Genomic DNA, 127797 nt, shown 5'->3' with positions numbered 1-127797 from the left:
GATCCCATCACCTCTAAGCTATACATCACTCGACATGCTCAATTTGATGAGACTTATTTCTCATCCTTAGCTTATTCCCAAGCTCAACCACTATCCTCTCTCCAATTATCAAATTTCTTGGAACCCAATTCCTCTCTTACTATCATGTCCCTATGGCTTCCAACGCCCCATTCCTTGCACATTACTCCATTCGGCTCCAGTCCATGTGCTATTTGTACTGATCCCGTGAATGAGTATTTGCAGACCACTAAGTCTCTTACAGGACCGCCTCTGCCACCCTTAGATCCTACTCTCCTTGGTTCCACTGCCGCTTCCTATATCTCCAGTTGTTGCTATTCCAATGGGATCTCATCCTATGGTCACACGAGCCAAGGCTGGTATTTGCAAACCTTGTCAGTCGACCGATATTGCTTTCTCTAGATCTCCTGGTATTCTATCTGCTCTTCTGACATCCACTGAGCCTAAAATGTTCAAATTTGCTACCAAGAATCCTGCCTGGCTTGTTACTATGGATGAAGAAGTTCAGGCTCTGTAGAATAATCGTGCTTGGATTTTGGTCCCTCGACCTGCTCACACCAATATTGTAAGTTCTAAATGGGTATTTTGGACCAAATATTTGCCTGATGGGTCTATTGAACGTCTCAAAGCCCGTCTCGTGGCCAAGGGATTTACACAAGTCCCAGGTCTTGACTACACCAACACCTTTATCCTTGTCATCAAAGTTACCACTGTTTGTGTTGTTCTATCACTTGCAGTTACCCACCGATGGCCTCTCTGTCTGTAGGATGTCAAGAATGTCTTCTTCAATGGTCATCTTATTGAACAAGTATATATGGAACAACCTCCGGGGTATATCGATCCTCACTTCCTTGATCATGTTTCCAAGCTTCAGAAAGCTCTCTATGGCCTCAAGCAAGCACCCCGTGCCTGGTTTTAGCAGTTCAGCTCCTTCCTCACTCAGCTTGGTTTCTACTGCAGTCGTGCGGACACTTCACTCTTTGTCTTCCACAGGCACTCTGACATCATTTATTTGCTTCTCTATGTTGACGATATAATTGTTACGGGCAACAACTCATCTCTTCTTGATAGCTTTACTTGCAAGCTTCATTCTAAGTTCGCTACTAAGGATTTGGGGTCCCTGAGTTACTTCCTTGGTCTTGAAGCTACACCCACCACTGATGGTCTATTTCTCAGCCAACTGAAATATGTGTGCGACATTCTTGATTGGGCTCAATTACTTAACAACAAGCCTGTTCACACTCCTATGGTTGTTTCTCAGCATCTATCATCTGATGGTTAGTTATTTTCGGATCCTACACTTTATCGATCTCTTGTTGGTGCTCTTCAGTATCTGACCATCACGCGTCCCGATATTGTTCATGTTGTCAACTCAGTCAGTCAATTTCTCCACTCACCCATTGATGACCACCTTCTTGCTGGCAAACACATTCTTCGCTATGTCAAAGGTACTCTCCATTTTGGCCTCTCCTTTCGTCCATCTGCTGCTCCTGGAGCTTTAATTGGTTATTCTGATGCTGATTGGGCCGGATGTCCTGACACTCGTTGCTCTACTTTTGGTTACTATATTCAGCTTGGCGACAACTTAATTTCCTGGAGTGCCAAAAAGCAACCTACTGTTTCTCGTTCCAGCTGTGAATCTGAATATCATGTTGTTGCTCTCACTGCCGCTGAACTTATTTGGCTCACACATCTTCTTCGTGATTTCAAAGTTTCTCTTCTTCAACGACCTCTTCTATTATGCGACAATAAAAGTGCCATTTTTTTAGCTCCAATCCGGTTGTTCACAAGCGGGCCAAACGCGTTGAGTTAGACATCCATTTTCTTCGTGAACTTGTGGTTGCTGGAAAACTTCGCACTCAGTATGTGCCCTCTCACTTACAAGTTGCAGATATCTTCACAAAAAGTGTGTCTCAGCCTCTCTTTCAATTTTTTCGATTCAAGTTACATGTTTGTCCTAATCCAACGTTTAGCTTGCGGGGGGCTGTTGAAGATCTTGTGTCTTAATCACAACATTGAAGATCTTGTGCCTTAATCTCAACTGATTGAGATTACCTACCCTGTTTACGGGCTTCCTTACAAAGATCCTTGACCATCAATTACAGGAGCTAATCAAGCTCAATTCTTCCATTTATTTTAAAATCAAATCAATGTAAAATCCCTCTAATTAGGCTGTATCAATTATAAATATGAATGAAACATACTCACCCTATCAGTGTGGTGAAAGTTTATTGAAAATTCTCACATAGTATGCTTATCAGTCTGTTAGTTATTTTTTAGGAAACTCCTCTGGTTGTCTTTTTGCTGGTTTTGATGTCTATTGATTGTTATTGTCGATTGATTTTCGGAAATTTTATCTTGCTTTGTTCGGAAAGATCTCCAATTGTTGCTGATCTTTGACATCTTGGTTTGATCTTCTAGCGAGAATACATTTTATCTTGCTATCTTCAGAAATATCGCGACTCAGTGCTAGTAATCTTTGCTTTGTTAGTTGTTGATTATACAAGTTGTTGTTATCTTTGTCATTTTATCTTTTGTTGTTGACTAATCTTGAGTTCACTGCTGCTAGCTTGGGAGAATAAGCATTGCTGTGAATAATTGTCGAGTTGTTATTCTTCTATCCGAGTTACTACTGGTTCTGTTGTCCCAAGCAATGGCGCCTTAGACCAGCTCGAACCAGCGACCCTGGGCACCCGAGTCAGTCTTCTTCTTCTTAACTAGCTTGAGTTACTAAGTCAACTCGGACTCAAGTTAGCCTGACTTGGTCCACTTGTTCTCTCTACTTTTGTTTGTTAAAATTTAGGATTCCATGATATATAATCAAAGTAGAAGGGGATTAAGGGGTGGGAAAAATAAGAAGAGTTGTGAAGAGAAAATTTAGGAGGAGAAGAAAGAGCATGGGGAATTAGGGTTGGGGAATATTTTCTAACTCTCCCCCTTAAGTTTTATTTATAGATGCTAAAAGTACCAATATTACAAGTATACCCTTCACCCTAGTGAGAGTGAAAAAGAAACAAAAACCATAAATTAATTACATCAATGACACTCCAACTTATTCATATCTTCTAGCACAAAAATAGTGATAATAATTAGTAAAGTGAATAATGTCTATCATTCACAAGACGATTATAAAAAGCCCAAAGGCACCAATAAAAAATTTCAATAGACTTAAAAACTCCCACATATATAAAAAGGACCAACCATAACAACGCACAAAAAAAGGGTTGGCCAAAAGGGGTAAACGAGAGTCAAACAAAGGATGGTAGAAGAAAAGAGTGATAAAACATAAGTCAAAACCAATTTCAAAATATTTTAAACAAAATAGTGATAATAATTACTAAAGTGGGTAATACTTGTCATTCACAAGACGACTATAAAAAATCCAAAGGCACCAATAAAAAATTTCAATGGACTTCAAAACTCCCATATATATAAAATGGACCAACCATAACAACGCACAAAAAATGTTCGGCCAAAAGGGGTAAACGAGAGTCAAACAAAGGATGGTAGGAGAAAGGTTGCCAAATAATAAAAGGATAATGGGGAATCAATAGGAATATAAGATGAAGAAGTCGGGGTCATCATGTGCTTTATTTTCCAAAGTAATTCAAATTCTTCATCTTATGAACCAATGCCAACAATAGTCTGTAAATAATGAACCTAAGGCAAGCAACTGAGGAATTATTCTTCAATAATAATGTCTCAATGAAAGAGATACAATAGTAGTTGCGGTAATGAGCCAATGCCCAAATAACACATACCAAATATTATTTTATATAGCAATGAATAACCAGTAAATAGTAAAAATCCTTAATAGTAATATGGACACTTGATATAATCTACAGAAAGTCCATCCTTTCAGAATCAATTTCATTATGTAATTACATCTCTAAGCGTGGACTATATTCAGAAACATGATACTTATGTCATTGAACTAAAGGCAAAGCTTGAGGCTAGACCAATTATAGTTTGAAAATATTTCACTGAGTGATAGGGTGAGCAAGGTTGCTCACTTCATAATGGGATAAGTACACCGATTGCTGCTCCATCATGTTGTTAATATGCTGCAAAGATTTCTTATAAGCAGAGAAGAAATACATATTTTGAATCTGATCCAAGATCAAAATCTCCTTACATATATACTTCTGTAATTTGAAGCATTAAATCAAGTAACTACTTTTTTCGAAAGTTGCCATAATTCATAATAGGAACACTTATTCTCTTTGATAAATAAATCAATGAAAGTTTCTAAAAATAAGATGGTCTTTTAAAGATTCTTTCTAAGGGTAGATCATGAGATACTTTCTTGATATTGTTGATCAATAATAGCAATTCAAAAAGTGAAGCAAAAAATTTGGATCCTAGTATGCAGTAGGATACATGACCTTTGATTCTTCCAATGCAAATATCTCTTTAAATATAAATCAAATTGACATAAAATTTTCTCCTTTTGAAACTAGAATTAAATACCTTTCATCAAGTACATTTGATCTTCATAAAATATACTTCTTTTGAGATAAATAATGTGATAGATTTGGAACTCTGTAATATGGTCAAACTAAGTACACTTTTTTCTTTGGCCAACATGATCATTGGCCCTTCCGAGATCGATACCTTCATATGAAAAACTCAGATTGAGAATTGGTTGAATAGGTAAGAAAATAGACTTAAACATATTTATTTTTTATGTATAATTATCCATATAAAGTTTCATTCTTGATGGCATAAAATGGCTCGAAAGTTGAAGTTTTCCGTTGAGACACGAAATTTTTTTGTTGCTTGACCTTTGCTATTTCAGATATCATTTTCTCTTTCTAGAAAAATCTGATTTCAAAGATTCTTTTCGACTTGTAAACTAGACTCAAATATCTTTACAATGGTATATAATTTTATATATGAAATTGTTGAATTTATGAAAAAGAAAAATACTTCATTGACTTATTATAATTAGAGTGCATGAGCCTCTATTTATAATAGAGGAAAGTAGTAGAGTCCAATAACAATAAAATTACCTTTGTCACAATTACACCCAAACTCTAACACTTAAAGATAAGTCCTAGCATAATTAAAATATTCTATATAAATAGAAGACAACATAACTCTAACTAGAATTCTTCTATAAAGACGTGACCATAAGATAAAGATGCCAGCTCGTGGCTATCTTTGTTTGTCCCTTTTGATCTTCTAACCATCTCGTGGTTATCTTTGTGAGTCCTTCTTGATCTTCCTACCAGCTTGTGGTTATCTTTGTGAGTCCTTCTTGATCTTCCAACTAATGTGATAAGGATGCTAGCTCGTGGTAATCATGGTAGGTCATACTTCTTATGTGCTTGGGCCCATCTTACAATACTCTTAGATATGTAGGTCTTCCTTAGTCGTGTGACCTATCTTAAAATACTCTTAGAAATGTGGGCCTTCCTTGGTGGTGTGGACCATCTTACAATACTCTTAGATATGTGGGTCTTCCTTGGTCGTGTGACCCATTTTACAATACTCTTAGAAATATGGGTTTTCCCACGTCGTGTGGCCCATCTTACAATGCTCTTGGATATGTGGGTCTTCCTTGGTTGTGTGATCCATCTTACAATACTCTTAGAAATGTGGCATTCCTTGGTCGTGTGACCCATCTTACAATACTCTTAGATATGTGGGTCATCCTTGGTCGTGTGGCCCATCTTACTATACTCTTAGATATGTGGACTCTTCCAATAGAAATATATGGTAAGAAAGTTAAAATTCTAATGAAAAACATGAATTGAAAAAGAAGACTAAAGAAAAAACGAGAAACTCCTTTTTTTCTTTTTTCTTCTTCCCTTTGTTCTCCATATTCTTCTCCTTTTCCATCTCAGATCATTGCCAAGATTTCATGATGTATAATCAAAGTAGAAGAGGATTAAGGGTGAGAAGAAGAAGAAGAATTGTGGAGAAAAGGTTTAGGAGGACAAAAAGAGTGACGAATTTGGAGAAGGAGAAAGAGGCTGGAGAATTAGGGTTGTGGAAGATTTTATAACCCTCCCCCTTAAACTTTATTTGTAGATGTAAAAATTACCAATATTATAAGTATACTCTTCACCCTGGTAAGAGTGAAGAACTGTATTGGTTTGATACCTGACTCAACTCGACTCGGTCGCTTGCCTCAGTGAGTCAGTCCCTTGTTACGATATGTTAAAATGTATATTCAATGTAATTTATATTCATAATTGTTGTATAATTTGGGATATGTATATAGGGTTATTTGATTAGGCTTAATGGGATGAGGGGGTATTATCTTGGGCCCATGGGCCATTTTGTAACAGGAAAACCTAAAGGATATATATTTAATGAAAGGGGAAAAATCTCCAACGGACAGAATTCTGGATTTCGTCGTGTGTTTCGTTTCGCTGTGAAACCAGAGAGCTACGCTCTCTCTTGTGGATGTTTGGACTGTTCCGTCAGTCCCTTGATCTTGTTTTGTCATGGTATCAGAGCTCTGAAGAATAACCCCGACGTATTTCTCGTCCGACGACCTGTGTTGTCCGACCAATTTTTTTTCTCTTCACTTCGGCATTGATTTCGTGCGCTGTTAGAAATACTTGTGGGGTGGTTTCGTTGCCGGACAAGTTACGGGGGTTCCGTTACCGGAAAGGGGCTTCTCGCCGGAAGGGGAAACGACCCGTAGAGGCTCTCGCCGGAAGCGGAAACAAAAGGGGTTGTCGGCAAGTATTTTCCGAGCTCGGAAACGTTGTGGTTCCGTCGTCGGAACAGCTCCATCGGTGGTTTCGTTGCCGGAGAAGCTACAGCGCGACGGAGGTTCTCGGTAGAAACTCGCCGGAAGGGGGAACGAAGGTAAATTTTTTTTTCTCCCGCGCGTTCGGGTGATTATTTGGCATATGGTCATTTTGAAATTTTAAAATCTTTGGGGGCCGCTTTGCAATTTTTGAACGATTGGGGGCCGCTTTGAAATCTCTGAAAGATCTAGGGCCGCTATGAAATATATGCACGTTTGGGGGCCGCTTTGAAATTTATGAAAGTTTGGGGGCCGCTTTGCAATTTCTGGAAGCTTGGGGGGCCATTCTGGCATTTCTGAAAGTACGAGGGTGCTTTTCGAATTTCTGAAAGTTTGGGTGCCTAATTCGAATTTCTGTTAACCTGGGGGCAACTCTTGGATTTCTGTAAGTATAGGGGTCTATTTGCAATTTCTGAAAAGTGAGGGTTTACTTGGAATTTCTTATCTTGCGGGGGTGCATCAGGAATTTTGCTAGATTCAATTTTATCATGTCAGCAGATAAGTCCGATTTCGTTCCTATTCGGTTCACGGGCAAGAACTACGGTACTTGGGAATTTCAGTTCCGGTTATTTGTTCAGGGAAGAGGTTTATGGGGTCATATTGATGGGAGTGATCCGGCCCCTGGCGATGCTGACGCATTGTCAAAATGGATCATCATGGATGCTAGAGTCATGACTTGGATACTTGGATTTCTTGAGCCTCACCTAGTCCCAAATCTGAGGCCCTACAAAACTGCCGCAGATATGTGGAATTACCTCCACAAAGTTTATCGTCAAACCAGCACAGCCCGTCGATTTCAAGTTGAATATGAACTTGCAAATTTCACCCAAGGCAGTCGTTCGATTGAAGAATATTTCTCGGGCTTCCAAAATCTATGGGCTGACTACACTGACATTGTTTACGAGGATGTCCCTGCTGCTGCTCTCTCTGCTGTGCAAGCTGTCCATGACACCAGTAAACGGGATCAATTCTTGATGAAGCTTCGTCCCGAGTTTGAGATTGCTCGATCACATTTGATGAATCGTCATCCGGTGCCGTCCCTAGATGCCTGTTTGAGTGACCTTCTCCGGGAGGAGCAACGCCTTACTACTCAGGCTAGCATGACACCTCGCGTTCAGGATGATCTCTCGGCTCCTGTAGCTTATGTAGCACAAGGAAGGCCTCAGGGTCGGGACACCAGTTCTGTTCAGTGCTTCCATTGCAAGGCTTATGGTCACTTTGTTCGGGACTGCCCCAAGAAGTCGGTTCTATTCTGTAGCTACTGTAAGAAGCCGGGTCATCACATCACCGTTTGCCCTACACGACCTCCACGGAGGAAGCCTACCGCTTATCATACATCCATTGGTACATCTAGTTCTACCACATTGCCACCTGCTGTTTCAGTCCCTATCATTCCTGTTCCACCAGCACCTGCCAGTTCCACCACTCTCACTCCTGAAATGGTACAACAGATGATCATTTCTGCCTTTTCTACTTTTGGTATCTCAGGTAAACAGAACTTTTCTACTCACCCATGGTATTTTGATTCTGGTGCCTCTAACCACATGACCAACAATGTGGTATCTCTTTCGAATGTCCGAAAGTATGATGGCAATCTGCACATCAACACTGCTGATGGCAGCACTCTGCCTATCAGTGCTGTTGGTGATCTCTCTCCATCTTTAGCTGATGTCTTTGTGTCTCCTGACCTGTCGACAAACCTTTTGTCTGTTGGTCAATTGGTTGATAAAAACTGTAATGTTCAGTTTTCTCGCTTTGGCTGTGTTGTGCAGGATCAAGCGTCGGGGAAGGTGATCGCGAAGGGGCCTAAAGTGGGCAGGCTATTTCCACTTAAAGTCTTTCTATCCACTGTTATTCCACATTCTCCTGTACTTTCTTTTGCTTGTAATGTTGTTGGATCTGGCCCTAAGTTGTGGCATAGACGTCTAGGCCACCCAAACTCGGCTGTACTTCGTACATTATTTAAATCAGGTTTATTAGGCAATCAAGATTGTATGTCTCGTGACACGTCATTTGACTGTTCATCATGTAAACTTGGCAAAAGTAAAACTTTATCATTTTCGCATCATGCCTCGCATGCTTCCCACTGCTTTGACCTTATTCATAGTGATGTTTGGGGAATTGCTCCTGTTATCTCGCATGCACGCTTTAAGTACTTTGTCACCTTTATTGATGACTTTAGTCGATTTACCTGGGTCTACTTCCTACGAGCTAAGTCTGACATTTTTGTCGTTTTTAAGAGGTTTCTTGCACTCATTGAAACCCAGTTCTCCGCTCACCTTAAAGTACTCCGCTCTGACTCTGGGGGCGAGTACATGTCGGCAGAATTTCAAGAATTTCTTCAAAACAAAGGCATTATCTCTCAACGTTCTTGTCCCTCGACACCCCAACAAAATGGTGTTGCTGAGCGCAAAAATCGTCACCTTCTTGATATGGTCCGCACCCTTCTCATTGAATCATCCGTTCCTCCTAGGTTTTGGTGTGAAACTCTCTCTACCTCCGTCCATTTAATTAACCGCCTGCCCTCGCCTGTCTTGCATCATGTCTCTCCCTTTGTTAAATTATTCGGTTACTCTCCGTCCTACACAACTCTTCGGACGTTCGGTTGTGTTTGTTTTGTGCATTTACCTGATCATGAACGACATAAACTTACAGCTCAATCCGTTATGTGTGCATTTCTTGGGTATGCCGGTGTTCAAAAGGGCTATGTTTGCTATGATCCTCAGGCACGTCGCGTCCGTGTTTCTCGGAATGTGGTCTTCTTTGAAAACCAATATTTCTTTCCATCTCAAGTTACACTTCCGTCTACCTCTTTGTCTAGTTTGCCGAGCTTTGATGAGCCTCAATCCACTGCTTCGCTGCCCTCTTCCCCTTCTGACCTAGCGCTTGCTCCTGATCCTCCCTCTACTTCTGCTCCCCTCCATCTTCGTCGATCCACATGTAGTTCTCACCCTCCTGACCGATATGGTTTTCCCTCCCCTGTATCTCTGGTAGCTACTTTGTCTTCTATTTCCATTCCTTATGGATATAAACAGGCCATAGCACATGCGTGTTGGCAAAAGGTCATCCAAACTGAACTACAAGCGCTAGAGGAGAATCACACCTGGGACATTGTGGCTTGCCCTCCCACTATTCGGCCTCTTGGAAGTAAGTGGGTCTTCTCTGTCAAGCTGTGTTCCGATGGATCATTGGATCGGTACAAAGCCCGCCTTGTGGCCCTGGGGAACAGGCAGGAATATGGGATTGATTATGAGGAAACTTTTGCCCCAGTTGCCAAGATGACCACAGTCCGTACTATCTTAGCCATTGCAGCCTCTCAATCTTGGCCATTGCATCAGATGGATGTGAAGAATGCTTTTCTCCACGGTGATCTGCAGGAAGATGTATATATGAAGCTTCCCTCGGGTGTGTCTACATCCTCTCCCGATCACGTCTGCAAGCTACGACGTCCTTTGTATGGGCTTAAACAAGCCCCTCGGGCTTGGTTTGAGAAATTCCGTAGCACTCTTATTCTCCACCGGTTTACCCAGAGTCAGTATGATTCTTCCCTCTTTTATCATGAGTCTGTTGCAGGCATGGTCATTCTCTTGGTTTATGTGGATGACATCATCATTACTGGCACTGACTCTGGACTGATTTCCACGCTTCAGAAGGTGTTGCATGCCACTTTTCATATGAAGGATCTTGGACGCCTCACGTACTTCTTAGGGTTGGAGGTCCATCACACACTTAAAGGTATTTTCTTAAACCAACATAAGTATATTCAAGATCTTATCACACTCGCTGGGTTGGAGGACACATCTTCGGTGGCTACCCCTATGGAGGTCAATGTCAAATATCGGAAAGATGAAGGGACTCTCCTTGATGATCCGACTATCTATCGACGTCTAGTCGGGAGTCTCATCTACTTGACTACTACTCGCCCGGACATTTCCTATGCTGTTCATAAGGTCAGTCAGTTTATGGCATCTCCTCGACATCTTCATCTTGCGGCCGTTCAGCGCATCATCCGCTATCTGCGCGGCTCCCCTGCTCGTGGTTTATTCTTTCCTACTGGCTCTGCGCTACATCTGGTTGCCTACAGTGATGCTGATTGGGCAGGGTGCCCCGATACCCGTCGATCTACTACAGGCTGGTGTATGTTTTTAGGCGATGCACTAATTTCTTGGAAATGTAAGAAACAAGATCGAGTGTCCAAGTCATCTACCGAGGCCGAGTATCGTGCTATGTCTACTGCGTGTTCGGAAGTTATTTGGCTCCGTGGTCTTCTTGCTGAGCTCCAGTTTTCTCAGCCCTCCTCTACACCGCTTCATGCAGATAATACAAGTGCTATACAGATTGCAGCCAATCCGGTTTTTCATGAGCGTACCAAGCATATTGAGGTTGACTGTCACTCCATCCGTGATACTTTGGAGCGCCGGGTAATATCTCTACCGTACATTTCTTCGGATCTTCAAGTGGCCGATGTCTTCACCAAAGCATTGTCTCAATCTCGACATAATTTTTTCGTTGGCAAATTGTTGCTGGTTGACTCACCATCATCAATTTGAGGGGGGATGTTACGATATGTTAAAATGTATATTCAATGTAATTTATATTCATAATTGTTGTATAATTTGGGATATGTATATAGGGTTATTTGATTAGGCTTAATGGGATGAGGGGGTATTGTCTTGGGCCCATGGGCCATTTTGTAACAGGAAAACCTAAAAGATATATATTTAATGAAAGGGGAAAAATCTCCAACGGACAAAATTCTGGATTTCGTCGTGTGTTTCGTTTCGCTGTGAAACCAGAGAGCTACGCTCTCTCTTGTGGATGTTTGGACTGTTCCGTCAGTCCCTTGATCTTGTTTTGTCATCCCTTGGCTCGGCTTGATTATTATCTTTGATTATTTGGCAGCTTATTACTTGGTGCATAACTTCTTTATGAACTCGTTGTAGATTATTTTATATTCCTTTATTACTCTTAAGAACTTTCATTATTTAGTACTTTTTATTTGGCCCATTTCCGCAACTGCTATTTTGTTTATTTGATTGAGACATTATTTTTGAAAAATAACTCCTCGATTGTTTGCCTTGGGTTCATTATTTGCTGACTGTTATCGGCATTGGTTCGTTTGATGAATAATTTTAATTTCTTAGGAAAAATAAAGCATATGGTGACCCCGACTTCTTCATCTTACCTTTTGTTATTTGACATTCTTTCTCCTATCATCCTTTATTTGACTCTCACTTACCCTTCGACCAACCTTTTTTGGAGTATTAGTTTGGTTGGTTCTTTTATTTATATTGGTGAAGGGCATAATTATAATATTGTACTATTATCAATTATAAATAAAGCTTAAGGGGAGGGTTTGGAGACAAACCCATAACCTCATTCTTCCTCCTCTGTTCTTCCCAATGTGTTATTCTTTTTGAGGTAATCCATGAAGTCCTAAAAATTAACATGTTTTCTCGACATTGTCCTAGAAGGTCAAATTAGCTTATTACCCTCCATGTAATTAGAAAAATCATGAATTCTTATTAGAAAATAGATCATGAACTTGTAAGAGGGTGATAAAAAAGAAAAAAAACTTTGGCCAAAAATGGAAATTATGCTTATGCCCTTCTCTTTTAAATAAAATATTGACATAACTGTATACAAGATTAAACTAATAAAATTTTTACTTGTTTGCCCAGTTTTTTGTTTACCATTTAATTTTCATTAAATATAACTAGAATAGAACAAAAATTCTTATCTGATAAGGCATGTGGATAATTTTACCTGATTATCTGCTTATCTTTTATCAAATAGAAAAAAAAATTAATGGGTTTGTTCATTATTTGGCTAACCGATATACTCATTATATATAAGAGTAATCCGGTAAAATTTGATTTGAATGTATGTGTGAGAGTAAATATGATTCAAGTATCATTTTTATGGGTTATTATAATATTCTTCTATAATTTTTTTATAAATTATAATGACATTGTTTTTAGGTTTATATTTATATGATAATATGACTTATTAACTTCTATAATAATATTTCACTTGAAACTTATAGATTTTGATTATATGGCTGAATGAATGTATAAAAAAAACGTGACATCTAAGATTACCGTATTTAATTATTATCTCTGATTTTAATTATAACCCAATGGTCAACATGAAATATGTAGATTTCGTGCGACTGAGGAGGGTCCACCTCCAAGTGATCACTGTGTGTCTATCGATCATTCGCTGAAAGTACAATATCCCACGTCGATTTGTTCTTTCCTCTATCCTCATCCAGATCAGCTACTACTCCAACAACTCTTGTACGTACAATGGTTCAAGACCAACAATATTGCCCTCGTGGCACGTTTCCTTTCATGTGTTAATCGTTTCCTCGCTATGGCTACTCCACGGCCCACGGGCCACAGTCCCCCCACAACCTCCAGCCTTCGATGTGCATACGGAATGAGGGCAAATATAACTAAGAGGTAAGAAGGGTTCCGGAAATACTCCAAACTGGAGAGAAGGATCGTTATAATTTGGAGCAGATACAAGGGCGTTCTTGTCAATACAATAGTTGCTACTTCATTTCCTCAGGAAGCACGAAATTGTTCCAAGTCGAAGTTGATGATGTGTCTCATATTGATTGGTTCCAACCACGTGCCGGGCAATTTCTATTGGTGGATACCATCCCAGGCAGTCATTATATTAATGTTCCCTTCTTCTCCGCTGGAAAATATTGCAGCAGATCGTTTTGCGAAACAAAAGCCCTTGGGGTGTTTCTTTCCCATCGCTGCCGTTAATTTATCGGTGAGTGTCGCCATTTTTTTCCTCTAACGAGTTGTGTTCGATCGTCTGATTTTGTATAATGCAGCATTTCTACTACTAAGCTGTTGTATCTTTTTCTGTTCTCGATCTGAGTTAGGGTTCCACTGGTTTGGCTCACTTGAACCTCCTTTTCTGATTACCTTTCAGGGTTATGAGATGAGGAATTCGTCGAGATTCTTTCTCTTTCTGATTCCATGTCTGTTGTTTCAGCTTTGCGCTTCGGATCCGGTGAGAGTTGCCTCCTTTCAAAATTTCTGTATATATATATTGCTCATTTTGAACGAATTTGTTGCATTTTGGCATCTAAGTTGAATTTTTTTATTCTTTTCTAGATCTTTCATGAGTCGTTCGACGAGTCTTTCAAGGGGAGGTGGATTGTGTCGGAAAAGGAAGACTACAATGGTATGCCTTCAGATCTAGAAATGTCGTTTATTGGCGACGATCTTGCTTTTAAATTATTTCACTCGTTATTGGAGCCAGTGATTCTGTTTGGAGTGTTTTACACTGGATTAATATTCTGATGTTCTCTCTATCACGTTTTGATATGTCTACGTTGCTCATTTTATTTACTTTTTTTTTTATCTTCATCGTCATTCAGAGCTTTAAAACATCTATATTTTTATGAAAGCTAAAACTCAGTCGGTTGAGGGAAGGCCTTTTTACATGGCCGCTAGGGGTTACTTGTCTTAGTCGGCGGCACGGAGGTTTCGTTTACTTTGTAAATAGGGTGAGAGTGGGGAACGTCACTTACCTGACAGGGCTACGTAGGAGATAGTGATGGGAGATAGGTCTCTTAGTCTCGTTGGTTTTTCTGTCTAATTAGGGATGCGTCTGGTGTGTGCTCTATTTAAGAATATCTGTTCGGTCCTTTTATATTTTCTTGATTGATGTTCTATGCGTTTCGTGAAATCTAGATCCGTTACATAGTTGTTTTATGGAGTACGAATGCACTTGTTTCTCAAATTGTTAAGACCCTTTTAATTTGTTTATTGAAGGGTTCGGTGACCCTTCTTTTATAACGCTTTCCTGTTAGACAGGAGAAGTCCAGCCTCAGGATCTTCTTGCTTGATGCTTCATTTTGTACCATTAGGCTTTTCACTCCCGATACTTATGTTATGCTTACAGGTGTATGGAAGCACTCTAAGAGTGAGGGGCATGAAGATTATGGGCTTCTTGTCAGCGAGAAAGCAAGGAAGTATGCTATAGTGAAGGATCTGGATGAGCCCGTGGACCTCAAGGATAAGACAATAGTTCTACAGTTTGAGACCCGCTTCCAGAATGGGATGGAATGTGGAGGGGCATATTTAAAGTACCTTCGTCCTCAGGAGGCAGGATGGAAACCCAACGAGTTTGACAATGAATCTCCCTACACCATCATGTTTGGACCCGATAAATGCGGTTCCACTAACAAGGTGCATTTCATCCTCAAGCATAAGAATCCTAAGACTGGGGAGTTTGTTGAACATCACCTTAAATTTCCTCCTTCCGTTCCATCTGATAAGCTAACCCATGTTTACACTGCAATACTGAAACCTGACAATGAATTGAGGATTCTAGTTGATGGGGAGGAAAAGAAAAAGACCAATTTTCTATCTGCTGATGATTTTGAGCCTCCACTTATCCCACCTAAGACAATATCAGATCCAGATGATAAGAAACCTGAGGATTGGGATGAGAGAGCTAAGATTCCAGATCTTGAAGCTGTAAAGCCTGACGATTGGGATGAAGATGCCCCAATTGAAATTGAAGATGAGGAGGCAGAGAAGCCAGAAGGTTGGTTGGATGTTGAACCAGAGGAGATTGACGACCCTGAAGCTAAGAAGCCCGAAGATTGGGATGATGATGAGGATGGTGAATGGGAGGCACCGAAGATTGATAATCCTAAGTGTGAGTCTGCTCCTGGCTGTGGTGAGTGGAAAAGACCTATGAAGAGAAACCCGGCTTACAAGGGTAAATGGCATGCACCATTGATTGATAACCCTAACTATAAGGGTATCTGGAAGCCAAGGCAGATTCCTAACCCTGAGTACTTTGAGCTTGATAAACCTGACTTTGAGCCCATTGCAGCTCTTGGAATTGAGATATGGACGATGCAGGATGGTGTACTTTTTGACAATATTTTGATAGCTGGGGATGAGAAGACTGCAGAATCTGTCAGGGTGACTGCATGGAAGCCTAAGTTTGAATTGGAGAAGGAAACGCAGCAGGAAGAGGAAGTTGCAGCATCTGGTGGACTTTCTGGTGTTCATGTAGTACTCCTCTTGCATTGTTTTGCTACTTCTTCTCACAATTTACTCAGGACAAGTATGTTAATTGTAAAATTGGTATCTAACTGAATTTATCTTTTGTTGTATTGCAGAAGAAGGTCTTTGATGTGCTCTACCGGATTGCAGATATTCCTTTCTTAGCAGCATATAAGTTCAAGATCATTGTAAGTAGACGACATTTAGTTTCTCTTCTGTTGTCTGTTCTAAAGTCTTTGTTAGATTGTTACAGTTATCCTTCTCTTGTTGCTACATTGTTGTTTATACTGTTGTTTTTTTATGCTTTCAGGATGTCATTGAGAAGGGAGAGGGTCAGCCTAACCTTACTATTGGCATTCTTGGCTCCGTGGTTGTTGTCCTTGTAACAGTCATTTTTAGGGTTATCTTTGGTGGAAAGAAACGAGCTGTGAGTATTGGGGACTCGTATATATATATTTCCTTCCATAGTTTTATTTATTTTGCCGTTTCTAGGAATTTTGTTCTTTTTCTTTTTAATATTTTTTTAAACGGTCAATGCCTCTTACAGCCTGTTCCAGTACCGCCCAAAGAAAAGAAAAGCTCTGAAGCTGAAGGTGACAATCAAGGAACTAGTGGTGACAAGGAGGATGAAAATGAGAAGGAAGATGCTGCTGCCCCACGACCAAGGAGGTCTAGAAGGGAAACATAAAGCTACAAGTGGGAGATCCGAAATTTTGAGGAGAGTTGGTTATGTAGTCTTGATGTTAGGTGCAGGACACTAGAATGTGATTGTAAATGAGATTTTTGGTTCTGATAGAGCTTTATGCTGGTCAAAGGATGAAAAAGGACAGAACAGTTTGTGTAAGTTTCTCTGTTGAGGTTCCGGGGATTATATGTATGATCTCTTCCATTCAGCATGTAGTTGCGGTCTTGGAAGTGGAGCCAAGACTTGGGAGCATCGTCGGCTTCTTTTTCGATGCAGCTCTCCACCATAATTTCGTTTGACCCATGCTTGTGGAACCAGTTTTAACCGTAATTGTTAAATTGACTGTTTCAGTATTGATAATGGAATTATGGATCTTCTAAATCTATGATGCTAGATTTTGCCGCCTTGGACAGAAATTGATTTAGTTTATGATTGGTGGGGATTTGATTTGAGACCCGGAAATCGTGTCATTTTGGGGTTCTCTCTGCTGCCGTGAGATCCTTGCCTGTTGTCGTTTCTAAAATCGTAGGAAAAAATTGTATTCATTTTAGAATTTGGGAGGACACCTCTGCTCGTCTCTCTTACAGGTTTCCATCTTCTGCTCAAGTCTTCCAAAAAAGATTCTGCGTTGCAACGAAATCAGCCCAAGAACCCCAAGTATATTAGATATTTAACGATGGTAACTTTGATTTTGTATCTTGGCGAGTAGGAGATGGCATATGAATCTGAACGGAATAAGCTATTCCATTATACTTTATTCTGTTTATATGTAATATATGTAATATATATCTTTTCAAGACAAAACCTACCTGGAGATTAGTTAATGAGAACAACCAAGCTACCGGATTGTCTGGGATGAACTAGGATAAAACATGAAATTCGCCACATCGACTTGCAGGACAGCGTACATGTCAAGAAGTCTGAAGCCATTTATCTGTCTTCCAGATAGAATTTCTCGCTATCTATTTTTTTTTTTGCATGCTGCAGCGAGGTTAGTGATAAGCTAGGAGGTTTTGTCTCCAAAGCTTCTATAAAAAAATGCTGCATCTGGATTGCATTCAAAGAAATTTTTTATAACCACAATAGATCATCTCTTCTCAGTATTAATGCCTTCTAACTAAATTTTTTACTTTTTATGGATGCACTAATATTCATTGAACCCCAAAGATGCATGCGAATATTGAAATTAATCCATGATCGTCATTGTCATAATATCATCATCATCCTTGTTTCTAGTATGGTTAGAATCATCTTTTGCATAGTAAAAAGATCTCAAAATATAAGAAAGTTATGAACCATAGTCTACGAGATAGACATTCAACAAGTTCTCTAATGTACTTCAAATAGGTCAGCTTGTTTGGAAGTATCGGGCAACCTTGCAGAAATGGAAGACAGACAGAGGAAAGACACAGTCGAAGAGAGATATGATACATTTCATTTGTTCATGTCCGTTGTTTCTTCCATTGTGTTCCCTCTTAAGCCGGAAACCAACAAAGAAGAAATAGACATTAGAGCGCGCCAAGGGAGAACTCTAGAACAAATGCCTACGACCTCAATGGGAGATCCCTGCTCATCTGTTTGGCCTTTATTATTTGGCTTTCTTTCAGTTTACTTTTACCAGTGTGGAGGCTTCCTCAAACTTATTTGTATCATTTCCCTCTCTTTCTGAATTGATGCATCATTGATTTCTTCTATCATGTTCTTCACATAACAACCGCGCACCTTCTCCATTTTGTATTAATTGCATGTTTCAACCCAGGCATACCAGGTTTTAGAACTTTGTTAAACTTTGGAACATAAAATCTGAACTCATATAACTTGGTCTGTAATGTACCCGTTATAAAGCTTATTTTGATGATGATTGAGGGACTGGCCAGAAATATTGCAGAACCTTGAATGATGTGGATATTGTCAATTCAGTAGCATGGAAGGACTTCAATTAGGTTCCAACAATAAAACATCCATCTCCAACCTCAGGGGGATATTGTCAATTAGGTTGTTGTCCCTCCCAGTCCAAAAAATAAAGGTCATTCTCTTATTAGAGGGAAACATTCACTCAAAATTTACCTCCTTCCATCATGTAGATTGGTGCAGACACAATTTGATGAGGTGTTCCTTGATCTGGCCTTCCAATTTATGGAAATCCCTCAACTTCCAACAGTTCATCCAGTCATACCACCAGAAATCACCACATGAACAACGCCCATTCTTGAAATGATGAAACCGGTCAGGATCTTTCAACACAATATGTCGTTCAGTCATCTTAGATAAGTATTTCATATACATATGGCAGTTGCTGCACACTCCCAGGTTCTTTGTGACATGAACAGACACTTTAGCTTGGGTACTTATCAGCCCAAAAGCAACTGCCAGCATTTCACTATGTCCATGTGGAATGCACTCTCTCTCTTCATCTACATCATGGAAAGTAAAATCAGAGACAGGTTCACAACCCTCTTCTTCTGCCATAATCTTCATCAGGCCTCTAATTCCCAGTTTATTGCCTCTGACTTTGGGTAAGTGACATCGCCCACCCCAAACACGTGCGCCTTATTTTGGATCTGAATCCAGCTATAAGCCTTTCTTGTCATTAAACCATATCAATAATCGTCTCTCTTAGCCTGGTTATTCACATTAAACCATATCAATATTTGTCTCTCTTAGCCTGTTAACCATATCCCATTTCCCAGTGGCAGCATAAACATTTAACAGCATTACATAGTTGTCTGCATTCAGAGGTTCTAGTTCAGTTAGTGTCTATGTGACACACTTTCCTATTATCAGATTCTGATGGATCCTGCATCCCTTAAGAAGAGAGCTCTCTGCACTTGCACGTACCATTCTATTTGGTACTTCTGTATGAATACCTGAGCTTCTGTCAACTGTCCTGTCCGACCTAGAAGATTGACCATGGAAACCAAGTGCTCTAACTTGGGATACCTTATGCAATTAAAGTAAAAAATACCTTCCTCTACCATTCGAGCAGTTTGACATGCATGGAGTCCAGCAGTGTAAGACATCTCATCAGGTTCTATCTTCAAGGCCTCCATTTCATGAAAGAGTTGAATTCCAAGCTCTCCTTGACCATGCAAGCTGTAGCCGAGTATCATAACTGTTCAGGAAACGACATCTTTCTCAGTCATTCTATCAAAAATTGCTGAGAATGATCGAGTGCATCCTGATTTCATGTACATGTCCAAAAAGGCATTCTGAACTGTCAGATTCAAGTCAATTGCAAGCCTTATAATGTGGCCGTGAATCTCTTTCCCATGCTTACTTGCAGATAATCTTGCACAAGCAGGAAGAATACTATCAACAGCAAATGAATCAGCTTTTATCCTCTCTGCATACATTAATCTAAGTAATTTGAAACCTTCATTAAATCCACCATTTTGCACATACCACTAATGATTACTGTCCAAGAAACGGTCTCTCTGTGGCATTCCATAAAAAAATAGATCGAGCCTCTTCAGTATTTCCAAAATCAAAATGCATTTTCACTAGTGCATTACCAACCAACAGATCAAATTCAAGTCCCCTTTTTCTGGCGATTTCATGAACGTTTCTACCATGGCTAGCTGATTTTAACTGCCGGCAGGCTTTAACAGTGGAAACTAAAGCAACTGAGTCAATGTTGGTGCCCGAACTCACCATCCGATAGAAAACTTCTAACGTTGATTCATATTGATTCTCCATCGCATACAACCGAGATAGCAAAGTCCAAGACACCAAGTTTTTGTTAGACATCTTATCAAATACTCGTTTTGCAGTCTCAGGGCCATCACACTGCCCGTACATTGTCATAAGAGAGGTGACCACAAAGTCGTCCATAGCGAAACCCAATTTTATAGCGAGGCCATTAATTGATTTTGCATAAGAAAAACTACCTACAAGGCATTTCGTCAAACAATTTCCGAGTGCGAGCCAGTAGACAGAACCTCAGCGAAGTGTCTGACTCGAGTTCGGATCGTTCCTTGAGGTGACTAGGATGCGACAGATAAAGATGGCGACTTTTGTTTTGCTCGGCCTGTTGGTGGGGTTATGGGAGGGGGAGAAGCTTCGAATCAGGCCAGGTTGAATGAGGCTGCAATGGGGAGGGGAGCACTTGTGACTCTTTCTTCGATACGCTCCTCTGGTAGCCTCGTTTTAATGGATAAATTCGTTTTCTTCCCCGCTTAATCGATGAAGCCGAAGTATGCAATTCAATTTCTTCAACGGACACACCTCTGATAGGCAATTGGGAAGTTCAAATTTGCCCCGAGGTGTCGCCTTCGAGCCTTTGGCCTGTGTCCACGGATATGATCGACCGGTCTCATTGTTCTCACTTCTGACAATGTTCGTTAAATTCTCATCAGTCCTCAGTACACTGCATTACAATATATTGTATTATTAGTATCATAATAAATAATAAAATTAATAAGACTAAATAATGAGCGTAATAAAAATAAAAATAATCCATATATTAAATAATAAGATTAATATATTAAAAATTTTCACGTTGTTAATTTTCAAGTTCCCATAGCTTTTAATGTCTTCAACTTTAAGGTGCAAGAGAGAAAGAACAAGGAGAAAAAAAGAGGGAGAGAAGAATGGAGCATGTTGAGGAGAAAAGAAGAGAAATGGATTAGGGTAATAAATTGGTCTTAATCCTCCCCCTTAAACTTTATTTATAAGTGCCAAAAATACAAAAATTATAAGTGTACCTTTCACCTTAATAGGAGTGAATAAAAGATAAAGATCATAGGATAGTCACATCAATGACACCTAAATTTGTCTATATCTTCTAACACTTCCCCTTAAGCTGGTGGTGAGAAGTCATCATATATCCCCAACTTGGTGCATGATATAGAGAGAACTTTTTGGTTAACTGATTTTGTGAATATATCAACAAGTTGCCTGTGAGACGAGACATGTTTAAGATAAATAATACCTGCTTGCAACTTTTTTGTCACAAAGTGACAGTCTACTTCGATATGCTTTGTTCTCTTATGAAAGGCCAGGTTGAAAGCAATGTGCATTGCAACTTGATTGTCACAGTGGAGTTTCATCAGACATTCTTTGTTGAATCCCAACTCTACTAGAAGAGATTTAATTCATATGAGTTCGCTTACTGCATGTGCCTTGACTTTATATTTTGCTTCTGCACTGGATCTTGCAACTATATTTTATTATTTACTTTTCCATGTAATAAGGTTGCCTCCAAGTAGAGTACAATACCATGAAGTGGATTTTCTATCATTTGGGGATCCATCCCAATCTGCATCGACAAAACTTTCAATATTGAAATGACCATGACATTTATATAGAAACCCTTGTCCTAGTGCCTTTTTTAAGTACATCAAAATTCTCTCCAATGCCTACCAATGAGAAATTTGAGGTTTATGCATATATTGACTGACAACACTAGCTGCAAAAAAAATATTTGGTCTAGTTATAGTGATTTAGGGGTGTATTTATATTTGTATATGTATCCATAGGGGTGTCAGTAGGGCGATATCCCATCATTCTTGTTTCTTTGAGCAAGTCAAACACATATTTCCTTTGAAATAAAATAATGTCATGTCTGAGCTGAAGAACTTCAATACCAAATTACTTAAGGAGTCCCAAGTCTTTTGTCATGATTCACTACATATCTTATGTTTGTCTTGATTGATGATTTCAATATTACTACCTATAAAAAAGATATCATCCATGTACACAAGTAGGATCACACCTTTATTGGTATGCTTGACAAATACAGAATAGTCTACAGAGCACCTTGTGAACCCAAATCGAAGCATAGCTTGACTAAACTTACCAAACCAAGCCCACAAAGACTGCTTTAGACTATATAAGGATTTTGTAAGTGGCATACCAACTCCCTCTCAACCACATATCCAAGTGGTTATTGCATATAAATCTCCTCCATAATATCGCTACCGAGGAAGACATTCCTCACATCAAGCTAAAAAACAAGCCATCAAGAGTTTGCAGCAAGAGATAATAAGATACGTATAGAGTTGAGTTTGGCGACAAGTGAATTTTTTTCTCATAGTCAACTCCATAACACTTAGTATAGCCTTTGGCCATGAGTCGGGCTTTAAGGCGAGCCAAAGAGCCATTCAGATTATGTTTTATAGTGGAGACCCATTTACAACCCACCGACTTTTTTATCGGATGGAAGGGGAACAAGTCGTCAGGTATGATTCTCATAGAGGGTTGTCATCTCTTCAACCATCACTGTTTCCATCTTGGATGTTATAGGGCCTCCTGATAGGACCGAGGAATAGAAATAGAAGAAATAAAGGCAAAAAATTGATAGCAAGATGAGGATAACCGATGAGTCGTTAAAAAATGGGTGATGAGGTGAGAGGTAGATGGTTGTGTGCATAGGATCTTTTCGAAGAGTGATCGGTCGAGTATCAAGTGGAGGACCAAAAATATGAGGAGAAAGAGAACTTAAGTAAGAGAGGTCTGAAGACTCTACAAGTGTAGTGTCAGCCAATGCTTCAAGGGGCAAAACAAATGTGTCATCATGACCATCAACTGTTGAGTCATTGAACAACACAAAAGGCTTAGGAAATTCATTACCTGCAGAGAAACCAGGTGGGGCACCAGTGGATGAATAAAATGGTTGTTCGTCAAAGAATGTCGCATTGCTAGAGACAAACATTTTTTTGAGAGAAGGATTGTAACAAACGTATCCTTTCTGAGTGCAATAGTATCCTAAAAGGATACAATTAATTACCATCAGATCCAATTTAGTAGTATGCATGGATGTAATATGAAAAAAACAAGGACAACTAAAGACTCTCAAAGGAAGGGAAAGCATCTCATCACTAGGAAAAAAATGAGAGTATGGTGTCTTATTACCAAGTACCGAGAAAGGCAACCTGTTAATGAGAAAACAAGTCTTAAGGATGGCATGTGGCTAGTAGAAGTGACGCACATGCATATGGTGTAGAAGAGCTCAGGTAATCTCAAGGAGGTGTTTATTCTTTCCTTTTAGCCACACCATACCATTTTGTTGTGGTCTGTAGACATAAGAAGCTTGGTGAAAGATTCCTTTATCCCTGTAAAAGATTGGAAGTCTCCTGATAATATTTCTTGGGCATTATTTAAGCAAAATACCTTCAAGGTAGTATTGAATTGAGTAGATACCATGACACAAAAAGATTTGAAAGTAGGTAATACCTTTAATCCATCTTTAAGTAAGAACAACCATGTAACTTGAGAGAAATCATCAACAAATGTAATATAGTACTTTGAACGGGAAACATTAGAAATGTTCAATGGTCCCTATACATCAATATGAACTAAAGAAAAAGGGAGAAACACCTTTAGTTTCACCTCGAGGGGAGTAAGTACTCTACTGGTGTTTACTTACTAAACAATCTTTATAGTTTAGACTGGAAATGAAATATTAGGAAAGAAACATATGTTTGAGAGACTGCAAAGATAGACGATATACTCTATTGTGCCACTGAAGAGTTGTATGCTAAGAGCTGGATGTAGTTGTGATTGCTGATGAATTGAGATAGTAAAACTCCTCTGTTCACGGCCTCCACTCATCTCATATTTTGTCTGTAGATCCTAATAAACACACGAAGTAGGATAAAAGGTAATGGAACTATTAATTTTTTTTGTTAATTGACTAACACAAAAGATTTAAAGGAAATTTAGGAACAAACAAGATATCTTGTAAAGGAAGGGTAAGTGTAGTAGATGTGAACTCCACCCTACACATCTTGATTTCGGATCCATCTGCTGTAGAAGCAAAGTTGTTAGTCAAACAAGGAGAGATGGAACTCAAAGTGATTGTCATTACTTGTCAGGTATTCGGAGGCCCCAAAATCAATAATTCTGGATGGAGAAGGTGAAGTAGCTACAACCATACCTATTATAGTACTAGCAGCAGAAGGAGAAAGCGAAGAAGCCTTGTTTGGGGAGGATTGGTTTGTGGTAGGGACCATCATATGCTTTATCTTCTGAAGTAATTCAAATTGTTCTTCATAAACAATCTTGATGTGGGTAGACATCATATGCTTCGTCTTCTGAAGTAATTCAAATTCCTCTACGGAAACAATCTTCTAGCTTAGTGGTTCTTCAGAGCCATTGTAGACAAAACTTTTGAACTAACCGCAATTATATTAAGTTGACAACATTACAGTCAGATCAAGAAGAGAATACCTACGGTCTTAAGTAATACACTCTGCAAGCAATGATAATCAACCAAATATTTCTTTCTTCACATGCAATAGTATGGTTATAAGAAACCATAGAGCTTGACTGATGGTCTTTGTCTTCGATAATAATGTTTCAACTTGAGAGACGAATGCAAGATAAGTAATATCTTATTGCTGTAATAAGGAGCTTGATATTAGTATCTCAGAGAAAATAAATATTGTTGTTGTAACTTCTAGAGAGCAACTACACATCTCTGAAACATAAGTACAACTACAATAAGAAGGTATGATATTTTGTTGTTGTGATGAGCTTCTTATACGAGTTCAATCGAGCAACATGTAATTGGTTTCTTGTTAAGACCACTGTTGAAACGAGAGGAAGGTAGGATACTTTAACTTCTCAAAAAAATTGGACTTAGTGCTGAGTGCTGGACCTGAGGGCTGCCGCAAGGATTTCTCAAAAAATAGAAGGGTGATTAAATCAGTAATGAATGTTGCTTCCACTCTTATTGTATTAGTAATTAATCCAGACACCAAGCTAGTGAGCTGTAACGAAGAGCCAACCATATCAAACTAGTTGGTTAGCTGCCAATGACTGAATCAAATATGTTTCCTGTTTCTGAATGTGCTCCACCTTACTACTATTGAGACTGACATCTTAGAGATATAACTACGGAACTAGAACAAGTTTTAAAACTGAGCTTAAGGCATGAAGCAAGAGGTAAGAGCAATATGTAAATACTTTCCTCATATCGAGCAACAACAAAATAAAGGTAAGTCTTGTTTTGGTAAGTGCATATCTTAGAAGTAGGAAGTATGTTATGGTCTTGGGTTAAATACCTATGCCTTCCACACCTAACAAGCCGGTCATTTGGGTAGTATTGGCTAGGTATTTAACATTCGGTATCAGAGCGAGCTCTCACGTCGTGAGTTCGAATCCCGGCGGGCGCGACCCAAGCGACAGACGTGACCCAAGCGAAAGTGTCGACCTAGAGGCTGGATTAAAATTACTGGTAGGTCCACAAGGTGGGTTGGGCCGCCATGGACGTCGGCTCGTGAAGGTGGGTGTGATGTTATGGTTTTGGGTTAGTACATATGTCTTCTGTTCCTAACAGGTCGGGTAGTATTGGCTAGGTGCTTAACAAAGTATCTTTAGCTTGATCAAGATATAAGTTTATTATAGGAAAGTTTCTAGAAATATAAATCTCAAATATTTTACCTGGGATAGTTTCTAGATTGTGTTTATTAAAAATAAAAACTTTCTAATGATAGATCTTGACTTAATAAACAACACCTTTGAATAAGGAATTGTTTCCAAAAAGAAGATACATCATACCAAGATGCCAAATTCAGATAGGCTTCAGAAAAAAAAAAAACTCAATCTATAGGAGTTTAGGGTTTAAAGTTTTTTTAGATCTCTGAAGCTCAAACAAAAACTTTGCATGCAAAAAAGAATCAAGAAAGAAAAAAATTCCTGCAATTCAAGCAAGTATATGAAAAAAACTTCATCTAGTAGTAATAGATTAAACTTTTGTTTTTTCAAGCTTAATATCATCAACAAGCCATACATTAGCAAAGTTTTCTTGAAAAGAAGAAACCAGAGAAGCCAATGGCATCACAACAACAACATGAACCCGAAACTGAAATACGTTGCATCAACAATAGAAACCGAGTGATGAGCAATCAATACCTTAGGTTGGATCATGAAGGATTAAAAAAATGGATTCTATGCACGAAAGTAGCAAAGGATCATGTCTTCCAAAGATAATGTGTCAACAACCAAAAAAAAATAAAAACTTATCTGACTCCAAGTTCGACTACTCTATTAACACCACTATACCGAGTTTTGGCACTTTGTACTCAATCGAACGATAGCAAGCAGAAAATCTTGAAATCACTGCTCTAATACCATGTTGATTTCCAGGATCTATAGCTTTTAAGCTCTTCAACTTTAAGGTAATGAAGAAGAGAAGGAAGAAGGAGAAGAAGAGAGAAGGAAAAAAGATGACAACCAAGATGAGGGAGAGAAGAATGGAGCATTTTGAGGAGAAAAGAAGAGAGAAGGATTAGGGTAATGAATTTGTCCTAATCTTTACCTCTTAAGCTTTATTTATAGATACCAAAATATAAAAATTACAAGTGTACCCTTTCACCTTAGTAAGAGTAAATAAGAGGCAAGATCATAGGGGTAATTACATCAATGTCACACACGTTAATAATTATTAAAGATTTATTATTAAAGACATAACCTAGTTATGATTAATATAATCCAGTATTTTAGTTTTTATTATTTATTATTAATAATTATTGAAGGTTTCATAATGATAATTAAATTCTAAAATTTCTTCTCGGCATGCTAATGTAGACCATGGGGCTTCAGAATTTGGTCTTAAATTTTTTTGTGCATACTGATATGTTCGAAGTCTAGTTCCTTTAATAAGAAAAAAAAACAAAAATGAAGAAACTAAAAGCATAGTAGAAGAATACATAAGTAGTAAAATTAAGAAACAAATCAGAAATGTTGGAGAAATGTCTGTGGTTCATAATGGAAAAAATTATTTGGAAACATGTGAAAACTGAAACAAGCAACAAAAGGGCTAAACTAAATAGAACAAATAGCGAAATTTCCAATACCAATTATGGTCATGCTAGTGCACGCTGAGGGAAAGTAAAGTGAATTTGAATTCACTCTAACTTACCCAAAATCGTTAGTGCATGTCCAAGAAGTGAAAGTGAAAGCGAATGACCTATGTAATTCACTTTAACTCGTTCCCATGTAAAACGAGTGAAAGTGAAATCCGAGGGTTCAACTTTCATAAAGATATTTTAAAATTTTAAAAGTTAGAAAAAATTGTTGAAGTTTTAAAAAATCTTATTTGTCGGTGCGTGTTTTATTATGTTCTTTTTATTTTAATAATTTATTATATATATATTAACTAATAAAAAATTCTAATCAATTTAATACCTTTCATTATCAATTTAATATATTTTCAAAACTTAAAAATATTTAAAAAATTAATCTTTTTTAAATATTTTTATCATTACATGTTTTATTACCTTCTAATTATGTAATAAAATATAAATTTTATATATTAATTAGTAAAAATTAATTTAATGAACACCTTTAATTTGATTACTCTAGTCAACCAACCATAAAAAGAAATCTTCTTTAACTTAAAACTATATAACATAATATAATAAGCGCTCATGGAGAAATCATAAAAGACTCATTTCGTCCATTTCCATACATCTACATTTTTGCAAATGCGTATTCTGCCTAACGTGAAACATATTTGTTGGTTATCAGGACTCCATAAATTTAGCTAAAGGAGAAAAAAATGAAAGAAACCCATTGGGAGAAAACTGGAAGAAGAAGGGTTATGGAATTGATTATACATAACCCTTCCTTGAAGCATTATTTATAGATTTATGAAACTACTATATTATAATAATACCCCTGAACTTAGAGTTTGGAGTTTAGGGTTTTAACCCTGGAACTTTAACTTAATTACATCAATGCCATCTCTATGAGATGACCCTTTATTTACCATTCTGCCATCAATGTATGTGGGCCTATAGGCCTTCTCCTTGATTTGTGGGCCTTGAGCCCATCTTCTAATACGCTTTGATATGTGGGCCTTCCTTGGTCGTGTGAGCTTGGGCCCTGTCTTCCAACAATATTGAATCACATCAAAAGCCTTGAAAAATAAATAAGCTTTGGAGAGGCATTTTCTAAATTTCACCTTGATTACAAATACTTTCATGGTTGTTTAAACTTTTAGTAACACGAAAGCATGTAATGAGGGTTATGTCAGAGTGGTTCCGTCCACAAATACTTACAAATGCGCCTTATGTCAGAGTGGTTCCGTCCACTCTTGTAGGCGGTAGCTTTCCGCTCCTAATAGATCGGTCTTTTGGGTGTATTGGCTAGCCGCTGTCATGGTATCAGAGCTGGGCATGCCACGTCCCGCATTCGAATCCCGTGAGAAGCGGTCAAGAATGAGCGGGGTGGGTGTCAGAGTGGTTCCATCCACTCTTGTAGGCGGTAGCTTTCCGCTCCTAATAGATCGGTCTTTTGGGTGTATTGGCTAGCCGTTGTCACCTTATCCCAAAGATACACTAAGTTCTCTCATTTATGCCTTTTCCCCCCTAGATTCATAAACCATAAATGAAAATTTCCTCTCTTATCGTTTTCCGTAGAGCCTTAAAAGCACACCTCTAGATACCAACTCCCAACCGTCTTCAATATGAAACCTCTGAACTTCCAAAAAGTACCTGCAAAATCATAAACAAAAGCTAAGAGAAATTTCCCAAAGCAGCAACAGAAAAATTAAGAATTTTCCTATACTAAAGACTCTTAACATCAACATCACAATAGAGGTCACTAGAGCATTCCCGAGCATAATATATATAAAAAAAAACAACTCCAAAAATCATTCATACCTGTACAATGTTTGTTTTGTTCTTGCAACCTCTATACTCAAATGAGTTCTTTTTAAGGTTTGCAATGGCAATCAACAACTGACATGAAACATAATTGCATAAAGTTTAACCTATCAACTGCTAGGCTTCAACATTTTCTAGCTTTATGCCCTGGTTGTTTACATCTACCACAAACATGTCAGAGTGGTTCCGTCCACTCTTGTTAGAGTTTGTGGTCTGAGTTAGGTACTTGGCTTTCCGCACCTTAAACGGCTAGTCTTTTCGGGTTGTATTGGCTAGGTATCTGACTCAGAACTTCGTAGTTAAGCGAGCCTGGGTGAGAGTAATTCTAGGATGGGTGACCTCTTGGGAAGTACTCTTGCCTAGGACTTTGACATGGTATCAGAGCTAGGCACGCCACGGCCCGCGTTCGTATCCCGTGAGAAGCGGCTCCAGAATGGGCGGGGTGGGTGTCAGAGTGGTTCCGTCCACTCTTGTTAGAGTTTGTGGTCTGAGTTAGGTACTTGGCTTTCCGCACCTTAAACGGCTAGTCTTTTCGGGTTGTATTGGCTAGGTATCTGACTCAGAACTCCGAAGTTAAGTGAGCTTGGGCAAGAGTAATTATAGGATGGGTGACCTCCTGGGAAGGACTCTTGCCTAGGACTTTGACAAAACATAACTACCACGTTCTCCTCTATCTATCTTTGTACGTATATGAACTAAACGTGGTCGACTAGGTTACCTCCTTGCAATAGGTGGAACAACTCATGAACTCGTATTAGACCAATAAAGTCTATCTTTAGGAGGATAGAATCCAATTGCATATATTTGGCTATTGTTAAGTTCGAAAATTTCACTCTTATAAGTTACCCTTGTTTTTTCTTTATATTGTGGGGTGGGGGGGTTCCGCTATTAGGGATTCGTGATTATCATCAATGAGAAGGAACTAGAGTTGTAGCCCAAGAGAGGTTAGAGAAAACACCTGTAAGTATGTGTGATTTCTCTTGTAAACTATTTCATCTTTATAGTGGATAAATGTAGTGGCGGAAAACATAACGTAGTCTCACCTTGAGGCGAACCTGTATAAATCTTGTTGTTTTTCATGTTTGCTTTTCCTTTCTTCCACGATTATGATTATTGCTCTCGTTAGTTTGGAATTAGGTTTTCTAACATCTATATGCCTCTATTTTATACCAAGGACCACACAATTGATGAAAATCATAATTCATTTTTCCACACACTACAATGGCATGGACACAAAGATTTTTTTTATATTTGAAGGTGGGTGCATGTACATGTCATATTCTCCAAATCAAACCGCCTGAAGTTTTAGCCCGAGAGAGGTTAGAGAAAATACCCGTAAGTATGTGCGATTTCTCTTGTAAACTTTTTCATCTTTATAGTGGATAAATGTAGTAGCAGAAAACATAACGTAGTCTCACCTTGAGGCGAACCTGTATAAATCTTGTTGTTTTTCATGTTTGTTTTTCCTTTCTTCCACGATTATGATTATTGCTCTCGTTAATTTGGAATTAGGATGTCTAATTTCTAACATCTATATGCCTCTATTGTATACCAAGGATCACACAATTGATAAAAATCATAATTCATTTTTCCACACAGTGCAATGGCATGGACACGAAGATTTTTTTTTTATATATTTGAAGGTGGGTGCATGTACATGTCATATTCTCCAAATCAACCTGATAAGACTTTTCCTGAACCACATAGATTTCATACACACCATTATGATACTAACATACCCGATATTCTCTTGCTTGATCCACCTTATTTCTCAAAGAACAATAGAGGGAGTACAAAATGATGACATTTTTCCTACAATTTCATGTCATTTCACAAAAAAATTATTTAATATATAAAAAATTGATACCACCAATGCTTGAATTGGAAGACTTCTAGCACCTTTCAGAATACTTTTGAAGCTCTCAGACATATTGGTGGTCATCACACTAAAGCGAGTATTGCCATCATGTGCGAGTGACCAAAACTCGAGACTCAATTCTCCGTCTGTCAGTAATTCCTTTGCCCGCTCACTCTATTGCCCAATCAACTCCATTATATGATCAAATTTGATAATATTTGTCTTCTTTGTTATAGACCATATGCGAGCAATCAAAGTATCATTTTTGAACATCTTCTTGAAATTGGCAACTATATGAAGCACACAAAAACGATTAAAACATCCTATAAGTGGAAATTGTCTTTGAACTGCCCTTATCAAACCCTTTTGACGATCTAAAGTTAGAGTAAAGGGTCTTCTTCCTAGAATAACAAAACTATCTAGACAAACTAAAACCCATTTCCAATTACTTTGATTTTCTGATTCAACAATAGCAAAAGTTAAAGGAAAAAAACCATTGTCCCCATCAAGAGTAGTAGTAATCAACAGACATGCAAGATATTTTTCATATAAATGTATTCCATCAACACTAATAAGGGGTCTATAGTATTGGAACCCTACAATGGATGGCCCAAATGCCCAAAATACATTTGTCCATTACTTAGATTTAAACATCCTCATGGCCAAATTCATCACAACGCAGCATATGTTCATTACTTAGATTCAACTCTTTTATTGCATTTAAAAATTGTGACAACAAATTGTATGAATCAGCCCATTCACCATCAATTGCTTTCAAAGCCTAGTATTTTTCTCTCCATGCTTTCTCATATGGGACATAGAGGTGATATTTATCTTTCATGATCAAGTGAATATCATCAAGAGTCCAAGTAAATTTTGTCCTCACAGTTGGCATAACGACTTTACAAATGAAAGATGATGTACTTTGTTGATTATAACGACGAATGGAAGTATTATCACATGTGTGATCTCCACCATACTTTCTTATCTTAAATTGATGAATCCTTTGATCGTATAATGCAAAAACACTCCTTGGACAACCATCACTTACACATTTAATTTTATAATCATAATTGCTAGACCTCAATTTCTTGTACTCGACATGTCTTTCAATCGACCATTTTTTGAAATAAAATTGCATTTGGGACTTATCCTCAAATATTTGACCCGTTGATATCATTTGATATTGAGTTTGAAATATTTATTATTTTAAGAACATCATTGTTACATCTAGTATTAACCTCCCAGGCATCTTCATATATATTTGGGTACCCAGTTCTATCTATTTCTTCAACTCTGTTATTATGAACCCTGACTTCCAATATCTCATCCCTCTCATGGTAAATAGAAATTGACATATTTCTATTAACATCATGCTCAATATCTTCTAAATCAATATCATTATCACTAAAACTATCACTATCATCATGACTAACAATCCTAAATACACACAACAATAAACACAAAAATTTGGGTAGGGATATCATAAACATCACACATTTAACAACGAAGGGGTATATGAAATTACATGGGAGAAGATGTTCCCCCCTCAGATAGTGATGCAATAGGCAAGGGGTTCAAAAACCCACTTCACGCCTTTGTGTATTAAACATATATAGATAATAGTTAGTACTTAAAAACAAGTCATGTTAACTCATTAGAATTTATATCATAAATATACAAATATAATATTTACTCTGTGTTACCATATCTACATGTTAATTCTTGGGGATAGGATGTTTCACCAATGAAGTCTCAATTCCTCGTGCCTTCCCTTCCACTGCTCTTTGTCTTAAAACCTTATTTTCCAAGTAAATCTCAATCATAGATTAATTACTTGAAGCAAACTCAAATAATTTTGTCAAATCATGATCATGTTCCACATTAAAGATAATAAAACTTCGTGAGAAAATGGAATTTTGGCCTTAATAATCATTGGGTGAGTATCACCATCCCACCCTGTGACTCTGTACATCATTACTAACTCACTAAAATTAGTCAAAATTGTAATCCTTTTGATTTGTCATTGACCTCTGTCATAACTATCAAAATATACAGACTTCTCTTTCAATGAAGAACACAACAACTGACGTCATATTATCTACATAATCTACATACATTAGTCAGAGTCTCTTTATGCAAAAAACTGCCTAACTCCTAATTTTTATAACTACTCCTAAAAATGCAAAAACACATCTAAGTCCAAATTCACTGAACACCCATGGTAGAGCCCCAAATGACTTCACAGTCACTACGAACCATACCTTGTCAGTGATGGGGGTTAGGTTTTCATTGGCAAATGGACGCCAGTGCAAACGACTCAACCTAGTTTGAATTGGACTCAACCCACCCTCAATTACTCAACCTATTCTTAATCAAACTCTCTACCCGTCCTAGTAGCTAGGGACACATGGAAACACAATAAAACATAAAAAAAAAATGTGGTGGAAATTTATAACACCAGAATCTCCTCACCACATGATAAGATCATTCCATAGCACTTCAACAATATTTCTAGTATTTAAAAATTAATTAAAACAATTCCATGGCAAATGATTAGTCCTAACAATGCAAAACACACATAAGTTCAAATTCACTGAACACCCTAGGTAGAGCCCCATATGACTTATCAGTCACTACGAATCATACCTTGTCAATGATGGGGGTCAGGATTCCTTGGCTAATAGACCTCCGTACAGGTGACTCAGCCTTGTTTGAATTAGACTCAACCCACCTTCCATTACCTAACCTACCTTTAATCAGACTCAACCCACCCTTGGTTAACCATCCTACTCTTAATCAGGCTTTGTACCCATCCTAGTAACTAGGGAAAACACAAGAAAACATAAACAAAAAAAAACCCATGTGGTGGATATTTATAACACCCGAAATCTCCTCACCAAATGGCATGATCATTCCATGACCCGTTAAATTTATTTAACAATAACTAGCAACTGAAAATCCTGTAAATCTGATCTCAATAGAGTAAATTAAAATTCCATAAATATGAAATCGATGGAGGGCATAGGGTTGAGGATTTAGGGCACATGGCATAAGATTTAGGGTTTAGGATAGAGCATTTACATTCAAAATCATCATTATTGAATAATTTGCTAAAATTACCAAAATAAATACAACATTCAATGGCATAGAAATCCATAAACTAAAATACAAAAAATTAATAAATGCAAAGATCAATTCAATCAAGTTTTAATTAAACTTAGTAATAACTTTAATTTCAGTCACAATTTAATTTATTTGTAATTGACAGAAATATCATTAGCAAAAATTCACAAATTGAACAGAAAATCACACAAAAAATCAATACATTAGTTAAATACTTAAATTAAAATTAATATGATAATTAAATACAATAGTTAGAGTTAATTAACAAAAACCCTAAAAAATTATCCTGCTAAAACCGCTTATGAAATTCGGGTTTGGAGGGTAAGTATGGCTTTGGTTCTGAGAGTGGCGGCAACGAGAGGATGAAATGATAAGGTATTAAGAGAGGGGGCGCCAAGAGAAGTGATAGGCTTTGAATTTGAGAGTGGGAGCAATGAGAGGATGAACAGAGGGGGAACAGAGAAGAAGGGTGAGAGATGTGGCTGAGACAAAGATTGGGTTGAGAGGAAGAGAGGGTGGTAGAGAGGGGGGAGTCGAGGGTGAGGCCGAGCAACATCAGCAGGGGAGCAGTGGCAGAGCGGCGTTAGTAGGCGTGGCAAGAGGGCGAGAGGAGTGCCGAGAGGGAGTGAACGAAAAAAATAAGAGGGTTGATAGAGGGCTTATGTGGAGCATGATGACATGTCATCCTGCATGGAGGATGTCATGGCTTATCAATGACATGTCGTTAGACTCTTCAGGTGCGGATGTGGCACCACGTAAGCGATCAAAGCTTACATGTCACCTTTGACTGTACACTTTTTGCAGTTGATCGATCAAAGTTGGGTATTTTTGTAATTAAGTTCAAAAGTTGGTTATTAGTGTTATTATTATTTTAAAAAAATGGGTAGTATACTAAAATTCCCTTTTTAATATTATATTATATTACTAATTTAAGATTGATAATTAAGATATTATAAAAAGTAGAATTTCTAGACATTATAAAAGTGACCATGTTTGTATATATATATATATATTAATTTTTTATATTTAATTTTAAAATTATTTAACTTTTTTTGTTAAATACAAGCATCTTAATAAAGTTAAATCTATCAGAATATTTTATAAATAAACTCATTCTCCACTTTCCACTACATCCATTGTGCATACTAACACAAGAAAAATAAAATATTTTACACTCCATTTTCCATTATGCAAACTAAACCACACCCCCCCACCGTGTTCTCCACCATTGTTATAAATTACAATATGTTTATTTTGGTCCCCTCCCTCCTATTGTTATAGTTTACACTACACTTTCCACTACATCCATTGTGCAACCTATATGTTTATTTGGTAGTAATCTAGCTGGCTAATTTGTGATCATATCTATTGTGGTCGTTTCTGCTCCAGATTGCGAGTGGGATCCAACTTCGTAAACACTGGAAGATCTGCTGATGTCTGCTGCATTCTCTCCATACATCACACGAGTTGGAGATGACAGGAAAGGTTTGCCAGGCAAAGACAGGAGCTGATTGCCTCCCAGCAACATTTCTACGGCTCCGCTCATCGAAGGACGATCACTTGGCTTCATTTGAACGCACCACAGCGCAACAATAATTAACTTTTCGATGATCTCTTTTTCATCCTCATTGGCATTCCCCATTGCTAGATCACCTCCTTGTTGAAGCTGGTCGTATGCCCACAAATGGAAAACGATTTGACGTGAGTGCTCTGCGATAGGATCGATATCTTTCCTTCTCCCTGCCATTTCCATTAGAAGCATCCCGTAACTGTAAACGTCAGACTTGTATGAGACCTTTCCGATATTCTGATAGAACAACTCAGGCGCCATATATCCTATCGTTCCTCTTGCGGCGGTCATCGTCACAAAACTCTTTTCTGCAGGGGACATTTTCGCGAGTCCGAAGTCGGAGATTTTGGGGATAAAATTCTCATCTAGGAGAATGTTATGGGGCTTGATGTCGAAATGTAGAATTCGCATGTCACAGCCTCGATGCATATACTCGAGTCCTCGTGCGATTCCTAGTGCAATCTCGTGGATCTTTTCCCAGCTCAACGACTTTGTTTGGCCTTCTTCCTGAGAGAAAATATATTTCTCCAAGGATCCGTTCGGCATGAATTCATAGATAAGAGCACGCTTTGATCCTTGTGAGCAGAATCCAACGAGTGAAACGACGTTGACATGATGAATCCTACCAATAGTGGCAACTTCGTTGATGAAATCTTGGCCGTCACTTTTGGATTTGGACAACATCTTTACGGCAACGTGTCTACCACTCGTAAGCTTTCCTTTAAATACACTTCCAAAACCTCCTTGACCTAATTTTTCTTTGAAACCTTTGGTCATCTTCTTAATATCCCGATAAGAGTACCTTTGTGGTGCCTGACTTCTATAACGAGCAAGGAATTCTTCGACTGCTGTATCCATCCATATGGATTTGGTTCTACACTTGTAGATGAGAAATGCGGCGAAGCATAATCCTCCAATCAACGTTCTTGCCGCCAGCAACACTATCAGAAACCCTGGAAAAAAAACAACGTTGCTATCATGTTTATTTATTTATTTTTATTGCCACGAAAAAGGAGGAGAAAATGATCTTACCAGAGAGAACAAGGGGTACGAAGAAGTTCCACACTGCAGAAGAAGCCAAAGGAGATGGAACCACAGCGGGCCCGGAAGTGTCAGGATATAGAACTTAATACACAAACTGAAAAAGGAGAGGTTTATTTGCAATGACGGGATCAATATTGGTAGACTGTGTTCTAAGTGATGGGGCTGGGGCTTCCCTTTCAATCAATCTTTTCCATTGGATTGGAGGGGTCCAGCCCCATGCTAGAACATGATCCCACAATTCTGAACTCTACGATGACATACCAACAAGAAAATTGCCTCTGGACATGAGACTATCTGGGATGAATAATTTCAATGTGGGTTCAGTGATTCTTCGCCATTGACCTGCTCGTATCAGAAGCATAATATGAGCATTTATCCGTCGAAAAAAAAATTCAAAGATACTTTGCATGATCATCTGGTTATATATAACATGTTTATACGTGGGAGAATTAAAGAATATAAACGTTTCGGCAGTAGTAATAACCATCGTAATAGCAGTGGCAAGTAGACTACTTACAGAGAACTTCTAGCAATAATCCAATGCGGCTTACACCTGGGCAATAGTAGCCGTGTATGCAGTTACCGTGAGTCTTTCTGTAGATCGGAAGACCCATCGCAGCCACAATGTCTACGCAACTCTGGTTTTGGGCAAAGCAATGACGACATGCGAGCTGCTCCTTCCAAGAGAAATCAAACCCTTGGCTCAATATTTGGAGAATATTCGTATTCCCTGGACTCAGAATTCCGTGGTACCGCGTAGGATATTTTGCTACAACATCACAAAGTGGGGGTAAGTCAGATATTTTAATAGAACCCGTTATGGCATAGACATTGGAAGGAGTGGTGGAGGTGTTTTCTCCGCAGACACCAGCACTTATGTAGGACGAGTGGTTGATCGGCACTGGGCAGCTTACAAGGACAATGGTTTTGGAGGCCTCGGGTGCCAAAATGTATGATCCGCCGTACTCAAAGTCACTGACCGCGTAAAATTTGTTAGACAGAGTTCTGATCAAGGACGTGTTCTGAGGAATGGAAGAGCAAATACTGCTGCCTAGAGAGGCATCCACGACTCGGATCCTCTGAGACTCGTAGAAGATCTGTTTGACATAGTACTTGCTGGACTTGAGATCCAAAACGGCTTGATTGTTTAGGCACTCTAATTCATAGCTATCATCACCGCACTGGCGATCAGGATCACCTTTCAAACGGAAAGGATAACTGATGTTTGGAATATTTCCGCATAGAAGGTTGGCATGAGTACCCTCCCGCGGCTGCGCAATTTAGCAGATAGGAAAGAGAGAGAAGGAAAACAAAGGCTATAAGGAGCATCTTTCTTCCCATTTAGTACTTTACTCAGAGTCAGAGGCACCAATTTATAGAAAACGAGACAGCAAAGTCATCTCAAGGCAGGTCCTGAATAAATTATTGAACTGTGTTTTTTCGTTGGTCTTGCGGTGTTTAGACGTTAGATCTTCAAGTCAAGTCGTCGGCGTTGTCGTCTTCCATGTAATGGTTTTTTCACAGTCCCTTCCTCTACAAATCAGGTTAGACATAAAAGATAATCCCAATCCGCCTCCTTCAAGATATTTTTCCCGCGTTTCTTTTTCAGCCATCCAAATAAAACATTAGAAAGATAATTTTTATAATAAAAATGTATTTCGACATCAAGGATGTAACCTGTACAGCAACGATTCCTAGGGACTTCCTCTCAGTGTTATCTAATTCTTGTCAACTTCAAGACAAAACGATTTTAAGGGTTATTTTCCAAGATAATTGTATTATTACTCAGAATCATTTTAGAAATAACATAAATTCAACATTAACAATTTAAAGTTATGCGTATAAATAATACATCTAGTTAGATCTGTAATAAAAAGATCATCCATTTAAATCTGATTTAATTCTCAAATAAATGGATAGTCAAAAATATTGGGTACAAACAAAACCTAACCTAATTTGATAGATCCACAAATTAAAAAGGATAATATTAAATTAAATGTGAAATTTTAAGACCCGACTCGATCGAGAAATAGTTCATTTTATTATATTTTATATAAATTATTTTTAAAAATTAACTTTGATTTTGGGGGGGTTAATGTACTTTGAAAGTGTTGTGGAAAGTGAAAGTTAATTACTTTTTTGTGTTAGATTTCGCAATGGAAAGTACAATGTATAGTATTTTTTTTTGTTAGTGTGTACAATGGAAAATGAGGTATAAAGTGCAAAGATAATTTTTATTAATAAAATATTTTGATATATATAACTTTTATAACTTTTACTTAACTTTTTTATTAATAAATTAAAATCTAGATTTTAACTTGGTAAAAATTAATAAATAATTAAAATTTTAGTTAAGATTAATTAATTAATTAAATATATAATAATTAAATAATTAAACAAATGCTTAATTTTATAATATCATAATATTTAATCAAATTTTTATTTTTTAATATCTAAATTCTCACTCCTAAACTAGTATTTAAATATAATATTAACATTTCTCAATTTATATAAAATGATATTTAATATTTAAAATTAGTCTATTAACTCTTAGGATAGTTAATAAATCATTTAAAAAATAAATTAATACATATAATTAATTAAATATTTTAAAAAATAAAAAAATGCTTACTTTTATAATATCAAAATAGTTAATCAAATGTTTGCAAGTGGCTTCAAACTAGTAAAAAATTTGGTGTATACGACACATGCAAACGACTACGAGATTTCTTCTGCTTCTCATTTTGATGTCATCCACAACATCAATCTAATTTTTCAATTCAATACTCATCATTATGGATTGATCAATTATTCAATAAGAAATTGGTTTTCTTTAGTAATTTTTTTAGTGGCAAAATGCTTGAAAACTCTTTTAGTTAACATGATATAAATCTTTGACACAACATTATAGGAAAATCATTTTTTTACACGGGATTGTGGGACCCTTATACACAAAAATTGGCTTGTGATATACCTAATTCTACAATGTGACATGTAACTTACATAATCATTATTTCTAGCCTTTAAAATAATCATGTAACCTATTATATTATATTTTATTATAAATTTAATGTTAAAATATAATTATTTTAATAATTTATTTAAATTTTGCTTTATATAAAAATAATATTACATCACAAAAAATTTCAAAGAACGGCGTATTCGTATTATGTCAGACGTTTAAGAATGTACTACTCATAGAAGCTCTCACAAACATTTTGGTTTCTTTTTGTTTTTCTATTCCAAGTTTTCCGCAAGCATGAATCCCAACAACTATGAATCACCAAGTGCAAAGAACCATTTCATAGTTCAAACCAACACTTTTGTACAAAAATAATTGGAAAATCCATCGAATCGATAGTCATAAGAACATTGAATTATCAAAAGAGACAAAAAAAAAAAGAAATACAAAAATAGTATTGTATTGATCGTTGACGGTATTGTTAATAGACAGAAAAAAAAATTATCATTTAACGATAAACGTAATCTAATTTAAATCTGATGCAGCTTCCCTGACAGGCCATATCCCGTACTCACTCAACATATTAAAGCAAATTTCATGAGTTCAAAGCATTTCATAATCCAGATCAATATAACTATCACCTTTATCGCTATTACTTCCTCTATCATCTCCATACTTCCTCTATCATCTCCAATTACCTTCATCCTCTCATTTTTACTATTTTCTCTCTTTACAATCATGAATTCAAGAGTCCCACAAAGAGCTATAGCAGTCACAACTGCTTATTCCTAATTCAAAAGATGGTTGCTATAACAGTCGCATGACAAAAAATGTGTCTTTGCAAATCAATTTCGTTTTGGGTTTGATAGATCCCTTACCAAAAACTTGTACATCTTGTTCTTGACCTCTATATCAGTGTGATCAGCAGTCTTCTTTACTCCTCTCCGTCTCATTATACCTCTGACCTGATCAGCTTCCTGTCTCTTCCCTGAGGACAAATAAATATTTGACAGCAAGACATATCGACCAGAGTTTTCAGGGTCAATTTCAAACAGTGATTTGGCAGCCCATTCCGCTAGTTCTACATGAGAATGTATTCTGCAAGCACCCAGTAAAGATCCCCAGACACCAGCATCCGGTTTCATTGGCGTATTCTTCATAAACTCTACTGCTTCATTTAGCTTACCAGCTCGGCCTAAGAGATCAACCATACAAGCATAATGCTCAGTTCTTGGGGTAATGTCAAAATCCACAACCATTGAATTGAAGCAATGCCATCCTTCCTCAATCAGCCCGGCATGGCTGCAGGCAGACAACACTGAGACAAATATGATGTGGTCAGGCTTCATCGAAGCCTTCATCTGCTTGAAGAGCTCAAGAGCTTCTTTACCCCTCCCATGCATTCCATACCCAGAGATGATTGTACTCCACGAAATCAGATTTCTATCTCGCATTGTATCAAAGACCATACGAGCATACTCCAAGCTCCCACATTTCACATAAAGATCAACTAAAGCAGTTTGCACGATTAATTCCCGTTGAAACGAGCTCTGAATTGCAACTCGATGAAGCTGTCTAGCTTGCATAAGAGAAGCCAACTTCGAACATGCGCCTATGATACTAAGCATAGCCACATAATCAGGGTGAAGGTTATTAGATTTCATTTCTTTGAAGAGCTCCAAAGCTTCCATGGGCAAATCTGCCTGCACCAAAGCTTCAATCATCGAACTCCAAGTCACCAAACCCTTCTCCTTAATCCCACGAAAAATTCCTTGTTCAATATCAATTCTTCGGCATTTTGCATACATTCCCATAACTGCATTCTGCACACATATATCTGACCGAAGTCTGTGCTCTACATTAACTCTGTGAAGTTCGTGCGCTTCATTCCTTTTAGAAATACATGGAATTAAATTTAGAACTGTTACCCGATTAGGCCTAACCTTCTCGACCAACATCCTATGGAACAGCGACATCCCATCTTCGAAACAACCATATTGCACATAGGCGCCGATCATTGAGCTTCATGATATCACATTCTTGTCATACATTTTCTCAAACACCAGGCGAGAAACATCGGGAGGCCACATTTCAATAGAGTAAATTGCAACTTCATCAATATGAAACCGATGGAGGGCATAGGGCATAGGGTTTAGGATTTTAGGGCATAGAGCCTTTACGTTCAAAATCATAATTATTGAATAATTAGCTAAAATTAACAAAATCAAATACAACATTCAATAGCATAGAAATCCATAAACTAAAATACAAAAAATTAATAAATGCAAAGATCAATTCAATCAAGTTCAAATTAAACTTAGTAATAACTTTAATTTCAATCATAATTTAATTTATTTGTAATTGACAGAAACTTCATTATCATAAATTCAGAAATTAAACAACAAATCACACAAAAAATCAATACAATAATTAAATACCTAAATGAAAATCAATATGATAATTAAATACAATGATTAGATTCAATTAACAGAAACTCTAAAAAATTATCCTGATAAATCCGCTTCTGAAATTGAGGTTTGGAGGGTAGTACGACTTTGGTTTCGAGAGAGGCAACATCGTAAGGATGAAATGATGGGGTATTAAGAGAGAGAGAGCACATAGAGGAAGTGAGGCTTCGGTTTTGAGAGAGGGGGCGGCGAGAGGATGAATTGAGTAGAACAAAGAAGAAGGATGAGAGACGTGGCTAAGACGAAGACTGGGTTGAGAGGAAGAGAGGGGGGTAGAGAGGGGGGCGTCGAGGGCGAGGTCGAGCGGCGGCAACAAGGGAGCAATGGCGGAGTGGCATCAGTAGGCATGACGAGAGGGCGAGAAGCGCGTCGAGAGGGAGTGAACGAAAAAAAATAAGAGGGTTGAGAGAGGGGTTATGTGGTGTGTGATGACTTGGCATGATGATGTGTCATCAAACCTGAATGTTGACAAAGCATTCAATGACATGGAAGATGACGTGTCATCCTACATGGAGGATGTCATGGCTTATCGATGACATGTTAGACTCTTTGGGTACTGATGTGGCACCATGTAAGTGGTCAAAGCTTATGTGTCACCTTTGACTGTACACATTTGTAGTTGACCGATCAAAGTTGAGTATTTTTATAATTAAGTTGAAAAGTTGGTTATTCATGTTATTATTTTAAAAAAATTGGGTGGTATACTAAAATTCCTTTTTTAATATTATATTATATTACTAATTTAAAAGTGATCATTAAGATATTATAAAAATAAGGATTTCTAGATATTGTAAAAGTAACCATGTTTGTTTAGGTATATTATTTTTATATTTAATTTTAAAATTATTTAACTTGTTCTATTAAATACAACCATCTTAATAAAGTTAAATCTATCATGTATTTTATAAATAAACTCATTCTCCTATTTCCACTACATGCATTGTGCATACTAACACAAGAAAATACTTTAGTCTACACTTTCCACTGAACACACTAACACGAAAAAATAATTCACTCTCACTTTCACTTTAAAATCCACTTTTCTCTGTTGATTCGGTAATAATCTAGTCAGCTAATTTGTGATCATATCTATTGTGGTCGTTTCTGCTCCAGTTTGCGACTGGGATCCAACTTCGTAAACACTGGATGATCTGCTAATATCTGGTGCATTCTCTCCATTCAGCACACGAGGTGGAGATGACAGGAAAGGTTTGCCTGGCATAGACAGGAGCTGATTGCATCCTTGCAACATTTCTAGGACTCCGCTCATCGAAGGACGATCACTTGGCTTCATTTGAACGCACCACAGCGCAACAGTAATTAACTTTTCGATTATCTCTTTTTCATCTTCTTTGGCTTTCCCCATTGCTAGATCACCTCCTTGTTGAAGTTGGTCGTATGCCCACAAATGGAAAACGATTTGACTTGAGTGCTCTGCGAGAGGATTGATATATTTCCTTCTCCCTGCCATGTCCATTAGAAGCATCCCGTAACTGTAAACGTCAGACTTGTATGAGACCTTTCCGATATTCTGATAGAACAACTCAGGTGCCATATATCCTATCGTTCCTCTTGCGGCGGTCATCGTCACAAAACTCTTTCCTGCAGGGGACAGTTTTGCGAGTCCAAAGTCAGAGATTTTTGGGATAAAATTCTCATCGAGGAGAATGTTATGGGGCTTGATGTCGAAATGTAGAATTCGCATGTCACAGCCTCGATGCATATATTCGAGTCCTCGTGCGATTCCTAGTGCAATCTCGTGGATCTTTTCCCAACTCAACGACTTTGCTTCGCCTTCCTGAGGGAAAATATATTTCTCCAGGGATCCGTTCGGCATGAATTCATAGATAAGAGCACGCTTTGATCCTTGTGAGCAGAATCCAACGAGTGAAACGACGTTGACATGATGAATCCTTCCAATAGTGGCAACTTCGTTGATGAAATCTTGGCCATCACCTTTGGATTTGGACAACATCTTCACGGCAACGTGTCTACCACTCGTAAGCTTTCCTTTAAATACACTTCCATAGCCTCCTTGGCCTAATTTTTCTTTGAAACCTTTAGTCATCTTCTTAATATCCCGATAAGAGTACCTTTTTGGGGCCTGACTTTTATAACGAAGAAGGAATTCCTCGACTGCGGTATCCATCCATATGGATCTGGTTTTACACTTGTAGATCAGAATTGCGGCGAAGCATAATCCTGCAATCAACGTTCTTGCCTCCAGCCACGCTATCAGAAACTCTGGAAAAAAAAAAAGTTGCTATCATGTTTATTCATTTTTTTTATTTTTATGGCCACGAAAAAGGACTAGAAAATGATCTTACGAGAGAGAAGATTGTCGAAGAGCCCGGCTATCTCTGCAGAAGAAGCCAAAGGAGATGAAGGCCCGGAAGTGTTAGGATATAGAACTCAATACACAAACTGGAAAAGGAGAAAGTTTGATTTGCAATGACGGGATCAATATTGGTAGACTGTTCTAAGTGATGGGCTGGAGCTGGTCCCCTTCAATCAATCTTTTCCATTGGATTGGAGGGGTCCAGCCCCATGCTAGAACATGATCCCACAATTCTGAACTCTACAATGACATACCTAAACGAAAATCGGCTCTAGACATGAGACTATCTGGGATGAATAATTTCAATGTGGTGTACGTGATTTTTTCCAATTGACCTGCACGTATCAGAAGCATAATATGAGCATTTTTATCCGTCGAAAAAAATATTCAAAGATACTTTGCATGATTCTGATTATATATAGGGACATTTACCAATTTAACCATTTTTAAAAACTTATTTCGATAAAGGATGTCACTTTGAACTTATTTTGAAAAATACCCAACTTTGACCGGTCCACTATACATGTGTACAATCTAAGGTAACATGTAAGTTTTGACTGATTACGTTGCGCCATGTCATTAGCACTGTGTGAATAGATAGATACATCGACTGACACGTCACCATCTGACCCATCAACAGCCAAATAAGATGCCACGTCATTAAATGATAAAAAAATTGAATAATCTTTTTTTATTTTAAAATTAAAATTATGAATACACTTTTTATTACCTTATATTTAAAATAATAAATTATAAAAATATAATAAATAATTAAAAAATTAACTCTTACCTATTTAACACCATTTATTATCGATTAAAATATTTATTATTTATAAAATATATGAAAATTCTATATTAGAGTTTAAAAATAAAATTTATCGTTACACTTTTTATTAATTTTTATTTTAAAAAATAAAAATAAAATAAGTATACTAATTAATGAAAAATTTTACTAACATATTATCTATTGAAAATATTTATAAATAGAAAATCTTACTCTTACCCATTTATTATCGATTTAAAATATTTATTAATTGAAAAAATCTTACTATTACAAATTTATAATCAATTTAAAATATTTATAAATTGAAAAAAATTATACAAAAAAGTTATTTTAGAGTTTAAAAATACAATTTGTCTATACACTTTTTATCGATTTAAAAATCTTACTAACATATTATCGATTTAAAATATTTATAAATAGAAAAATTCTTATTCTAACCAATTTATTATTGATTTAAAATATTTATAAATTGAAAAAATCTTACTCTTACCCATTTATTATCTATTTAAAATATTTATAAATTTAAAAAGTTATTCAAAAAGTTATTTTAGAGTTTAAAAATACAATTTCTTTGTTCACGATAAAAAAAAAGGTAATGCAGGAGACAAATCTTCAACGAGAAGCTCGAATTTTAGTGATTCAAACCATGAGAGCGATCTCAAATTGGTGGTACTCACGACCACCATCAGCTACGACGGCTGCCTCCGAGGCAAATCCTCGACGGATTTTGATGCTCATCCCTGGGAAGACGACGCAACCAGGTACAAAAAAAGTACAAGCAGCAACCACTCGGCGGCGAGCGGAGAAAACCGTTGGTGACACTAAGAAGAATTCGTCATTTAATAAATCAAGCGGAGTCGAGTACTGGTCTCCACTACTCTTCCTTCCATCTACCAAACCGCCCAAAACAATGGATTTGTTTGAAAATCGTGTGCGGCGCAGTTGGCACGACGAGAGGGCGAGAGGAGAGGAGAGGAGAGGAGAAAGATTAAGTGGGGAGAGATAGAACGAAAAAAATAAGAAGTGATGAGGGTTTATATGGCGCGAGATGACATAACAAGAATAATGTTAATAGACGTGGCATCTTACTTGGTGGATGACGTGTCAGAAAGGTGATGTGGCAGTCGATGTGTTTATCTACTCATGTAGTGTTGATGATGTGGCAATACATAATCAGTCAAAGCTAACGTGTCACATTTGATTGTACACGTGTACATTAGACTAGTCAAAGTTAGGTATTTTTTAAAATAAGTTCAAAGTTATGTCATTTATTGAAATAAGTTTTTAAAAATAAGTAATTTGGTAAATGTCCGTTATATATAACTTGTTTATCCGTGGGACACTTCTTCTTAAATTGTAACACGGGAAAATTAAAGAATATAAACGTTTCGGCAGTAGTAATAGCCATCGTAATAGCAGTGGCAAGTAGACTACTTACAGAGAACTCTTGTCAATAATCCATTGCGGTCTACTCCTCGACAATCGTAGTATACGCAGTGGCCATGAGGCTTTCCGTAAATCCAAAGATCTTGACCCATCGCAGCCATGAAGTCTGCGCAACTCTTGTTTTGGGCAAAGCAATGACGACATGCGAGCTGCTCCTTCCAAGAGATATCAAACCCTTGGCTCAAAATTTGGAGAATATTCGTATTCCCTGGACTCAGAATTCCGTGAAACGGCGTAGGATATTTTGCTACAACATCACAAAGTGGGGGTAAGTCAGATATTTTAATAGAACCTGCTATGGCATAGACATTGGAAGGAGTGGAGGTGTTTTCTCCGCAGACACCAGCACTTATGTAGGACGAGTGGTTGATCGGCACTGGGCAGCTCACGAGGACAATGGTTTTGGAGACCTCGGGTGCCAAAATGTATGGTCCGCCGTACTCGAAGTACTTCGGGTCACCGACCGCGTAAAATCTGTCAGACAGAGTTTTGATCAAGGATGTGTTCTGAGGAATGGAAGAGCAAATACTGCTGCCTAGAGAGGCATCCACGACTCGGATCCGCCGAGTCTCGTAGAAGATCTGTTTGACATAGTACTTGCTGGACTTGAGATCCAAAACGGTTTGATTGTTTCGGCACTCTAATTCATAGCTGTCATCACCGCAGTGGCGATCAGGATCACCTTTCAAACGGAAAGGGTAACTGATGTTTGGAATATTTCTGCAGGAAGAAGGTTGGCATGAGTACCCTCCCGCGGCTGCGCAATTTGGCAGATAGGAGAGAGAGAGAAGGAAAACTAAGGCTATTGGAAGGAGCATCCTTCTTCCCATTTCATGCGTCACTCAGAGGCACCAATTTAAAGATTCTCCAGTCTTCTGAACTGTGCTTTTTCGCTAGTCTTGCTGTGTTTAGACGTTAGATCTTAGTCAAAGTCGTCGCCGTCCTCTACAAATCGGGTTAGACTGAAATCTTCTAACTCTATAACAACGATTCTCTGGGAGTTCGTCTCAGGGTTATCCAATTCTTTTCAACTTCTAATCTTAATTTGACTATTCATTTTAGAAAGGGATATTTAGGTTTTTACTCATTTTTTTAAACTTAATTAGATAAATTATGACAGTTTGTACTTATTTAAAAAAATACCCAACGTTGACAGTTCAACTGTATATGTGTATAGTCAAAGGTGACATGTAAACTTTGATTGATTATGTGTCACCATGTCATCAGTATTGTGAGTTAATTAACACGTCATCATTCTGACATGTGGCAAGTAAGATGTCACGTCATTAAATAAAATAATCGTTCCATAGCACTTCAAAATTATTCAACAACATTCTACAACATTTAAAAATTAATCAAACTAATTCTATAACAAATGACTAGTCCTAATAATGCAAAAACACACCTAAGTCTAAATTCACCGAACACCCCTGGTAGAACCCCAAATGACTTCATAGTCACTACGAACCGGTTTCGTTGGCTAATGGACGCCCGTGCAAGTGACTCAGCCCAATTTGAACTGGACACAACCCACCCTCCATTACCCAACCTACTCTTAATCAGACTCTTTACCCATCCCTAGGGACACATAGAAACTCTATAAAACATAAACAAAAAAATATTATGTGGTAGTTATTTATAACACCTGAATCTCCTCACCACATGGCAAAATCATTTCATAGCACTTCAAAATTATTCAACAACATTCTACAACATTTAAAAATTAATTAAACTAATTCTATAACAAATGACTAGTCTTAACAATGCAAAAACACACCTAAGTCCAAATTCACCGAATACCCATGGTAGAGCCCCATATGACTTCACAGTCACTACAAACCGTACCTCGTCAGTGATGGGGGTTGGGTTTCGTTGGCTAATGGATACCCATGCAGGTGACTCAGCCTAGTTTGAACTGGACTCAACCCACTCTCCGTTACCCAACCTACTCTTAATCAAACTTTGTACCCATCCTAGTAACTAGGGCAAACATAAGAAAACAAAAACAAAACAAAAAAAACCCATGTGGGAGATATTTATAACACTCAAATCTCCTCACCATATGACATGATTATTCCCTGACACATCAAGTTTATTTAACAACAACTAGCAACTAAAAATCCTACAAATCTTATTTCAATAGAGTAAACTACAACTTCATAAATCAGAAAAATAAACTAAGTGCATAAATTAGAAATTAAACTAAAATTAAACTGGCAACTTCAGAAAATGCAACATTCAATGGCATAGGAATCTATAAACTAAAATACAAAAAATTAATAAATACAGAGAGGGAAATTCAATCAAGTTTCAAATAAACTTTTCAATAATTTAAATTTATCTGCAATTGACAGAAATTTCATTAACATAAAATCAGAAATTAAACAGTAAATCACACAAAAAATCAATACAGTAATTAAACACCTAAATTAAAATCAACATGATAATTAAACACAATACTTAGATTCAATTAACAAAAACCCTAAAAAATCACCCTACTAAATTGGCTTCTGAAATTCAAAATTCGGGTTTGGAGGGTGAGTAGGGCTTTGGTTTTGAGAGAAGGGGCGATGAGAGGGTGAAATGATAGGGTATTAAGAGAGGGGGCGTTGAGAGAAAATTATAAGGTTCGGTTTTGAGAGAGGGGGCATCAAGGAGATGAAAAGATAGGCTCCGATTTTGAGAATGGGGCAGCGAGAGGATAGATAAAGGGGAATGGAGAAGAATAGTGAGAGATGTGGCTGAGACGAAGTCTGGGTTGAGAGGAAGAGAGGGCGGTTGAGAGGGGGGCGTCGAGAGCAAGGGTGAGGCCTAGCAGCGGCAGTAGGGGAGTAGTGGGGAGTGGGGGCAGTTGGTGTGGCGATAGGGCGAGAGCAGAGGGGGTGAAAGGAGAGGAGAGGAGAGGAGAGGAGAAAGTACAAGCGGGGAGAGATAAAGAAAAAAATAAGAAGGCAACGAGGGCTTACTTGGCGCAAGATGGCATGGCATGATGAGTGTTAATATTTAATGACATGGCATCTTACTTGGCTGCTAACGTGTCTGGATGATGACGTGTCAATCAACTCACAGTGTGTTGATGATGTGGCAGCACGTAATCAGTCAAAGCCTATGTGTCACCTTTGATTGTACATATGTACAGTTGAACGGTCAAAGTTGGGTATTTTTCTAAATAAGTTCAAAGTGTCGTCATTTATCTAATTAAGTTTTAAAAAATGGGCAAAAACCCAAATGTCCCTTTTAGAAATAACATAAATTCAACATTAACAATTTAAAGTAGTGTGTATAAATAATATTACGCTATCTTTTTAAAGTTAAAATGCGGTATGTGCACAATCATCTCCTACTTGGACATGAAGTTTTTTAAAACTACAATCAAATTAAACATTTAACTCATCTATTGTTTATATTTTAAAAAAATAATTGTTAATATTTCTCTAGTTTATTGAAATGTTTTGGCCCACTTCTTATTTTGAATGAAAGGTCATGTATAACTTTGGGATTCTGTTGTTTGAGAAATATGCCCGTGGGGTGGCAATATACATCTAGTTCATTTTATTATATTTTATATACATTATTTAAATAATTAACATTATAAATTAACTAATACTAAACTCTTCAACTTGAGAATGTGTTCCTTAGATGTAAACAATAACAATCCAATCATTATTTGTTATTGATCGATATGACTCTTACTATCTTAGTTTCAATGTGTATCATCCATTCTATCAACATTCTAAAGTTTGTAAACAACACATGTTAAAGATGTGTATTTACTCTTTAAATTCAAGAACAACACATGTCATTTAAGTAATCATGTTAAAGCTTAAAAATAGAAAGCAAATGTCACCAAAAAATAACTGGTCAATCAATTCATGAATTATCTTCAATATACCTAAGCTAAAAAAATAAATCATAAATAATTCTTATATTAATTCGCTCCAATCTACACCTAATACTATCTGCATAGAAATAACTTGCTTATGGATTTCAAAGTCAATCAATCCAATCCTCACAAATGACCAAAAAATTAAATAACCCAACCTCATCTACACTTTTAGTGTGTGAGACAAAATTTTAAACTCATGCAATCTTCCAATCCTTACTCTAACTTATGAGTTATTGTCGCAATGGTCGTCAATTAGATTGGTTTTAAAGGTATCTAATTCCGATCGAATTTTCATGTATGTAAAAATCTGGTGGAAATTGGAATAGATAACTGCAAATCGAATGAAGATTTTATAAGGACATATGATTTATTTTTCTTAGTTTAGTTTTTGACATAATAATATTTATTTTAATTACATATGCAGAATGTACAAAAATGTACTCTTCTTGGAGTTCTCGACAAGGGTAGGATATTACCTCTGTTACGCCACTTCGATTTGGGGGGGTTAGTGTACTTTAAAAGTGTTGTGGAAAGTGAAAGTTCATTATTTTTTTTGTTAGTGTGCGCAATGGAAAGTACAGTGTAAAATATTTTTTATGTGTGAGTGTGTACAGCTGAAAATATGGTGTAAAGTGCAAAAGATATTTTTTATTAATAAAATATTTTGATATATTTAACTATTATAACTTTTACTTAAATTTTTTATTAATAAACTAAAAGATAGATTTTAACTTGTGATAAATTAATAAATAATTTAAATTTTCAATTAATATTAATTAATTAATTATATAATAATTAAATAATTAAACAAATGTTTATTTTATAATATCAAAATAGTTAATCAAATTGTTATTTTTCAATATCTAAATTCTCACTCCTAAACTAGTAATTAAATATAATATTAACCATAATTAAATTATATAAAATGATATTTTATTATATAAAGTTAGTTTATTAACTCTTAAGATAGTTAATAAATAATTAAATTAATATTATTTAATTAATTAAATCTTTAAAAATAAAATAATTAAACAAATGCTTCTTTTTATAACATCAAAATAGTTAATCAAATGTATGCTCCTGGGTTCAAACTAGTAGAAATTTTGGTATATATGAGACATGCAAACGACTATGAGATCTCTTCTACTTCTCATATACCTCCTCCATTTTGATGTCATCCACAACATCAATCTAATTTTTCAACGACAATTTGTGTTTTTGTAGTGGCAAAATGCTTGAAAGCTCTTTTAGTTAACATGATATAAATCTTTGATGCAACATTATAGGAAAATCATGGTTTTACATGGGCTTGTGGGACCCTTGTACACAAAAAATTGGCTTGTGATGCACCTAATTCTACAAAGTGACATGTAATTTACCTAATCATTATTAATAGCTTTTAAAATGGCTATGTAATCTATTATCATTTATTTTATTATAAATTATAATTTAATTTAATGTTAAAATATAATTATTTTAATAATTTATCTTTTAAATTTGCTTTATATAACCAAATATAATACGTCACAAATAATCTCAAAGAACAATATTTATTGACTGACGTTTAGGAATATACTACTCATAGAAGCGCCCACAAACATTTTGGTTTCTTTTACTTTTTCTATTCCTCTTCTTGAGGCCGGAATTTTCAACATTGAGACTCCGGTGCACTATACTTAACCTTGCGAGGGTCGTTGGTTGATCAGGTACGTAATAGTTATCAGCAACCTGAGTGCAAACAAAGAGAACTAGCTCAGTGTTACATGCGTTGGAGAATATCAAGTCCCCATAGCTCGGTAATCTAATTTAAGATTGATACAGTTTCACTAACTGTCAATGGTAATCAACTATCGCGGTCGGCCGGACGGCGAGCATCAGTCAATGGTAGGATAGAGTCCTCTAGGCGACGTGTTATCCATGGGCGACTCCCTCTGCCCCAGTGTGGGATATTCGAATCTCTGCCACGGTTCGTCATGAGCCCGTTGAACTCGCCGATCAAATCCGAGACGGGAACGTGGACTTCTCCGGCATTCTTGTTGACTAATATTCTTAGACTTTATGTCTAATAATAATAAAATAAATATCATAGAAATAGATATTAAATCCTTCATAATTTCATTATCATGAAAGTCATACATATATCATATAATTAAAATAAAAAAAATAAAGAGAGCATACCTTTCATCTTGAAGAATATAAATAGAACTTGAAATATACAAGATAACCTTTGATAATACGTTTACAAGTGATAAGCTTGCTCCCGTTCAGCCAGACTGGGTGTGCAAATAGCTTTTGCCTCACTTGTAAAACCATGGAGGAATTTATAGATTTTCAAAGGGTGTAACACTAATGATTATACATAAGGATACATCCCCTTAAGAGAGATACATCCCCTAAGGAGAGATACATCCCCTCAAGAGAGATATATCTCCTTATGCCCAAGGGATGTGTCCAGTCAATGCACCCAATGAATCTACCTCTACAGGGGGATGTGCTGGTCATTATTCCATGTACTGAACATTCAATGACAACATCTAGAAGTGGGCCCCACGCCTCTAATATCATGATAATTTTATTTTATAAATAATTTATTTTGAAACCATAATTCCAACAAATATCCCGTCACAGAGCAGATCAGATCGATCTCGATAAAGAGAGAATTGAGACCGCCGGAGGGGATCTCATCCAAATCAAACCGAACCTCGTGGTGCCATTCAGGGTTTCCACCTCCCTCTCTGTCGATCGGCGTCTTCTGAAGCTGCTTCCGGCTCCCCTTTTCCCCATCACCGGTACCGAGAACGGTGACGGCGTAGACAAATAGCTTCTGGAAGAAATTGAAGGCTTTCAGATCTTTGCAGGAGATTAGCTTCAACTCGATGGTGTTGGATGCCATCGTGGTAGTTGAATCGATTTCGTAGCATGGAATTTGTATTGGATTCGCAAAAGGGCCGCGAGATACCAAATACATAGTTTCTGAGATGAACCGGTCGTTTGTTCACTATGGTTACACTCAGAAGAATAGGTTTAAGTGGTAAATGTTGAACCATGTGCGCCAAAACCTCGAGGCCTTAGTGATGGCACAATATGGACCTAAGACCAGGTTGAGTATAAATCTCAACACGCCCCATTACGCGAGGCGTGGGCGTGGGACCAACACCGCCCACTTTCACTCCAAAACATGCCCCATAAACGGTGATACTCACCCTACACTCGGGAGGATTCGAATGCGAGGCAAACCCAGTTTTGATACCATGTTGAACCATGTGCACCAAAACCTTGAGGCGTTAGTGAGGGCACAACATGGACCTAAGACCGGGCTGAGCGTGAATCTCAACAGTAAACAAGGCAGCAGCTTCCCTGACTTAACGGTGAAAGCCTCCCTCGCCTTAGAAATTTCCCAGAAACTGTACTGAGGTCTGGAAGCGTTCTAAACAGATTGAGGGGAAAATACACAGACAATTACCATTATCTAACACTATATCCAGGTTAAAATCCAGGCATGAATACTTTCGGGCGGAGCAGCATCTAGAGCTAGGTTCTTGAACTGGGTCGTGGTATTTGATCAGATACCAGGCATTTGGCGTTTTCTGAGTGGTGGCATAGCTTGCTAGAAATCAGGGAAGTTGGTGATGGAAGTTTCGGTTTCCTGTCCTTTTTTCTCTCTTGACTGCCTCGAGCTGTCGAGCAGAAGATCAAACTGTCAACCATATGCCAGAGGACAGAGTGAATCTTGAATTTTCGACGGCTTGAAGACTTAAAAATTGTGCTAGCAGCCATGAATGTCTTCGGATCAATGGACCAGCAGGCCAGTCACCCTATGCCCTTCTAAATACGCAAGAAGATTTCGTGTCTCGTAAAGCTTTTGCCTATAAATACTTAGTGCTGTTTTCGGTCAAAAAACACAAAAGGAAGGAGGAACACAGTTCGTGCTCAGTTTCCATGATTTGCACTCCCTGTGTCTCTTTAAAAGAAAGAGTTAATTAGTCTAGTCTTTCTCAAGGGTGGGTTTGCTTGCAACATGTACAGTAGTAGCCTTGTCATGGAGTATCACGATGACTTCTGAGCTTCAAAGCCAAATCTTAATTGTTGACCAGTTGTCACATTTTTATAAGAAACTGTTTCTTGTAAAACGTCGTGTCTAGGCTAAATTCCATAATCTGCCGGACCTGCGGTGAAAAACTTCTGTGTAGCTTGACTCCTTAGAAGATATGATTATTAAACACTGAATGCCTCCGAAGAAGAAGGATAAGAGGTTTTCCTTTCCCATTTTATGGTAGGTGGTTTCTCACCAGTAATCCCCACAGGAACAGGATCCTTCCTTAAAATGGTGAAACCTGTGGGCATCTCTCATAACAATCTCTCTTCCTGTCACCTTAGAAATGTATTTAATAGCAGTATGGCAATCCTCACAAACTCTAAGATTCTTTGTGATCCTGATAACTGTTCTAGAACTGGAGTTTATTAATCCAAATACAATTGCGAGCTTCTCACTGTGCACATACAACATCTTCTCCTTCGCTTCCTCTTCTACATCATGCAGCACAAAGTTTGTGTTTGGAACATATCCTGCATCTTTGATCCTAAGTATCAAGCTTTCTAGCTCTTCATAAATCAATTTCGTTTGTGGGTTTGATCGATCCCCCACCAAAAACTTGTACATCTTGTTCTTGACCTCTATAACAGTGTGACCAGCAGTCTTCTTTACTCCTCTCCGTCTCATCAGAGCTCTGACCTGATCAGCTTCCTGTCTCTTCCCTGAGGACAAATAAATATTTGACAGCAAGACATATCGACCAGAGTTTTCAGGGTCTATTTCAAACAGTGATTTGGCAGCCCATTCCGCTAGTTCTACATTAGAATGTATTCTGCAAGCACCCAGTAAAGATCCCCAGACACCGGCATCCGGTTTCATTGGCATATTCTTCATAAACTCTACTGCTTCATTTAGCTTACCAGCTCGGCCTAAGAGATCAACCATACAAGCATAATGCTCAGTTCTTGGTGTAATGTCAAAATCCACAACCATTGAATTGAAGCAATGCCATCCTTCCTCAATCAGCCCGGCATGGCTGCAGGCAGACAACACTGAGACAAATATGATGTGGTCAGGCTTCATCGAAGCCTTCATCCGGTTGAAGAGCTCAAGAGCTTCTTTACCCCTCCCATGCATTCCATACCCAGAGATGATTGTACTCCACGAAATCCGATTTCTATCTCGCATTCTATCAAAGACCATACGAGCATACTCCAAGCTCCCACATTTCACATAAAGATCAACTAAAGCAGTTTGCACGATTAATTCCCGTTGAAACGAGCTCTGAATTGTAACTCCATGAAGCTGTCTAGCTTGCATAAGAGAAGCCAACTTCGAACATGCGCCTATGATACTAAGCATAGCCACATAATCAGGGTGAAGGTTATTAGATTTCATTTCTTTGAAGAGCTCCAAAGCTTCCATGGGTAAATCTGCCTGCACCAAAGCTTCAATCATCGAACTCCAAGTCACCAAATCCTTCTCCTTAATGCCACGAAAAATTCCTTGAGCAATATCAATTCTTCGGCATTTTGCATACATTCCCATAACTGCATTCTGCACACATATATCTGACTGAAGTCTGTGCTCTACGATAACTCTGTAAAGTTCGTCCGCTTCATTCCTTTTAGAAATACATGGAATTAAATTTAGAACTGTTACCCGATTAGGCCTAACCTTCTCATCCAACATCCTATGGAACAGCGACAGCCCATCTTCGAAACAACCATTCTGCACATAGGCGCCGATCATTGAGCTCCATGATACCACATTCTTGTCATACATTTTCTCAAACACCTGGCGAGAAACATCGGGGAGGCCACATTTCCCGTACATGGCAATAAGTGAATTACCCACGAAAATATCCAACTCGTATCCGAACTCCCTGGCGTCTGCGTGAATCTTCTTCCCTTGTTCAATTTCTCGAAGACTAGCAGGAGCCTTGAGCACAAAAGTGAACGTAAAATTGTCAGGCGTAACGCCGAGCTCGAACATCCGACGGTAGAGTTGAATCGATTGTTCATAATGGCCGCTCTCGGCAAAGGCTCTGATCATGACGTTCCAGAGGAAGACATCGGAGGTTTCGGCGACAGAGAAGACAGCATAAGCGTAATTCAGAGAACGTAAAGAGGCGTACTGGGTGAGGAGAGTCGTGGAGAAGAAGAGATTGAGATGAAGATGGGATCTGATCATGGCCGCGTGGACGGACTTCAGGGCATTGACGGTCTTGCATTGTTTTAAAAGGAAGGTGCAAGTATCCGGTGCGAGAGTCAGCGGTGGTGGCTCGCCAGAGAGGAAGTGATTAAGCCGGCGTAATGCGCACCATGCGCCTCTTCTTCGCTTGTGAAAGAGAATCATTAAACTTCAAAGAGGCCAGCAATGGCGGCCACGGTCTAAGACAGACTACCTCGGAACTAAAAATGCTCCCACGGAGCAATGTTTATGTGGGCCACGTCCCACGTGCGGCACGGAACTTATTATTACAGACGGAGAGTCAACAAGCCGGAGAGAACCCTCCATAAATCGGAACTATCTCATGTTCACACGGTCTGCGCGCGACCGTGGGAGGAAAAGGAGTTCGAAGAAGAAAGAGTGCAGAAAAAAATGTCTGCGGTAGGGCATCCATATGTCCCCCAAGATCTCTATTTACCGGACTATGTCCCTGGGTTCCTATCTATCATGACCATTCTTTCTGTGTACATCGGCGTCTCGCTGGTCATCGTCCTCCTAACTTGGATTTTTTCAGGTATTTTATCCACCTTTTTTTGTTTTTTTAATTTTCTCTCTTCTTTCTCTTTTACTTATTGGTTAATTGAACTTCACTGTTCTTCTATGAGTACTGTTCTTCTAAGAGTAAATGACCTATGATTGTATTCCGGATCTGAGGTTCACACAAGAGAGAAAGACGCTATATATCGAACTTTAGCGGATGTTTGTGCTGCTAAATTAGTAATGTGATGGTGCTTCCCTTCCATTTCTCCAATGATCTTCTACTCTTATATGGACCTGTTGGGGTCGATTGGATTTAATTCGAATTTTTTTTAATCACTCTATAAAATGGAAATATCCATACAGGTGAGATATTTTGTGTCAAACTCTGATTTTCGTGAGTGACAATTTTTTTGTGAGCTCAAGTCTGTGTACTTTGTAAATGGTGGTTTATAGCATGGTTTTTTATTTCTCTATTTCTCACTTGTTTTAGGTCGTTGCGCCAAGATACCAAAGATTGACCGGTTGCTGATGTGCTGGTTTATATTTACGGGTCTGACTCACATTATCCTGGAGGGTTATTTTGCTTTCTCGCCTGAGTTCTACAAGGAAAAAACACCCCATTACTTGGCAGAAGTTTGTAAGTTAATTGTTCCCTGTAACATTTGATGGCAGTTGCTGCTTTTAAGTAACCACTCTGAGGACATATTTTCACGTCTTTATGAGCCTGTAAGTGGATAACTTACAGAAAAGCAATGGCAGGGAAAGAGTATAGCAAAGGTGACTCAAGATACGCAGGAAGAGACTCTGGGGTGGTTACTGTGGAAGGGATTACTGCTGTTTTAGAAGGTTCTGCAAGTCTTCTAGCTGTGTAAGTATCAAAATATTGATTGCCTTGACTTGCCTTTACCTTATCTTTGAAGGGGTGAAAATGCTGTTAAATGATGGAGGTTTGCTTGTAACTTTTACTACATTTGAACTCTTGAAATGCTTGTGTTTGTAATGTGGATCTAGTTGCTGATCCAAACTCATGATCTGTGGTGAATTGAGTGGTTTTCGTGTTAGGGATCCATGAGAATAAGCTTATGCTGAAGTACTAGTATCTTACTTGTGAATGAGATTGTTTATAGTAGCTTCAGATTAAGTTGTTATGCTGTATTGGTGTCACTGATAATCCATTCCTGTATTTTATTGTATTAGCTACCAAATATGTTATGGCTACTCTGAACTTGTCAATCATTAGTTGCACGTCTTCTTTCCAAAGAATGGTTTTATAAGCTTCATCATCTAGTTAATGCTTGGAAAGGTTGTGACTTGGCCCACTCCAGTTCTTTCTCCATTTGAACCTCCTTCTGCTGCCAAAACCTTCTACCACCAAATTCCGTAAACATATTCACTAAGCAATCAAGTTATCATTAAACATTTTCTTACTATTTAAATTATTTGCTTGGTCCATCTTTCTTTTTTGTACAATAAACTGTCGATTCCACCTGGAAATGCTTTTGAACAAAATTATTTCTTGAAAGAAACTTTTATTTTTCATTCCCTGCAAAATCCATACAAATAAATGCAAGTTTGACTCTTTGGCTAGTGGAATTGGTGTTAGCCCTAGAACTGTTTTGCATACAAAGAAAGTGATGAATATGCCTTTTTCTGGACCAAAGAACCAAACTGCGTGAAAGAGTCTATCTAGGAAAATTATCTAGGTCTCTTTTGCATGTTAGTTTAGTCCCTACCAAGAAAACTATCAAGGTTTCTTTATCTTTAACTTTAATCCCCACAGATTTTTTATTGTCAATGTTCAATTTTCCCAAAAAAGAACAAGTAAGATTGGGTTCAGATTTTGGATGTTATTATTGACTAAGTTTTTATGCTGGTTGTTGACCTGACACATCCTCCTCCTTTCTGTGGTCTTGGGACTAGCAATTACGTATTAGATTGACGATCATTTTAGAATATTTGGCTCAAACAAGGCCTTCTAAACTGGAGGAGTTTTATTTGTTGGCCAAGGGACTAACAAACTGTGGAAGGCTGAAATTGACAATAATAGAAGTGGAGAGGAGAGATTTAAAGAAGACTAAGTAAGAATTAGCAAAGAACAAGAAAATGGAGGAGGACATTTCATGTTGCTAATGTCAGCATAATTGGGTTAAAGTGATAAAGATGGTAAAAGTGTGGTCTACTTGACTGGCTTTTGTGCTACTCGGCCTATTTTTGGTCACTTTTCAAGAAGCATGAGGATTTGATAGAATTTTCTCTATTACATCTATCAAACATTTCAGTTTCATCTATTTTTTCTTGACATTGCTTGTAGTATGCCTACAAAAAAAAAACTCCATGAAATCCTTAATTTACGAGAGGCATGTTAGTTTCTTAGTGTGATCCCTTGGGTGGAAGATGTAGTGATTCCCAAATGTTCATGACATCTTTGATGTTGGTTTTTTCTTTCCTCTGAACCTGAAAATATCAAAGTTTCCTTCTTTAGGCACATTTCAGCACCTCTATCTCAATCTCAAGTTTGAATACATTTTTCCCTATATGATTCCTCCTTTTTCTTTGTCCGTTTATAGCTTGAAATCTTTTTGAAGTGCAAAGAGAAATGTCAAACATGGGAAAGAGCCTTAAGATCGTATCTTAGTCCCATTCTACAAAACAATGAACTTCTTCATGCTCTATTGTTCATCTTTGCTAGATTTTCATAAATTGAGTGATAAAATTTGTGTTGTTTTAACTAAAAAATAAATGTTTGGTTGTTTTGACCATATAAATTGAAATTGAAATTCTAAATATCATACACTGTGTCAGGTATGCTATTGCCACAAGAAAGCCTTACAGCTACACACTACAGTTAGCTATCTCACTGGGCCAACTCTATGGAGATGCCGTCTATTTCATCACTTCATACTTGGAGGGAGACAATTTCTCAACCAGTCCTTTCTACTACTGGGCTTATTATGTGGGAGCCAACAGCTCATGGGTTGTTATTCCAGCCCTTATTGTGATCCGGAGCTGGAAAAAGATAAGTGCAGCATTTCTAGTGCCAAAGAAAAGCAAGAGTAGGTGAGGCACAATTTCACTCTTTATTCAAGAACTTAAGTATTCAGATTGTTTTCTGAACTACTGCCTTACCGCTGTAAGCTGTATTATTCCGTAACATATATTCCAGAAAAAATTGACTGCTTACAATAGCAATTTTCAGCTATCTATGGCTGTGGCTTGGAAAACTAGCGAGTTAAACTTCATGAGGGAAGGAATGTTTGCTCTTTCAAGCCTCTTGTTTCTATTTTTTTCACTGTGAAATTTTATCTGTTTTCTTTAGAAAACATAAATTACGTTGTCTGCAACTGTCTGATTACAACTTGAGGAAGGGATTTTGATGAGGAAAGTAGCATGTTAGGTATGGTGTCTTTGTGGAGTGTCACCTTTTAGGCCCTCACTATCATCATGAGTGCAATTTGCATTCGAATATGTTCACGTCAGCTGCATGACTCTTCTTCCTATTTCATTGTATACTTTGCTAATTCCATTACGTAGTTTACTTTCATCTTGTAAATTCGCTTCCCCTCCAGGACTCTCTAGTTGTTGAAACCATCCCGGAGGACCGTGTTTATTTTTCTAGAAAACTCCCAAGTTCTGTTCATGATTCTTTAATGGAAGAAAGTAGACAGATATATTAAAAGTATTCTCTGTTAAGTTCATTCTTATTAATCCCTGCTTTCCCAGAATTCATTTCAGAATTCTCATCTGTGCCGTATTACAGAGGAAATTATAGAAAGTGGAACAGAATCATTTGGAACAGTATTTCATTTCTGAGCACAAAATGAACAGGATGCCCAACTTGATTTATAGAGAGGAAGTCCTATATGATATTACCCTAACCATGGTCCACATGGAACTTGATAGAGGTTTTGGAAAAAGTATCCTACGGCCAAAAAGTTCTATTTTGGAAAAACAAAGAGACTTGAAAAATGAATCTAGAAACCAGATATTGAGCTTCCATGCCAATTCAAACGTTTGAAGATTTCTCTTTCATTTCCTTCGCCGATGGAATTTGCTGGAGTCACTGCCACTGAGGTCGATCACTGCCTAGGTGACGAGTCTCATTCTTTATGATTAAAAAACAGAACAGATGACTAGCAGTTTTTTTTTTCATCTTCCTTTAGTTTTTGTTGAAGTGAGTCATGGATACAATAATAAGAAAGACAAGAAGTCAAGTGCTGACATTAATCTTTAAGGTACCCCGACATGTTTCCTAACCTCTCATAGCTCATATATCGAACTCCATATATCCAATAACCAATATCTCCTACACGCGAAACTCTCGTTGGAGGGAGTCCCAGCTGCAAAATTTGCTTCAACTGCTATGGCTTCGTATTAGTTAGGCTGGGTAAGAGCCTAAGAAACACAAGAACTGAATTACTATTTGAAAACAATTACGACACTGGAGCACCTTCTGGTGAGATGGGTCCAAGTTCAATAATTTCCCATGACCTGAGAATATGTGAAAATAGAGAACGACAAATAATTTCTGCAGTCAATTTCCTGAATCTTTTCACCACGCCTCCAAATGCATATTAGCAACAAGAATCAAGAGAAAATGCAGAGTAGAACAATGAAAAACAACCTAAATATCTCTTAACCAAAAGGAAAGGATGGATAAAAGTTGTATCTGATTTGAGAAGCACCAGGAACGACATTTTCTCTTTCAGTTTTCAACAGAAAGTAAACCGGAAGAAACAGTAGTCATTGAGTGCTAGCCAATTCTAAACTTTTATCCAAAGAACCCTTGAAAGCTGTCTTCAGGTGTTCACAGTACCCAACCTACGATCAACCTTTAATAAGTAGAGCGCATATTAATTCTGATCGGTCTGGTGCTAGCTAACATTCTCAGCGAGGGTTGCCTTACATAATTCTGAGATAAACAAGGTTGCAAATGCTTGTCCTAACTGATCCATGCTCAATAAGACACAATTATCTGCTCTAAGAGATTGTTCTACTAAGCACAGATCTCTCTCTATATTTTATCTATTTGTTAGAAAATAAACGAGTCTTTTTCTTAAATGATCAGACTAGAGAGGCTGAGCATGCATGGCATAGTAACAATCTTACCACCTCACGATGTTTTCCTGGAGTTCGTTTCTCTTGTGCTCTACCACTTACAGAACCACATTTGAGAGACATTCGTAGTTGCCATCTTTGGCAGACGTGAGAGCAAAAGAGCAATAGCAGCTTCAATATTTCTCCTGCCTGCTTCACTGCAACTGCTGCCAAGTCCAATCTTGAGGCAAACGCTTTTCCTTTCTCAGGCTCTTCATAGAACTCATTGGTCCTGTGCGGTGCTTCATTCTTGTACTTTATTGCCCAGTAATTAGGACATATATCGTATAAAGGCATTACTTGGAAGAGCCAAAAACATTATACTACGATCATAGAGAAATTTAAGTTAATTCAGTACTTCCATAACTTTCCTAGAATACAGTAACCATACATAAACTGGAGAGAGTTGAATTTTTTTTTTAAGGAATTTAAACAAAATCACAGGTTTTCATGATTTCTTACCAATGAGCATGAAATCAGCTTCTTGTCCAACTATATTAGCAGCATTCTTCAGGTTGATGTTTCAGTCAAGGAATCACAAAATCATGCATTAACTGGGTTATTAATCCTTTATAAGAGGATTTGGCTCAATGAATTCAAGCAGGACTCAGATAATTTAACAGCATTCCTCGGGCCAATGCTTCAGATAAGGAATAACATAACCATGCATTAACTTGGTTATCAGTCCTTGGATGAGGATTTGGCTCAATAAATTCAAGCAGAGAGAGAGAGAGGTCATGACCACCTAAAACACATTGCATATATCATTTCTGGATAATATATGGTAGATTGCCTTCACAGTATGAAGTTTCTCTAAGATTGATGAGAAAGAAAGTTGAGATCATGACCACCTAAAAGCCATCAGATCATATCATTTCTGGATAATATACAGCAGATTGTCTGCACAGTACAAAGTATCTCTAAGATTGATATCCCTAACATGACAGAGCAAGTAAATGGAACGAGTGCAAATTATCTGACATGCTTTGCTCATTTCAAATTTTAAGGTTCTGCCATGCAGCATGGAGTGGCATGTCAAAGCTAAACTAAAAAATTTTAACTGTCACAGACGTAAATAAACCAACCAGAAAATTAAGGAACAAATGTTTAGAAATGGAGAGCGTTGATACCTCAGCTTCAATGCTCAAAGCTTTCAGAACTCTATATTTGAATGGAATTATGTAAACTTGATGGCCTAAAATCTTAGCACCCTGCATAAATAGAAGTCTAATATTTATGTATACTGAAGCAACATCTTCTGCTACTGAAATGATATTTCAGAAGTTCAAAGGTCTTTCAAGCAATGAGATTATATGAGTGAGTATGAGAGGATATAGAACTAAAACTATTCATCACTTTAATTACATACAATATCTTTCAAACATCCAAGGAATGTATGATGGAATGGCAGCAACATCCCGAATATTGAGAGGTCAAAGACACATTTGGATGGTGCATTCAAAGTTTCCTTATCCTTTACGGCATCTTTTTTTCTCTAGATTGATTTGTTCTTGGCTGTATTTTATGTTTTGTGTTCTATGTTATAGTAAGTTTTTATTACTTCATCAATAAAAGCTAATTGCCGCTTTCAAAAAGAAAAAAAAAAAGACACTTTTGGAACCTTCATAAGATATCAAATACAGAACATTAAAATCAATGCATGAAAATTCGTATGCATCAGAGGCTCAATAACTCCCAGTCTAATTGTGAAACCTCTTTTCTTTTTTAACCTCTACAGCATAACCAACTGCCAACTCAGAGATCACTTTTTCAACAGCAAATAGAAAAAAGGATGACATACACCACAAATGATTTGCTGTTTACACCATCCATTGTTTTTTCATGCAGTCTTGAAGGGTAGGTAGTATCAAAGTCCTTGATACTATCAATGAATTATCCTCTCACCTTCAAGGAAATTTTCGTTATTGAATTAACAAATGAATACATCCAAAAAGTTCCCAAAAAAAAGGAAAAAAAGAAACAAAGAGAGAAATGGTTCCACAGTGTGTAACTCTCAGAACAGAAAAACCTATTATGGGGAATAGTATGTTAAAGATGTCCAATCTTCTCCAGTTATTTCCATGCTGAGTTACAAGAAAACAATGATGACATAAAAAAATTATCTGAGACAACTTAAAGATTGAGGAACTTATTGAAGGCAAAACCTTTACTAATCATCCTTAAGTTGGCCCAAGTCACAAAGATATCAAAACTGAACAGCATAGAAAGTAACACAGAATTGACCAGGAAGGTGAAACAAAGCCCATGCCCTGAACTGGATTATATTTTACTGGCCATGTGCATCTGCCAGTTACCAAGCAGAGAGACTCTTTAAATTAAGTTCCATATTTAATTAACAGGTTTACAAGCACTTGGCCATCAAACTAAGAGGGAGGAGACAGATAGCAAGTATGATCATTTTTGGATGTCTGCCTGCCTCATCTTCCAATTCAGAAAAGATTGCGGGGGGAGAGAGAGAGAGAGAGAGAGAGAGAGCATTGAATATAAAGAAAAATTAAACCTACTTCAATTTATAAGAAGGGAACTTTTACCCTTACCTCTGCCATTGGAATCAAAACCATGGAAAAAACTTTCACTATTGATACCCAAGATACAACTCTAAAATTACTAGAGTTAGACGATTTAAGAAATTATCTTAACCATGATAAATATAATTATAAGAAAATTGGATGCATTCAAATTGCATTCAAACCAATCCATTTAGGTATGAATACCTATCTTCAAGTAATTCTAAGAGATGGAAAATTGGAAACCTTCCCTCATGGGTACTATTGAAACTAGTCTTAGCCGAGGCCCTATCTATTTCAATGTTCATCCTTAATAGGAATCTAATGGAAGCCTTACAGCTTAGACTTCTGACCCAAGGATATAACTTTTTACCTGGATCAGAAACTATAACTACAATTATGTGCATCTATTTCAAGGTAATGAATACTTTGGCTCCCAAAGTACAAAAACTTCCTGAGTCTGGTAAAACTGTTATCATTGAAACAGATTTATTGAGTGCAAATGTTGCCACTCCTAGAATGATAACTTGGGAGGAAATCAAACCAAGACCCTTAGTCAGTACTGATATTGACCAAATTATTGAGTCAATGGATGGAGATGTGGTTCTCAATTTCTGAACCAACTCCCAATCCTAATATTGAGTATCTTTACCATCCACGTCTCGATACTCTGATGTTAGTTCCACATCACGGAAGATGGAAGCAAACATACCATATCCTGTTACCCGAGATGATATTTCTGTGGAAGGAATCAGACTTTCACATAATCAGATTCCTCATGGAATTTATCATAGGAAGGAAGAAGAAAAAACCTCCCCAACTCCTAGTGAAATTGCTCATTTCACTATTTAAAATGATAGTTCAGAATTTATTATTGATAAAAAAGCTATAATTGCCGAATTTGCGCATCCAAGCAATGCCAAATTCAAAGCATTGGTATACCCATCCTGAACAAAAGAACCTTACCTCTCAATTTTATAATTATCTCCAACAGGAAAAAATCATTCTGTCTTTTGAAAATTGGTATCGAGTAATTCATTTAAAATTCAAAGAAAAATAAGCGATTAACACTCTCAACACAATTAAAGTCTGATGTCTTCAGTCCGACAAAGATGTGCAATCCACGCATCCTCCTCTTGAACCTCTTAAACTAAAATCATCTTGTTCTTCGGGTAAAGGCACTACTCTGGAAGCTATAGCCTATATGTAGCTTGAATTTCCTCCTAATTCATTTAGTCAAATTCAAAAACAAAACAATTTTACTAATTTAACTTTACAAACAATAGGTCATCAGTTCAATCGAAATGAAGAAGTTGTATAAGAGAAAATTGTTCCCAAACCATCTGTTAAGGAACCACCTTCAACAATTTCTCCTTCAAAGAATTAATGATATTACTCCTCCAATTAAACCACCTCCTGTGGTCAAAGGATTCAAAACAACTGAAAATAATGAATTCATGCAAGTATTGTTAGATAGATTGAAAAATCTAAGTCTCAATATGATTGAGGTTCAATCTACCTCAAGTTCTGAGTTTAAAGAGTCTATTAGTTTGTTCGACTCAGACACTGCTGACATCAATAATGTCACTCAACTTGAATAGTCATTCCAAAAAAGACATATTATCATAGGCCTACACCCTCTGATGTTCTTTATAAAGAAAAATTATATCTTGACTTAAAATCTTATGATGGCAAAAGTATCTATGAATGGAACATAGATGGTCTGTCTGAATATCAGATTTATGAAATATTACATAAAATGCTAATGTATAGTAGTATATGTAAACAACAACACCATTCTGATTCAACAATTGCACAAATGATTACTTTGGATTCTAAGGAATCTTGAAGGGGTGGTGGGACAATGTTCTCACACCAGACCAACATTCAGAAATTTTCTTGGCCAAAAAGTTTATTAGGGATGAGAAAGGACAATTAATCCCATCCAATGAAGAGGATATTGTGTACACCTTCATTCAAGCCATTTCTTGTCCATTTTGTTGGAACTCTTACCTCCAATACTGAAAAAGGACGAGGATTACTACAAAATCTTCTTTGCAAAAAACTCAATTAGTTTTGCTGGAATAAAAATCTTCTTTGCAAAAAACTCAATCAGTTTTTCTGGAATAAAGATGTCTTTATTACCAAAGTGATGTAACGATCAGATGCCAATAATGAATATTGGAAACCCACATTGATTGAAAAGGTGCAATTTTATAAGCCAGAAAGCAAAGCAACAAATAAATACATGAGAGAGGGGAATCTCTTACAATGAGAGGGGAAGGAGACCCCCACTTTAGCAAGAGAATCAGCAAAGCAACAAGCCAATCTAGGGATATAATTCCTGTAAAGTGCCATGTAAGGGTATTTTAGTCATTCTACATTGTCTGTGTATGTTTGTGAGACTGATATCATGTCTAGAATGTTGGAGTGAGTCTATGGTTCAGTTTTTATGTTGTTTGGAGGTGTGGTTAGGAAGTTATAGGGAGTTATGTTCAAGAGGGGTTAATTTTGTAATTATACTTCAAGTCATTTAAGTTAATAAGAGGAAAAGGGGTTTGTGGACACCCCCAACGAGAGTCTTCTCAACGCTCTCTTTTAGTCTCTCTTTCTTTTCTTCTTATCTCTTCCTTATTCTCCGGCTTTCTACTTTCTAACATTCTATTTACGAACAAAAAGACAAGATAATCCTAGATCTCATAAAAACAGTGTCCATGCCTCTAAGTGGAGCTTTCTTGCCTTCATACCAGCTAATCACACTCATCACCTTCAACATGGAGTCGACCTTGGAATTTGTCACAAAAAACTCTAAACCTTGCTGAAGAGCATAATTCAGCGAAAGAAGAGTCCAATATGCCAATAGGACTCAAGAAGGAGGCCAAAATCAAGCCCAAATAGTCTCTGTAAACACTACCAATACCTGAAGACCCAGGGTTTCCCAAAGTGAAGCCATCAAAATTAAGTTTGATAATTTGCGGTACAGGAGGCATCCGTTCAACAAATTTGGGGGAGCCTAGGCCCTGCTACTTTTCAACATAGCACAAGAAAACCCACTAAACAATTCCAGTGTCTTCAGCCAAAACACAATATGATAAATGGCCTTTTTTACTAAATGCCCCCAAGAAGAAGACACTTGCTGAAAGTGCCTAAAGTTTCTCTGCATACTTGAAGCATTACTTTCCCAAGCATAGGAAGGTGAATCCCAAAGCAAAAGGAGACTAGATCAGAGATGGATGGTAGTCAGGAAGCACAAAGGCATATCAAACAAAAAAAAAGTTTGTTCCAAACACCACACAAGTATCTGCGGTACAACGGTAAATGATCAATGGATTCCTCTTCAACTCTATATAGAAGACATAAAGTGCTGGCAATGAGGGAACCATGGCGAATTAGGTTATCACGAGTGAGGATCTTCCCATGCATGGCACTCCATAAAAAAACTTGAGATTTTTTAGGTCCTGATAGAGACCACATAGTAGCTGCTAAGCAGTGAGAAGAGGTATGAAAGGACCGTAAACAGTGGCACGAGGAGACTGAGAACGTGCTATCCGCATCAGGGCATCAGATGATTTTATCTGACCAAGAAGCTTTGATATAAATGTTCCAATTGGCAGAGAAGGTCACTGATGTCCAAAGCTTCAGTGGCATTCAATTCATGTCAGAAGTGTTGCCTCCAATCAACTTTCTCAAAGGATCCCTCCACAAGGCTTTCTGAGATTTTAGGACTCTGTTGGTGGAGCCAGAAACCGGCATGAAACCGAACATTTGATGTATCTCCAATGGGGGGAGAGGCGTCCAAGACTGCTGAATGAGCTCCTTCCCAATTACCAGAAACTGTTGTGGATACCAAGTTTCGTCTTTACAAAGGGGATCCAAGAGAGGTCACTAAAAGTATTCAGCTACCAACACCACTTCATGAGTAAAGCCTCGTTCAAGTCCCCATTGCAGATACCGATATCCCCAAATTTCTTAGTATTGAATTTATGGAAAAGAGAAAAACTGCACTTACTTCATGTAATTTGGGTACATGAGCCTCTATTTATAATAGAGGAAAGTAGTAGAGTTCAATTACAATTAAACAACCATTGTTCCAATTACACCCAAACTCTAACATTTTAAGTCCTAGCATAATTAAACAACTGAACATAAATAGAAGGCTAGCATAACTAAAACACTTTTGTGAGACCTCCTTCCATAATAATTCAGGCTCTATAAGACTTCTTATTGTGGGAGTCATGTAAGACTCTTCCATATCTGCTCTTCAACACTTAGGCTTACAAATTTCTCTCCAGCTTGTTAAATGATGTTTGAATCCATTAGAGACGCCCTTCTAGAGAAAAGACCTCAAAGTTTGTTTAATATTGTTAGCCACACTTATGGGGCAGCGAAGGAATGAGAGAAAATATGTTGGAATACCAGATAAACATTATCGGAGTAAGACCAACCTGCCTACTTTTGAGATTAATCTTCCATTCCATGAAGAGTGGCAAGATTGGAGTTTCTCTATGACTGTGGGATTCAAAGAACTTAGTCTAACCTGCCAGATAAGGAGGCAGACCCAATTACATACTGGGCAGCGAGGCGTAACAAGAACGTAATCGAGAGACAAGTGCATCCAGGTCATTTTGCTCCATATGAAAATCGAATAAAGTAGACTTCTGCCAAATGATCTTTTGGCCAAACATGAATTCAGAAATGTGTAACAATCCCTTAATGCGAATAGATCTTACAGTCAGGTAATATACATTTCCAAATAGAAAAAATAGTTTGAATGCAAACAGGATGTGAGGCTGAAAAAAAAATGATTTGAAGAGTAGAGCCTGAAAAAGGTTTGAAAAAAAAAAGCTGTACTGCCATCTTTTATCACTTCTAAGTTCCAAATATTTATTTTCAGAAGTCAAAGCTTATGCCTTTTCAGATGCAATTTCTACACAACAATAGTGTAAAGAAATTTCTGCATGATTTAAAAAGAAAAAGAAAACAACCTCCAGTGAAAGGATGCACAAACAATTTCTGGGACCAGCATGAACATATAGTCAAAGCTTATAAACACTCATTGCAACCTGTTGCATGATATTGATAGAATTCATGGGAAGAACAAAATAGGCTTCAATTTTGAAGCCCATGTAGTAGAAAATGTCAGTCCTTGTTCGGTTTATATTGTTCTCGTCATTTTGGCTTTAGAGATAAAATTTTCTATTTGAAATTGGGAATTAGACATGAATTATTCCATCTGCAACACAAGATAAGACTGGCATATCTACGACCCAGTAAAGTCAAGTATACTTCTTTTCTTCAGTTAAGTAATCCCTTAAATGAGGAAACTTATTGCTGAAGTGTCCCATACCCCTGCAAAATTACAACCTTTTTTTGTGGGGGAGTACCACAACTGTCATTTACCATATTACTGCAAAACCTTAAGACTGAGATAAGAGTATTCACCTTTAGTGTACATTCACATAAATACAGGTTTGAGCCAAGATCCATTAGTCCTCCAAATAAGGGCCTGCAGCAACTAAAAATATTTTCCGACAAACATCGAGTGCCAAAAGTAGCATTTAAAGATTTCTGCATCCAAGATATGCAAGGATGATATTTTGTTCCACATGAGAAAGCATGATCATATTTAAGGCAATTCCTTCAAACAAAAGCAAAAAGAATACTACTTTGGGAGAAATGGTGTCCCAAATGGAAGCAAAAAAGACCCTTCTTGGCGTCATTAGCCTTGTTTTTATGAGATTATGGAGATTGCCTCGTATCTTGTTTGTACTTGGAGTCAAGTTCATAGAGTGACCAATTGTTTGGTGGACTCTCTAACTACGGAAGGGGTTTCCCTCCAACCCCTCATTGTCTCCTCTTTGTAGTTCTCGCCTTCGGGCTTATTGAAATCACATTTTTCTTAAAAAAAATGAAGGCAATAATTAGTCCCACGATTGATAGGACCAGCCCTCATAATGCTGAAGGCTAAGATGACTTAGCCATTGTATGGTTATATATATGCATAATCTTTGAGATCTTCGTATTGACATTTCTATGGCTTGTTTTCATAAAAAAAAAAAAACAATTTCTATGGCTTGATTCTGCAAGCATTTTCTGGTGAAAATGTTCCCAAATATCCACCAACTGTTTATATATATTTCTAGTAGAACGTAGATGAGTCTTTTTCATAAAAAAAATGTTTTTTTAGGAAAATGTAAGCACTCTGTGAGAAAGTATTCCAGAATGAATAACATAAAATGACCATTGATGCATTAATTATATCCAGAATTGGGATACTCATTTTTCTGCAATTGAAATTATCTATAGATTTACTTTCATTTATTAATAATTATGACAAATATAACGCAAGAAAAATATTCTTCAAGCCCACTATCAATATGTGAGAAAATTGCATCTCAACACTAAGAGGATGCCATAAATGGTACAAATATACATGCTCTCTATACATTGTTGATACAAGGTTTCAAAAAACCAATCACAAAAAATTGATCTTTTCTTCAACAAGAATGAGAATCTACTGCTACCTCTACTCACAATCCTGAGAGAGCAAAAGCCTTGTGTCATGAAAATCTTGATTTCCCTCGTCCATTGAGATCTTACTCCAGTTGGTGTTCTTTAGTGGGAAAAGTTTCACTCGATCAAGAGCACTTCCTCTAAAACCTGTCATCCGTGAGGACAACATCGGCATTACAAGAACTGAAGATGCACTGATCGTATCCTCACCCAGTCCTAATGATAGTGCACAGGCCGTCTGCGACAAAAATATTTTTTGCAAGATTATATTTTAAAATCCTCATTGTTAAGAAGAACAACAAGAAAAACATTATTGAGCTCAAACAACCTTTGCTTTGCCTACAATTGCTGACACCCTTATTGCCATTACTTGCATGAATGATGTCAAGTCTTTAATTTCTGTCTCTTCATTTGAGAGTTTGACCGACCTGGGGTGAACAGCAGAGAACACAAATAAGCATTACTTAAAATATTGATATCATTTAAGAGTCAAGTTAAGAAACATATAAATTTGCATAGATTTGGGAATTCCATAGAATAGAGAGCATCCAAAATACCTGTTTACATCAGTTGCAATGCTTGTAGGTACAGAAGTAACTAAAGATGAGGAACCTTTAGCCTCGAGTCCTGAAAGATTTCAGTAAATTAAGCTCCTTCAAAACAGGTCCTCAAGGAGACAAATTTTCCGAAATTAGTTTACTTCTTTCTACTTATTCAACAATACTATAAATACTCTGCTTAATTCTTTATTCAAAGAAATTTGGAGAGAGAGAGAGAGACAATGTGAAATAATAACAACATGAAGCAGCAGTTCAAGAACCTTTTGAGTCATCAGGTGCTAGTAAGGAAATGCCAATGAAAACAAATGTCAACCCCAGTAAGAACATCACTGTTCGTAACATATCAAAGACCTGTCACAGAGTACTTAATCAGTTTTTGTAAACGGTATACTCATATACAGAGGAAAAGACTTTTCAAAAAGAAAGAGACACGGAATACAATGAAGAAGATAAAAGTCACAGAAGACCTGATATTCTTGGAAGTAAATAAATCCTGTACAAATTGAGAAAAATGTCCAGGCAATCTGAAACATGGGAACAATAAGAATTGCATCGAACAGTGCCAAGCCTTCATTCAACCTTGCCATCTGAGCACGGGAGGTAATAAATTACAATTAGATGGGTCAATTAACTGTTTCATAGAGCAAGAACATGTGGGAAATGGTGCAAACCATTTGAAAATAAAGTAAAGCATTACCCAAAATCCAGCTGTACTAAGAAATAACAAGAGCATGGAATAGGTGAACCAACTATGTAGGTGATAGTGGCGAGCCATGGTCAGTCTCAACAAATTAGACCTGGGAAGAAAAGGGCAATCAACGAATTCACTGAATGCCAACACCTTGCTTCAAAGAGGTTTCAGAAAGTATGAGCACTCCATATCAAACAACTTACAACGACTTAGCAAACAAAACTGAACATGAACCCACAGCTCCAGAAACAGTGGCATATGAAAGTGGCAACAACAAGTTCCAATATGGCCCAAGGTCAAGTCCAGAAGCAGAAAAAGCAAGCTCTCCTCTCCTGCATTTCAGATCTAACAGTCAAAAGAGTAACTGAAACGGAAAACTGGCATCAAGAATCAATTAGAAGAAAACACAAGCAAAATATTTCATAGAGAATGCAATCATTAGGTACACACTCTCGTGTAAATGACCTTTAACCTAAAACTCTTACCTGTAAATATAGTGACTGATTAAAACAACTGCCACCAGAATCAAGCAGTAAAAGACGAATACAAGGTTGCTGTACTTCTCAGCCAACTGTTCTGGTGTAAAAACTGTGGAAACATAATAGCACAAAATCTTAATTTTCTTTTAACATTTCTCTTGAAAATCTGAAGCATAAGTAAGTTATTCCCTGAGTTCACTGATTAGACAATTCAAATAATGGTAATGAGAAGTAAATCAGCAGCCAAGGGCAGCAAACCCAGTAACCAGGCAGATTTTCCCCTTACAAGGACATAACTATAACTGACAGGCAAGTTGAAGCCTTATACCAGGTGATTGATGGTTTCCAAAAGCAACAAGGAATATATTTCCGAAGACAATAAAGGATGTTGCTAGCAGCACCCTGTTTATACAGGTATAAAAAAAAGCCAAATAAGATTGATGTTAGATAGACTGCAAACCTAAAAAATAATACAACTGGCATTATGCCGGAACTAAAATAGTTTGAATCCAAAACATCATACTTGCCAGTCACTGTTTTATTCAAGACAAAGTATGTGAATGCGATATTTGAAACAAACTGTACGGATCCCAGGGCTGCAAGAAGTGACTGCAAGTAAAGCCCAGCTGAGTTATAAAACACATCAGAGACTTGATAAAGAAGAAAAAACAGTTCCAATGTTATAAACTGCTTTCTTTCATATTTTAGAGCTAAGATTCAACTTTTTTTTTTTAGACATTGAGTACACACAAACGGCAGCCCACGCCCTGATGAAATTTGAATCCAAGACTTCAGACTAGAAACCCCTCTCCCCACCCTGCACCCCATCCATATGGCCATTGAGCCAAAGCCCAATCCACTTCTTGGAATCAATATATATCCTGAAGATTGTATAATTCTGGTTTTTTAACAAGCTTAAAGCCACAATTCCATAAGTCAGAGACGTATAAATAACGGAAATAATAAAAGTGGACCGTGAAACCAAAACAATGCAAAACAAAATGCTTGATGCAGTATTACTGCAGAGGTTTAAACATGACTGGGTTCGATTTCAGTCAGTGTCTAGTCACAGCATTTAGTCCATCCTTCCTTTCGAAGAAGGCAAAAATATTTCACCAGATCAGGATTCTGCGTCCAAGATATTTCTTTAGCAAGCATGAACAGGCACGACACAGTCCAACTTTATGGACATCTTAAACCATACAAAACTACAGAAATATATTGTAGTTTTGATTACGGATACTTCTCTTTGACTATAAGAGATATGATCTTCATCAATAACCATCAACCCTTTGGCTGACATTATTGATTGCAACCTTAATGCCTTTGTCACTGTATTTGAAACTCACCTGAGCAGCATAACCAAATGAAACGAAATTAAGGCAGTTCCCCAAAGCAAAGAAGAGAATACCTGGACATCAAAAAGCTATTTAAACATAAATGCAAATTACCTTTATGATTTAATGTATAATTGCATTAACACTATTGGTGCAAAATAAAGAAGACAGTTTGAAACCAAAAATTTAAAAAGATAAAAAAACATTACCAACTCTCCAGGTCTGGAAATATATAATTGGTTTCAAGGCTAGCTTCCCATTGTTCCCATCATTATCAAGCATGGAAAACCTCTCTCTCTGCAATAAGAACAACTAAAAACCTTAGGGAAAACATAAGCACTGATTGTGGATAAATAGTCTAACAATGAATATATTTGTTATTTACAACATTTTCATCTTGGTCGCTCGGATGTACTTAGATTGATTACATCTTCAAAACAGAAGGAATTGACTTAAATCCTCTCATTATATTTGAACTGCACCATTAATTTAGTTTTTACTCTATGAAGTTTCATAGTTTGTCTTAATATTTTTCAATGCTGCTGGCAAAATAATATTCTAAGCTCCAACTTATACTAAAACAAAAGAAAAGCTTTCTCCTTGAGATGTTAAGACAAAATGTGTCAAGCAAAATAATATTGTAAGCTCTAACTTATATTAAATCCTTGAGCTGTAAAAATAATATCATGTGGCATAAACAAAATGTGTTGTTGATACACTGTTACAGAATTCCATGCTGTGATTTCAAAGGGCAAGATGTATTAGATAAAACGTTTTTGTGCAACTAAATGAAATAAAACTTTTATGAAAATAACAAGAAGAAATTTGAATTTTTCAAGCAGATGATCCAAGAATCATGTCACCTCATTGTGGCCCAACTTTAGAAGATTTGTTCCAAAGTTTATTGCAATACTCCCGCAAAGGTTGATAAATGCACCAACAATCCACTCCCCCATGGATTACAATGTCAAATAGCAGCTATCTAAAATTGCAAAGCGGACTAGTCCTTGTTAGGTTCTTGATCAACATGTGACAGTTAACCAATGGAATATTGATGAAAAAATATCATTTCCTACAGCCCATCACAATACTCTGGAGATCATTCTTTCATGTAGGTTCAATATCTGTAGGAGTTTACAGTGAAGAGTTTTCAAATGCCTGCACAAATTTCCCAAGTAAATACAATACTTATGGCATTAGAAATAATAAAAAACTATGATCTGGAAAAAAAATAAAAATGAAATACAAAAAGCAATACAAAAGAATTAGTGCATTGCCACTATAGCTAAATAAGAGGATCTCAATTCCCGTGGCACAAATAAAAATCCAATCTTCTTCAATCTATGACAATAGAAACAAAAAAAAAATGAGAAGAAAATAAAAATGAAAACTAATTGAACTTTCTCATTAGATCTTCAGATATGCATGAGATACACGGGATTCCTCACATTTAAGTAGAAAATCTAGAAACATTAGAGTTCAAATTTCAGTCCTTATCCCCAGATAAGAGGCATGCAGATTAATATTTTATCATATAACACTATCTTTGGAAGAAATAGTTCACTTTGTAGCGACCATACAAAAGCTGGTACAATCGATCCAGAGTTTCTGCATACTTCGAAATACCTAGTTCACCTAGTTCAACAAGTTAACAAATACGTGGGATTGCCTCACCAAAATTCTTTAAGAATCAGCATTATTAGTAGTATAAATGTCTGAGGCACTGGAGTAAATTTATTTAACAGTTTCAAACTTCTGCCCATTTCACATATTTCCTTAGCCATCAAAATTGAAAATTAATTAAGTTTTTGGGATTTAGAAACAAACTTCCTTGTGTTTTTTCATATATTCATTAAGTTTCTAAAACTTTTTGCTATGGGATCGAAGAATCGGAGTGATATATGGAGCAGAAACCGCCGAAAGAAGTGAAAATTGGAAATTCAGATACATAATGCACTTGCATCTTAACATCGAAATTCACTAATTTTAAATTTCAGCAGAGATCAAGGCTCCAAAATATTGAAGCGTCCACGAAGAAATCAATGGACGTCCAGAACAAGCTTTAATCAATAGAAATAAAAGAAACCACTACTGCACTGTACCTTTGATACAAGTACACTAGGATCACGAAGAGAAGAGCACATCAAACAAGAACACAAATTTCAGATCTCCATTCTAGCAGCGTTCTGTCCAAACTCACATGAAAAATCGAGAAAACCAACGAAAAAGACGGTCCACACTTCGGATCTAATCCAAACATGAAAACACGAAAATAGCACGAAATCTGCCGCTCCGGAATTGAACGAAAGATGGATCCGACGACCTTACCTAAAAGAACTGTACTGATAGAAGGAAAGGTAGCTACAACTCGAAGAAATGTAAGTTGGAAATAGTTGCACAGGATGAGAAAACTGTACTCCTATATCCCGATTTCCTTGTTTTTCCGACCAGAAGAGAAGAAAAGCTATGGCTTATGTTCGAGGAAGGTAAATTTGCAGAGAAGAGGCGTGATAGACCTACCGACCGGTTCTCCCGCCGTACTCAACCGTCAAACGAGCACTTCCTACTTATCATAAGACGCGCGTGAGAAGCTCCGTGAAATAATTTCCAGTCAGCTGCAGATTCCGGACCGTTCATCTGAAGAGAACAAGTCGAATGATTATTTGTTAAACCGCAGCCAAATCTGATTTTTGATTTTCCTGACGATTGACTAGAATATAGAATAGAAGTAAGAATTTTGTCTGACAATTGACCATTCTGCCCAAGGAAATTGGAGAAATAAGAATATTCGTCGTTGGGCTTCTCTCCTCTCAGAGATGAACCTACATTGACAGGTTTCACCTCTCGATTTACTTTTTACCGGAAAGAAGAAAATCCAATTTGGATTTTTTCCTGTCAGAAGCGTAGATAACCAATCAGCTGTAATAACTAATAAATGTCAGGTGCTCCGTTGAATGCTCCGGATATTGTATTATTGCTTCGCAGACAGTGGAACTCATAAAATCACAAGAGACTCGGGTGACTCGGGTGACTTACTTTTATCGGTGACAACGAGTCGGGCCTTAATAACAGAATGCGAATAAAAGAAAAAGAAAATAAATTGTTCGACCCCTGATGTCGTGGCGGGCATTGCAAAATCTGAATCCTGTGAAAGCTGTGTGAGAGGTGGACTTATTTGGCTGCTGGAGGAAAGCGCAGCATCGCTCACGTCTCGTCGTTTGCTTGGAGTGCGGAAAATTCTGCAACGTTTACGGCTCGATGCGTTTCTCGCCGAGTCATTGTCCCGCCAACTTTCCTAACGCTTTTGCTGGCTCCTGACTTCTCCATCCGGCAGAAACGTGAACTTATTATTTGTTCCGGCCGCCATAGAAGTAAACCCTGGTTATTTACATTGTATTCTTTAATTAAATCACAATGCAAGAGTTGTTTCTAATTTGGTAACCTGATCAGCCAGGACATTCATAGCATGGGTAACACACCCAACCTCCTCCCCTCCTCCTTTAGAGGAGCGCCTTGTCACGGAGTCGTAACTCCTTTGCTTAACCCGTGTTGCACTTGTGTACAAACTTCTTTTGCAAATACACAAAGTCAGCCTAAATCTCACTCTTACTTGTAAGGGTTACACTTACTCACCCTATGAAAGTAATGAGAGAACTTAAGGCAACTTAGAGACTTGCTTAAGAAATATTGTATTGTACTTCAATTTGTTTACAAATGAGAGACTCTCCCTTATTTGTAGTTTTGATAGGGAGCAATGAGTATTCTAGATTATATACAATTGTCATTAATCGAATGGTTTTGATCTTTCTAGATTATTCCACTACCATCTAGTTATGGACCTTTTTAGACTTTTATACACGATACTAGCGTGTGTGCCCAAGTACATATACCGGACCCAATTTGGTGTATGTACGGTACCTTCTAGAGGGTTTTTAGAGATCCCTCATTCTAAAACATGGGTTGGGCCAACCATAAAGGGCTTGGACAAAAACCTCCTCTATGTATCCTCAAATGGATCACGGGGCCAATGAGTATGCAGTGGGCTTAGGCCCCGTGACAACCTGCTCTTCCTATCATTAACGACATGGAGAATAGGGGCTCTTCTCGCATAAATATGACAACCAAATACAAAGGTAGCAAACCCCTCTCCTTTTCCTTGTGATTGTTTTCTCTATTTTTTAGTGCAAAATACAAAATACAAAAAGTGGTAAAGAGATGATAAAATTCTCCTCACTTTTTCGTGATAGTGGGGAAGATAATTCCTCTTTTGGGCCTGTTAGTGCCCTTGGGTCAAGTGGAAATGAATTAAATTACATTGTCACTTGACCCAAATGCGTTAGTGCATTTGAATCAGTGGCTAAACGGGTTCATCCACTTGAACTCGTCTAATAATAAAGTGGGTGAATCAGGATTCCCACCGAAATCCTATTTCATCCACTTGAACTCGTGTATCGGCTCACGAAAGTGGATCTGGCTCTCCGATCTCCCTCTTGCTTTCACTCATTATCAATCATTTTTTTTATAATTATTTTATTTTTTATAATTCATTAAACTAATGACTTTTAGATTTGTGGAAATATATTATTAATTTATACTACGTAAAAATATATCTTATGTTATTAATAATATATTATATTTATTTATTTAATATTTTTATTATTTTATTACTATATTAAATTAGTGATTTAAGAGTGGTAATTAAAATATTACTAATTATTCTATTGTTATCATTAATTAAACTAATGATTTTTTATTTTGTGGAAATATATTATTAATTTATACTACTAAAAATCTATCTTCTGTTATTAATAAAAATTATTTATGTTTTTATTATATTCATTATTTGTATTAAGAGTGGTAATCAAAATATTATTAAAGTAAGCAATTGATCAATTTTTTTTAATTAGTCTATTTTTAATCATTAATTAAACTAATGATATTTTATTTTGTGGAAATATATTATTAATTTATATTACGTAAAATTTTATCTTATGTTATTAATAGTATTTTTATTTGTTTATTATATTTATTACTAAATTAAATTAGTGATTTAAGAGTGGTAATTAAAATATTGTTAAAGTAAGCAATTGATCAAGTTTTATTTTATTTTATTTTTTATCCTTAATTAAACTAGTGATTTTTAATTTTGTAGAAATATATTATTAATTTATACTATGTAAAATATATCTTATGGCATTAATAAATTATTTTATTTATTATTTATTATATTCATTATTGTTATTTTTTTACTTTTTAATTATCTATTTTTATAATTAATTAGTGCACCAATTAATTGTCAAACGTAATTATTGTATTAATTTGGACTAAATTGCAATCTATCTTAATTTATTAACTAAATATCTTATTTAATTAATTAATTAATTAATATATTTTAATACTACATTAAATTACTTATTAGGGTAGTAACCATGTTTGCTTAGGTTAATTATTTTTTAGGTATATGATCTACGTACGTATATTATAAAAAGTAATTCATTATCTTATTTACACTATATTTTTTATTTTGGCACTAACATAGGAAAATAATTTCGAGTACATTTTACATCTATCACACAAATACCGACAAGCGATTTACTTTCACTGTCACTTTCACTTAGGTTTATAAGTGCACTAACCCCCTTTGTTGTAGTTATAAGACAAAGAGTAGGAGGAAGAAATTTTGACTTATTCTAACATTTATTCATTTATATTTGTTACATATTATGACATTATATTGGTTCAATAAGTAGTCAGCGCCGGTAGAGCAGGATTCAATCGGACCTAATACCTTTCATCTAATCCAATCAGGTTTTATAACATTGGACCATTTGATTATCTAGAAAAATGAAAAATGAAAAATGAACACTTTAAACCAGAGGCACCTGATTGGTTACTTGAATGGGTAATTTGATGGGTCAATGGCTCCGATTCAGTGACCAATGAGCAGGATTTGCTGCTTCAACCTATGTAAATGGACGCCCAACAATAATAATCAAACCGGTTTCAGCTCCTTAAATACCTTCAGCGCGGGCTCGCGGCTGTTTGAAAGTCGATTCGCTTGTTCGCGGCATCTCCATGGAATTTCTTGCAGAGGAAGAGCCCTCCATATCCGAAAAGCTGGATGAGAACGGGTTTCCTTTTCTTCCTTTATCGGATGAAGACGAGGAAGTGGAGGCAAATCTCTCAATCTCAAGCTCCTCCGAGAGTTTTGCATCCGATTTCTACCGCTCTGGAACAGATTGGTCGCGTTTGACAGAGAAATCTGGAAAAAATTTCGTCCAAAAGGATCTTTTCCAGATGTGGGGGCTCAAAACAGATTGGTCGCGTTTGAAAGAGAAATCTGGAAACGATCTCGTGCAAAAGGATCTTTTCCAGATGTGGGGGCTCAAAAAGCCTGAAGAATTAACGACTAGAGCGTCATCAAAGAAGCGGCCAAATGATGGTTCTCAAGCTGAATCGAAGGTTACAAAGAAAGGGAACGTGTTTGGACACAACCGGCAGCGAGTTTGCCCTTTCTACAAAAAAATTCCGGGTGAGTTTCATCACAATTAAGCTTCAAATGCGTACTTATGTAAGTGTTTCCTGTCCAAATCGAGCTTATTTTGGTGGTCGCTTTTCTTTCTTTGTTTTCTTTATTTGTTAACGTGAAGAGCTTGTGGATAAATAAGCTGGAATATGGAAATGCTGTTTTTAAGATTTCCAGATATTGCCTATCTGGTTCAAACTGCTCGTTATAGGCGTAACTATTACATTTAAGACTTCAGACGTACGCATTTGATGTTTGTTCCTTTTCGGTGTGCATAAATATTGCAGAAGGATTCCGTGTCAACCAACGATCTTTTTTCCTTAATGTACAACATAGCTTCTCTACGACCAACTGGAACATTGTTAGTTTTATCTAGTTATTTTGTTTGTCGTCGGACTGGGACAAGTGCAGTTGAACTTTTAGCGTGATCTAGTTCTCATTTGGTGCTGTGGTTGGTCGGCTTCACTCCTTGTGGAAAACAATATGTTATTCTATCTATTTCTGTAATACAATAATACTCCATTATTTAGGGAAACCGGGATGACTTCAAATTGGAGCTTGCTGTCTGACATTCTCTGTAGCTCACATGTTGTGCCATGGATGGTAAATCAGTCCTGTCTGAGTTCAGATACTTCCTCAAAACTCTAGTAACTGCCCTTAGTCCAAACTTATATCACCCTGGACTACATCCACTGGTCGCCCCGGCTTAATTGCCAAGAGCAGGATGGAGATGGCAAAGATAAGACCAAATAAATAAATAAAAAAACTAAAAGAAGCTAGGGACCTGGTCCACAATGTTCTTCACAATTGAAACACAAACCCCGCTCTCTATGTCTCTGAATTTCAGTAGAGGATAATTTGTGAATTGGTAGCATCATGGAAGCTGAACGTTGTGTGATTGATTGAGGTCCTGATGTGAATGACATGGCATCCCGCAGTTTACCCCCATGAAGTCGTGTTAGGCCTATAGCTTGGGCTGTTGTTACTAGCCGAAATGCCATGACTTCTCTGCATATATCAGGTTTAGGCTTGATATGAAGCATTCAACAGTGAAGGAATCAAGAAGATGATTGACACAGTGGGCCAACGATTCAAACTTTGTTTGGTAATTGACAACATCTTTGAGTCAAATCCAACGAACAATGCCTATGGGTCATCAAATGCAACTGGACAAAATCGCATTTCCCATGCTCTAACAAAGTTTGGACACGAAGACAGCTGTTTTTCCGGTGCATCGGTTGGTGCCAATTATGGAGCAGACTCTCCATGTGAAAGAAACCAATTGTTAATCTTTCTTCAGGTGTCCTGTAATAATTGAAAAACTGCTTAGCTTTGAATATCCACCAAACGGTTTTGTGCTGTCAAACCTTGGGAATTCTAGATGAATCATTTAGATTTGGATCTGCCAAGGATTAGGCAATAGTTGTGGAACAATGCTGCTATCTGGAGGTCCTGGTGTTGTTGGGTGTTGGTGTGAGCGGTCAAGTTTAGATTCGATGCTGTTGAGTTTGTTGTTGAGTTCAAAAGATAATTGCTGATGCTGTGAGACAATGTCTTGCAGCTAGTCATGGCTAGTTACAATCCTTTGTAATTGGGTTGTTGCAAATAAAGTTGAGATGACAATGCTCTTAGTGTTTGCACTTGTTCATTGAGAAGCTAGAACCTAGAGCTCCAAATAAGGCTTCATTGATAGGAAAGGACTTACAAAGCTTTCATACCATCTTTTGATAACAAAATTGTCAAAGAAAGCACCTAATAAAAACTATGAAAATGGAAAAGAAACATTCAAATTCTTTTGCCTGCTTACTCCCTATAACTGACTGTCCCTGCTTTTGGACTCCGAATACTTCACATGATTTGGCAAGGATAATGCACATCTTTTTTCACATCAGGATGAAATCGGCCCACCTTTTGGATTATTGACAAGTATGTGGTCTGCTAGGAGGGTTATCTTTTGTAACTGAATTGGTGACTGCTTCTCTGGCAGCCATAACAGTATTAAACTTCCTGTAACTGTTGGAAGATGTTGTATCTTTGAAGCTTAACAATGTACAGCAAGCACCTGCCATGCATCTGTTTATTTTATAGTTTATTATGGGCTTTTATTTATGGGTATATTTGCCAATTCAGATGGGTGTGTTGTATTATGGCTGCAGGGACGCCCTTTACAGTTGATGCTTTCTCTTATGGTCCTGTTGAAGGATGCAAGGCATATTTTCTGAGCCATTTCCACCTTGACCACTACGGTGGCTTGAGCAAAGGATGGTCACATGGTCCAATTTATTGCACACATATAACTGCTCGCTTAGTGAGAATGTGTCTCTCGGTAAATCCTCTGTAAGGGATCTACTTTTCTTGATATTTCTTCTTCTGCTTCTACCAGAATTTTTTTTATATTTTCTGAACTCGTAGTTCAAATGGTTACATTTGGCAGATTCATTCACCCATTGGAAATAGACACTGAATATGTAATTGAAGGAATCAAGGTGACAATGCTGGAAGCTAATCACTGCCCTGGTGCCGCTTTGATTCATCTCCTTCTGGGTGATGGAAGATGCTACTTGCATACTGGAGATTTCAGAGCGTGTAAACTTATGCACTCCTACCCTCTTCTTCTGAATCACCATGTAAATGTGCTATACCTGGACACAACCTACTGCAACCCAAAGTATACGTAAGAAACTTAACTAATCATGCTTGTTACTTTAATTCTTTACTTTAATTCATTCATTGTTACACTCATTGATGTGGAAGTGGATTAGCTGTGGCCTTGATTATTCATTCATGAAGAATCTGATCACGCTGCATCAACTATTAACCATTATGTGGCTACTATTTTCAAATGGTAGTTGCAAATACCGTTGATACTGAAAATGTGACAACACTTAGGATAATGGGTCAAGAGCTAGTTGGGTGTTATTTTTTCTCTTGTTCCTTTTTTCTTTTATTTTTTTTCAATTTTACTGTCCAATCAACTGCTTTGCATCCAGTCAGAATGCTGACACATCATTCATGTAAAACTATTTGCTGCATACAAAAATGTAAACCATTTCTATATGAATGGAGTCCTGTTTCTTTTGTAAAATTCTCAGAATCATTACCACATGTCTTGTTGTTAGGCGTTATGATGATTCTAGCGATTATTTATGCATGGACAAGCTTTTCTGCTTCAGGTTTCCTTCCAAAGAAGATGTCTTGGATTTTGTCGTCAGGATTACCAGAAACCATCTTGCAATGCAGCCAAGAACACTGATTATTGTTGGGGCCTACAGCATTGGGAAAGAGCAAGTCTATCTAGCTATTTCTGAGGCGTTAGGGGTATGAAGTTTTGCATCTATTTGACCGGTTTTTTTAATAGAAAATGCTTGCTCCATTTTTTCAGACACCTGGGGCATTTAACAACATGATAACCTTTGAGGGGAGAGTTTGTCTGCTCTCTCCTCTCCCCACAAATGGTCTCAGTCTGACTGGTTACTAGTGTGCTCACTTCCTAGGAGTGCTGATACCAAATGCTCTAGTGATTCTCATCCAAGTGACAAATTGTGATGATTTCTCTTGATTCTTTAGTGTAACTGAGTCCCAGTTTGAGTTGTAAGAGCAATGACCCCGATGTGATTCACTTTTTGTCCAAGTATAATAATCTGAAAATTCCTTGCTGTAAGCAAATAGGAATCAAGTTAAAATACTTAACTTTCCATTAATACTGTTTAATATATGAGCTTTATTAACCTGCTTTTCAGAAATTGCATGTTCAGCCACAAAACAAGTCACTAAAGGCCCTATATAGATTTGAATGGATAGTTTACTTCATGGTATTAGGTACCAACATTTAACTACAAGTCTTGCAATGCCATACATCTCTGATGTTGCTAGGCAACTTCTCTTAGAGTTTGTGCTATAATTGCAACAGGTCCAGATTCATGCAAATGCTTCACGGAGGCGGATTCTGGTGTCTTTTGGTTGGTCTGAATTGTCTGGGAGGCTTTCTTCACAAGGCCATTTGACACCTTTACATGTTGTTCCAATATCTTCCTTGCGGTTTGAGGTCTAAACTCTGTCACCTCTCTGCTCACGTGGAAAAATATTTTATTTTCCTTCAAAACTGCTGTTCTTTTGAGAATAAGTTCCCTGAGTACTAACACTAATTTATTACAGAGCCTGGACCAGTACTTGGAAACCTATAAGGATCAGTTCTCGGCAGTTTTGGCATTTAGGCCAACAGGTTCCATCATTTACTCCTACAGATTTTCGTTTTTCTCAGCTCCCCTCATTGTCAACTCGGCATGGAGTGGATGGTGAAAGACAACAATATTTTTTGGTATTTTATTCATATAATCTCTTTCTTTAATTTTGTACTCTTCAGGATGGACATACTCTGAATCTGTTGGAAGTCGGCTGGACCTAATAAAACCACGCTCAAAGGGCAAGGTAACAATTTATGGTAAGTTATGATGAGCTTTTACCCTTTTTATTACATTCTGTTTTGAAAAGGCCTTTTTTATTACATAAGTGTTGCTTTCTCATTTCTATGTTCTTTCGTTTCTTTTTAGCTTTTGATATGTATGTTCTCTAGGTTCTCTTTGTCAATTAATTACTATTTGAAACATTGGTATCATAAAATAGTGCAAATCAACTTGAGATTGCTAAAAAGGCTCATAGGTCAACTTGTGCTATCATCTGAAAATGTACTATGATTTTTGTATTGTTAGAATTCATGTAAGGGTATTTTTTTTCGTTTCACCCTTTTGGTATTCACCTTTGGAAGCAGCAGTAAGTTAGGAATCATGTTAGAAACAAAAGGTTTAATTTTGATAAGATTCTGAGTTGTATTGAGTGAGTTATGGGGTTTTAAGTTATGAAGGGTACTGTTGTTACTTTGCTCAAAATTACTTAAGTTGTTTTAAATAGAAGAGGGGGTCGATTTTTTTATCCTAACGAGTGCTTGACGCAACACTCTCTTTCCTCTTTCTCCTCTCTATTCTCCTTCTTCTCTTCTTTTTCTCCTAAAAGTTCAGATTTTTACACGGTATCAGAGTAGAGATCCAATGACAAGAACTCTTTAGGTGTTTTATCTTCCTTTTCTAAGCTTTCACATCTTCCAGCAAGGGAGTTTTAGATATTAGTCTGATAGAAGCCAAAGGTCAGATTTTTTTTTTTTTTTTTGTGCCATAACTTTAAGGTTGATGGTTTGTACTGCAAAGTGAACAGTTTTATGTGAAATTTGTGGCCCTAGAGGGTTTACCTGTTGGGAATTTTCTAGCCTTGCTTGCACAAATCATCAGATCTATGACCTTCGCTGGCATCATCATCCAGGGTGCTTGCATCATCCTATTTTGTGATATTTTGTTGAGGTTTTGGTCTCAATTATTTCTTCTGGACTGTGAATTGGATAGTTGCAATTGAATTGATGTTCTCTATTGCCCTAATTGTAGTGTGGGGCCCACATGACATGTGCAGGCTTTACATTAAGATTTCTGGAAGTTTTTTTATCTAATTACTCTGGTTTAGTATGCCTGACTTTGAAGAGGTGTTTACACCAGCTAGAGAAACTGGTATATCTAATGGAAAGGATACTATTGTAAAAATGGTGTGCTTGATGAAAAGGATAGGTGATTTCCACTGAAAAGTTGGATAGCCAGAATTATTTAACTCGGTCCAAATCAGTTCGGATCTATCTTAAAGCTACAAAAGACCAAGTTTTTGAGAGATGATCCTTCTGTTCCAGTAACTGATGAGTGGGAAGCCGAAAACAATTAGGTAATGACTTGGCTACTTAATAGTATGGAATCTAAGCTTAGAAGTGAAGTCATGAACTGTGAAACAACTAAGTAGATTTGGAACTCTCTTGAGTTATTATATGCCCAAGAGATTAATTTTTCACAAATCTATGAATCTTATGTGAAATTATTAGTCTGAAATGAGGTGATAGATTTGTTATTGACTATTATAATAAGTTGACTAATGCTAAGGAACGTAGATAACAACAAGGATAAATTTTTGTAGCAAAGTTTTTTTATGGCTTGCGACCTGAATATGATGTTGTCAAAACACAATTACTAGCCTTAGATGATGTGCCTCACTACCCAATGCTTTTAAAAAAGTCATGCATGTAGAATTTGTTGTGGCGTCACATGGTGGTGAAGAATGTTGAAGTTGATGCCCTTAACAGAGGACGATGCAGAGATAGTTCAGGCTGCGGTGAGAGCAGGGGGTGACAATCGTAGTGTCCACTGTGGACGTACCAACCATTTTTCAGACAAGTGTTGGGACAAGTTCGGCAAACCAGATGGGAAAATTTTAATACTCCTTATGGCAGTGGCACCTCTACGGCTCTGTGCATGGTGCCTTGATGAACTTCAACAATTAGTCCAAAGGATGGCCTGATCAACTTCCTCTTCTATGTCTGTAGCCCAATCCACTCCATCAGCTAAAATTACTGAGGTCAGCTCAAGTATGTTTGGTAAGTCTATTTTGCATGTTAGTCCTGTTTCTAAGGTTATTGATGCTAGTGTGTCATCTTATATGTTAGGTATGTCCTCATTGTTTTTGGAACTTAGTCAGTTGATGCCATGTAACCCTTCTTGATGGTTCTTTTTCTTCAATTAGTGGAGTTGGAACAATCCAACCAACTCCATCATTACATTTGGATTCCGTTTTGGTCGTTCTCAAATTTCCTATGAATCTTCTTTTAATAGTTAGATCACTAAATTTTAAAAGTTTTTTGTAACTCTTTTTCCCACTCATAGCCTTTTTTAGGACTTCTAGACGAAGAGATGATTGGTTAGGGCAGGAGAGAGATGGGTTCACTTGGAGGATTCATCGCAATTGACTTATTCAGCTCTTATGTGGATGGTACGATCTTCTAATGGCATCTCATGCTAGGTTATCCTTCTCCAACAAAGTTGTCTCAGTTGTTTCCTACTTTGCTATCTAGTTCCATGTTTTAGTGGGACTCTTGTCAATTAGGGAACCACCATTAAACATATTTTCCATCTAGTCAATCTTCAAGTAGACGTTTATTTGAATTCGTTCATGCCGATGTATGGGGGCCATGCCTTGTTACTAATACTTTCGTTTATAAATATTTCATATCATTTAATGTTTATTTTAGTAGATCCACTTGGTGTATCTCCTACTGGAGAAAATTGAAGTTTTTAATGTATTTTGATCTTTTCCATTGAAATAAAAACGGAGCATGGTGCTTCGCTTTGTATTTTGCATATAGATAATGAGCTTGAGTTTATGAATCATAAATTTAATTTTTTATCAAACTATTGGCATTTTTCACCAATCTTCTTGTGTTTACTCCACAACAGAATGGAGATGCAGAAAGAAAGAATTGTCATTTGTTTGAGGTTGCACAAACTATGCTATTTCACATGCATCTTCCTAAGTTTTGTTGGGGTGATATTGTTCCTACTGCTTGTATTTGTTTTGTGCATTCATTTACTTTTACTGTTGATAAATTGTCTACCAAAGCCATTAAGTGTATTTTCTAGATTACTCTCGTACACAAAAGGGATATAAATGTTATTGTCCTTCCACCAAGAAAATTATTTATATAAGTTGATGTGACATTCTTTGAAGACGTCCAATATTTCGCAGGGTCCTTGCCCTTGCCCATCACTTCTTCTCATATAGATCCTATTGTTCCTACTCCTATGGAGGAGATCCCTTGTCTTGTGTTGCCCGTTGTAGAACCAATGCCCTTGCAAGTTGATCAACAAAGAAAGCCTCCAAAGACACCAAATAAGGCTCTCTCTACCTCCTGTGCCTGCACCTTCTTTGTCTGTTGTTCCTGAGGTAAGTGATCGACTTCTCCTTATTGGTGTCCATGTGAGAAAATTTCCTCTTTCCTCCAGCCTCTGAACTGTTGGACAAGAAAGGGTGTCAGGGAGTGGAGGCAAGCATCTGTTGGGAGCAAGGGGGAGGAAAATGTGCCTCCCCCCTCTCCCCCGAGCACACCTCTTTGGGAATAGTGAGATGGAGCAAAGGAGTGGAGGGAGGGCCCACCTCCTCCCTCCTTTGCATGCACAAGAGAATGGAGAATTCATAGAGGGGAGGGGCCTTCCTCTCTTCTTGCTTATTCCAAAGAGGGAGGGGCTTCTTTCTCCCCTCCTTGGTCTCTTTTGCTCATGCAATGAGCATTTACGGCTTCTATGCGTGCTTGTGCCCTCTCCTGGCTAACGGAGGCGACAACTCTCTCCTCTAGCTGAAGTGGATTGACCAAGTTAGCTCCATGTCATACTGTAAATCTTAAATATGGATTGGCTACAACAACCAATGGGAAGCCGGCACGTCGGTGTGAAACCCCTTTCCCTCATTTCGACAGGTGCTCAGGTATCTGTTTCCTCCCGTTTCCCCTTTTGTCTTCCTTCTTCAAAAAAATACAGCTCCTTTCTCACCCTGTCATTGCATGAATGCCAAAAAGAGAAAGGTCTAGGTGGTACAAAAAGCTTTCAAAGACACTCCAGAAGTCTTAAAAAACTAAAATTTTCAGCACAAAGAATCAATATACTTGCTTGTGGTACCCGACTCAATGTGCTTTGGTTTTAGGTTAATCTCCTAATTCTGCTCTATTCATAGTTATGTTTCCTTCTTTCTTTATTTTTTATGGTAAGTGGGAAATTAAAAGAGATGGAACTTAAAGCGCTTGTTTTCCGTCTCATCCTATTTCCAGCAACAGGGGGAAAGGAAGTGGTTGTGCACACCTCATGTGTGGCATCGACTTGTTTGTTAGCTCCGAACTACTCTTGTTCTTAGCCGATCCAGTTCATATCTTCAATAAGAAAAACAGAAATGTGTGTTTGGCATTGTTATGGCCTTGTGCTCTCTTGTAGCCCTAGATTGTCTCTTTGTGTGCGTGCATAAACTTTATTTTCTTGAACTAATTTGGTGATGTATGATATATATCAGTGTCATCCTTGTTTGCTACATTAATGGTGCTCCTTGTTTCAGGTGTTCCATACAGTGAGCATTCTAGTTTCTTGGAACTGAGAGAATTCGTGAAGGTATATTATTAGTATATATATCTTAAATTTCTAGTTCTAAGCGCAGCTCTTATGCTCGGTGGTTCAGTTCATTCTGTGTATTCCACTAGTTAATACCTTTTTGTCCTATTTCAGTTCCTCAGGCCTGATAAGATTATCCCCACGGTTAACATAGGGAATGCTGCCAATCGTGATGAGATGCATTCCTTCTTCCGTGAATGGCTTAAAACCAAAGACTCTGAATTAAATAGTCATTCTTCTAATGGGTGACAATATTCACCAGAATGAGTGTTTGTTAGCTACTTCTCTTGAAGGCCACGAGAAGGCCTCAAAAGCTACGATCTCGTCCGGGATATATGTACTCTGTGATGGTTGATGACCCTAGGGCAAAATGAGCTCCTATCAGCACTTACGGACTAAAAGGAGCGCAATGAAACAACAGAACCGAAGGTACGGGTCTTACAGCCAAAACGAGTTCTTCTCCTTGCTATAGTCGTGTACATTCCCTATGCTTTACCTTCTACGAGTACGGTTGCTTAGCTACAGTCCACACACATGTGACTCGGAAGCTTTCCGACAAGGACCCCAGTTGTTAAACAACGCCCCTTGACCAGTCAATGAACGTTATCGGGGAATCTTCGCAAAAGTAGAAATTTGTTGAGGAGTGTGCGTTTCCTTTCCCGGGTGGGGACGTCCTCCTCCCTCCCCTCTTTTGGAGGTATACAAAGAATCCACTCTGGGGCCATCATCAATTCCCGCTCGCTCTCCCGTCTCTGTTTTTAGCAAGGATAAGGAAAATATCCGAAAGGGTTTCCCGCTCTCCTCCGTCTCATTTTGTCGTTTCTTCTAATTGTTAGATGACATGAATTGATAGATAAATTGCCATCAATTTAAGTGGGCTTACTTATAATAATCCAATACTGATTTGAATTAACCATTGGATACCTGTTGGTTACAATTATTGATTGACTAATGAGATCTTAGTTGTTAGCTTAATCAATAGTTTGAAATTTGAGAGAGTCACAGTGAGGTGGTAGGGCTCTTTTTTCTCCCTCTATGCTCTTTCTGCAATAACAGAGAATAGGGGATCCCACCCCCCCAGCTACACCTAGGGGGGTACTCAAAAGTGAAGAGACTGCCTTCTGCCCTGCTATGTGCCGTGAATTTTAATTGTTCTGACTATACTAGGTCGACAAGTTCATCTATTAACTTGGTAACTCAATTGACTGAGTTTTAACCTAATCACTGAATTTATACATTATTGAACCCGAGTTCTGTTCTGTGAGTTTCATCGCAAGGCTAAAATCTAAATTTATGTCAGAACCCAGGCATCAATCTGTTGGCAAAGCCAAAGCCAAAGCAGCTCAGAGATTACAGTGTCTCCAGGTTGCGTTGGACCTGAATCTGCTTTATGCATGCGAGGCCAATGGAATAAAACGCTCTACAAGACAAAAATGCTTGCAGAACTCCGTGCCCCTTTTTCTTTCCGCGCCGTTCTTATTATTCTCCGGTAACTCTTAAGCTCGAGTCCAAATTGATTTGAGAGTCGGAAAGACAAAAGGAGAAAGAACCCAGAGGGTGTTTTTGGTCATTTCATCTTTCAAAGAGAGGAATTCCCAGCAAACAGGTGGGTCCGGTCCGGTCGCAGATTTAAGAGGTCGAAAAGATTCCAGACAGTCCAAAGCGGCGCTGTCGCTGTCCGCTATCGACTCTTCCTTGCTTTTTCTTCTTTAATTTATTCTCTTTTCTTTCACAAATAGACCATGCTTCATTTCCCACAAATGCCACTGGCTTTTCTTTAATTACCAATCAGCTCCTCTTCGTCTCCGCTGGCATCGGCTTGCCATTAATGGACCTTTTAATATTCTTTCGCCCGAGTTAATAATCAGAGTACATCTCTTCACAGTCATCAGGAAGTTGTTGGAAGATTGAATGAGGCTTAATCAGTTCAAGCATCAATTTTTGGATTTGACAGCAAATCCCTGTTTTATTTGACAGTTAGTAAACAATGACTGACTTTCACTGGTGCAATCAATTTCAGTAGTTGTCCCGATTAATATCTCGTCGGTACTTTTTGATTAAAGTTGAGGGTAGTTTGGTAGTTTGGCTTAACGGAGGGCAAGAGCCGTAATTTGGCTTTCCTTATCTTTTCTATCTCAGTTCTTACATGCGCGTTTGTAGCTGTATTGGCCGTCATTAGAAGTCATCGAGTGAATTTTGTTTTTGTTTTTTTTTAAATTTAAGGGCGTGAGTGCGGGGTAGTGAGAATCGGAGGTCCGACGTGGGCCACAGTTTTGCGTCGGCTAGCTTCGTATCCTGTTCGTTCCCGGCGAAACCGCTGAAATATCGCTGCAGTGGGGCGACGTCTCTGTCTTCTGTAGGCAACGCTCTCCCAGTCGGAGAAATCGGGTCTGAAGTCGGGCGAGCTGACCAGCCGGCGGATCCGCTTCCTGTCGACTTGGCGCTCATGTTCGTTTTCTTTCCCCTCACCTTCCTCCAGGTAATATTTGTTGTTGATGATTTTGTGCGGAATGCTGATCGAAGCTTTATGTGCTTTTTCTTTTTCTTTTCTATAGTTGAATTTCCTTTCACTGATCGTGCATCTCTGTTTGTTCTTGTTACTGTTTTTTTCTTTAATTTTTATTTCGGGTTTTGATTTTTACGTGTTATTTTTTATCGTTTTCATTGGGAAGTAGTCTCTTTTTTCTTTTTCGTTTAGTTTTTTAGTCGTCCGCACTTTAGTTTGTAATCTTCAGAATATGTGCTTCTTTTCTCCATGGTCGTCAGGGTCTTATTTCGCTTCTCATTGATCATTCTGTAGATTTATCAAAATCGACGTCCTTTTGATTTTGGTTCGGGCATTTTTTCTTTCTCTTCTTCGCATTGTGATAAAAGTTCATACTTCTATTTCTTTTCTCTTCATAAGAAAAGTTTTGATACTCTTTGGGGCTCTGTGCCTTTTTTTTTCACCGTATTTCTGTTTTTGTAATAGTCCCATAATTTTTTTCAAAGAAATGGTCTTTCCCTGAAAATCCATGCATTTTACTGCAGTTTCAGTTTTATTTACGTATCCGGAACCAATTGAGACTCTGAGAGTGATTTTTACTTGTTCGTACCTTCTCGAATCCTGATTGTTCTGTTCTCTGTTCTTTCCATTTCGAGCTGGCATTGGTTTTCCGCCGCTTCATTTCTTTACTCAGAGAAATCCTGATGCTTTTATTTTAATTTCAAATTCTCATATAAGCTTTTCCTTGCAGGTCACTGGGTCTAGATGAAAGGTCCAGGCTGATACCAAGCTTTTCTGAGTTGACTCTCTCTGGATGGAGGGGAAGATGTATGTAACTCCTCCCCCTCGCCATCTATCTGATTCTAATAGACGTATCATTGACAGCAATGGCCCACCTAAGCGAGTTTACCAACTCTGGAAAGGAAACAATGTAGGCATTCTACTATCAGTTTAAACATCTTACACTGCTCTTTTTTTACTTTAGTAAAATTCTGTCTATTGAGTTATTGACTTGATTTTGTGCTAATGTTTTATTCGCTAATCCATGTATATGCTTTTTCAGATAGAGCTATAGTTATCCTATTAAAACAAGCATTTCTTTTTTTTTTTTTTTGCTTTTCCTGTTTTTGCTTAAGTTTCCTGACCCTTTTAGGCTGGGTTATGACATTTTAGTGATTAGCTTTTTCGGTGACATGATGCCTTTTTTTATTACTGATCAGAGTTCCTTTTTTTATTACTGATCAGGTTTCCTTTTTTTTTATCGCATCCACATAGTTTGAACTACATAGTCAGCTGAAATTTTCTGCAAGCGTGGACTGAAATTCAATTTGGTTGTGTTTGTGTAACCACGATACTATGAACTGAATCAAGAATAGATGTGAAATGCTCTCAAACACTAAGCATCCTAAAGAGTTGCACCTTATGACCTTTCATCTATTCACATATAGAGTAATATCAAATGATCATGTCACGAATTTGATTCTTCTTCTTCAATTCAAATCTATCATTTTTGAAGCTCAATTGTAGGTGACATGAGGAAAGAAAATGGGGAATTCCTGTGGTTATGACCTCATCCATAGGGAAGTAATCTCTTTTGAACTCTGAAATGAGGGTTGCTGGATTATAAGTCATATTCGGCAAGATCTTTTCCTTTAGCAGTATTGTTTTATGCTCTTTCCTTTGTACTCTCTGTTCTTCTGATCATTGTCTTTTTCAATGTTTAAATTTACCATTCCAAGTTATTGAACTTTCTTCTGAAAAGAATTTAGTTCTTGAACTGGCTGGGTATATCATGTGTAATTTTCCTAAAGGGGGTATAAACTGGATACTGCTTTATGTTTATGGGAATCTTCTGTTGGTTCTGAGTTTTGAATGTGTGACAGAAGAGGATATCCTTGTACACTGATTATTTGACCTTTCATAGGTGAAGCAAGGTTATATATTTTCAGCATTGCCCTGTACTTTCTTTTCCTTGTTACCCTGTGATAGGTGATTAATTTATGTTAGTTCTTGCAAAATTTGTGGGAAATGTTACCTAGAAGTTTTATAAAGATTGGAACATGCCATTTTGTGTGATTCAAGATGTTTATGCACCCTACTCCAATATTTTGTGAGAATTTAGTGGCAAACTTCTAGTCAATGTTATCATATAACCTCTTTGTTGTGGATTGTTTTAATTTATCATGGCAGTGGTATGCGCTCGTATTTTTTGTCTGAGTCTTGTCTTTGCTGAACTTCCATACTTTTGCTGTGTTGCTTTAGGAAGCCTTTTTAGGATATTTTTTATTAGTGAATCAATCACTTTCTATCGGAGATAATATAATTTGTAGGCAATTGACAGCCCATTGTATGAATATGTTTCTGCAGAGGTTCTTTCTCAGGGGCAGATTGATATTTGGTCCAGATGTGAGGTCATTGCTGTTTACAATACTTCTCATCATTGTCCCAGTGATCATGTTTGCAGTGTTTGTTTCTCATAAGCTTTTTGAAGAATTCCAGCAGGATCTTGGAAATCTCATTGTCGTTCTTGCAGTGGTTTTTGCATTATATGTAAGTTTCTCTAGCTGCATTTAGTTGCTCGATCAGTAGTGCTTAGTATTGTTTTCTTCTAGTCTGTTGAAAATTTTATGCTTGAACAAACTTGGTCTTTGGTTGTTTTGTTCAACGAGTTCTTCTATGAATTTGGTATAGTAATATGTGGATTATCAGTTGACAAGTCATTCATATTTGCGGCTAAAAAATTTCACCATTTCGTGATTGTACTTGTGCTCCATCTCTCAGACTAGTCGATTGTCTTGGGGTGGGGGTCTTAACACAAAGATTTATAACAAGAACACGATTTACTTGGTTGTGCCAAAAAGTGACAAGGAACTCATTACTCAGATTTTTCAATTGGCTAACAGGACTGAGGCTGTCTTCATTGCTTGTATCTGAGGGCAATGTTAATTTTAAGTTGTAAATCTTGACTACCTACTTCAGTGGAAAGAGGGTAGCCAAAATGACATGGATTTGACATGTTAAAGCTTTAAACTGGATAACCAAAATTAACCTTCCTGGTAGAAATGAAGATTGATCTGTAATGATTTAAATTACAGCTCAAAATTCTTTGATTCTGTTTGTGTTCTTCAAGCTTTGATGTCCCTCAGAAATTGAACTCTTTAATAGTTTGATAAAGGGCTGTGATTATATTAGGACATTCTTAGGTCTTCAAAGTTGAGAGAGATCGTGCCCAACAATTGGAATAAGGGTTGTTTAAAGAAAAAGATGGACAAACTAGTGTTTGGTTTTGAGTTTTTCCAAGAAGACACTATTCCAATTGTTGAGCTCTATCTTCCCTCTCCATTGAAGACCTAAGAAGGTCCATAACAGATTGAAAGAAAATCTCTGACACTCTTTTCCCGTCTCAGTGGATAGACAAGTAATTATTCCCATTCAATGTGGGAAATCTGCTGCATGTATAGAAAACAGCATAAAGAATGATTTTTAACTCTGAAAAGTGGTTAAAATTCTGGCTAATGAAAGCCAGATAACTTGGGATATTGAAAATAGACAATTGAATTTCTCCTTGTTGTAAGTTCTTTTCCAGGTTGCTCTACCATCAATTCTTTCAACTAACCTCTCAAACTATGCAGACTCTCTGCCTTCTTTTACTCACTTCTGGGAGGGATCCAGGCATTATTCCTCGCAGTGCACATCCTCCTGAACCTGAAGATGATGGGGAAGCCAGTTTATCAGCAGATTGGGTAGGAAGTCAAGGTGTTGCCCCAGCTTTACCTCCTACAAAGGATGTAGTTGTAAATGGAATTGTGGTCAAAGTAAAGTACTGCCACACCTGCATGCTGTATAGGCCTCCTCGATGCTCTCATTGTTCTATCTGCAATAACTGTGTTGAGCGCTTTGATCATCACTGTCCCTGGGTGGGCCAATGTATTGGGAAGGTATTGTCTAGGTGTATTCTTTCATCATTACTTTTAGTCCTAATATTGTGATACAGCAGTACTTTTTTATGATTATTGAAGACATGTTAGATTTCAGGTTTTCAGCTATAAGGAGCTATGTTGATGCTTTGGCTGCCTTCATGATGATTTTGTACTCAAGACTTTCAAACTACTAAATTTTTCTGTAATCAAAGAGTGTCAGAGTCATTCACAGTCCATATTTCCAAGTGACGATAATTATTTTTTTCCAATTATGTTAAGTGTGTAACTTTTATTGGCAGAAATGATTAAGTTAGCAACTCTTATACACAAATACTATGTTATTCATGTGAAATCTAGTTCATATTCTGTTTCTGCGGAGCTTGACTTTCTCTGTAGTTCAGTCATTTGCTTTTCTTATTTGTACTGGAATCATGTCTCAAGTATTGTTTTTCCCTGTGCAGAGGAACTACAGATTCTTTTTCATGTTTGTGTCCTCAGCAACTCTCCTGTGCTTGTATGTGTTTGCATTTTGCTGGGTCGACATCAAATACATAATGGACGTGCATGATTGCAATCTATGGAAGGCTTTCCTAAAATCACCTGTTTCTGGCATTCTCATCATATACACATTTGTTGCTAGTTGGTTTGTCGGAGGTCTCACAGCATTTCACCTCTATTTAATATGTACGAACCAGGTAGTACTGAATATCCTCAATTTCATCTTTTAGATTTATACATATCCATTTATAACACTGGTGAAGCCTGTTTGAGTAATATATATTCTCTCAAGTTGAAAATTCGTATTTAGGGCCTGAGGAATGAATAGCACATGAGGTGGATCTGCTGACAATTCAGATCACTGAAATAAAAGAGCACCTAGGGGACAAGTGGTTCTCCATACTTCCTCTCTGTCTTGATAATCCTGACTGCCCCATTTCTAAAGATTGAAAGATAATTGTAATCAACAATGGACTCATTTGGTGGGTGTGTTGTGTTATATGCCAGCTTGTATTGGTAGGGTAAATGACTGAAGCTGGAATTGAGTGGATTCTTGCAATTTGAGAGGACTATTACTATTACGATCATGAGGTTGGCTTGGCTTAGGTGCACTTAGGTTTGAGTAGGTTCTGACATGATGTTATAGTACAACATCATCCCTCATTCTAATACAACCAATTGAGACCCAAGGAATCAATTCACTTCCACCATCCCTAAATCTTTGTATACTAACCATTTGAAGTGTGCAAGACAGTTGAATTGGGTTGGATTGCTTGAGGTCTATGAAGCAAGTTTGTGAGGTAGGATGATGGATTAACCGATTTATTAGTGTGTGCTGCTCTTTAAAATTGTTGCATTTAATAAATGTAAGCAAGATCTTAAGTAGGGTTAGTCAGAGCACTCTAGGAAAAAAAAAACATTTCGACTCAAGTTGCAGACTGGTTCTGGTTTTCAGTCTGTTCTGTATATCATGTTTGTGTTAGTTACTAAATCTGTAGATTAGTCTCTATCTTTTGATAATGTGGATTAGTCTATATCAAAAACTCCTTCTGGTTTGGACAATTTCTGATTGCCTAATTTTGGTTTAATCATGCTGTTTGCCACTGGTTTCACATGTTGCTCACATATGCTCATTTTCCATGCAGACAACATATGAGAATTTCCGTTATAGGTATGATGGGAAAATGAATCCTTATAACCGTGGTTTGGCTCAAAATATCAGGGAGGTCTTCTTGTCTAGGATCCCGCCATCTAAGAACAATTTCCGAGCTAGGGTGAAAGAGGACTCTTCAGCCTTTACTCCGTCCCACTCATTGGGGCGGGCCTTGAGTCCAGAGATAGCTAAAAGGAGTTTTGACCTAGAAATGGGTGGGAAAAGACAGGCTGTTGCAGCAGAAGAGTTTGAAGAGATACAGAACCAGATGGGCTTGGAAAGGTGTGGAACCCAACCGAGACGTGAAGATTGGAGTCACAAGGGAAACTGGGAAGAGATAACACCGGACATACAAGCGTTGGCAGTGGAACATGGAAATAGCAATAGAGAAAAGTTTCATGGAAACCATTGAACCTAGTGCAGAGAGTATTGTATAATGCCTTTGAAATGTAAGCCCCAATTACTGAAAATCCCAACGTAGAACACGTCCAAGAGAAGAAGAAGTAGAAGTAGTAGATTGGATCAGCACAACTCTTTTGGATTTGAGCAAGGGATTTGTGTAAAGTAATCCTATGTGCTGTTTGTTGAACTGTACATTATTTGGATTGCAGGAACGGTTTGGGGAATGGGTGATGTGTTTGTTCATGTGGGTTATGAGACTCCTTGGTAGTTAAATATAGGGCCAAGCTTTGTTGTTTATAATGAAAACATGTTGTGTTTGACGAGAAATTTTTGAAGGCTGGACTTTAGCAAATTCAGGGAAACGAGTGAATCATCATCGGCCATCAGGTGGTGAAAAATGAAAGTTCCCCCTGGTGCACTTAATGATAGGACTCTCATTTTTATTATTGATTTATTAATTATTTATAGATTTGCTTATACTTTTTGAACAAGTTTGACTATTCAAAAGTCCGACCCTGCCATCAGGTAATTAAACTTGCCATGAACGGATTCAGCCAAGTTTTTGTAAAAATTTAACACCAGACTCACGATTTCTAGCTTTATAATTGAATTATATTAAATATTAGTTAATTATTTTAGTACAAGACAAAATTATCTCACCATTGAGAAAATTGGGCCTGTTGCTCCATTGCCGGATTTATGGTGTGAGAAGCAGAGGTTTGAGTCTCAATCCAGTACAAGGATTCAAAGTTTGAGAAGAAGTTTCATGAATAATTTTAGAGAGTGATTTTGAATGTGTAAAAACCAGCCTGTTTTACTGCAACAGGGTGATGCCGAGGGGTTGGATTCGTAGAAACAGAAAAGGGCTTATGCCTCTGAAAGGCCGCCATGTGTGAGTAAGCTTAGCCTTGTGAGATTGTTCTGACATTCGAGCCTATAAAAGGTCTTATTCTCGGATCAATTCAATTACAGTAACCTTTATGTTTTCAGCAAATTTAATAGCACGAGGACGAAGGGCCCGGCAAGAGTTGTCATATCTACCTCAAGGATCGTCACTTTTGAGCATTGACTTTGCTGAAGCTGCGTCCGAAAAGAGTTTTTGTTATCGGATTCTCTCATAATTTAAGGAAGATTTAACATTCTCTCGTCTCTTAGAGGATTGCAGGAGTCGAAAGAGATAGATGCCCGGGTCACGTTAAAAGAATATCAACCCCACAATGAACCAATTCGCTCCAACTGACTTAATCCAGAGGAGTTACTAAAGTTGATATAAATGTAATCCAGTAGATGCCAATCCTGGATTAGGTCGTGGAACAATTCAGACAATGAAAGGGACTATACGTGAGGAATCTGCCATCCTGAAGGCATAAGCTTCGAGAGATTTGAGAGCTCTGGCTCTATATATGTCAATGGAGGCATGAAGGGAGGATCAGTTGAAGGAACGCATGTTATCTGAGAGAGCAAGTTTCCTACTCCCTCAAAGGCTTCCTCTAGAGGAACCGGAGGGGGAAGAGAAAGCTTGCTCCTGATGAGTCTTGAGCTTCTGACATCGATCTGCAGGTGGCTTTTGTGACTCAGGTGGCCTCAACAGGGATGAGGTGAAGCCAATGTTTGCTTGGTTTTTGGATTCATCTCATTCTACTATTTTCCTGGTACTTTTGCATTTGAATCGGTCATTCTCACAGGTTTGACCTCCCATCTATGCCTCTTTACTCTTAAAAAATTTATCTGAATCATATTTAAACATCCGAGTAGAGAGGAAAATCTGGAAAGCATTTTCTATCATGCATTTCAAGATTGTCATGCTTCTGCTATAAACATGTTCCTTTTGAACTGCCTATCAAATTAGATTGCATTCTGGATATTGCTAAAAGGCTACAAATTACACCAAAAAAACACAACGAAAACCTGGTGATTTTTTCCGGTTTCGCCCATCTCGGAGCAAGATGGTTAAAACGGTTGACTTCTGCTTTTCTCTAGTGGAGAGCCACAGTAAGAACTCATATTGTGCAAGTTCTGCTGCTCAGCTGCATACCCTAACCTGTTTGTTGAATCTCTTGGGATTGTCTCTCCAGTATTTATAAGGTCGACGGGGCCTAAGCTAAGGAAATCAGCCGTCGTCCTTTCACTTCCGTACCCTTTCTGCAGCTCATCCATAAAGCCTCCTCTCATTGGATTTTCCTCATGTCTGTGTTCTGATTGCAGCAACATGTGAGCATCAAGTAGCCCATTCTGTAAAACGCCACTGCTTTGTGAACTCTTCTCGTATGCGCTTTGATTTCCCGTACTGTATAAACCTTCAACTGTTGAAGTAATCATTTGAGAAGCGTCGAATGGGTCATGATATGCCTCCTGGACAGACCCGCATGATCTTGCACTCGAGGAGTAGCCGGCAAATCCTTTCAGCAGAACTGGTGAGATTGAGTTATCGCTAACCATTGCACCCATTTCTGTAGCTTTCTGTAACAACGCAGTGGCAGACATGTATGCTGATCCCATTGCCCAGTGAGTGTTCTTCGATCCACTCAGAGAAACGTAAGTCGATGAATCAGTCCCACTGTAGTGAAGGCTCGAGGTTTGAGAAACGACGGAGTCGAGAGGAAGGTCCAATCTACCGGAGAAGATGACTCCTGCTGGACTCGTGAATGAAGATCTAAGGTGGGTACGCATGTCTTCGCTAGAAACAGACAGGTTCATTACCGTGCTTGTGTTCGAAGAAGCAGTCGAAGTGTGTATCATCCCTCTATAAGAAGGGAGGCCTTGTTGCACCTTGTAGTTCTCTTCCGCCAATGCATCACAGAAGGCTCTGTGAGTGATGAAGCTATCCCGCCTGTAAAAAGGAACCAAAATTGAAATTATCTAGTTCCAATTTAAAAAGCCGGCATGTCGATTTACATTTTGTCAAGAAACCGATAAAGAAAAAAAAGAAAAGACTAAACAGGATCACCCCAGAGAAGATTATGATAATGAAGAAGAATTGCACATTGAATTGATGAGGGGAAAATGAACCCCGATCTTGAGACTGTTCAGTAAATCAGCGAGTGCAGTTGACCAGTCCTGAGTTTAAAGGCAGCGATCTTTCTCACCTTAAGAAAATGGTTCCACAGTCACAGCGATACTCTCTAGTTCCACATATCTTGGCATGAGCTTTCCAGTCCGATTGAACAGCATAAGGCTTCGAACACTTGTCACATTTCCACTTCTTCTCCCCATGCTTTCTACAGTAATGCTTCTTTATTCCAGTGAGGTCGCCGAGTGCTCGACTTGGGTCATGGTGAGGACAACGCACCTCCGGGCAAATATACACTCTTCTCTTCACGGCGGCACCAGACCGTTGCTTCAATTTCCATGGCAGGTTGTGTCCTCTTCTATGGAGCTGAAGGTTCTGGTCCCTCTGGAAGCCCTTAAGACATACTTCGCACATGTATCTGTTTGTCGCCATGAGCGTTCCCGGCGACAGAGCAACGACTTCTGCATCTGGGTCTGCACTGAATCCAGCGGAGAAGGTCAGTAAAAGTTTCAGGAACTAGTTTGATGCGTCGTCACTCACGCAACTACCAGTTTCGACTCAGTACGTAGGCTTTTTTTCTTTTCTTCTCTTCTTTTCGCTACGTGATTTCCAGATGCTAAGATGAAAAACAAATATTCTTGCTTTCTCACCCAGAAAAGAAAGATTAATTGATTGTACTTGATTAGTTACTATTCTTCGGCATGCTCCATGATGGTTCTGACTCGGTCATGGATGTCGCAATTGAAACAAAGTGCTGTCTGTACTCATGTAACATGGTAATTGGACCCATGAAATCAGTGGACGCAGAAAAGCAAAGAGCACGGAAACCCCGGTTAGGAGCTCCTGATGCAGGTTAAAGCAGAGACTGGATGATACATAAACTTTGCAGTAAAAACCTGAGAAAGAAAAATTCTGAGAAAACACTCAAGCCAAGTAATGAAGATTCAATTCCGAGTAATTGCAACAAGAAGTTTCACCATAAGTAGGACCTCAAAAACAGCATAGTTTTCATCAGTTTGATTCAAAATAACAAATTTAACGTCCCCAAAAGAACAGTTTTTCACCAAAGATTTCTTCATCTCTGGTTTGTCGTGTTCCACTGAGCAGTGAGAAGATTGAATTCAACTGAAAGCATGACGATTATCTAACAAAAAGAGAACGAGTCATTTAAGAAGAACTAAACGAAGCGAGTTTTCTTGCCTGGCTTCCCCGGTAGATTTCTCTTCTTCTTAACGACTCTGGCAGCTGAATCCTCCCCCGCACTTTCATTTGGCGATGCCTGCCGAAGAAGCCCTTCTAGCGTGATCGTAGACATGCTTCAAACCTCTTCTGACTGTTTTCTCATTTTTGGAAACTGGCGAGGCAGGTGATATACACAAGGGAAGGTGGGAACTCTGTGTAAGACAAAAAGAAGAAGAAATTCCATGCAATTCCAACCTTAGTTGAACATATTAACGTTGTTAAATACTTAAATTAATACGAAAAGAATTATGATTACAACATCATTAGTACAGCCATTATATAATTAATTTCCTGTCAATTTAGAATGATTAAAGGCTGTTAGGTTTTTATTCTTTTGGAAAGTGAGCAGTGCATTGCCATCTTATTGCCATCCATATTGTATACGATACATCTCAGAGGACCTCTTTTGTGGTTAATATTTACTCTAATACCATGTGAAATTGGTTTTAAGGTTCATCCCAGAATGATTAGCCAAATAATTTTTTTTCCAAGTAATAAACTCAACATCTTTCTATTCACTAATCCATGTGAGATTATTCTTTAACAATCGTATCAGATTTTAGGGTTATGATACGATACATGATACTGAGGTTATCGTATGTAGATTAATGATGCTACCAAGTGAGATGGAAAGAGAGTTTGATGTGGTTTGATCAGGTAGCTTTCTTTTTAGAGAACATTGGATTCTATAGCTAGAGAATGTGGCAATGAGATTACAGACAGAATAGTGAAGACAACGAGGAGATCTGTATAAAGAGACAATTGCCACTCCTACTTTAATGATATTTGGTTAGGCCTACCTGCTTCCATATGAGGCTCTTCCCTGAGCGTAATCGAACTTGTCGCGCCTAATCGTCAGTTTCTTAGTATCCTAGAAACTTAAAAATAGTTTTACACGGACTAAGATCAATCGTGCAAGCCTGCATGTACAGATGTAAAGCAACAACTAATTATCTGAAAGAATTCCTAAACTTCCACAGCAAAATAATGGTGGTAAAAATTTTGCTACAGGGCTGATCAGTGAGAAGGATAACGTCCTTAAGTTAAAAGATACAGCTCTGAGGATCCCATGGAGGTCTGAGTCGGTCGAGCTTTCGCAGAGAGCAAAGATATGTATCTGTTTAGGGTGAGTAATCGATGGCAAGAGCTTAGATTCCTGAAATAGGGCAGCTTCTGCATTTCATCTATGAGAAACCAAAACGAACTTTCCTCGAGTTATTTTGAAACCATTTCAGAAGCTTCAGATTTTTTTCCAGTGTGAGAACGGCCTTTGCCTTCCGACCACCTACGCTAGTTCCACATAGCGACAATGATCATGAGGGGAAGAAGAAAAGCTGTGGGGCGGGGGTTGCCTTCTTCCCCACTAGAGCAGAAAGGAGAAGGGATTGAGCCCGTCTCTACCGTCGCTTGACGGTGGTAGGTGGTAGAGAACGCCAACCCTCTCTTCTCCTTATATGTTGGGTTGTATAAGCAAACATCCTTGAGATGGATTGTGTTGCTTGTTAAAAAAAATTGAAAATATTAATTTTTCTTTAACCAAGCTTCTCATGGGAAAGTTTTCATATTATAAAAAAAAAAAAAAACTTTGATCGAAACCCTAAACTTCATCTATTTAAGAATTCTACTAGAGACATTTTTCCAATCAAGGTTGGGCATTTACTCATTGGCAATGCTCATAAAGGAAAATAGATAAATGATTCAAATTTTTCCACTCATCAAACCATTATATCCAATTTTATCTCATAATCACATTATTTACTTTAGCTGAAAAATAGAATCTATAAATATTTATAGATTAATTATTACCCTAAAAAAGTAATTTTCTCATCTCCCATCCATTTTATATTAAATATGAAATATTTTAACACATGTGGTTTAAATATGAAAAACGGCATCCAAGTGATAATAGATGGGAGAGTCGAATTGCTAATCTAAGAGGAAGATAGCCATTACAAGCTAATGTTAAATACTCTTCAGACGTCGCCCATCCAGCCCGGTGTATAGTTAATGGGTTTTATAACCAAGTCAAAAGCATAAGCATCAGCTGGTTGTTTCACAGGTTCATTTTTTCAGCTTCTTCGGCCTTGCAGAGCCCAAAGCAAGGCCGAAGAAGAAGATTATACCCCTCACACCTCGCTCTTCAAAAACCTCCAACAATTTGGGTTTCTTTCACCTCGTCTTTGCGATCCGCAATGGCTACAATGAGAAATTCAAATTTCATATCAATTGAAACATGTTAGTTTTATTCTTCGCCTTTCCTCTTACTACATTTGCATTCTTCTAGAACTATACGAGTGCATCCTCAATTCTTTTTTCTGGAAATTTTCTCTTGTTCTTCTGTTCCGTCTCTTGCCGCTTCTAGTTTTTGTCCACGACATCTTCTTCTTCTCCCAATTCTTCTTCATGGTCGACATCCACAGTAGCCCTTCTACTAATTGTAGGAAAATGAAGGATTTCAAAGAATTTTCCTATGTATTCTCTCCGTTTACGAGGCTATTTATAAGATATTACATGCTGATTTTAGGTCCAATTTAGATCCTAAAATCAAGGTACAGAATCAATCACGGATTTATGGAAACAATTAGTTTCCTATGTTTAAGCTAATTTAATTTACATACATTCTATTACAGTGTACACACTCCCCCTCAAGTTGGTGCATAAATATCGGCCATGCCCAACTTGTCAATTATACCATGAAATGCCTTCCATGATATTGCTTTCGTGAGCATATCAGCCAGTTGATTCTCTGATCGAATAAAAGGAATTGTATGATTTTTGCATCGAGGTTCTCCTTGATGAAATGACGATCAACTTCAACATGTTTAGTCTGATCATGTTGAACCAGATTTTGTGCAATTGCGATGGCTACCTGTTATCACAATGGAGGTTCATAGGTTTGGCCTATTCAATCCCTAAGTCCCTCTGTACATTCCTTATCCATAACAATTCGTATACACCATGAGCCATACCTCGAAATTCAACTTCAACACTTGATCTTGATACTACCTTCTGTTTTTTGTTTTTCCAAGTGACAAGATTCCCTTCCACAAAAGTAAAGTAACCCGAAGTGGATCTTCTGGTTATCTGATCACTTGCCCAATTAAAATCTATATATCCTTCAATATTAGAGATACCATTTTTTGAGAATAAATTTTTTTTTTCCTGGAGCACTCTTTAAATATCTCAAGATCTGATAGACTACTTCCATATGTTCTTCACTTGGTGCATGCATGAACTGACTCACAACGCTCACTGCATATGCTACAACGGGCCTTGTGTGTGATAGGTAGATTAATCTTCCAACTAATCGCTGATAACGCCCTTTGTCTGCTGGGATTTGATTTGGAAGAATTCCGAGCTTATGATTCATTTCCATGGGCGTCTCTATTGGTTTACAGTCAAGCATTTCGATTTCGGCTAGAAGGTTCAACACATATTTGCGCTGTGAAAGGAAGACTTCATGTTTCGATATTGCAACCTCAATTCCCAAAAAATATTTAAGTTATCCGAGATTCTTCGTTTCAAATTTAGTGGCTAAATACTCCTATAAAGTTTGTATTTCACATGGGTCATCTTATGTCACGACCATATCATCAACATATACAATAAAAGTTGTTACTTTTTCCTCTTTGTGTTTTATAAAAAAAGTATGATCTAAGTTACTTTGCTTATAGCCAAACTCCTTCATTGTAACCGAGAATCTCCCAAACCATGCTCTAGGTGACTATTTTAGCCCATACAATGACTTCTTCAATTTACAGACTTCACCTTGACACAAAGAACCACTTTTAACTCCGGGTGGTAGTTCCATGTAGACTTCTTCTTTTAAGTCTCCATTGAGGAAGACATTTTTAACATCAAATTGTTGCAAAGGCTAGTCTCGATTTGCTGCTATAGATATAAGAATGCGAATTAAATTGATCTTAACTACTGGTGCAAAAGTATCCTGATAGTCTATCCCATACCTTTGCGTATATCCCTTTGCAACTAGCCTAGCTTTATATCTGTTAATACTTCCATCCGGATTGAGTTTCACCGTGAACACCCATCGACATCCAATTGTCTTTACTCCTTTAGGCTGTGAAACAAATTCCCACGGCATTATTTTGTAGAGCCTCCATCTCTTCGTTCATCACCTTTTTCCATTTTGGATTAGCTAATGCATCATGCACATTACTAGGAATAGAAACCCTGGATAATTGATCAACAGTAAATGCATATGATTTAGTCAACCTATGGTAGGACACATAGTTGTTAATTGAATATTTGGCCTTAGCTTCAAGATCAGGTTCATACTGTTTCTTTGGAACTCCCCTATTCAATCTTTGTGGATATCTAGGAGTCATATTTTCTGTAGGAACACATGTTTCAATAGATTCATCAAACACAGGATGCGTATTTACTCGAGGAGGAACATTCTTGGTTGATTCTTCAATTGATGGTGCAGACAGAGGCAACTCTGAGGATTCTTTAGGTGTAATTCATTATTCACTCTTGGCTTCATGGTTGGGAGCACAACCTTGTTGCACATCACGACAACCTAGTTGGTTAAAAAATTCATTCACTGCTTCTAACTCAGCACCTCCACTATTCTCTTGTTGATTAAACTAGTCATTCACCTCTTCTAACTCAATAAACTCAACCCCTCCGCTATTCTCTTCACTTGATCTCTTTCCTCGAAGTGAATTCTGAGAGACTCCCCCTGAGTAATAAGGTTTTAATTCATGGAAAGAGGCATCTAGAGTTACATGGAGTTTTTGGGTGTGTGGATCATAGCACCAATATCCTTTTTGAAAATCAGAATAGCCAACAAAACACATCGTTTGGCACATGGATCAAGTTTATTTCGCAAGACTTTGGGGATATGAACATATAAAGTACACTAAAAAACCCGGGGTTCAAGATTCGGAAGATGGAGAATGGAAACTAGGGAGTGCAATTTTTGTTGACATGTTTGAAAGTCTATAACTTGAGAAGGTGTTCGATTGATAAGGTAGGCAGCAGATTTGACAGCTTCGCCCCAATAAAACCGAGACATGTTCATGCCAAAGAGAGAGGCACACACTACTTCCAAAAGTTGTCTATTCTTCCTCTCTGCCAATCCATTTTGTTGGGGAGTATAGGTACATGAGGTCTAATGACGAATTCCATGATTGTTCAGAAAATTACTACGAGAAGCATCGACAAACTCAGTACCATTGTTAGATTGCAAAACACGAATCTGCTTCTAGTATTGAGTGTGTACCATTTGGTGAAATTCCTAAAAAGCTAGACACACATCACTCTTTTTTATAAGCAGGGATACCAAAGTCATTCTAGTACATTCATCAATAAATGTCACAAAATATCGAGCTCAAAAAATAGAGGGAACCTTTGCAGGACCCCAAACATCAAAATGAATAACCTCAAAAGGTTCAGAACTCTTATTCAAACTCGGTAAATAAGAGATACGGTGGCTCTTAGCCAGTTCGCAAGTGTCACAATGAAAATCCAAATTATTCAAACCAGAAAAGAGTTGTGGTCGCAATTTCTTAAGGTAACCAATGGAAAGATGATCGAGTCTTCGATGCCATAACCATTTAGTTGCTTGAGCACTGTCCTCACTACTAACTAACTACTAACTAGATTTACCTGACTAATTTTTTATCCCCCATTTTCTGTTAACTCCAAATAGAAGAGTTTGCCCCGTCTAACACTATAACCAAGAATCTTCCGGGTTAGAATGTCCTGAAAGACACAATAGGAGGGCCAGAAAGTTATAGTACAAGCAAGAATTGAAGTAATTTGGCTAACAGATAACATATTGTATTCAAGAGATGGAACAACAAAGACAATATCTAATGTAAGATTATTCGACAAGATAATTGATCCTTCCCCAGTAATAGGAGAGGTACTACCATTGGCGATGGAAATAACGGATTGAGAAGAAGGTAGGACAGATTTTAACTGACTGGAATCCCTCATCATGTGATCAGATGCGCCTGTATCAATAATCTAAGTTCTATTCTTAGAATATGCAGAGAATACTGAAGTTTTCCCGATAATACCTGGATGGGCAACATTCGCCGTAGGTAGCAACTTTTCGCCAACAATTTTTTTTCCGAGGTCTTTTTGAAAAGTCCCACCACTCTGGATAACCAATAATCTCGTAACAAAGCTGATGCGAATGGTTTTTTTCTTGGCAGTGAGTACATACCCGGTTGTTAGCTTTTGCAGAGATTGGAAGATAGCTCCCCATTGTCTGTCTCTGGGTTGATTCAAATTTTTGGTTCAGTTCGGCAATCAGGTTCAGTCCAGTTCGGTTCGGTTTTGGCTTGGTTCGGTTCTGGTCCGATTTTGTTTCGGGTCCGGTTTGGATCCGCTGGGTTAACCCATTATCGGCTGGGTTGACCCGCAAAATAAATAAAGGAACAGTGTTCCTAAGTTAACAAAAAATTAAAGGAGCACCTTCGTCTTCTCTGTCGACGTTGGTGGTTCGGTAGCAGATTCAGCGGTATGATTCGGCGGCGGTTCGTTGACTTTCTGGAGTCCTACTGGATTTCGGGTGGCGGTGGCTTGATCTTATGACAACGAACACAAAAAAAACTTCTTTGGTGACGATAGGTCGGCTTCGGTGACGACAGAGCGTCTTCGACAATGGTGACGGCGCGTCGGCGTACTTCAGTGGCGGTGGTTGGCAGCTTAGACTGTGGCATTTTTCGGCTACGGAAACCGTCGGTCCATTGAGTCGCAGAAAAAAAAATCTTTCTTCTTCGGCAACGGCATTGTCGGCTTCCTTCGGCGCGGTGGTCAGCAGCGACAACCGAGCTGGTGGTGCGGTCGTCGACGGTTGTGTCGGAGTGGGATGATGACTAAGATAATCGGCGACGACGGGAAGCTACGGGATAGAGCTTCTGCTTTGTTCTTCGGACGACGGAAAGCTACAGAACAGAGTTTCTGCTTTGTTCTTCAGCAATGAGAAGGAGAAGTACTCCTGCTCTGATACCATGTAAGAAAACAAAGGATTTCAAAAAAATTTAAGTTGTATTTTTCTCCGTTTAAGAGTCTATTTATAAGATTTTTGGTCCAATTTAGATCGTAAAATCAAGGTACAAAATCAATCACAGAATGATGGAAACAATTAGTTTCCTACAATTAAGCTAATCTAATTTACATACATTCTATTACAGTGCACACACTAATCGGTGAATTTTGTCTTAGGTCTCCGCTTCTTTCCCTTTTTCTTCCCTTCGGTGGACTTGTTCCTAACTGAAAATTACATAGGAGGCAGCGAGTATTTGTTCTTCAGGTCATTGGTCTACATTGACATTTTCTTTCTATTTCTTGAAAGAATAGACATTCTTTTTTTTTTTTCTAACTTTGAAGTTCTCTGGTTATCGATATTTCGATCTTTCTTTTTTTCCCGCTTCTTTCATTTATTTGAAAATTGTTTGTTGGGCTTATCTTTAGCCTTTAATTTATTTCTGTTACTCAGTTTCTCTTCTGTTGGATATGTTTTAATTGATATTTTTTTCATGTTTTCCTCAATTTCATCGATTTCAGAAAGTCCTCCATCGTCTCTTCTTCGTCTTAGCAAATCCTGACATCGTTTCTCTTTCTTATTCAGTAACTTCCCATACTGAGTGAAATTATGTTCTTTGACAACGATGATTTGTGTCTTTCGCTCAAGACTAGCCACTGGGAGCTTGTCCTCATGTTTCAGCTAGTTAATTTTTTCTTTAGTGCCTGCTTCTCTACCAATTTCTTCTTCCTTAGGCGGATCCTAATTACCTCGATTCTTATACGATCTCGGCCTCCTGTTACCGATATAAATATTTAAGGTCATTTTTGGAATTTTCCTGTCCTCGGAGACCTTTTGTTCTATTGGGAATGGGAGATTCTAGTGTCTGTTAATGTTTTCTAGTTTTCTTTAGGATCCAAGTCCTCGATATCTTTAAGCGAATTTTGTGCAATCAGGATCATGGATTGTCCTTTTAAGATCTTCCTTTCTGTTTTTGTTGTTGGTTGTGTATGAGAATTACTGGTTACTTTTTAGGGGGGATAGTCAAGTTGAATCAGCAGATGAACTTTAACTGCATTACTCAGTTCATCTCCTGACGTCGTTAGTGGAGCACCCGCGCCTGATTCATGTCGATAAATCATATGAATTGGAAGATAACACCATAGTTTAATTTTGGTATTTCGGATTCTGTAGTATTTGGCGAATCATCCGGATGAAGCTAGCGGGACGCATCATCGTAGAAGGCCGATTTTTTTCTCTCTCCTGCTCGCTTCTCCCTCTCTGTCTGTCCCATCATCTTCGTCGCAGCACTTCGTTGTACCTTCCAGCCTCCCAACGCCGAACATCGTCTCCGTTGCATCACAACCTCCGTCGCAGCCCTCGCAGCGCCCCCTTTCCCTATCAGAGCGCCTCTATTGCAGCGCCTGAGGTGTAGCGTCGTCTCCATCTCAGAACCTCCATCGCAGCCCTCTGTCGCCCCCTAGGGTCGCCTCTGTCGCAACACCGTGAGGAAGAAGACATTGATTTAATTTTTCTAAAGTTAGGAAAAATTAAACCATTGGTTCTGCCCAAGTTCAGCTGAATTAATCCGGCTCAACTCGTTTTCAAAAAAATATATATATTATTGTGGAAATATATTATTAATACTACATAAAATATCCATCTTGTGTTGTTAATAAAATAATTTATTTATTTAATAAAACGAAGGGTTTTAAATTTAATGGAAAATATTATTAATTAATAATACATAAAAATATATAGTGTGTTAAAGTTAGTATTTGATCAATTCTTTTTGTTTAATCATTCTTTTTTATGTTAATTGTTATTTTTTACTTTATTTTTACCTAATTTGATGTTTTGGTATTATGTTTTATTTAAGTATATTATTACAAGTTACTCATTATCTTGTTTTTGTCATGTTTCTCGTTTTGGGATACTAACACTGGAAATTGTTTTTCAATGCACATGAACTCGTCCACACTAACACCAAATATGAAGTTGAAGTTCATGTACATGATTGAAATGAATTTGAAATTTGTTAACTTCTGATTTTTTTGGTTCGCCAAGCTTCAAAATTCCTAGTTATTATTTTAATGCTAGACTGATTATTGTTTGAGGTATTTTCTTATTTATTTTATTGGGCAGATGAGGTTTGAATGACATAGTTTGTTGTTTGGTTATCAGATATATGAAAATACATTAACACACATTACTGATTTTCTAAAATTCAAGGTTGTATACTTGTATTGGCCATAAAAAGTTGGCAAATGTTGTGTATGACATTACAAGTTAGTGGTATGATTGACCTTCCTACAAACAGGGAAGGGTCAACGTTCTACATCTCTATACCTATATAGATGTATTAATATTGTTCAATTTCCTTCTCAAGAATTTGTTAGTATGGATAATTTGAAGGGGCTTGTTGTTGTGGAGCAAATCACCTTGGACAATGCTACAATGGAGTGTGCTCAAGACGTGAAACCAAATGAGCATCAAAGTGGCAATCAAGCAATTTCTAGTATAGAGGAAATCAATATTTTCCGCATCCCAAGACTTTCTAGATCCCCCTCTGTTGTGGATAATCTCTATAGATTATGTTGAGCCTATAAAATGTACATATTTAAGATTTGTCACATATTTCTAATTGTTTGTTAGTTTGGCTGTTATGTGATCAAATTGAGTGTTCACATTTTTCTGCCAAGGAAACACATCATTTATATCCTTTGACCAGTGTTTTTTTTTCTTGGCACTCTATGTGGATGATGAGTTATTCCTCATGGAGATACTTTGTGTCGTTTATTGCGAAACACTTGTTTCCTTATGTTTGTTTAGTTGTTGTGGTTTGTCAGATGGTTGGGACATTAATGTCATGCCTGTTATTAGCAAGTGATGCTTAGAGATCTATTTATTCTCGCCTTTCCCATCTCTTCTTATTCTCGTTCTCAATGACATTAAGTGATTTTTTTTGTGATATTTAGTTATCTATTGCAATAGTCAATGTGAAATATTTAATACTAATCTTGAGGCTGATTGGTGATTGTCTTCCTAATCTTTGACTGAGTATGAGGCAATTTTGCACACCCAATGTGCAAGTATGGTTGTGAAGATTTATTTTTTATACTTGATTATGGAATGCCTAGTTTTGGGTCCATTCTTACGTGATGGATAATGTGGCCTGGTGCAACTTATCTGTTATGCTTATGCTTGTTGATTTATTGAAGTGAGTTGCTTGTCCGTTCAAAGAGGAGGTGTTGGTTTGGGGTTATTGAATTGTTTTTGGAATAAGGTATTGCCTTTTTACTTCACCATTTGTGCATCCAAACTCTTCGTAGATTTTTGTCTTTATAAGCGGTCACTCTTTCAATGATATTTCATAGGATGATCTCGAAGATGATGTGGGTGGTGGCAGCAATTGGTTTCTTTTGTGGTTTTCCTCTAGTGCAAATAGACAACCCATTGGTTCATGATGTGCATTTTATTAGACAAACATTACAGTTTCCACATCTCCATCAAGACGGAACGAGTGCCCTCATGTGGAGCTTCTTTGTTTGGTGAGAGGTTCAAGCCAATGGTTAGAATTGAGGGGTTTTCTTATGGAAGTTCGGAATCCCATTATGTTGTCCCTTCTCTTGCTTAGAGTGTTTTCCAGAGTGACCTTCAGATGTTAGAATATATTTTTTTTAATGGTATATTGTATAAGATTTTAGGATCATTGTTTGTCTCGTGCATGCAGTACTTCCTACAGTAACCTACAGCCTTTTACCATAAGTATATATTGGTGCCTTGGTTAAGTGTCTATCAATTATATCATCATCGTATTTTTCGACACTCCCCCCATATAGGGAACACCCGTGTACAAATGCAAATACATAATCCCACCTATACGGGGATGGCCAAAGACAAAGTCCCACCTATGCAGGGACGAAACAAACAAGGGGAATGGGACTCGAACTCGAGACCACTTGCTCTGATAGTATGTTACTAACCATTGCGCCAAAACACCAATTTGTTAGCGAAAGCGTAACATGCATATTAAAGACAAACCATTCCAACAATTATTTGGTTGGTTCATCCTTCTTAAAAAGGTTTTTTGCTTTTTGGAAGGATTGTTTAAGAAAAAAGATTTTAAAAATATCCTTTAAATATAATAGGTCAAATTGTAGAGGCCTTCTAATAAAGATCTCCATGTAGCAAGTCTGAGCAGTATTATGCGCTTGTTTTAAAACCGGAAGACTGGCAAGTTCTAATTAAATTATCCAATTGCATAAATTTGTATGTTGATGGTATATTTATTTTTTCTTGATGATATATTCATGACGGGAGGAAGGCCAGAAGCTGCTGCTACAACAACCACTCTCTGACGCATATAATGATCACGAACTCAGAGTGATAAAGAAAGAATTTATCTTCCTTCTTCCTGTCTTCTTTAATTTTTTTTTTTTTCTTTTGTCGTTCTGGTAAGAAGGGTATCCGAGTTCTTCGGCTGCAGTCCAACCACTGTTATTTAAGAACGAAGGCATGCACCGGCTTCTATGTCGCACAGTCTAACAACGCAACGCAGCGCTTCCAGAATTGTAGAGGGCGTAAGTGTCAATCCCTGCTACCGCCTCGTGTAGTCCTTCTTCGCAGGTATGCCACGTATTACCAGATACTCTCCGAACTTTCCATTTATTGGGGACCTAAAAGCCATCTGTCTTTCGATTATCGACTGATCTTAAACGAAAGATCACTGGTCTGGTAGTCGCCTCAGCTTCTTCGTTAAGTTCTTTCGAAACCTGTCCCTCTAATCCGTCAGGCATGGCTTCCAGAGCTACTGTGAGTGCATCTTATCTGCTCTTCGTAGGCGTGTTTTTTGCCATGTATTAGCTAATTTTTTGGTTTGTTTTGTGATGGGATTATATAATTGCAGAGTTATTGGAGGACGATGGTGCATCGCGTGGGAGGCAACCGGTCCTTCACGACGTCCACCACTCCTAAATCGAAAGCTTTCGCCGCACCGCTGCACGACATGTTCGGCGCCGGCCGTAACAATTCAAAGTGAGTTAGTTATCTAGAGACTATTAAATACTAAACTTCCCTTTTCTTTCCCCTCAAAATTATTACCTGAACGGGTGGGGACTTGTGGCAGGGCGGCAGTCAGAGGCGATTTCGTTCCCGTGTACGTGGCGTTGGGGATGATCGCTCTGTCCGTCTCGCTGGGGCTCCTCACCGCGAAACACCAGCTGCTTTACGCTCCGAACGTCTACGTGAAGAAGAAGAGGAGGAAGACGGTGCCGGAGGTGGTTGAACCCGACTCGGTTGTTGATGAGGCGGAGAGGTTCATTCACAAGTCCCTTTTCAGGAGGCTGGCACATGTTCAGGAGTTCGACAGAGTCCTGGATGACCCCATTCGAGGCTATCCTCTGGTTGTTCCCGAGAAGGTCGAGTCGCTTAAAACAGTGGGAGTCGACCCTGCTAAATACTGAAGGATGTGGGTTCTTGTTGTTCTGGGTTTTGGTCTCTTCAGTTTTAGATGCAGAGAAGGATGCTGAAATCTTTGTAAATCAAGTCTGTGCAGTTTTGCTTATAATAATAACAAGAATGATGGGTCAGAGGCTCATGTAGAAATAAGCTGCAACGCACCGCTGAAATTTCCTACCACAATCAGGGGAATTGCTATGTGAAGCTACTGATTTAACCACTGTCTGTTCTTCAATGATAGAAACTAAGCTAAAGGGAGAAGTAACCTTTGTTCTCCATATTTTGATGGATTGTTTAATACTTCTCTTTGTCTATGTAGATTCTAAAAGCGTGCCCTCTTTTAATTTCTCCATAGAGGCCAGAACTCCTCTGCCTTCCAATTCAACCTCGCTGTATTGAAGAACAGCAATATATAAATATGATTATGTTACTAAAGAGACAATGAACTAGCATACATTTTGTATTTTAACCTCAATCAGACGAAGAAAGGAATAGAATCAAAGGGGGGGTTACTCTCCTGGGAAAACACACGACCTAAATAAAGTGATTTTTGGATTTGAGGTAAGCGATGATGAACCTGGACTTTTTGCTTAAAATAGCAAACAAGCTTCGACACAAGCTTGCAAATGGCTACCATGTGGTCTGGCCTGAGCTCCGCTTGAATCAGTGACTTCTTCAAAAATATGAAAAAAATCGTGCACATCAATTTCTGGATTCTTATCAAAGGAAACTGGAGAGGTCGTGATATTATTCCAGAAAAAGAATTAGAGCACGAACCGGAGATTACCATTCCATATCGCTAGAGGCCTCTTCTGCAAGTTCCAAACCACCAAATCCTAGGCTAGGGGATTCCAACTCAATTCCGCTGCCTACGGAACCGTACTCTCTTTCGGAGCAGCCAAGGAGAAAGATCTAACAGATGCAAGGTTCGCAGCCTGGTGGAGGCAATTCGGAACCGAGGGAAGGTAGATGATAGAGGTCTAGGGTCTTGAAAGGCGTCTGCGCGGAAAGCAAGATGAAGCAACGAACCGGAGGAAGACCTTCTGAGCTCAAGTAGGAGTTTTTTTATCTTCCCATGAGAGCGAACTCAACGAAGGAGTAAGAGCGGAACAAACTGAAAGTGGCGGCAAACAGTCAGATTTTCCGTTTAAAAACGAAACTTAGTCGAAATGAGGGGTTTCACTGTCTTTGGAAAGGCCCCGACCAAATGTGAACGGCTCGGGTCATTCGTGAAAGGAAAAAAGTACAACAGACCCGGATGCGGTGCTTCTAACTAATTAACTATAGGTACATTTTAGATAGGGGCTTCTTAATTTAAATAAAATCATCAAAATAAGGTTAAAAGTTATAATTATAAGGCTAAACCATGGAAAATATTATTAGAATTAATTTTTTCATATCTAAATACTAAAAATATTGAAAAATGACTTTAATTCCTATGGTTATAATAAAAAATTAAAATAATAAAATTAAAAAAATTGAAGTGATCCCCTTTTTGTTTCACTTTTTTTTTGTATTTATAAATTTTTATTTTTTATTTTTCATGTACACATAAAAGTTTTAAATGATTTTCTATTGTTTCCTACTATGGTATAAAAATAAAAAAAATACTAAGAGAAGATTTTTCCAATGGACAAATGATAATTTTTTCCCACAAAGCAATAAATAAATTCAACGCCTTATTAGTGCCTTTTTTTCTCTTCCAACAAACGTCGAAAATACATTTTTAGTATAAATATATTTTCAGGGACCATTAGTGCCTCTTGTTTCTTGGAAACACTTTTTTAGTTATAAATTCTTACAAGGACAATAATATAACTTTTCAAGTAAATTTTTCTAGCTAAGATGGGTTGGAAAACTGTATGAATTTTTTTTAATAAGTATTTGATAATTGATGTTGTAATACTTTCAAGACAAAGTAATTTTTTATGACAATTTTGTATTTGATTTTTTTTTCTAAAAATTTCTCAATTAAGTATGGTAATATATGAGATTAATTGTTAATTTCTATTTATTTCCTTTCAAAAAGGCACTAACAAGTCTACAATTTTCTATTTAATTTCTTAGTAAGATACCAGGATTTTATATGAAGGTTTTTGAAAATACGTATCCTAGGGAAATTATTTCTAGCTTTTCTTAGGATATAAATTTTCAACCAGGGGCCAATAAGGGGCCTAAGTAAATGTTATGAATTTTAAATTATTTTGAATTATAAATTAAAAATTGAATTAGATTAAATAAAGTTAATACCTTTAAACTTCATATTTGCATAAGAGAACATCTAGTTCACTTGAACCGATGGTTGATCCAAACGAAAGACTATTTGGTGCTAAACATGTGAAATGACTATCTCAATCGTTCAATCATGATCAACGACTATCTCAGTCGTCCAAACAATGCCTATCTCAGTTGTCCGATCATGATCGAATGGCTGAGATAGTCGTTTCACATGTTTTACACCAAATAACCTTTTGTATTGGATCAACCCTTCATGATAGAATGTTTCACACCAAATAGTCTTTCGTATTTGATCAGCTCACCCCCTTGAGAAACAAGAAATTATATTTTATGTATATTAATAAAAAACAAGACCATACCAATCAGTTTAATCCAATTGGATAAAAAGCGGAGAGGACAAAAGCGTAAAATAAAAATAATTTTAAAATATCATTTTAAATATTTTTTTATTTTCATTTATGTACATTATTATTATTATTTTTACACCGTGTACACAATTATATAATATCTTATACACGGTCATTTTAACTATTTGAGGCTCGAGCAATTTATTTACCTTAAAAATACCACTCCAATAATGTAGATTAAATTAAATTTTTTAAGTGTCTAATGGTCTAACAGTAAAAACATACAATCTAATGACCAAAACCCTAAATCGATCTTCTCCCGTTTCTTCTCCCGCTTCTTCTTGTCCCATTTCTCAAATGGTCTAATCCGACAATTCCCTCCCTCAACTTCCTCTAGCTCGGGCTCAAGCAAGGGTGTCTTCTGCGATACCTACTTCAGTCCATTACACGTCGGCTGGTCTTCGTTTATCTACATTGCTGAAGCCTTTGTTAAATTGGGTCGAAAGCCTTATCCTAAAATGACTAGACACTTAGGAAACCTTTTCTCCCAACTAATAAATGTAATATCTGTATACTCACTAATGTATGTGGGACTATTCTTTAACACTTCCCCTCACGTGTATGGGTAGAGGCCCCTCACGTGGTGGCACGTGGATAATTTTGGGTGGATGCCCGTATATGAGAACCTTGCTTTGATACCATGTTAAATTGGGTCGAAAGCTTTATCCCAAAATGACTAGCCACTTAGGAAACCTTTTCTCCCAGTTAATAAATACAAGATCTTTATACTCACTAATGTATTTGGGAATATCCTTTTAACACTCCCCCTCACATGTAGGCACGTGGATAATTTGGGTGGAGGCCCTCACGTAGTGGCACGTAGATAATTTTTGGGTGGATGCCCACATATGATCACCTTGCTCTGATACTATGTTAAATTGGGTCAAAGGCTTACACGTGAGGGGGAGTGTTAAGAAATAGTCCCACATGGATTAGTAAATACAAAGATCTTGAGTTTATAAGCAGGAAAAAAAATTTCCTAAGTGGCTAGTCATTTTGGGATAAGGGCTTAGACCCAATTTAACATGGTATCAGAGTAAGCCACTCATTATGTGGGCCTCTACCTAAATTAACCACTTGTAGAGCCACAAAAGATAGTGGGCCTACACGTGAAGGGGAGTGTTAAGAAATAGTTCCACATGGATTAATGGATACAAAGATATTAGAAAAAGATTTCCTAAGAGACTAGTCATTTTGGGAAACGGGCATATGAAGTTTGGATTGGTGTAAAATATTGAAGAAGAAACGTGGAAAATTAAGGTTAGAGATCGTATATTATATATATTGTTGTTAGGAATGTTTAAATTTTATATTATTTCAAGTTATGATTTGTTCAACCCATAAAAGATAATTTCTTGTTTCTCGTGGTCGTCTTCTTTTATGTCGCACAAAAAATTGGTGCAGGAAGGAGGGGCCAAAGATGAGGCAACCCATGCCCACTATTGGAAAAACATAAATAGGACGGACCTTATCTTTCATCCTCGCATCTTGAAAATAAAAAAAATAGAAAAAGAGGCAAGATTAGAGACAGCAACGAGTTGAGTCGCGATTGAGTTTGGGCAAACCCAAGCTTGCCGTCACTCCGACCATGGTTGTGATACGCCCCTGCTTTCGTTCCTCTGCGTCTTCATCTGAAATTTTGAAGACCTTTATCGGAATAAAAACAAGATCGTTTTCTTCCCATTCGCCCTTTCACCGCTGCAAGCAACCGCAAGAGTTTGCGGAGCCCTGCGATTTCTTGGGCAGTTGGGAGCGAGTAGAAGACCCTAAGGAAGCCGAGGAAAAGCTTGCTATACTGAGGAGGGATTACAAAAAGCAGGTGAAAGAGCTTCGGAAACAGTACATCTACGAGGTGGAGCTTCAGCAGCAGGAGAAGCAAAGGAAAGACGAGGCCAATAAGGAGAAGATTCGGCTCGAGAAGGAAGCCAGGAAGGCTGAGAAGGCTGCTGCTGCGAAGACACGGGCTGCCGAGCGAGAGGTTGCTGAAGCCGAATTTAGAGAAATGCTGGTGAGTGAAAAAAGAAAAAAAATTGATGTAATTTAGTGGCTTTGACAGGATGACCTCATGTTGCGATAGGAAGTAGCTTGCAATTTCTCTTTTACCTTTTAGTTTCATTTCCCCCCTCTTTTGCGTTATATTGGTAAGAGTGGGATTAACGGATAGCATAAAGATAAACGGCATTCAGGTACAAAATAACTAAATAAAAATGCTTTCCATTGCAGTGTATGTTTTTCAAAACAACGTAGATTTCTGTTTGCCAAAAAACTAAGTAATTTCACTTGCCATTGATGCTTCTGATGATCATATTACAAATGCAGTTGAAAGAAAGAGCAGAGAAGCTGGAACATTGGAGGGCAATGGAAGCAAAGAGGGAGCAGAAGAAGAAGGAAAAGCATGAGCTTTTGTGTCGGCAGAGTTCAATGTGGATTGGTGAAAATGAATTGGACAAGAAAGCACTTGAGGCTGTTTGCGACATTAGGCCTCTGTAAACCAGGTGAATTGTTGTTTTCTCTCGAGTAATAATCTCCACATAAAACTTGAGCTGCAGAAACAATAATATAAAGGAAAAACCATTCATATTGTTAGTTAGACTAATTTAACAGTGGTTCAAGTAAGGAAAACTCATGTGGTTATTAGTTGGGAAAAATGTTTCCCAAACTTTAGCTAGTTATTTTTGGTTGATGTAATCCAAACTTTAACATGGTAGTGTAGCATGACATCTATTAGCGTCTAATTTGTGCCCTATTTAGTCATAATCCCTCTATTCATTTGTTTGAGACTCAACATGAGGGAGAGTGTTAGTCAGAGTGTTATATATATTAAAGTCAGGAAATCCTATGGTTATTAGTTGGGAAAATGCTTCATTATTTCAACATGTTATTGTATGATGGACTTGGACTAAACTTTTTTTTTGGAATTGGACTAGACTAAACATTTTTCTTTTTTGGGAAATGGATTGGACTAAACTTTAAAAGATATAAATTTAATACCCCTTTGGTCTAAAGTAAACTATCACTCATTGACTGGAATGACAGAACATATTTCTTTGGTTGTCAAAGAAAATAAGCCTGGAATTAGTGAAAATGTAATATTCTAGTATATTGATAAATTTTAAGAGAATGCTCGCAGCATTGTAACATCAGCAGATTAGACTAACGCTTGAGGAGGAAAAATAAAATAAAAAAGAGTATAAGGAATGTTTAGTTCAACAGGAACATCGTGGATGTTTTTAATAACAATTTTTTTAAATCAAGCTAATCATGGTTGTTGGTAGGATAATTTGCATGCAAATAGCTGACACTAAATATTTGCAAATGTTTGTGACAAACAATAGACAAACAAATAAAGAAATGAATGAATGGGTAAATAAATCAATAAATAACAAATAAAAAATGCTGGAGTAAACCGCTATTTAACCACACTGCAGGCCAGCAAGGTGAATAAGCCATGTGGAAAACTGAACAAAATTCATCAAGAGAAACTGTAATTGTTTAGAAATCTGAAAGAGTCTAACATTGAAGCAACCACTGGCTACAATTGAAACAGCCACTGCCCAATCCGTCAAGCATGAAAATATGCATATGAGAGGAGTTGTCTTCTGAATAAGTCTTCTGAGGCTGATCATTAGACACTCCACTCACAAGTTCTTCTGATTCCTCCTGTACTGCTGGCAAGCCACAGCTGCACTCTCTTAGGATCTTCGGATTTGATTATTTTCATTTGATATGTCAAAGTCTTTAAAGTAATAAAACAATGTTTGCTGTATAACATGAGAACCATAGAAGTGAGATGAGATGATGGAAGGATACAGAACCTAAGTCCCCTTATTTTCCATCCCATCTTTCAAAAAATAAGAAAACTATACACCAAAGAATGGCTATCCTATCTGTCCTACTTCCTCTCTAAAAATCTTGTTTTGTTGATCGCTTGAGTGAGCTCTCTCATCACCAATAGGTTTCCTTTATCTGCTAGCATCTCCTTGGAAAATACGTTGTGGTTGCTTCTGTGATCACTTTCATCACTAACTGGTTTCCTTTACTATTAGCTTCTCATTGGAAAATGTTAATGCAACAAAACTATTGCTGCAATGAATACTTGTGGTTTGACAGAAGTAATGAAGCTTTAGACAGTTACCACTATGAGTCTCTTTCAAGCACATAACACATGCAGGGTTGCTGTTTGTTGTGGATTGCTATATATGAGTTTAATATTCTATGAAAGACCTTGTTCAAGCTCTTCGGGCGGAGATATCTACAGATTATAATTAATTAGGTAGCACCCTCCTCTCAGCTATCTTAAACTAAATTTGACAGAGGTTTGCTTCATCTGGATGTTTATGGAGAACAACAAGAGATAGTAGTGCTGGAGTCTTCTATCAATGCACAGAGTTGTAAGTCTTGGCAGAGTCGCTTTTGCTCTTTTGTTTCAGTGTCTAGTTAGCCGCTGTTGGTGGAAACAAATACCTTATGATTGGCAGGTTGAAGAATGTAATTCATGCTGTGAAGATTAGCAAGTTTTTAATGAAAATTGAAGTTCTTGTTTGTCTCTTTGGTGTCACAAGATTGACATCCTTAAAGAATTCTGTTATAGTTTTTACCTATTAATGGTGCTATAACATACCATTCCTTCTTCTAGGGCCTTGATTCCTTTTTATCTCATTTTCTTCATCTCCCCTTTCGTTTTTTTTTTTTTTTTTTTTTTTTTTTTGGGGGGGGGGGTGTCTTTTGGTAATGTTTGCCTCTGTTTTCAACCAAATGACAATGATAAAGACACATAGTACAACTAACAAGAAGTTCTGGGATTACTAACAGATAAGTTGAAAAATTTCACAAGTTCCAGATCTTTATAGACCTCTTTCCACACCATCAGATGTGCCAATAACTTAGTTGACTCCTTGGCTAATATGGATTCTACTTACCATATCTTTTTGAGGGAACTCGGTCTATATCTTGGAGTTTGGAATGTATTTCTTCTCCTTTGAAGAGTTTTGTAGTCCCAGTGGCAATGTCTCTCTCTTAATAATTCTCGATTTCACTGATTGAGAAAAATTCACAACAGTAAGCACTAGTTTTAAACTTTACTTTCAGTGTTAAAATTGTTGTTATCAGGATAACAGCATATTCCACATTTGCAAAGCCCTCAGTTTTGTGTCATCCTTATAACAATACAAAGGACCATATTAGATGCGCAAATTGCTGCCTCCATCCCCTTTTTCTAGGACTTCATAATTCTTTCATCTCTTTTCCTATCAATTAATATTATGACATTTTTTTTAATAAGAGTACTATTAAGACACTGCATCCTTGACTTACACTAGTAGCTGGAAATCCAATTTTGGACCTTGATACCATCACTAATCTTTCTATATGTACCTGAATCATCAAAAAGTGAAATGTATCACAGACAAATAATTAGAATCTATAGGGGCATCAAATATACCAATCTCTCAAGTGGGCCAACTCCTATTTTCTGTCAGTGGCAAACCTAAGTATTTTCCAGAGAACTTTGTTTCATAAACACAATATGATCAATGTCATTGTGTGAATTCATATGATTGTATGATTGATGTAAAATTTCTAACCCAAGCTCTTGGAGATGGTTTAAAACTATGGATATATTCTGTCACAACAACCTTACTCTCCCATGGATTTAAAGTGGATATATCTTTCTTCAGCTTGATTTTCCATTCAAGAAGACATTTTTAACATCTAATTGATAGGTAGGCAAACTATAATTTGCAGTAACCAAGGCCATCACCTTGACAAAGTTAAGCTTAATCAAAGAAGAAGTGTTTCATTAAAATAAAAGGCATAAGTTTATGTATAACCCTTTTTCACTGACTTTCAGCCTTTCACTTGATCCATCAAGTGAATACTTCGGTCCAAAACCACCTTCTGCCCAAGAACACACACAAAACATGATGATATCGGTTCCTGAGTATATATCTTTACATATTCAAGTGTCTCCCTTAGTTGTTATCTCCAATATATGATGATTTTGGGGAAGGAGAAAGAGAACACGAAGGAATAAACAAAGGATGACAAGTAGTTTCTGTTAAAATATCAGTTTATGGGTATTTTAGTTATTTTTTATATTATAATTTTTATGTTTGCTTATGTCTGTTAGATAGACAGTGCTTTTATATGCCTATGAGGTTCAAGTTTCATTCAATTTAGAGGTGTATTTTAGGAGATATGTAAGTTTATGTATCAAGGGGCATTTTTCTCCTTTTTTTATAAAATTCACTTAAACCCTGAAATAAAAGCTAGAAGGGGTGCTTTCCTGGCACGTACTTCTATGCAGCCTCTCTACTCTTCTCAAACTCTTCTCCTCTCTTATTTCTTTCAATTTCTCCCCCAAATCTGATATTTTTCAGTTCCAGTCACTTTGAAATTGAGTGTTGAGTACATTGTTTTCTCCTTTTCTCCTTCTTGTAGTAGAAGCTTGGCAGGACCATAATTAAAGTCCAAGGTTTGCTCTAATAAGATTAACTTAATATTGAAAATTAAGATATATAAACTAGCTTTATTAGGCTGGATTCGCCTGACTGATTGAGCTGGGTTCAACCGGAGTAGGTTAATCTGATGGTTCTGTAATTGAAAACCCTCGGGAGGGGAAAAACCTGTTGACTAACTAGTTTAAATGACATTGAACGAATCTGAATGAGCTAGAATGGTCTCTCCCTCCAGATTCTTCCTCTCCATCTTTCTGCATGTGATAGAGGGGCCCCTGCCCTCCTTGCTATCATGCAGAAATTCTGCATGATGACAAGGACACCTCTCCTACGTGTACACTGAAGGGGGAGAGTTGGACCAGAGCTCCACACACCCTTGAACTTGAAAAAATAATTCTTAATTTTTTTAGTTTTTACTTGTGTATGACATCATCCTGGTTGAACAAGACAAGTCAGTTACCTGTGTTAAGGGTCAGTCTGCTTTTGAAACATGGTTATAAAGTTTAAAAAATGTAGGAAAAGAAACAGAATAAGAATGGAGAGATAAAGTTGTTTGGTTAAACTTAACCAGTCTGATCACCAATTCACAAAATGAAACCAAAGTCCTAGTCCACTACATCAGCTCTTTTAATTTTTTTTATATTTTTTATGAAGATGTATTTTTATTTAAAAGAAGGAAAAGAAAACTACAAAAGCGGAGGGAGCAAATCCTTTACGACGAGAGATTGCAGGAAAACTCCCTCCTTGGCAAGCACATTTGCTGCCGAATTAGCAGATCTCGGAATGTGAGACCAAATACAAGAAAAGGAAGATACAATATCCAAAATCTCCTGGAATACGTCCCAGTGCCTCCATGGGGGAGAAGAATTGCGCTGGCACAAACCAATCACCACCTTGGAGTCCCCTTCAATGTGAATAGGCTCACTACTTTTATCTTTGAACACCCGCAGTCCATTAAGGTGACCAACTTTTTTCCGTCACAGTGAATCTTGCAAAATTCTATTAAAAGATGTAAACATCGTGGATGCACTCATATTCGTTATAGATGATGGTTCACTCTGTTGGAGAAATTTGCTTGAAGAGTTTGTGGGAAAACTGCATTTTCTTGTGGGAAAAATTGCTTGAGGAGATTGTGGCAGAATGCATCTTCTCTTCAATGAGGATGTTGCAGAATCGATTGCATTTTATGGGATGCACAGATGAACATTTTTTACCTATAAAGGATATTTTCTTGGATATTATGCTACTTCCTGGCTGAAATTTTTTTCATCATATAATGAACTTGCACATAGGTTTTCTTTCGATTTTTTTCATTTTATAGCATAGATTGTCTTCCATAAGTTGTCATTATGTCATTTAACTATTTTTCATACTGATTGTAGCATAGGAAGATGTTACATTTGAATCCGTGCATTGGAAACAGTGTGAGACATTTTATAGTTTAAAAGAGTTCTTTGCCTCTGCCTTATGAATGGTAGTAAATCCTTCAACGTGATAAGTGAATTGACTACCTTTTTGTTTCCTTCTCCATTTATAGCTTCCTAATCCTGAAAAGATTCGACTAACCTCTCGTTGTTTTCCTCAGGCTGTATTGCACGGCTGAGGTGGTGGAAGGAGAGGTTTAAATCTGCAGGGACTTTTCCTCTGCCCTTTTCGTGTGAATGATTTGGTAATTGGTAGGACAAAGTATAAATCAAGCTGATATATAGAGTTTTTGAGTTTAAAACTTGTCTGCTCAGAGCTGTGCAGGTAGAGCTTCTCTTTTTTTAGAAAAAATTGCAAGTCTCGAAGAAGCTAATATGTTCTGCAGTGCAGTGGTAGTTAGGGTGAAGCTGCACGACATTTTATTTTGTCTTGATGGTATAATTGCTTAAAGCACGCTTCTGTTGCTATGTTAAATGCTTGATTGCCCAGAAAACCTGGTAAACCTTCATGGGGAAGCGTGTTCCATGTTTACTTTTTGCAGTTCTATCGTGTTTTGTTTAGAAGGTAGTACATTCATATTATGTTTGACAACATAATTAGTTTTTCGAGTCTTTTACATAAATTTTGCTTTTTAAAAAAATCTCACGATTACAAGGGTTATAAGTATGGAAAAAAGAGTGAAAGACAAAACAGCAAGAGCAAGAGCGGTTTTATTTTATAAAGCTATTTTATTAAGCAAAGTCATGGGCTCCCACAGAATGTGAGGATGGCACACATCATTCACAACAACTCTCTATAGACTAGCATTTGATAAGCATGACCCATCAAGCATTTCACGCGCAAGTAGAAAATCCTTTCCTATCCTCCCTTTTCAACTGTTCTAGGCGGTAGTAGTATCCATATCCGTGTCTGCTGCGCGTCACTGAAATCAATCATTCTCTTCTTTTGTGTTTTTTTAGGCTCATAGTCAGCTCTTACCAATCTCCTACGAATGGCCTAGGGAAGTGGGAGCCTTCCTCTGTCCTCGTGTATAGGACGTCATTCAAATCTGCCATTTTTTCTATTTTTTTATCCAGATAATAGTCAACTCTTACCCACCTCCAACAATGTACAGAGGGAATTAGAGAAGGCTAAAGGAATTGACTTGGGCAAGGTTACCTTAAAAACACAGAGAACATGGAGACGTATATGAGGAGAAATATAAAGAAACAATATTTTTAATGCTTAAATGCCAATGCGCTGCTTCAGTAATGGGTTTTCAATCCCAATAAAACCATCATTTGCAATAATAGCACTAGTATATTCGTTAAATGTAAAGTATATACTATTAACAACTCTGACTTGCAGCAATTACTTAAATGCACGATGCCGTGGGAGGTGGCAACTAGGAATTTTTCCTAATATATTCTACATCATGATTATGAGAGTGAGATACAGGATGTGACTCGATTTGAGGAGATTTCCTGCCAACCCTGATGCATAGAGTGAAATCTGATCATCAATGAAATTCCTGGAACAAGAAAGAGACAAGGGAGTGTTTGCTCACAGAGAACTTTGGACAGTGTCAAGGGAGGATCCCATCATCTTGATACCATTTTCATAAACTATATGCTGCTTTCATGATCTTCAACTTCATACCAATTCAAAAAGCAAATTAATGACTACAATATGAAGATAAAAACAAGTCAACGTTTTTACATACAAATTTAACACTCCCAGACAGCTACATTTATAAATGGGATAATACTGCAAGCAAGTACTAGGTGTACTTGGAGGTACTAGATTAACTTAATGCCTCCTCATCCCAATGGAGAGTTATTAGAAGTAGTAGTAGCAGACAAACTTAGTTTAAAACAACATGGTGGTGGTTCTGTGGCATTTTCCAATATTAAATAAGCATTATTTACTTTGTTATAAAATGAGGCATAGGGATAAAATTAAGACTGTCGACTGCTCAAGGAGAGGGGGATGATTGAAGAGAAGAAAGGGGCAGCAACAATGATAATACT

At 37.6% G+C, this 127797-nt stretch overlaps 11 protein-coding genes and 2 pseudogenes across 16 annotated transcripts; 6 read left to right on the top strand and 7 right to left on the bottom strand.

Annotated features, from left to right (window-relative positions):
* Positions 1-13500: 13500 nt before the first annotated feature.
* LOC137962071 (calnexin homolog) lies at positions 13501-16897 on the top strand. Its single transcript, XM_068808782.1, has 7 exons — positions 13501-13570; positions 13736-13816; positions 13921-13990; positions 14714-15837; positions 15948-16019; positions 16142-16258; positions 16379-16897. Exons 2-7 carry the CDS (start codon positions 13745-13747, stop codon positions 16517-16519), a joined length of 1596 nt encoding a protein of 531 aa, XP_068664883.1. The 5' UTR covers positions 13501-13570; positions 13736-13744; the 3' UTR covers positions 16520-16897.
* A 1695-nt stretch (positions 16898-18592) lies between these two features.
* On the bottom strand, positions 18593-33081 carry LOC137963377 (pentatricopeptide repeat-containing protein At2g01510, mitochondrial-like; annotated as a pseudogene).
* Positions 33082-35459: 2378 nt separating this feature from the next.
* Positions 35460-40391, bottom strand: LOC137963376 (rust resistance kinase Lr10-like). The gene is made up of 3 exons (XM_068810502.1): positions 40329-40391; positions 37479-37996; positions 35460-36654 (listed from the first exon to the last, which is right to left on the bottom strand). Exons 1-3 carry the CDS (start codon positions 40389-40391, stop codon positions 35460-35462), a joined length of 1776 nt encoding a protein of 591 aa, XP_068666603.1.
* A 141-nt stretch (positions 40392-40532) lies between these two features.
* Positions 40533-41777, bottom strand: LOC137963375 (pentatricopeptide repeat-containing protein At1g11290, chloroplastic-like; annotated as a pseudogene).
* A 1450-nt stretch (positions 41778-43227) lies between these two features.
* Positions 43228-53502, bottom strand: LOC137963374 (LEAF RUST 10 DISEASE-RESISTANCE LOCUS RECEPTOR-LIKE PROTEIN KINASE-like 2.4). The gene is made up of 5 exons (XM_068810501.1): positions 53236-53502; positions 48145-48301; positions 46716-47480; positions 44748-44828; positions 43228-44399 (listed from the first exon to the last, which is right to left on the bottom strand). The coding sequence occupies exons 1-5, from the start codon at positions 53500-53502 to the stop codon at positions 43228-43230; spliced, it is 2442 nt and encodes an 813-aa protein (XP_068666602.1).
* Positions 53503-54467: 965 nt separating this feature from the next.
* Positions 54468-56918, bottom strand: LOC137963555 (pentatricopeptide repeat-containing protein At1g11290, chloroplastic-like). Its single transcript, XM_068810677.1, has one exon. It carries the CDS (start codon positions 56833-56835, stop codon positions 54895-54897), a length of 1941 nt encoding a protein of 646 aa, XP_068666778.1. The 5' UTR covers positions 56836-56918; the 3' UTR covers positions 54468-54894.
* Positions 56919-57166: 248 nt separating this feature from the next.
* LOC137962855 (probable 3-beta-hydroxysteroid-Delta(8),Delta(7)-isomerase) lies at positions 57167-60695 on the top strand. The gene is made up of 4 exons (XM_068809960.1): positions 57167-57388; positions 57845-57991; positions 58114-58222; positions 60157-60695. The coding sequence occupies exons 1-4, from the start codon at positions 57247-57249 to the stop codon at positions 60413-60415; spliced, it is 657 nt and encodes a 218-aa protein (XP_068666061.1). The 5' UTR covers positions 57167-57246; the 3' UTR covers positions 60416-60695.
* Positions 60696-71301: 10606 nt separating this feature from the next.
* Positions 71302-77158, bottom strand: LOC137963556 (probable magnesium transporter NIPA8). Of its 3 annotated transcripts, XM_068810679.1 has the most exons (15): positions 76885-77030; positions 75633-75714; positions 75420-75538; positions 74766-74853; positions 74569-74630; positions 73743-73828; positions 73548-73621; positions 73226-73328; positions 72944-73072; positions 72747-72846; positions 72517-72636; positions 72310-72400; positions 72047-72116; positions 71818-71917; positions 71302-71727 (listed from the first exon to the last, which is right to left on the bottom strand). In XM_068810679.1, the coding sequence occupies exons 3-15, from the start codon at positions 75510-75512 to the stop codon at positions 71503-71505; spliced, it is 1341 nt and encodes a 446-aa protein (XP_068666780.1). In that variant the 5' UTR covers positions 75513-75538; positions 75633-75714; positions 76885-77030; the 3' UTR covers positions 71302-71502. The 3 variants fall into 3 exon arrangements, with proteins under 3 accessions (XP_068666780.1, XP_068666781.1, XP_068666779.1); XM_068810680.1 differs by lacking the exon at positions 76885-77030 and adding an exon at positions 77077-77158 and having other exon boundaries at positions 75420-75714; XM_068810678.1 differs by having other exon boundaries at positions 75420-75714.
* Positions 77159-80631: 3473 nt separating this feature from the next.
* Positions 80632-90966, top strand: LOC137962874 (DNA cross-link repair protein SNM1). 2 transcript variants are annotated; one of them, XM_068809992.1, is made up of 9 exons: positions 80632-81088; positions 83239-83419; positions 83517-83756; positions 84256-84400; positions 84993-85127; positions 85238-85304; positions 85446-85523; positions 90041-90093; positions 90208-90966. In XM_068809992.1, the coding sequence occupies exons 1-9, from the start codon at positions 80632-80634 to the stop codon at positions 90340-90342; spliced, it is 1491 nt and encodes a 496-aa protein (XP_068666093.1). In that variant the 3' UTR covers positions 90343-90966. The 2 variants fall into 2 exon arrangements, with proteins under 2 accessions (XP_068666093.1, XP_068666092.1); XM_068809991.1 differs by having other exon boundaries at positions 84202-84400.
* A 1329-nt stretch (positions 90967-92295) lies between these two features.
* On the top strand, positions 92296-98828 carry LOC137962729 (probable protein S-acyltransferase 7). Of its 3 annotated transcripts, none has more exons than XM_068809761.1 (6): positions 92296-92541; positions 93330-93509; positions 94946-95128; positions 96211-96516; positions 96960-97193; positions 98142-98828. In XM_068809761.1, exons 2-6 carry the CDS (start codon positions 93393-93395, stop codon positions 98559-98561), a joined length of 1260 nt encoding a protein of 419 aa, XP_068665862.1. In that variant the 5' UTR covers positions 92296-92541; positions 93330-93392; the 3' UTR covers positions 98562-98828. The 3 variants fall into 3 exon arrangements, with proteins under 3 accessions (XP_068665862.1, XP_068665861.1, XP_068665863.1); XM_068809760.1 differs by having other exon boundaries at positions 92296-92572; XM_068809762.1 differs by having other exon boundaries at positions 92300-92541; positions 93330-93406.
* A 1673-nt stretch (positions 98829-100501) lies between these two features.
* LOC137963373 (zinc finger protein GAI-ASSOCIATED FACTOR 1-like) lies at positions 100502-102876 on the bottom strand. Its single transcript, XM_068810500.1, has 4 exons — positions 102762-102876; positions 101638-102034; positions 100901-101381; positions 100502-100813 (listed from the first exon to the last, which is right to left on the bottom strand). The coding sequence occupies exons 1-4, from the start codon at positions 102874-102876 to the stop codon at positions 100502-100504; spliced, it is 1305 nt and encodes a 434-aa protein (XP_068666601.1).
* An 11724-nt stretch (positions 102877-114600) lies between these two features.
* LOC137963372 (uncharacterized) lies at positions 114601-115268 on the top strand. The gene is made up of 3 exons (XM_068810499.1): positions 114601-114618; positions 114713-114840; positions 114932-115268. The coding sequence occupies exons 1-3, from the start codon at positions 114601-114603 to the stop codon at positions 115266-115268; spliced, it is 483 nt and encodes a 160-aa protein (XP_068666600.1).
* Positions 115269-119413: 4145 nt separating this feature from the next.
* Positions 119414-126332, top strand: LOC137963643 (uncharacterized). Its single transcript, XM_068810796.1, has 3 exons — positions 119414-119916; positions 120228-120403; positions 125949-126332. Exons 1-2 carry the CDS (start codon positions 119497-119499, stop codon positions 120396-120398), a joined length of 591 nt encoding a protein of 196 aa, XP_068666897.1. The 5' UTR covers positions 119414-119496; the 3' UTR covers positions 120399-120403; positions 125949-126332.
* The last annotated feature ends 1465 nt before the right edge of the window (positions 126333-127797 follow it).

This window comes from Aristolochia californica, unplaced genomic scaffold (assembly GCF_029961685.1).
Source record: "Aristolochia californica isolate CCGP_79_NKW_82.1479 unplaced genomic scaffold, dmAriCali1.0.hap1 SCAF_4, whole genome shotgun sequence".
Lineage (NCBI taxonomy): Eukaryota > Viridiplantae > Streptophyta > Magnoliopsida > Piperales > Aristolochiaceae > Aristolochia > Aristolochia californica.
Note: the sequence above shows the minus strand (reverse complement) of the source record. Positions and strands in the feature narration are given on the sequence as shown.

Bases quoted from the DNA above. Each gene is read 5' to 3' on its own strand.
- LOC137963555 (XM_068810677.1), bottom strand. From the start codon at position 56,835: ATGATCAGATCCCATCTTCATCTCAATCTCTTCTTCTCCACGACTCTC.
- LOC137963556 (XM_068810680.1), bottom strand. From the start codon at position 75,512: ATGGGGGAGTGGATTGTTGGTGCATTTATCAACCTTTGCGGGAGTATT. The intron at 72,401-72,516 runs GTCTTCTGTGAC...ACTCTGTGACAG, and splicing joins TTTACTTCCAAGAATATCAG to GTCTTTGATATGTTACGAAC. The intron at 72,117-72,309 runs GTTCTTGAACTG...GAAATCTTTCAG, and splicing joins AGCACCTGATGACTCAAAAG to GACTCGAGGCTAAAGGTTCC.
- LOC137963374 (XM_068810501.1), bottom strand. From the start codon at position 53,502: ATGGCATCCAACACCATCGAGTTGAAGCTAATCTCCTGCAAAGATCTG. The intron at 48,302-53,235 runs GTGACGGGATAT...ATGTGTCCCTAG, and splicing joins AGATCGATCTGATCTGCTCT to GGATGGGTAAAGAGTCTGAT. The intron at 47,481-48,144 runs GTGAATTTAGAC...CAAATTGCGCAG, and splicing joins GGTTCTACCAGGGGTGTTCG to CCGCGGGAGGGTACTCATGC.
- LOC137962855 (XM_068809960.1), top strand. From the start codon at position 57,247: ATGTCTGCGGTAGGGCATCCATATGTCCCCCAAGATCTCTATTTACCG. The intron at 57,389-57,844 runs GTATTTTATCCA...CACTTGTTTTAG, and splicing joins CCTAACTTGGATTTTTTCAG to GTCGTTGCGCCAAGATACCA. The intron at 58,223-60,156 runs GTAAGTATCAAA...ACACTGTGTCAG, and splicing joins TCTGCAAGTCTTCTAGCTGT to GTATGCTATTGCCACAAGAA.
- LOC137963376 (XM_068810502.1), bottom strand. From the start codon at position 40,391: ATGAAGGTAATTGGAGATGATAGAGGAAGTATGGAGATGATAGAGGAA. The intron at 37,997-40,328 runs GTGATAGTTATA...TAAATTGCGCAG, and splicing joins AGGAAGTAATAGCGATAAAG to CCGCGGGAGGGTACTCATGC. The intron at 36,655-37,478 runs GTACCACGGAAT...TAAACATGATAG, and splicing joins GTAGCAAAATATCCTACGCG to CAACGTTGTTTTTTTTCCAG.
- LOC137962071 (XM_068808782.1), top strand. From the start codon at position 13,745: ATGAGGAATTCGTCGAGATTCTTTCTCTTTCTGATTCCATGTCTGTTG. The intron at 13,991-14,713 runs GTATGCCTTCAG...TTATGCTTACAG, and splicing joins GGAAAAGGAAGACTACAATG to GTGTATGGAAGCACTCTAAG. The intron at 15,838-15,947 runs GTAGTACTCCTC...GTTGTATTGCAG, and splicing joins GTGGACTTTCTGGTGTTCAT to AAGAAGGTCTTTGATGTGCT.
- LOC137963373 (XM_068810500.1), bottom strand. From the start codon at position 102,876: ATGTCTACGATCACGCTAGAAGGGCTTCTTCGGCAGGCATCGCCAAAT. The intron at 102,035-102,761 runs GCAAGAAAACTC...GATTCAGTGCAG, and splicing joins AAATCTACCGGGGAAGCCAG to ACCCAGATGCAGAAGTCGTT. The intron at 101,382-101,637 runs GTGAGAAAGATC...TCCTTTTTACAG, and splicing joins TGTGGAACCATTTTCTTAAG to GCGGGATAGCTTCATCACTC.
- LOC137963643 (XM_068810796.1), top strand. From the start codon at position 119,497: ATGGTTGTGATACGCCCCTGCTTTCGTTCCTCTGCGTCTTCATCTGAA. The intron at 119,917-120,227 runs GTGAGTGAAAAA...TTACAAATGCAG, and splicing joins CCGAATTTAGAGAAATGCTG to TTGAAAGAAAGAGCAGAGAA.
- LOC137962874 (XM_068809991.1), top strand. From the start codon at position 80,632: ATGGAATTTCTTGCAGAGGAAGAGCCCTCCATATCCGAAAAGCTGGAT. The intron at 83,420-83,516 runs GTAAGGGATCTA...TACATTTGGCAG, and splicing joins TGTCTCTCGGTAAATCCTCT to ATTCATTCACCCATTGGAAA. The intron at 90,094-90,207 runs GTATATTATTAG...GTCCTATTTCAG, and splicing joins AACTGAGAGAATTCGTGAAG to TTCCTCAGGCCTGATAAGAT.
- LOC137962729 (XM_068809761.1), top strand. From the start codon at position 93,393: ATGGAGGGGAAGATGTATGTAACTCCTCCCCCTCGCCATCTATCTGAT. The intron at 95,129-96,210 runs GTAAGTTTCTCT...CAAACTATGCAG, and splicing joins CAGTGGTTTTTGCATTATAT to ACTCTCTGCCTTCTTTTACT. The intron at 97,194-98,141 runs GTAGTACTGAAT...TTTTCCATGCAG, and splicing joins ATTTAATATGTACGAACCAG to ACAACATATGAGAATTTCCG.
- LOC137963372 (XM_068810499.1), top strand. The intron at 114,841-114,931 runs GTGAGTTAGTTA...GACTTGTGGCAG, and splicing joins GCCGGCCGTAACAATTCAAA to GGCGGCAGTCAGAGGCGATT.